The 111,404-nt window shown below is 46.8% G+C and overlaps 1 protein-coding gene across 1 annotated transcript; it reads right to left on the reverse strand.

The window, feature by feature from the left end:
- Window positions 1-11,156: 11,156 nt before the first annotated feature.
- LOC144129753 (uncharacterized) lies at window positions 11,157-107,488 on the reverse strand. The gene is made up of 20 exons (XM_077663832.1): window positions 107,214-107,488; window positions 100,202-100,354; window positions 93,597-93,711; window positions 83,591-83,708; window positions 82,842-82,945; window positions 79,562-79,666; window positions 75,501-75,563; window positions 72,251-72,316; window positions 72,123-72,191; window positions 66,485-66,588; window positions 63,104-63,204; window positions 59,296-59,417; window positions 48,343-48,407; window positions 44,632-44,791; window positions 33,076-33,152; window positions 24,796-24,906; window positions 23,632-23,802; window positions 19,938-20,066; window positions 17,267-17,342; window positions 11,157-11,282 (listed from the first exon to the last, which is right to left on the reverse strand). The coding sequence occupies exons 1-20, from the start codon at window positions 107,486-107,488 to the stop codon at window positions 11,157-11,159; spliced, it is 2,310 nt and encodes a 769-aa protein (XP_077519958.1).
- Between the last annotated feature and the right edge of the window lie 3,916 nt (window positions 107,489-111,404).

Raw genomic sequence — 111,404 nt, forward strand, 5'->3', positions numbered from 1 at the left:
ACAAAGTCAGGTGGCCGGATTAGATTAAGAAGTTTGCAAGCATAGGATGGGCGCAGCTGGCAAAGGGCAGGGCTATATAGAGAGACACGGGAGAGGCCTTCGCCCTGCAGTGGGTGCAGTCAGGCTGATGATGGTGATGGGTTAAGCTTGAAGGTGAGAAAGAAGTGCATGATTAAAAATTGTATTTAAATAAAATGGGGAATGTACACACCTATTTATTACACCCTTAACAGCGTTAATCGCATATAAAGAAAAAAAACCGAGCATGGTGGCAACTGCCAATACCCCGTTTCAGAGGCGACGCTCCAATCTTCCATCCATATTTCGATCGGCTGCATTGACTAGCGAGCGTACATGTTGTGCCGAGGCTCCCTAGCTTTGGTGCTAGTATAGCACTCCTGCCGCGATGCCGATCCGGCTGTTCCAGGGTCTGTGGTGCGGACGCGTCCTCCCGTGGTTTTTAATTGCTACCTAGAGGGAAAGGTGGCTCCCATATCGATGCGTGTTTCTATAACAGAACTTAATCAAAGGTGACAGTTTTCTGAGTACGGGAAGTGCACACAAATGGAACCCTTTCCCCAGTGTCATCTTCTTCTTTGTTTTTAATTTGTTTTTGAGCAGCCAGAGCCATCTCTCAGAAATGCGTTCATATAATTGGTGTGGATGTTCGATCTGATTCGCTGCCGCAACGGGGTGTTGTGGGCGTAATGGAAGCTCCCCCAAAGCAATGCACATTAGGGCCGGTTTAAAATCTTCCTTATCTCGCTCCCGTCGGTAGTTTGGCTGCTTTATTTCCCTACGTAAAGCCGATTCTCATTGCTGTTTTAGCGCATATCGAAATTGCACACTGGGCTTGCTACAAATCGTATCGTCTTTCATGTTCTAAACTCTTTATTCGAGTCGCTATTTGCGTCTCGTAGTCACAACGCTGTGGCGAGCACTCCGCTCCCACATAGGCCGTGCTCCTGAAGGTGACTTTGAGGGGCTTTATATCAGACGGGTGTGTTCAAATAAGTAGTAAATGTCACTTGCTTAGGCGCCTGCATATTTGTTAACGGGAAACGACTGAAATGTCCCCTGCAATCCAATTACTGCTAACGCCTCCAGATCCAGCGACTTAACTGCAGGATTTACAAAATTCTCAGCACTGAAGACGCAACATATCTTGGATTTATTCAAACAAACACGTTCTTCAACTTACACATGTACAGCAAATTGTACCCACTAACATGCAGTGGCGTCTTCCCCTGGCACACCCACACAAGTCCCACACTCTTCTAGATCTCGCGAGAGTGCGGGTGCAGACCCTAAGAGTTAAGGACGATTAGCACGTCATTTGAGTCTTTTGCGATACGCACACCCACTTCAAGATGTAAATGTTCTCTGGGCAGAGTAAAAGATTGGTTATCAGGAAATGAAAGGTGCAGCAACTTCCTCACTTTCTGGTGTACACCTCAACTGTGTCTTGAGGGAAGGAAGGGAAGGAATGGAGGTGGAAGTGAAAAATGAAAGCAGTGCCTTAGTGGACGACTCCGGAATAATTTCGACCACCGGAGATCTTTAATGTTAACAGACATCACATAGCATACGGGGGCCTTTTGCCTTTCGCCTCTATCGAAACGGGACCGCCGCGTCCTGATTCCGGATAAGTAGCCGAGAACGATAACCTCTGAGCCACACCGGCGGGGCGTGGGCAGAATAGGCACCGCTGCAGGCCATGGTATATTGACAGGTGAATAAACAAGCACACGGACATGAAAAGATCGAACACGGGAAAAAACAGACACCGGGAAAATGTACACATTTAAATCTTCAATTCAAAAGAAACACGCAGAACACAGTGCAATCAGTCTTCAGTGCCCAAAATATTTTATTGTGCCAACTAGAGAGTATAACGCCCGCTTATGATCAGTAAGAAACACGCTTATAATATGTAGCGGCGAAAAGAACAGATATATCTTATTTTTGGGACATACATCCTTCGCTTCTGTCCACTCTTGTCAACGCCCTCGCATCGCTGACACTGAACTCATGCCTCTCCAGCTTCTACAGCGTCTGCAGCTCACCTACAACAGTGGCCACGTGGTGCGCATTTACCATACTCCGAAAAGGTGTGCCCGGTAAGCGCGGGAATACCGGGAAGACGATGGTTCTTAGTTGGATTTGCTAGTGCTGGGCCGAAAGCATGGATTCTGCGTCTGAATAATCAGCTGCGCTGCTGTGCGCCCCGATGTGTTCCTCTGCGCGCAGACGGTATTATTTTAATAGTGCACATTCTAGCTCTTCAATAAATTTAACACAATTGCTAGGCTGGTACAGCAACTTTCACAGCATTTCCTCGCATTTTGCCCCAAAAAACGAGCTAATTGTTATGAATGAGTCGACATTTCATGCTCAGCAGTTGCAAAGCCAAATACGATATCTCATCTTGCCGGCATTCCTGCACCTTTTCATGGTGGATGAAGTCCCGCACCGCATGCATGATGACGACGATGAAAAAATTTCATTAGAACTAATGTGGATGTCGGTTCCCGTATTCCGGGAGCGCACTGCACCACGGAGCCGCTCTTTCGCTTTTAAGCAGCTCTTGGGAAATTACGGATCTAACCTCGACTCCCTCTAGGTAATATTTAGAAAGTCTGTGGCTTCCTCCCCATTATTCTGAGAGCACGCGCATGCGTCGTGCCATGCGCTACGGTTGTCTGCTTCGTGGCGCTACACAGGCACGTCGCCTGCGTCGGCGCTCTACTCGTCTCCTCTTGCCTGCTTTATATTGCTCACCTACCGCGCCGTGCTGGATTTTTTATGCGCGTGCTCCCCATGCACACGTTTCGCGTCTGTTCTTTGTCTTTTTTTCTGCGTTTCATGGACGGTGTTGTAGACAGCGTTAGTACTGCACCAGGAAAACTATAAAGTATGTCGGATTTGGTGTCCGCCATTTGGATATTGGCTAATAGAGTGTTAAGGAGAGTTCTGGATTGATTTCGGGTATTTAGGTTCTTTTAATTTGTACTCGCATCACACAGCACCCAAATAGTGTGCGTATTTAGGAGATTTCTGCAACTCAACTTGGTAGACCCAACATCGGAGGCAGAACGATGCTTCACTGCAGAGCGAACAACGTTGCTTTTCCATCTTCTCGTTTCCCTACCCTCCATGTACAGTACTGTGCGTTTTAATCGTGAAGACTAAAAATTTCCCCGCCTCATCCGCTGGCTCATTTGCGGTAAACTGCCCACATAGCTTGCGCATTATGGTAACTTTTGTTTCGTAGCAAGCTTGACAACGGTACTTACTTAGTTGAGCCGTGCATGATGCGAAAACGCAATCGTGTACGTAGAAATAGGCGAACCAAAACCCGCAAACGACATATTTTTGCTGAAAGGCGGCAGTGGCGCCAACCGTTTTTGCAATGGAAAACGTCACGACAAGGCTGCGAGGCGACCGTTGCAAGAAGCGCGGGCTGTTAGCTTGTGTTGGTACGCAACGCTCACTAAGTATCGGCAAGCGGAGGAAGCAACAGGAAGCGCCCTGACCAAACGTTTTTATCTAAAAACGTTGCCCTAACTCTAGCATTGTCTCCGCCGGGAGGCGCGCGGGAGAGCGGGCAGTGCGTTCGTGCCGCATGGACGCACTCATCGAGGCCGTCATGTAATCCAGTTAATCCTTCATTAAATGCTTTTGTCTGAAGATTTAGTCGTGTCTATTGTGTGCACCAAGGCTGACATGGCGACGAGGATCCATTAATTCGAAGCCAAAGCGGAAAAGCAACCGGAAAATACCGTGACTCAACGGCTGATATGACAACGCCACGTGCTGTGCAACCATGAAGACGCAGCGAGTTCAGACGGACTGAGGACAAAGCTGAACGAGGTCAATGACGCGGGACGAATTCGTATCGGAAAGTTGCCGGCCTCCACGGTGTCAGCGAACGATGTCCCACTCCCGACGACAAAGCGTGACGCACGTTACGCGCGAACAACCGGCATGGCTAAACAAGGCGAAGCGAAGCACTCAGCAGTCAACGACGAGTACGAGAGTGATGAAGACCTACACCGGGGTCCGCAACTAAACATGCTTTTCGGCGAAACGTCCACGACCACATGAACTGAAACGGCGAACGGCACAATGGAGCTCACGATGCTCGCGACTACAATGCAAATGATGACACGACTACTGAAACGACAAATTGGATCAGCCGGAAATCCGATTAACGCGGCAGACAGCGACGACGCCACACGACGGGTCAACGAAAGCACTGCGATCCAAGTCACGACAATGCCAGATCTCACGGCAAGTCTCCCGACGTTCTCTGGGACGGACAGCGAAAGTCTAGACGAATGGGTCACTTCTGTGGAGAGCATGCGCGAAAGATGTTTATAGAGCGAGATAGCCATGCTGAACGCTGCAATCTCTGAGCTGCGCGGCTGCGCTTCAGCTTGGCATCGCACGGACGGCGTAGGCCTAAAGGAACGGACAACCTGGATAACGGCACTCCGAAAAGAATTCGACAAGCAGCCACTGTTCTGCGAGGAGGTCGAAAATGTCAACGCACGACGACTGAAGGAAGACGAAACTCTTACCTACTATATCTAGAGCCGACTGCAACGCATAAAACGCGGCAAGTACGCCCTAAGCGACGACGACATCGTGGATCGGTTAATTCAGGGTGTACGGTCAGAAAACGCAAGGCCCATGCTAGCCGCCTTCTACGACATGAGAAAGGGCAGCGTGTCGGAATTCATCAACTGCGCCTGACAATTCGACAGGCGCATGACTACGACGAAAAGCGACGGCACTAGAGCGAAGCCACTCGCACGAAATGAACCGCTGAGGAACGCAGCAGTGAAAGATGACCACGGACCAAGCAAGCACATGCGAATTCCAGCAGACGCCTGCGCTCACTGTCTTCAAAGGGGCCACCGCGCCCGGAATTGCGCGAAACCCGACACACGCTCCGAGGAGAAGGCAGCCGCCGCACGAAAGAAGCGAGGAAAAGCGGCTCGGGAGAAACCAACCAACTGCATCGTGACAGCGCGCTCAGAGGGAAAAATAATCGTTGTACCGACGAAAATGAATGGCATAGAGACGATGGCCTTATGGGACACGTGATTAACATCGTCACTGCTGTCACTCACGTTCGCACAGAAACACAACTTCGATATTGTGCCAGACACGGCCTGTGTACTGAAAGGTCCGTTCGGTGATTCAGCAGCACTTGTTTGAGCAACACAAGGACATATCACTATCGGGAATGCAAGCGCTACCGTGGACGTGAAAGGGGCCAAGGACTTGACATATGAAGCCGTCATAGGTTCACACTGGCCAGAGTGCATCATGTTTGACTACATCCAACGATATACAGATGGAACTCATACGATCGAGCGGATAGGAATAAACAGCACACACCAAAAACGACAAACGGAAGTCTACCGACAAGACGTTCTGCAACAACCGAAGTGCATCGACCACAACAGGGTAACCACAACAGCAGTGTGTGGAACTGCCACCAAGAACTTCGACATGCAAGTGAGTCCCAGACTTCCTTCAGTGGATGAAGTACGACAGGAGACCTCTCAAATGCAACCGTGCGTAGAGATCCTGGCACGTTTCCAAATCGCGGGTCATTGGGCACGTCAAAGAAGACCATCACGCTGGCTTCGAGACTACTATTTCGAGGACGCAATAAATTGAACACCCGGCCGTGTTAGCTTGTGTTGGTTAGTGTTCCTGTATATGCTCCCGCAGGGAGCAGAGTTGCGCGAAGGTCCGCCATTTTGTTCCAAGCTGTGCGGGAAAGCAGCTCCTCGAGCGCACAGGTGCTGGGATCATGACGGGGCTGGGGTTGTAGAGCAGTTCGCTTTTTTTAAAAAGCTTAGAAACGGCGCCAGATTGCAGGCATCCTTTTTTTCTTTTTACTGTCTCAGTGCTCAGGGATCGATGCTAAGCCCATCATACTTCGTTGAAAAAACGCCGTAAAAATAATCTGATTTGCCGAAAATATCATGACATGACAGAAAAATCGCGGAATGACAGCGATAGCTCGCAGTACAGACATTAATGGCGCAGAAATGCTTGGAAATGAAAAACATGCGTGAGTTGTGCGATGAAGAGAAGTTTGGTAATGCATCTCCCTGCAAAACCACATTGAAATACATTACTCTATAGGGTTGCGACAACCGATGTTGCACGAAGCTTGTGAAACCACGCAGCATACGATGTGAATGCGGGCAGTATAAAACAATGCATTTTGCAAGCAAGTAAATCTCACCAACCAAAGGCACAGATATCGCGAACTCGCGCGCTTATCTTTCACAAAATATACGTACCATTTGTTGCTGACTTCTAGACCTCCATTGCATTTTTCCTATGCCATGGTCATCTTTTCAAGCCAAACGCATCACGTGCCGTACTTCTTTAACATCCGAAAATTAGAGAAGCCTGCCTTAAGTCACTGCAGCTGAATTGTGGTATATGGGTTACCAAGGATCTCGAAAAGTAATGTGTATCTCTTTCTGGTGCTGTTATTTGCTCGTTTTTCCCTAAGCCCTATTGCGTTTTCTCTTGACCTACTTGAATTATATGTACCTTCTCTGCATTCTGAAATCTTTGTTTTGGACTGCTCCATGCTTTTACTCAAGGAAAAAACTTATCTGAATATCTAATTTTGCTTTCAAGTATTTCATTCTATTTTTGTTCCTCTCTCCTCCAGTGTTAACATCCTTGTCAGTGGAACCTTAAGGGTATTCTTAACAAATAAAATAGTTAAATAGCCTAGGCAAAGCTTGTTCACTGCGTAAAAAGCTTTGCCGCTTTCGGCAGGGTTCTTGCAGTTTGGCGCACTGCACCCCGTCATAGTTGGAGGCTGCCGTCACTGCATGCTATCAAAATATATACAACTGGAGCGCATGGAAAAGGCGGGAACACACCGCAGCCGACCGCACTGGACGCGTCCGATCACGATGGCAGCCGAGTGTGTACTGGGGCTGACGAGGAACCGGCGTAGCGCCTGGAAAGTCGGCTCCTCCACTTCAATGTGGAACAAACGTCGTCAGCAGAACCACGTGACGGCCGCTCGGCGAATGGCGTCAAGAGCGCCGCGAGGAAAGCAGTCGCGCAACTCTGCTCCCTGCGGGAGCATATACAAGAACACTAGTGTTGGTACGCAACGCGCACCACCTATTGGCAAGCGGAGGAAGCAACACGAAGCGCCCTCACCCTAGCATTGTCTCCGCGGGGAGGCGCGCGGGAGAGAGGGCCGAGCGTTCTGCCGCATGTACGAGATCAACGAGGTCGTCATGTAATCCAGTTAATCCTTCATTAAATGTTTTTGTGTGAAGATTCAGCCGTGTCTATCATGTGCACCAAGACTGACAGGGCCCTTTGAGCATGCCGTTCAGGCCGTTTCGTCTGCTTCAGCTGAAGTGCTTACAACATCATCGGCTAACTAAGCGGAAAAAAAAAATATCAGAACAACTGATTTAACGAGGCTTGTCGTCCTTTGTCGTGACGCTTTCCACTGACGAAAATAGATGGCGCCACCACCACCCTTCAGCGAAAAAATGTCGTTTGGGGGGTTTTGGTTCGCCGGTCTCTACGCAGACGATAACGCTTTCGCATCATGCACGGCTCAACTAAGTACCGTTGTCAAGCTTGCTACGAAAAGTTACCATAATACGCAAGCTCTGTGTGCAGCTTCACCGCAAATGAGTCAGCGGTTGAGGTGGGGAAATTTTTGAGTATTCACGATAAAAACGCGCAATACTGTACGTAGCACAATTCAAATAACACTGCACAGTGTGCGTTTCTCAAATGCGTTGTGCCGTGTGTGTACCGGTCGCCTTGTTGGTTGGCTTGTCGTCTACGTGCCTTTGTCGAGTGATGTTCACAGGTACACGCAGACGACAGCACAAAATGACGCTGCCGGTGCCCAGACGACACGGCCTGAAGGGAGACGAGCTTCCTATGTTACTCATTGAACATGTATGTTGGTATGTAATATCAGGAACAAATGAAACGAGAACAAAAGATCTGAACTGCGGTGACAAAAAAAAAAACGCATTACCTCCTGTAGGGCAAATAGAAAGAGGTTAATTGACAATTCGAAAGGATGTAAACGCGTCTTCTAAGTGAATTTAACCTGCACTGGTACGAGGTTCTCAGGGAAGAGAATTTCATTCTGCTATTTTATGTTTCAACTGTCTTGTACCCGTTTCATGTTATGCAGATAGTATAGCTTGTCTTGCGACAAAGAATTGTGTCGCGCGACAGATGCGCGACAGATGCGCGACAAAAAATTCTGTCGTGCGTTTTGATCGGGTACTCAGGAAAGCGAGAGCCAATGTTAGAAAAAAACAGGCTTGTGTACCCTGAACGAAAAGCATGATTTCTCTGGTTTCCACACTAGGAGACGGCGCGCACAGGCGGCATTCCGATCGCTCTTCGCTCGCTGGTCGCCACCGCATTTCGCATCTCAGCAGTGCCAAGAGGTGGCGCGTTCATTTGGCTATTTCTGCAAGGAGGATAGTAAGAGGAGAAAAGCGCACAAAGCCGCCTCGACGAGCAAAGGGGAACGGAGGAAGTACAGCACAAAGATGAGATGTGATCATACGCCGAGCGTACGTGTAGTAAAATCGCACTCGGCGAATGCAATGCGCCGCGCCAGAGTCGGCATTATCATCTTACTCCGTGACTTTTCTACTTACCGCGGGAAAAACAGCAGTTTCAGTGGGATGTGCATAAAATTTTATTCGGTAGTAAATTTTAAAATTTTCGCGTTCTTTCAGGAGATTGAATGTTGCTAATACACTCTTTTTAATGACATTAATAACAAAACAGGATCTGTACTGCTTAAAGAGAATCTTCAACAATCTTTGTCAAATTTGACAGTGCTTCTAGAAGTATCCACAGAGATACCAACAATATTCAGTCAGAAAAACAAGAGAATATAAAATTACTATTGACCAAAATTGACTAACACTGTTCCCAGTGCACGTTATTGATCAGTTCGCTCTAGCCTTACCATAAGCTTGCCGTCCCGGCTAGCTCAGTTGTAGAGAAACTGCTGCGGTGGTGCGCTGGTTCGAAACCCGGAACAGGACAAATTTTTCTTTAATTAATAAGTTTCTGAGAAAGCTGTATAGCTTTCCTTTGTAGCCGTATGGCTGAGCTTGGGTCGATACCAATGACCAATGAGTAATTATCCCCTTATTATGAAATTACTAATGTTTAAAGCGCCATTATGTGAGAAACGAGTTCCAAAGTTTTAGAACTCTCCATGCTAAACTTTCTGATCAGCATTACAAGAGCACTTGCTCGTGCAAAGCGTTTTGTGTTAATCCGCAGTGCATTGCGATGGTGGACCTAAGGCAGTCTTAAAAATGAATAGATCCGCTACACCACACGTGGTACAGAGACGTTCTGAACATGCCACGTACCTTCATAGAGGCTCGGAAAGCAGCGAATATCCTCGCGAACGATAAAATTTAATCTGCGCACGAGCACCTGTCGATAGTTCGGACTGGGCAGATTAGCCACCTCTGTCCGAACTACAGTCAGAGGAATAGACATCTTTTCACATACAGCTGTCGCTTGCGTATATAAAAGCAAGTGTCAGTGCTGCGGAATAGCAAGAACAGCACCATTGCAGAGCAGGGTATAAGTGAGAGAAGGACGCCATCTTGGACGCCCTGCTCGCCGTGACCAATCCACGGCGGTAGGCTCGTGTGAACCGAAAAATAAATTTTTACATGACTGACGATAAAACCTGATTCTTTAAGTATAGTCCTTTTCTAATGTCCTGGATGGTGTTATTTGTCCAGATGCGGCACGGATTCTGCAGAATTGGCATTCAGCATCGTCTATAAAACTGAACGCCTTAAGAGCTTGCGCAGTAAGCATTTGCTCTTACCATGGACTTGTGAAGACTGCAGCCTCTCTCCTTCATCACTGCCGCTCATCGTTACCTATTCGAAAATGCTTTGGCGAGCATACTACATATAACAGATCTTGGAAAGCTAAAGTAATGGCGCTCTGTTCGTGCCTTTCTTTTTTCTAGCGATTAAGCGCAGTTTCACCATGAAAACCGTCCCCATGGGTTACCATGCTTCACTGAACGCAATTGTGTATGTGAGCAGTGACCTCTGCTTCTCCCCTTCTGCCATGCATTTTCTACAGGAGCTCCCATTGCAGACCCATGCCTTCTTGGAGGCTGTCATCGTTGGAGAGCGTTGCCCATCCCGAATTGGTGTAGTACCACGTATTTTTGCGTGGCTGTCATGGGACACCGAGAACCCTGTATGCTAAGCGGTGCCTCTTTTCATCTTCAGAAGAAAGCTAGGGACAGACACAGATTGCGTGCGTTAGGAAAATATATTGGCATTACTGAGGTACTACGAGCTGAAGATATTAAGCTTCAGTCAAACCTCTGGACCGAGGCACCGAACACGTCTAGGTACCTCAGTGCCAATACTGAAGGCCATAGACCACACTGGGAGGGGAGTGCCAGTGACAATCCTAAGTGTCACCTACCCCTCCACCCCCTCCAAAAAAAGTGCCGAACCCTGCGATAAGATTAACCAAGCGATTATTATATGATGGCCCTCATGTTTATTGGTGGTGCAGCCTTACCAATTTTTTACAGACACTAAGCTAGATAATATGTTCACTCAACTGCAGATAAGCAGTAAAGAAGCAGTAAAGGCAAATGTGTCCTGTCTTCTACTGCGTAATGATCGTAATGATGTTTTTTTAGTAATGATAGGTGCCGTTAGCTATCAAGCGAAAAAGTTTTGGTTTTGATTTGCATTCTTCTGTGTTAGTCATGCGATGCCAAGAAATCATGTTAAACGTTCTCACAAAAAACCGGGCAATTTATGTACAACTGTGTATGCTGCTTGCTGGGTTCGTGCAGTTTATACAATGTATTACTTTTATTCACCTCATCATAAGTGTGAAAATGTTATATTAAAATCACAAATTCATTAAATTTGAGAAAGCTGAATCATCGAGAAGGACGCCTGACTGCAGAGGAAAGAACCGTCTGCAAGAGGTAGATATAAAGCCTTCCAAAACACCAAAGGGTCGCAAAAGTACCAAATACGTTTATAGTTGGCAGATATTAATTCGAAACATTAAATTCTCCAGGCGAGCTGCTTTCATGAGTTCTGCCTTGCCCAGTATTCGAGTGGCTCATACTCGGCGGCGTCTGTTTCATTAATTGATTTCAAGGCGTCATCACCCGCAGACCTTCCCAGCCGCACCGGTTTTAAAATCCTTTGTATCTGCAAATGAGGAAAAAACAGGTGTGTTAGAATTGATTAAAATGCAAGAGGATAAATCGGGCACAAGTCGGAGGCATGCAGTGCACAGAAGGCGGTGGTCTTGTTGTATCCTTGGGAGTCCTAACCATCAGAGTATTGGGACCAAAGTTGTTTTTACGTTTAAGATATTTGGAGCGGTGGAAATTCATAGCAAGCCCAGAAGCGAACACTCCTGGGCTCTATAAGTTATTTGCAAAGGGTGTAGTTCCTAACCCTTCCGCAGGGACGCGGAGGCCTTTAGTAACCTTTTGTTTCCTTGTAGCCATCACACCTGGCAACTGGCCAAGGCGTAAGCAGGAAACAAGGGGCTTACAGTTTTCAGAGGTCAGCTGAGAACAATTTGCCAGATAGCGGCACACTTTGGATCCTTGGTAGATATTATATGGAAATGTTGGGAACATATGAGCGTTATTGTAACAAATCACATTTTCTGCTGTTTTACAAAACATATAGAATAACCACTTAGAAGAACAAGTTTGTCCTCCAGTTGAGCCAACTGAGATAGTCTTGAGGGCACATTACGGCTAAATTGTCGGCGAAAGTTTTACAAGCTACATCGAAGATGTTCACATGCAGACGTGTAAACCTTCGCATGTCGGAAGCTGACAAGATCAAACAAATAATCAAGGGTATTGGCACGATGCCTTTGAGATGCTGCTAGCCGCGACTTGAGCATCCTTTCTGAAATCATATGAAATACTGCAACTACGGTTAATACAGTTAATACAGTTAATGCAAATACAGTTCAGTCTTGAAGTATCGCTAGCACCAGAGCGATAAAACTATTTTAGACAGAAAATATCAGAAACAAACCGCATACCATTTAAGAAGCAATGTTATAACCGAGCAGTGGGCTCGGACCAAACACGGATGTAAGGTCATAAGCGATCAGATACCGCATTTAATAAAGCACTATCCTGTCATTCAGGACTTGTTAACCAAGATTCGCTCTTTTAAATAAAGTGAAGAAAATATTCGAGGAACTGTTCTTAGAGGAAGATTAGTGCCATAGAATGACCAACAATTTGTTTTCAAGTGTTCAATCATTTAATCACTAAATCAGTTCAATCATATTCCATGTACATGTATTTAGGATAGCTTTAGTAATCTACGAATTCAAGCACAATTGTATACCTAATTTTGTTTTTGTGCCTGTAGTGATTTTTGTTCTTTAAGAACAAAAAAGCAAAATCAAAACTTTTTTTCTCAGCCTTGCTCAGTTTGTAAACAAGCATTTATGTTGTTTTGATCTGTGCTTGAGTGTCGTCCGCTGTTCGTGCCAAGGTTGAGTGATCTCGTAAGACAACTTCCTGCCTTTTGTCGCGTCGCCGAAGACCATAGTTGTGTAAAATTATCTTGAATAGTCAAACAATAATAATAAATATTAGATAATAGTAATGATAAATATTAATAATATAAGAAAAATTCCTAGATATTGTCTTATCTCTCTATCTTAGCCGAATGTATCCTACTTTTTTCCTGCTGAGGCAAGTGATGTTCTATTTCATGCCATAAACTTTATCAGTCATCATGGTCAACTAAACAGTAAAGGTTCATTAAACTGTGAAAGCAACGCAAACAAGGCAGATGATATTTTGTTTCAAAAGAGGGGTAGTTGATGCAGTGCTATGGGGACAGTCATCAGGCTTATCGCTCTTGCGATTTCCGTTCTCACCGCACCATAAATGACAAGTGCTGTATTCTCAGAAGTAAAATTGTTAAGCTGAAGGACAAACATTTACACAGTTGAAACATTGGATCTACTCAGAATTCATACTTTAATGCCAAATTAAAGCGCTGCATTAAAGAGCAGCTGAAGAGGTTTTAAATTTGGATTGTTTCAAAGGAGCTGAATGTGTGAAACTCGCAGGTAAAGCATGGAAATCGTTTTACGTTAGCTGTTAAAATCCTGACGGTAATTGTTGAGTTAGGCAGTTTCGGCGTTCAGGCTTCTTTGCAGTGCACAGCGAACGGCAGCGAGCGCTATGATGACGTCACGTACGGCAGTGCTACGTTTCCAGCGAAAGAACGGTTGTTTCGAGGCAGAAAACGAAATTCACCTAAGTACACGCTCACGTAGCATTGTTTTGCTGCACCGGACGACTCAACGCACCATGTAAGCGAAAGAAGCGGGCATCTGAAATTTCCACAATAATGACGTCCACACGAGCCTCCCCGCAATCTTCTCATCGGTTAGAAGCCTGAACATCGTCACGGTTTTAATGGATGATTCTGTTACCGTTTCAAACGCTAGCGCAAAACTGCGTTCCATACTTTACCTAGAAGATTCTTAGATCTGAGTTCTTCAATAACCCGAATTTTCAAAAACAAAAACATTTTAGTTTCACTTTGACAAAGAAAGCGGCTGTAATCGAATGGACAGCTTTTCGGTTCTGTAAAATTATTACGAGTCCTATATAAGGCAGCCCCAAAAGTATAAACCTGAAATAGTGGCAGCAACGAATAGTGGGGATGTAGAAATCTTCATAATTCAGGGGCAAAATTTGAGAGTCAAGAGTCGGATGCATTCGCCCAACTCGGTATGACGGCAGCATCCGCTCATTATCAGAAGCGGCAGTTCAATTCTAACCATATTTTTGTTGTGTTATGAACTTTTTATAACGTGAATTTTCTCTCTCACGGAATTGAGCATACGACTTTTTGAGCTCTGTTAATGGGGGCAATATCTGCTCTCAGCAAATTTCATATAATATTAATCATGTTTCCTGAGCGGGCGCCTCTTGATGACTGTATTTGTGCACAAGTATTCAAGACTACAAGAAGAGATATACTATTGTTTTGTTGCCCTTATTTCAGCCAAATTTCGATGCAGATCACGTGCCTGATGTTTGGAAATTGGCTAGACTAAATTTCTTATCCCAATTTTGCTTGAATCTTTATAATAAAGCCAAGTTTTTCTAGCACGAATAGCTTGCAAGCTGGTAGAACATTGCGTGTCATCAAGGAATAAGAAATATGTTACACAACAGAAGGCGGCGATGACGTAAAGGTAGGGCATCCACCTTGCAGGTAGCAGCATGCCGGTTGGAATCCTCTTACGGCGCAGTTATCCACTAGGCTAAAAAAATTCGATGGAACTGAATAACGAGGCCTGGGCAGTGTTCCCGGCGAGCAGAAGCGACAGCACGCCTTATCACCAGAACAGGACTTGGCCAGCCTAGTCCAGTACTTGGCCACAAGTTCTAATATGAATCCCTCCATTACCACCCGCCTCGTCAGTCCCATGTCTGTGGAGGAAGTGACCAAGGCACTAGTCTATCTTGTGACGCACCACGTGGTGCTGAAACTGAGCAGGCCGCCATTGAAAACTGAACAGGCCGCCATTGAAAACTGAACCGAGCAAATTTAACGCAAGAACTTTATCTAGTGAGGCTCCACTTGCCGAGCAGTGCCATAGGTCTTAGTTAGATTAGAAAACCAGGTCTAAAATAAACAACGTTTAAGGGGGAAAGTGCGTACAATGGTATCGCTGGCACTTGACGTAATTAGGTCTCTTAAAAGGGCAATTTTTAAGGCTGTACAAGTGTGCCTACGTGCAGTCATGATGGCGAGGTAGCCCAGAGGTTCTTTGAAGGCATGTAAACGGCAGTGAGAATAGTGAAGACATAATACACTGTCCTCATGGGCTACTCAAATGCCAAGGCAGGGAAGAAGCCAGGCGTCCAGAGACTGGTGGAACATGAAGTAAATTGTAGGAATAGCATAGAGAATTTATCATATTTCACAAAATAAAATATGCGCCGATCCTGAATATCTTCTTCCGAAAAGAGATGAACTTGAATTGGAGTTCGAGGAAGCCGAACAGTGACACCAAAAAACGAACTAATAAACTAATGATAGACTTAATTTTTGCACGTATCTTGGCATAATACAGATTATGGAGGTGCGCGGCAGGGAGGGACGTTGTGACCACTTGATCGCGATGTTTTTAATTAGCCTGAACGTGAACAAGGAACGGAACAATCAAGTAATAAAGAATGCCAACGACGCCCTAAGGTTAAGAGGGAGAGTAGATGAATTCAGGACCTTGCTGCAGTAAAGATAATCGGCTTTAATCGAGGACGGCGACCTAGTCTTCAAGCAATGAAGGACCATCTGAGATGTTACTACCAAGCACGCAGCAGCAGTAGGGTGTGGGGGTAGCAGAGCAGGATACTGGAAGCACATTCAGAAGGCGAAACACTTGATTAAGAAACCCCTAAGTACGAAAGCATCTAGTCCCATTGAAAATGTACTGCTGCCAGACTTCAAAACCAATTTCGAAGCGACAGGCAGACCCCATAACGAAATATAACATGAACAGGATGGGCATGCCGTAAAGAAGGGCGGTGGCATGAAGACGGTCAAGCGGAAATGAGTCAATCGCAACAATCGGATGTTTTCCTAAGAGACGAGGAGGGCAGTGTCATTACTGAAATGAATAACATAGGTAAAATACCCGAACAATTCTACGTATACTGGTAGAAAAAGCGAAATAATCAGGAAGCTAATTATAAAGTCAATGATGTGGAAGAGTAGGATATCCTGCCAGTTACGAAAGAGGAAGTAAATAAACAAATAGATTCAATGCAGGCGGCGGAAGTGGCTGGTAAAGTTAAAGTGTCGATTTGATCAATAACGATGGAGATATGTGCTCTAAAAACTTGACACTGCGTTTACGCATCGCGCCACGACGTTGACCCTCGAATAGATATCAAGAACGCAAAACGTTAGACTGAGGAGTGTACTGCCCGTTGTTTACAAGGCATTAATAAGGCTAATCGCCAATAGAATTAAATCAGCCTTAGACCTCAGTCCCCCAAATACCAGGCTGGCTTTCGGAAATGCTTCTCGACAACGAACCATACACATGCGATTACTCATGTGATAGAAAACTAGCAGAATATAAGGAACATTTACCTATAGCCTTCATAAACTACGAGAAACCATCTGGCTCAGTCGAAACTTCAGCTGTCATGCAGACAGTGCTTAACTAAGGTGTAGATGAAGGGTACATAAGTAGGCTGGAAAGCAACCATAACGATTGTACAGCGACCTTAGTCCTCAACGAGGAAAGTGTGTCCGGATCCAGAGATTATCAGCACCCTCCGCTGCGACCTACGTCGGACTTCCGCTTTGGTCGGTTTCTTGCATTCGCTGGGGACCCAGCGGCCATAGGGAAATTAGTGTATTCATGTGGAAGAGCGTGGCCAAGCGATACACGAGGGTGACGAGGTTCTCCTCCGGCTAGAGTGTGCGTTGTCGGCTTTGGATGCCGGATTGAGGCCACACCGCAGGCTAGTTTCCCCAATTTCAACGACAGTTGGATTGATTTTTTTTTATCTAGTGAGCAACATTTCGACAGCAAGATTTGAACCGCGCTCCTCTTGCATAGGAGGCAGGCGCTCTACCCTATGCCAGAGCTACCCCGGGCCCAAGTTATGTGCTCCATAACATTCAGCGGAACCCAAAGGAATGTCACAGTGAGAGAGACTATATATGTCATTTTCAGGAAGCAATACTACACGAATGTTAAAGGTACTTAGGGTACCGACTGAACGTTGAAGTCCTGAAGGTTTTAGGAACAAATGTTCCGTGCTATCTTTCCACTCTTGAAGGCTTTTGCTCTCCCGCCAACGTCTCCACTCAAACGTTCGTTCTGCTGGATTAGCAAACTCTGTATCTGAGTACGCATTGCCAGGCTATGTCGTCAAACAGCGTAGGAAATTTGGCTCGTACCTAAGTTATGGAAGTATCGTATGCCTGTCTTTTCGAGATGAGGCCCTGTTACATAGTGCGCGCTTAGCTTACTGCATTGCACGATGATATGATTTATTCCTTTCATTTTAATGTTAACATCAGAAACCAATTCTGGGCCTCTTGCCGCAAGTTATTCGAAGCGTTGGCAGCTAATTAATGCTTACTAAAGAGACTGCCGTGCTTACCGTCTTTGCTTCAAGCAGTGAGCGAACAGCACGAAGCTTATTCGCTCTCTTGATCGCAGCTGCTTGTAGGAGCCTTCTGTAATACATAAAAAAATGTGCACAAAAGTGCTAAAATAAGCATACACCTACATTCCTCCAGGGTAAAATTTCTCCTAATCACATGCCTATCGCTTTTTCTTGTGCTTCCGCTTCAGCAGTTTTTGGCTTCACAGCTTGGTGTGCCTCGTGGCAGCCGCAGTGGAGTTACCGGGAAAGCCACATAAGGTTCAAAATTTTGAACTTCTACATCTTTCACATCCACCGTTTGAGAAAAATAAACAAGAATACTACACAGTAAAATTGTCGCACGATAAATTTTCTTGCGTTCGCGCTTATCTATAGCAAACATAAGAAGATGGATAAGTAACAGTAAACTTCTCGGAGGCGGAGTAAACTTAGTTTGTTATCATCAACTATTCATAATGCAGCCACTATCTTATGTCCGCTCTTGCAGAGTAGTGCAGCTTTAAAACATGTGGTTCCCACTCGTCAAAACTTCATCTGGTGAAGACCACTGCTCTTGAATGGATAGTAGTTATACCCACGTTCGAAATTTTCCTCACAAATGCAGGAGTTCCATTAGAGCCCCCTTAAGAAAGAGGAATCAGTGGCGACCGATTGCTTCTATATTGTTGTGCTGTCTTATGAATACGAAGATCCTACATTCTGTCACGCAAGTTACGAATGCACTATCTGCAGAAGAGGGTAGCTGTTAAAGCGAGTTGGTGTATCATGCATGAAGAAATCTAGCGCTCGATCAGACAGCGCAAAATGAAGGGTGTCCTCTTTGTCCTGTCTGGTCAAGCGCTACTTTTCGTCAGGAGAAGAGCGCGCCAAACTTAATCTTGCGGAAGCACTTGTGCGATATCCTCGGTGCAAATTGTACTCTAGTCAAAGCTCTTGAAGGGGAAACGCTATTTTCAAATCGCGTAAAATGGCGAAAGCAGTTTCTTAAAGATAAAGATATGCGATTGCATGACTTGTTTTCTAAGGTGTCCAGAGGTGTTGTTGATAATGTTTACCGGCTAACACCCCGAAAATTATTTCAACATTTCTGGTACTTCACATTGTGAAACGCTGGACAAACTGGAGTCTTTTGGAACTCCTGTGTGTTCAAGCGCAGTAACCAAGCAGCGTTATTTTGGGCTTGGCGGAAAACTTGTTTCTTGAACTTGAAACCGGACACCTAATATCTAATTGGAGCCCAGGAACGAGCACATCAAAAGCAGTGGCCCTATGGTCATGCCACGTTGCTGGTCTCATGTGGGCACTGATTTCTAGAATGCCTATAGAAACCGGCGCCGTTTGGCAGGAGCCGATCGCGAGAAATCTGCTCTTGCGGTCGGCTAGCTGCACTTCCTTGTCCCGCGTTACGGTGGTTATGTCCGCACTTCAGCGATCATGGACCAACACTACTTCGATAAGAAGTACAAAACTGCGCACGGCAGCCACAGGCGAGAACAACCCACGCCCAAGAATGATAAGAACATTCTCTCTGGGCTACTTCGAGAGAGTTGATTGCGGAGGGCGCGTGGACGCCTATCCCAGCACCTCAGGGTCCGCTGGTAGCACTTCGGCGGCATGTGTCTTTATTGGCGATGGAAACCCCGCGAGGGACGGCATGGAATCACAGCCAAGCAAGCAACACCCTGCCACAAGCAGCTCAAAACTGTGTAGTCAGCAAAATATGTCATTACAAGCGCACTAGCCCAAAGGCCAGGTAGCGAAGCAATGCTGTATTAAAAAGGACACCTACGGCTACAAAGATGACCCTCTCTGGAGGAGTAATCGTGTTGCTCATATTTGAATGGCTTTTTCTCAATACTGCTCTTTTCGGTTGTTGCTCATCTTATCGAACTGATATCAAAGAGTATTTCCTTTATTTTAATCCGGTTTTTCTTTCTTACAAGACCTACACTACAATAAATTGAATGAGAATCTTATTTTTTGAGCTAGGTGATTTGAGAACTCTTGGCAGGATATCTTTAATTGAAGCGTACACATTTGCATGGTAGCTACACCGCAATAAATGACTACAAAAAATTTGTTTGGGAGAAAAAAAAATATTACTTCCCCGTAAAAGTCGGACTAGCCTTTTACATTTTGCCGAATATGCTGACTTTTCACAATGCGACGAAACGACAACAATAAAAGAAAAACATTTTTGAGAACTAGTGCAAAAATTTTCTGCAGTTAGAGCCTAAGGCGTTCTATAACATAGAAGAAATGACGGCGGATTTGCGTAGTCGGGCCGAATCCGAATTAGGTGCGCTATTCCCCTGGGCAGGTTACCCACAACCCGATAGGCAGGCCGGTGGGCAGGCTTTGTCCACAAAATACCTACCACAAAGCAAGATTCAGACAAACAAACAACGGCTAAATGCGGGGAATGGCCGCTAAAAGTGCTTGTGCAAAAAAAAATTCGTTTAAATATTCACAAAAATAATGATTATGCAAAAAGCCTCGCCACCCTTTAAACTGAGGAAGACAAAATGGTGCCGCGAAAGTTACTTATCTACATGGATGCCAGGTAGAACCGTTATGTTTTTCATACGCCACACGAAACGTTATTCGCCGAGTAACGAAAGACAGAGCCGCGGATAGACGCAAGCAAAACTCGGTAACAACTTACGACTGAGACAGAGGTGATGGCTCCTGCAGCTTCAGAAGATCAAGGATTTTCTTGCGCAAGTAGGGTGAGAGGCGTACATTTGTTGTTCCCTCACGGTCCAAATCGTTGGAGATCGCATCGAGAGCGAGCCTGCAAAGCAGTAAGTGGTGGTCTCAATGGCGTGGTAACTGAGCGAAATACGGTCTGCATGAGGCCTCTAGTTTTATTGTCTACAAAAATTTAATGCAGAAGTTTTTTATTGGTCTAGAATTAGCAGGTACTAAGGTCTTTAAAAATTTTAAAGGAAATGAGCGATGTCAGTTTTAATAAATCTCAGTCAAAGGTAGCCGTCTTTCTAAAATAAATTTTAAACACCTGTCCAGTTAAGAAGTACGTACGAACTTTGTGCAATGATGTTAGGAAGGACAGTTGAATACCCGAAAAAAAAAATACTCTGAAGTTTTTTCATTTTGTTCCATTACGGTTCCAAAAAAGGCCTTCTGGGAAGGGATTTATGGCTTCATAGCATGAGCTTCCCCAAATAATGGTAACCGTAGACTGGTTATCTTTGCTGAAACGCTTGCAAGTTAGCCCTTCATGTGGGGAATTCAAGTCTCATAAGTCATAAGTACCCGTTCTCTGGTGATCAATGAGACTATCTTCGTTGGTCTGCCATGTGCCTCCAGAACATTACCGTTAACTTACAGAAGATTGTTTTCACTTTAACATCGTAAATCAGGTTTTTCTTTTCGCAGGGATCTCCGTTCACTCCTAAGATCTGTCATAATAATCAACACAATGGCATCGCGCGTCTGTCGGCCCGTTTTGCAGCTCAGATATTATTGCGCCTTTTTCCTCGTTGAGCGTTGGTAGTGCAGCCGCTCATGCAGACACCACCTGCACGTGTCTTGCTCAACAATTCTATTCGGGTGGGCCACGCGCTTGCCTTTATCATGCGACAGCGCGTACTCTTCCCCGTGATCAGCTGACCCCCCCACCCCCCCTTGCTGCAAGTAAGCTCTTACCTCGTGCGCCACTCAACCTTCGTATTCATCGAGGGATTGTTCTAACTAAAGATAGGTGTCAACACAGCACAACATGAACACTATCGTGAAGAAATGCAGTAAAATAATGAAAGAAGTAAGATTAGAGCACTGCTTAGTATGTATAGAAAGCGTAGCTATTTTAAACTGCCAGGAAGATTACGAAACTCGGTAAGCGTTATCACTAGCGCGCCGTCCGCGCAGAAGCCCAGCACTGGCGCTGGCAGATTTCAAATGTACAATATGTTGAAGCCGGCGCACCGTTCCGACGTCGACAATATGCTGCTGTGAAAGGCGCTTCAATACTTTAGTTTGCTAGAAAAATATATGCTAACAAACCCTCCACATTCAGACGCAGATATCACTGCACCCCGCATGGAAATATTTCATATGAGCCTACGCGAAGTCTAGCTACCGGGGCCTTAAAGTGTTTCCGCATCGTTGCGGGAAACTTCCAGGGTCCCCGCAAACTAGTCTGCTGCCGGCAAACAACCGACTGTGGGTTCATACTCTTTTCCGCACGCAGCCGGTTATGATACGCGCAGCGCAGTGCAGACCGGCCTCTCCTCGGGGAAGTTAAGCATAGCCTAGCGCGGTCCGCCTACCTAGGTGCAGTCCACTTCGAGATTGCCAATTTTTGCTTTTATTTTCTCCTCAACCCACCGCACTAGCTCAGTGGCTGCCTGCTTCGCCCAGTGGTCACGAAGAAGCGGGTTCAAATTCCCAGCCCTGCAGCCAAGGTCGAAGTGCAAATTATTCCGTGCCTGTGCGCTGTTCTATGCCAGCGCGTGTTGTGGAGCCCCATGTGGCCGATATAAACTTGAGGCCCTTAACCACTCGGCCTCTTGTCTTCTTGCTTTCACTCTCTTTATAATACCTTCCATCACGCCGTAGTTAGGTGTCCATTGAAAGTGAAACACTTGTTAAGATTTTTCTTCCCTGAATGCCAATTTTCGCTTCCTGTCGTTGACCAGCAAGCCCCGATTTCTTCTCCTTGCCTGCTCTAGGTTCTCATGTTTCTCTCCATTAATTCCTGGCGTCCAAGTACCTAATATATGCTCGCTAACCGACTCTCGACCTCCTCGGGTGTATTGGCAATAACGGCTTACTCCTTGTAGTGTCCTTTCTATTACGGCGCGGGTTAGGTTTCCACTGAGGACGAAATATTTACTAGTACTTTTCTTTCCTAAATGCCATTTTTTGCTTCCAGCCGTCCACCAGGAAGCCAGAATTTCTTCTTCCTGCATGCTCTAGGTTCTGTTTCTCATTTATGCTTCCCGTTCCAGCTGTCGCCACCGCAAAGCCAAGGTGTTTCTTCACTGATATCGCCTTTTCAAGCACCCAGTATATGCACGCGAACACACTCCCGATTCCCTAGGGTTTCCTGCCAACAGCCGCTTTCGCCGCAGAAGAGCGTGTTATAAAAATGGCTATGGTTTAGTTCTGGTTAAACCTTGAGTGACGCGATAGCTACAGCTTGCCGAGTGGAACTCGCTAAGTCGAATTGCAAAGTCAGTCTTTCGCCGCTCCGTTTCGCTAGGCGTTCCTTCTTCATCGTCGTCCCTGGACGTAGATTCACTATCTTCCCTCTCCACTCCTCCCCCACTCGGTCTCGCCTGCGCGGCGCCGCCAGCAGCTACCACGATGGCCAGGGCGCCGCCACGCTGAAGGCTCGAAATGCTAGCATAATGTTGGCGCGCGGAGCGCACATCAGCTGCGCGCTCTGACGTCTCTCCGCGCATGCGCACAACTGACGAAGCGGGTGGCGCCTGCTCTGCCGTCGGCGCAGCGGCGAGGCGCGCGGCGCGCACACCAGCTGCGGGCTATGACGTCACTCCGCGCATGCGCACAGCTGGCGGAGCGGTGGTGCCACGGCTGAGCGCGCAGCCATGCTGACCTCGCGAATTGGCTGGCGTAGTGTAGCTCTCGCTACAAAAATGAATTTGACCAGGGGTGCTAGGCATTGTGCGGACGATAAAAATGGAAGGCGTGAGAAATGATTAAAAAGGTTGTAGCTCGTACTTTGTGAGGTTTAAAGCACCCGAAGGTAGATACCGTCTGTGGCTGACGCCATAGTGGATGCCTCAGGAATAAGTTTGGCAACCTGCGAATTTTTAACGTGGGCCGAAATCGCACAGCACGCGGGTGAAATGCATTGCACACTCTTTGGGACCTACAAAGCATAACGAATGAAATAAAAAAAAATCTAGAGGAGACACTTCAGCTCCATAATAAGGATATGACATGATATCGTAATGGGCTAATTGCCATATATGCATAAGTTTATTCTATACTTAACATTAATAGATCCCGGGGAGTTCTCACACACTCCCTGGAGCAGTGGTGCAGCGATTAAGTGATGCGCCCCCAAGCGACCAATCAATTTAACTGCCACGTGCCACGGTGGGCAGTTTTTTCACAACCAGGCGGGCAGGTTGTTATGAGGCCGCAAGGTAACATAGCCTAGGTGGCTAACCTGCCTGATAGGTGCCGTATTTTGACCTATTTTGCAGCCGTCTCACTTTCGCAGCACTGAAATGCATTTTTATTCGAGGAAAGCTCCACGATGAGATTGTTACCCAGGGACATTTGAAATTAACCCTCTTCCATTTCCTTAGGGGCTACACAGCAGAAGTATTGCAAGCGTGGTGGGCCCCAAAAAGCGTGCTCACCTTTTCAGTCTCTCCTCTCCGATCCCTTCGCGTACGCATGCGGCGAAAGCCAGGCGCATGGAGAGGGGAGCATCTTTCAGCTTCGCGTCGAATGCGGCATCGTCTGCCACCGAGGAGGCCAGGTTGCATGCCACTGCCTCTGGTGCTAGGAGCGTCAAATTCTGGACGCTGCTGCAAATGAAGAGGCGTTGAGGGTGCAAAGAAAACACAGCCACGTTACCCATATGCAGTGGCCTACAGGGATAGTGGCTCTTTTTACTGAAGAGCCCGAGTGGTTGGAATATCCACATCACATTAGACAGGAGCTGGCTTTGAACACCAGTGCTGCTGGGTGCCCACCTGTTTTTCATTGGGTACAAGCTTTCCCCTGTCCTAGCGTTGCGGATGTTTGTGAAAATTGCCTTCGACCTGTCCTGCCCTCCTCAACAAATCGTTGACAAGTGAAAGGTTCAAATACGAAAATATCGATAAAACTTAGTTAAGACTGCCAAACATGGCATTTTATCATGCAAGGCGAAGAGGGGGCGGTATGTACATTTTAAGGAGGTATGTTGAAATTTATGTGGGGTGGACACCGCAGGAGTAGCAGTGACAGAATATGCTGTACCAGTGGCGTACTTAATACCGCATTAAAAGCTTTTAAACAAGCTCTGCAAAAAAAAAGCGAAACACTAAACTCCAGCCCTGTCTTTAGCCTCTTATACTATAAAAAGTAATTATGCAATAAGATTGCTGTAAGGCAAAAGGAAGCCGAACATAAAAGAGACCTAAATGGTTTTATTTCGCGAACCTTAGTGCCCGCTGCCAGGTAAACACACGGTATAAAACGCTGCGGGCTACCAGACTAGCACATAACTTTAAGACGGTGGCGAAGGAGCTGTGTTCCTTCGTCAGCTGTTTGTTGCTTCACGCGAAAAGATGCCACCAAACTGTTTTCGCGGGATGTCCGTGAACGGACACACCAATCTAGGGAGCGCCATTTAGAATTACTGCTTGCAAGCAGTGAATGTATACCTGGTGCTGCAAAGCGCAACAACTGGCCAAATTCTTGCTGAACTGTTCTGCTCGTTCTCCTTGCACCTCAAAACACTATAGTAAGTTTGCAGCTAGTAAATTATGGTTATAAGCCCGATGAAAGCCGAAAACGACCAAAAGTTGGCTTACCTTTTAAAGTCGCTATCAACAACGAGGTTCTCGAGTCCCGCGGTGAATTCTGCGCACTTTGCGCTGCCGATGAAGCACGCCACATTTGCCAAGACCACAGCTGTAGATGTCCTTTCGAAATAGAACAAGCGCAACTCTTTTTTCTAGGGCGTCGTTCAATAAGGGAGTGACAAAAATGTATATGCGCCCATTTTTATTTTCTTTTACGCGCCCAGTACGCCAGCCATCAAAACGAGGAATGTTAACGTTTCAAAACGTGGGGAAAAAACCAAAGCATGAAGGAAAAGAAATACGGGGCTTCGTATCCATCCTGCTTTTACCTTTTCAGCTTTAGCGCCGCCATATGTTTTAACGAGGGATCAACAAGTTCGCGAACACATTTGCCAAATTTCAACCACTGGTAGTCTTTCTCAGCATGCCGTCCGTAATTTTGACAAAGCCATAGAAAACAATCTCCAGACTTTCGTTTCTTCTTCTTAAACGCGAAAGGAAATCATACTTATCATGCCTATGGGCCTGACACAAATGCTGCGGAAGAAAGATACCCGGCATAACGGCGTCTCCCCCGCCACAAATGCCGGGGCTATGTGTGCTGTTCCGGCATTGCGCTTATACCTTCCAACACACCTGTGTACTGAAGCCATTGTAGGGTTCGGCGCGCTGTCGCATCTTTTTGTACATATGTGTTGCAAATATTCCGCGAGAGGGCAGTGACCTAGGCTGTGCGTCCGGTTTTGTTTTATTTTGTTTTGCTTTGGTGCACGCCGTTAGAAGGGGATTCATGCCTTTCTGGTTAGTCTCCCCATTCGTCCTTGCGGTTTCCTTCGCCGCTCCGGACGACGGGGCTATCTGCCGGCCTCGACCTTGGACCCCTGTCCCCTTGGTGAAGGATTGCGAGACCACTTAGGGAGGAACTCGGGGGTAAGGGAAAACACTGACATCAGTTCTGAGCTTTCCTATTCGTCAAAACTGATGAGCCGCAGTTAGCAGTTTATTTTTACGTGTGGAAAGGGGCGCGGGCATCTTGGGGGTGTACCCGCGAAGGGAGCCACGCCCGTGTGCTTTTTTCTCTAGCAACTCCTAGCTGGCAGGCGCTCGGTCTGGCCGAGTGCGGAGGGAGTGACCGTTGAGAGCTGGTGCAAGGCGCGCCAGTTTCACTGTTGGGACGCGGTGTTCCTCGCCTCTGTGCAGGCGGTCGGCTAGGCCGGTCGCGGATAGTTGTGGCCGTATTCTGACTTTTGTTGGTACCCATCTGTAAATAGCCTGTATAAAAGTTCGTTTCTCACTAAATCGCTTCGCCTGCCAGTCATACCATCGAGAAGCCTTCAAGCAGTGCATCCAGTTTCTGGAAATCACAGGACCAACACCACCGGCAAACGTTTACTGGCGCAGTCGACAGTACTGGTGCTCTGCAGCGGCCCCGAGGAAGGGACGAAGACATCCACGGAGAGAACGACGAAGTTCAGCATCCACGGCGAGATACCGAAAGGACGACAGGCTACGGGGGTACGAAGGTGTGAACCGCATCAGGCGTGAAACGCCGAAGACAAGGCCTTCAACAGACACAGAGTGGTATCCCTGAGCAACGGCGGTTGTTGGAAGATTGGAGCGGACACGGCCTTCAGCGGACAGAAAACGGCATCACCGAGTGAAGGCAGCAGCTAGCGGCTTCAGTGGGCACCTGGTCCGAGGTCGCCGCCATTCCTACCCGAAAAGAGAACCCTGAGCGCAGCTCCGAGTGAGTTCCCTGGTTCCTCCGTTTTCTTAGCGGTCACTGTTTGACTAAGGCTTGCGTAGTTGATGATAACCCGATTTGGTCATCTTAACCCCGGCAAGGCATCTACGATGGACAGCGGTAGTGACAGTGGTGACTGGGGGGACGGTGGAGACAAGGACAGCAACGAGGCGTCGGGATCACGGCATGGCCAAAACATTGAGAAAGAGTTGGAATTGTATGAAAAAAGATAAGAGCCTTAGAGCTCGAGATGCAAATCATGCGTGCTCGAAGCCAGAATGCGGCGCCTTCCGAGGACGAGCGGTTGAGACTGTACGCTAAGCTACTCGCCGGCGCGTTTCCCAAATTGCCGGCAGACGGGGAAGTACCCGTCTGGTTTGAGTCAGTGGAATGCTCGCTCGTGGCTTACAACGTGCCGAAGGAACATTGGGCGCAGCTTGTGTTCCCGGTGCTGGCTGGGCGGGTAACCTATACTTTTCGACACGGTTCACCGCAGAGCAGCACAGGGACTATGACAAGTTGAAGGCGGTGGTCCTAGACGAGTTGAAACTTTCAGCCGCAGAGTATCAAAAGCGGTTTTCTGGGGCCACCAAGCGCCGCGAAGAAACCTGGAAGGCTTTTGTCACACGCGTCCAGAGTTACTTAAATTTTTATTTAAAGTCACGATGCGTGTCGTGTTTTGACGGATTATTGAACCTACTGGTTGCCGAACAGCTCAAGGCGGGGCTATCAGAAGCACATAAATATGTCAAGCTGCGCGAGAATGAGAAATGGCTGAATGCGGATGAAATAGCTGCACTGCTACAGACATACGAGGAAGCCGCCGGGAATGGAAGCACTCAGAGGAAAGCCGACAGCTTTAAAGGTTTTGACACGCGCCCAAAACCGAGAACTGAAGCCCCACCTACGCAGAAGCATGGAGAAGAGCGAGGAAACAGAATATCCGCAGTCAGGCCAGGAGGAGAAAAGGAAAAGGTATCGCGGTCGGGTGGCTGTTTCCGATGCGGAAGCTGGAGATATGTTGTCGCGAACTGCCCATTTGATCGTGAGAACCCAGCTGACAGACGAGAAAATCCACCGCGCGATGATAGGCTAACGGCACGCGTGTCCACCCGTGCCTTGTCTAGAATACCCAACGCTTGTTGGGATAGTGCACTGGCTGACGTCACGCAGTGACCGCTGGGGATAGTGGACCAAGGAACTGTGTGCATGGACAACAAACTGTACTCGTTGTACTCAGGAAAGGCGCACGTCGGTCGAACGAAAGTTTAGGATTTCTGTGGGTGTTTTTTGGTCTATATTTTGTGGACCTTAGTAGCATGTATCTGTGTGTGTGACGAAGGGTCGCAGCATGCGGGCTCGCAGGCTCCGGTTGCTTGCTCGTGCAGAGGTACTCAAGCGCCACTTGCCGAACCCTTCTTGTTGTTTTGTTGCCTCGGCTTATCTCTGAATAGATTAGCCGAGTCTTGGGGGGAAGGTGTAGGTTTCGGCGCGCTGTCGCATCTTTTTGTACATGTGTTGCCAATATTCCGTGAGAGCGCAGTGACCTAGGCTGCGCGTCCGGTTTTGTTTTATTTTGTTTTGCTTTGGTGCACGCCGTTAGAAGGGGACTAATGCCTTTTTGGTTAGTCTCCCCATTCGTCCTTGCGGTTTCCTTCGCCGCTCCGGACGACGGGGCTATCTGCAGGCCTCGACCTTGGACCTCTTTCCCATTGGCGAAGGATTGGGAGACCACCTAGGGAGGAACGCGGGGGTAAGGAAAAACGCTGACATCAGTTCTGAGCTTTCCTATTCGTCAAAACTGATGAGCCGCAGTTTGCAGTCTATTTTACGTGGGGAAAGGAACGCGGGCATCTTCGGGGTGTACCCGCGAAGGGAGCCGCGCCCGTGTGCTTTTCTTCTCTAGCGACTCCTAGCTGGCAGGCGCTCGGGCTGGCCATGTGCGGAGGGAGTGACTGTTGAGAGCTGGTCAGGGGAGGAAATAAGTGCAAGGTTGGTTGGTTGGAAGCACAGGTGGGTCCCCGGGAGTCTAATTCCATTGGCTGGATCCACCACACATACTTCCGGAGTCTGAAAAACCGCGGAAAACACTTGACGGTTAGTAATCTGGGCAGCGATTCGCAAGTGCGAACCAGACCCCTAAAAGTCGTGGAGGAGCCCGAGGCAGCTGCCCCGGGTTAGGATTTCCTGTCTCCGAGTCGGAGCTATTGCGTCGTTGGGTGGTCGGGCATCCCGTGAGTGGAGCCGCACCATTGGTCAACATCGACGCCCTCCCTGTCATGGCCAGACAGGAGTCGAGCAATGATAATATGAGGGTCAATGTCTCGCTGTCCCCAGTCTCATCACATTACCCATAACCCTTCCCTCAGTCCCATTCCCACAGCCTACGTCCCACCCCCTCCGCTACGTCCCAGGGGAGAACAGGGGAGTCTCCCCGGGCCCGCTCCCCCGGCTGTGGGTCGCTTAGTAGCATTACCCCATTTTTTTTATTTTCCCACCTACGGGTGGCAAAAGCACAACATTGCCTTCGGGCCTTTTCATTTATATTATGATTGGGTTAAGCCTGTTATACTTAAGTGGCACAGGCAGGGGCCTATTGGTTTACATTCCTTTTCTGGTTGCCCCACCATACTTATGTCCCTTATGTTGAGAGCTGGTGCAAGGCGCGCAAGTTTGACAGTTGGGACGCGGTGTCCCTCGCCTCTGTGCAGGCTGTCGGCTAGGCCGGCCGCTGATAGTTGTGGCGGTATTCTGACTTTTGTTCGTACTCCTCTGTAAATAGCCTATATAAAAGTTCGTTTCTCACTAAATCGCTTCGCCTGCAAGTCATATCATCGAGAAGCCTTCAAGCAGTGCATCCAGTTTCTGAAAATCACCGGATCAACACCACCGGCAAACGTTTACTGCCATCATGTAATTTCTAATACAATGCTAAATAATTTATGTTTACTTAATAGGGCTCCGGAAGGGGCTCTCAGCAAAGGTGCACTATTCCTTTGGTGTTAAGGACGTCACTTCATCAATATCCTCAGGCAAGAATTTTTTTCTTATGCTTGGTAGAATTTGAGTTATCTGCAGCAAATTTGAATTTGAGCATCCTAGGGTCTATCCCTCTCCTTTTATCACTTTTTGCACGCTCAAAGGTTGGCACTCTTCCAATGGCCCCATCGGCGACGTGCCCAGGAATTCCCCGAGGACGGCGCTTCCTGAGCCACCGGAGTGACGCCGCTGACTGACCGCGGCCATGGTAGATGCATGATGCCTGAAAGAATCTGACCAATAGCTACCTCTGAACAGAATCGCGCAAGAGCGCTAGACACAGGCGGGAGCGAGCGTGAAAAAGCTCATGGAAGTGACACGCAAACTTTCGCGGGTGTTTGTGGGTTATCTGCGACGTCTAGAAGTGTATTATTTAACTCAGGTGTTCACGAAGATAGAACGCACTGATTGAGCAGTTTATGTACACACTAAGAAGGTGTTTCAGAGCTCAGAGCTTTTCTGAGGATAGGCAACGAACAGGGAAGAGTGTCAGAAAGAGACTACTGTGTTGGATAAGCAAAAAGACCCTTTCAAACACAAGGGACACGTCTACTGAGAACAAAAATATTTTATCATGCTCAACATTGCTCGCAGAAAAACGTAAGCTCTTAATGAAAGTAGGCCGGCATTGCAGTTTAGAAATTTACAGATCATTGAAGCGCATGCGTAGTAAACAATTACTGCATTCGAAATATTTCTGGCGAACACCGATTACACCTTGGTTCCTAAATGAGGGAGCGCAACAACCTTCTCGGCGTTTACTGTGATTTTAACCAGTTACGTCGCACCCCACATAACTCGCCTTTTGTAGACAAAAATTCCGGTATTGAATTCTCACCTCCTCCTCTGATCGCTTTGCTCGGCAGCCGCGGCTACGGAATGGCAGTGCCTAAATTACCTCACGGGCAATCACGATCCCACGCCAACTATGTGGCTTCACGAGCGTTCAGCACAACAGTCTGCAATGTGGTCCAAACGTTACATACGGTGGCGGCGGTTAGCCTCATACCATGCAGGTATAATAATAAGGAGCATACCGCTGGCAGATTCCAAGCTGTAATTGCCCACACATACGATTGCCTCCTCCCCATTGTCATCGTGCGTTCGACAATAAATATATCTTCCGCGAGGGTTAACTCCTCTTCATCGAGCCCTTACTAACTTTGTTGTGGCAATGTAAAGGGGACCTCGGGTACGTGTTGCGTGAAGAGGCTGTTTCCGCTATCTTCCTTAGATTTTGCACGCCAAATGATACCTCGAAGACGAATGTCAGTAATGCGAAAAAAAGACAGGCATTACTCTAATACCATTGCCAGCGCTCAGCGCGAGACCTTGCTCAGACTGGCTAACTGGGCACTTCTTACACTGATGCCCTCGCTCAACTCAGCTACTCTGAACAAAAACCCGCTTTTGTTGTTGATGGAGGTGAGGTTTATTGTTATCATCCGGCCCTGGCACTCCACAGCCGCGCAACACCAAGTAATGCAGCGGTTTCGCCTGTCTTCTGCTTCAGCTCCATCCGACAGTGGGGCCGGCCTTTTGAAGGGTACTCACGACCAAAATGCTGAAGACTGTATCACATCATACGAAAAATTGCGCAACTCTAACTAGCGGGACGCTGCTTCGAGACTAAACAGAGTAACTGTCAATTTGACTGGCATGGCCAACTTATGGATCGCAACCACGAAGCAGACCTCTAAACGTTGACGGCTTTAAACACGAATCTCAGCGAAGCATTCGGTCTTCCCGGTGTGCGAATGCTGCGCGCTGCACAGAGCTTACGCCAACAGTTGCAGAAGGTGGGCGAGACTGTAACGAGCTGCACAGTGAAAATGATGAAAATCTATGCTAAGGGGCCAGTGGCCAGCTGTCCGAGGCTGATAAGTTAAAGCACATTTTGAAAGTGACGTTCGATGTTCTTGAGGAGAGATGTCCGTAGCGCTGCCGAAGTTGTCAGTCAATGAGCTGCGCAAGCAGAGTGTCCAGCACGTCGTACCCAGCCAATTACCGGCCTTGCGGCTCCACTTGAACGATCGGCGCTACTGCATCACATCAAAGACTTCGTGCTCGTCAACTCTAGCTTCTTCCTACAAATCTAGAGCCATCGTAATACGCAGCTTCATAACCCCATGATGTCATGACGAAAGTGGCTGAGACACTTCCATCAGACCATTAACCCGCTCTTGTCACCACATCACTGGCATACTCCGACTTCGTGGCAAGACCGAGGCCACTGTCACTGAGCTACACTTGGGAAAAATCCTCGCCTCAAGAGCCTGTCGTCTGCCTTGTACCACGACTGCCTCCCCAAATATCCGGTTACTGGACACCTCAAAATGAGTACTCAGCTCCTGCCGTTCCGCCAGAGTCGACCTCTTAAGCCTCGGCTTCTTAAGTCGGCGTTCTCATCCACCCGCAGCTCTCCTCTTCGTCACAGCTCCCTCTTTCAAATGCGATGTCACACCACAGCTACTCAAGTGGAACACTAGACGCCGCAGTTCATAAGGCAGGAACCACGCCGCCAGCCAAATGTCAAATCTCTCATTTCTCTCCCAAAATCATGATCAAGATTCAGTGGAGGGCGTTTCCGCCCTTTCGATCGTCGACGCCAGTGGCGCAGTTTTAATCATAGCTGTAACTCTTTCCTGCTGCTGGCCCTTTCCTGTACCATGCTTACATACGAAAAAATGAGGGACATGGGACATGCAAGAGTGGACCAGCAGATATCTTGATTGTTTCCGCCAGCAAATAAACTTGTTGGAAAGACTCCCCTTAAGCATAATGAAAATGTATTGCTTGTTCGACTTCATTAGGTTTACAAGAAAGGCATTCCATAAGAATTACGAATATATTAAAATATGAGATTATAAAATGTATTAAAGAAACGCCAGTAGGCCAATTTGAGCATTTCGGCTTTGTGCATACTATCGGCCACAAAAGCTGTAGACATGTATATTCGCGGAAAAAAAAATATTGAACACACACTTGCGTCCCTATTGTCTGGTGTTGTTTACAACAGATGCAGCGATCACGTTCTCATACACCATTTAAAATTTCAATCGATTTGGTTCTGTGACCACTACAAATTATTTTGTTTTCCGCACGCGCGCATCTTGTAACATTTGGTGTTGATAGCACATACGTATTGCACTCATATGATAACAAACAGGTAAAAAGCCTACACCTTTTATAACTCTCCATTGCCAATACTGTGCGAACATTTCAGTGTTTTTAGTCGATTTTTCGTGACCTACGAGACACTCAACGTTATCGAATACTGATCTAGAGAACATCAGAGATTCCGCAGGTCGAGCGAAGAGACCTCGAAATGTCGCTGCTTGCGAAAAATTATTTTTTGTATGATTTGATAAAATGTTAGTTGTCTAATCAAGAGGGCAGGAAGGAGAAAAGAGCTTATAAGTCCTCAGGAAGGCAGCAGGCGATCATTCCAAGGCAGTGACAACCTAGCTACAGTATAAGCTCTATAATGAAGTTTTAATACTCACTCTTCAGCCGAAGGAAGGAGGTCTGTGGTGACGTTGATGGCCTCGACCCGTTTTCTAATGAGGTCGTCCACGCGCTTCTGAAGGAAACAACGAACATAAATATGATCATTGGTATTGTATTGCCAGATTTCTTATAATTCAAGCTAAAGAGAAAATCTGTATGGAGTAGCGTTGAACACAACGCGTTTTGAACACGAACATGCCAAATGTAATCAGTTATTGCAGCAGTACTGAAAGATTGCGCACTTTACAATCATCATATATAAATGCCAGAAGTAGCCTTTCTAAAAAAACGTGATTATTGTTAGACCACAGCAACTAAGATAAAGAACAATAATCGTATAATAATGCAGCTTTCAACATCGTTGTACGGCTGCAAGAAAACGATCTGTCAATCCATTTAGCTGATTGGTAACCGTCAGGAAGGTTCTATAGTCAAAAGTAGCGCCGTTTGCATTTAATACGAATGCTGTAACGCATTGTCTGGAATGACAATACCGCCAAGCGCGCTGGACGCTGTGCCTGAAAGTATGCTGCTCGGTGTGTTTGCGATGGCTGACAATAGCGGATGTCCTGCACACTCTGAGCATTGTCTCAGACGCAGCGGCCCAAGCTTTGTGGAGTTATTGTCGGTCAAAGGCAGTTGCTGCAGCATACAGGCAAGCACTTGGTGCGCCTTCAAGAGCAATAGAGCTGTTTACCAACCTTTTGGCATAATATATATCATCCAATTCAGTTCTTCGAGGCTTAATGACTATATTCCAGATTATAGCGCAGGCCCAGCTCCTTATGAAGATGCTCCCCCAGGAGCACCCCCAAGGGTACACCTGTGGGGGCCTGTTTCAACATTTCGGATGAAGGCAGACACAGAGAATACTCTCCCTTCTTCTCCCTTCGTCTAATTTTCAAATTGGTGTCCACAAATAGCATCAGACGAACTATCGTGGAAGAATGCCAATCTTCATGACGAAGCCAAAATACTGTTACTTACTCAGCGGGCACTGAGCACGTCTGGGGCTTCTAAGACTTGTGGCGGGGGCGGAAAGCTCAACCTGGCTAAGCCTACCAGCTTTTTTCCTCCACGCTCCCTATTTCCTCCGCAACGTCGTCGACACGAAGCACGTTACACTTCTCCCTCCACAGACAAATCCTCCTACGCCGAGCTAAGCAGTGTCCCGAGGGCTGAACCGTTTGAGCCGAGCAATATGCACCAACCGGGTCTTTTGTGATCATCGGCCGCTGCCAGTAAGGCGCGAGACGACGTAGTTCCAATCACTGATGCGCTCAAGCACAATTAAAAAATTCGTTCGGAGGCACTGCGGGAAGGCGAAAGCCGTATGCAACTCGTTGCACCGATTTGAATTTGCCGCGCTTTAATTCCTTTCACGACAGGAGAAGAGCAGCTGGCGCGAGCGTGGCAAGGGAAGCGATGATGTCACGCTGCGCATGCGCAGCGCGTCAGCAGTTGTTGCTTGACGGCGGATCACATTGCTTCGACGCCCTTTCGTAGGATGTGACGTCATCATCCATGTTTCCTTGTTTTTGAGCAATTTTTACCCATCTTATAGATCTTTCGGTAATCTTAAGATCACGTGACCTTAAGTTACCTTAAGGTCACGTGACATCACAAGGCCACGTGACTTAGTTGGCGATGTAACGGACGGACGGTCACCGCGTGTATGAGCCATTAAAGGCTATTGCCTTAAAATGACCAGTGTAGTGGGACAGGAGCTTCTGACACAAACCACGCTAGATCGCCAGAGCCATAGGATATGGACTGGCGGCGGATGTCGCAGCGGTGTTTACAGCGCTGCTGTGATTCCAAAATGCAGAGGCGGGCAATTAATTCGACGTGCTTCTTCAGCTCGGCAGAGTGTGGAGGCGATGGGAGGCTTGTCCTAGATAGTAAAAGTAAGTAAGGGTGGTGTCGATGCAGCGGTGTGGAACGCGATCGTACAGAAGGTAAAATGGGCTGTAGCGAGTTGTTGCATGTAGTGCGGTGTTGTGCGCATGCGTATAAAAGGGAGGATGTCATGCCAGTTCATATGGTCAGAATCGACGTACATTTCCAGCATAGTGGTGAGTCTGCGGTTTGTGCGTTCGACGAGGCGGTTTGTGAGTGACACGGTGTCGATTGACATGAATTGCATTCGCAACGACGAAGAAGTTCTTCTACAGCATCTGCATAAACTGGCGCCCACGATCACTGATGAGACCTCGAGGAGGTCCATGACGTAGAATGCTTAGACACCTCGGAAGCAGTGGTGGACGGTATCGCGGCTGTCTCGCAGTATCGCGTTAAGTGGTCAACACACACGATAACCTAGCGGTTACCATTCGCAGACCGGGGAAAGGTGTCTAACAGGTCGATGCCCATTTGCTCAAATGGTGCGGTCGGAGGCGTGACAGGGTGCAGCTGGCCTGGCGAACAAGACGTAGAGAGCATAAAACGCTTGTAATGTACACAGCTGGCTACGTATTGTTCAATCGTATGACGCATTTTGGGCCAGTAAAAATGTTCCTATGTGCGGTGAAGGGTCTGGGCAATTACCAAGTGGTCAGACGTGGCATCGTCGTGCATCAGTTGAAGACCATCGATACGAAGGCTTTCCGGCACGACGAGAAGAAACCGTGCAGCGCCACGCGGGAAATTCTTTTTGTCAAGTAAACTGGCGCGAATACAGAAACGGGCCGCAGGGGAATCACTGGCGGCGTCAAAGAGAGCCGTTAACGTCGTGTCCTTGCGTTGCTCAGTCTTGAACTTGTTATGATCATTAAACGTGGGTGGTACAGAAGCGAAGTAGTCGTCGAAGTTGTTGCCATCGCAACTAGTTGTCGGAAGCGGCAAGCGCGAGAGAAAGTCAGCGTCGGCGCTTTGGCGACCGCTTTTGTACACAACAGTGAAGTTGAACTCTTGTAGCAGCGAAGCCCAGAGGGCAAGCCGGCCGCATGGGTCACGGAGGTTCACGGGCCAACAGGGCTAATGATGGTCGGTGACGATGGTAAAAGCGTTTCTTTATAGGTAGGAACGAAAGCTTTGCACAGCAATGACTACCGCGAGGCAGTCTTGCTCGGTAACTGTGTAGCTGCGTTCCGACTTGCTAAACGACCGGCTGGCATAACCTATCAAATGCTGATCTCCCCCGTGGCGCTGGATGAGCACAGCGCCAACTCCGATACCACTGGAGTCGGTGTGAACTTCGATGGGAGCAGAAGGGAAGAAATGGCGCAGGATAGGGCCCAAGGTCAGGAGAAATTTCGGATGGCGGAATGCAGAGTCCCAGTCAGGGGTCCACTTGAATGGCACGTCGTGGTAAGGAAGTATTCACGGTTGTCGAACCAAATCAATTCGGTCGCTTCCAGGAAGGATACGACGTTGGCTAGTTTAACAGTAGCATCCCATCGGTTGTACGGACTGACCCGCTCAAAATTCGTGAGCCACTCAGCGACATCTTCATCGGACTTTGCAGCAAAGATGCGCCGTTCGCAGTGATGCTTCCACGGGTGCTGAACGTGGGTGCTGCTTGCTCAGCGTCGCCGTCTTGATGCATATCCAAACGAAGGGGAGGTAAACCAACATCTCTGCGGCTCCGTCGAAGACCAGAGAGATCCGTGTTGGTACCCAGCAACGCCCACCAAAGCTGTAACGTACTCAGCAGGCAGTGAGCACGTCTGGGGCGTCTATTTAAGACGTTTTGTGGCGGGGGCGGAAAGCTCTACCCGGCCAGGCCAACCAGCTTTTTTTTCCTCCATGCTTCCCAGTTCCTCCGCTTCGTCGTCGACACGAAGCACGTTACAATACCAATGAGTCCTTTAACTTTGTCGTTTAAGTTAGTTAGTTAGTTATATTGATTTTAATGGCGCAAAAGCAACTGAGGCTATGATGCGCCAAACACACGGTTAGAGCTTTCCTTAAAGGTTCTTTGTCGTTTAAGCATTAACTGTGTAGATGTGTTGCTTAGAATGCATACCACTCAATGTGATAAATTAGACGAAGCTTTCAGAATCAGTAAAGACAGCATCACCCGAGTTAACGTCCTGGAGGAACTGGGGTATCTGTATACTGCACCGTGATTTAGTTGCTACATTTTCGTATTTTCGTTGCTACCGGGTTCACTGCGCTTGTCACATTTTTGGGGTTTTCGCTGAGTAGCAGCACCAGGAATGTAAGCGACACAGTAATATTGATCTTCATAAATGCGGTCACCTGTGGTTCTTGCGGACGGGTATCTCATTCCTAGTTAAGTAGGTAAAACATGAAACTCAGATGTCGTGCAGATGGCTCCTAACCGGTCGCGTGGGAGTGGTGGTGTGGAGTGCGTCGGACGCCACCCCACTAGGACCCCGAGTGCTTACGGTTTCTGCGCTTCATCGTACAACCTTTTGTCAAAATGCAGCACTTATAGGTATAGTGCATAAACGCCTGTGGTCAAGCCAGACAAGAAGACCCTCATACTGAAAGAGTTCCTGCTTGGTTGCTCATTACTTAAGATTTCACCGGAGGTTTACATCAGCGGTAAAGACAATGCGGCTATAGACCAACACCATTCTAAATTATTGATTACTGAATAATTAGTGATTAGCCACTTGGGAAGAGCAACCTGGACCGCTCAAAACCAATCACTGGGAGTACCCGCCATCGCAGGTCAGTGATGCATCGCTTAACCGGTGCACCACTTCGCCAGGAGGAGTAGAGTATGAGGGCTCCCAGGGATCTATGAATGTAGAAAATGACCTGCAGATATAGGAATAAATTCAATACGCTATCGCATCATAACCTTAAGGTGGAGCTTAAGTGTTTCCTCAAATTTTTACATTTAATGCTGTCTAGGCTGTCTACATTGAATGACTGTATCAGTGAGCAAATGCAGTGCAGGCGGCAGCATGTCGGACTACACGGGAAACTTGTGCGATACGGTGTAGACACCCAGCGGATAGAGCGCCTTTCGGGAGCAGGAGGAGGAGGAACAACTTTATTTTAAAGAAAGAACAAAAGGTCATCACCGGTGGGCTCCTACTTGTCCAAGCGCCCACGGGCCAGGGCTTCGCGGAGAGCTCTGTCCGCCAGCCATGTTTGGCCAGCTGGTTGATCAGCTCGCAGTGTGCACTCCCATCAGTAGGGGGATATGTTTGGTATGGAAGAAGTCCCATGGGATGGGGGCATTCCCAAAGGTAGTGCCCCACATGTTGAACAATGTGGGATGGTAAAGGGAGGCTGGTCGTGATGAAGGAGGTAAGATGAGATGTAGCAGTGTCTGCAGTTACTGGCAGACCACACTTTATTTTGAATCTAGTGTTCAGTAAGGTGGCAGGACGCGGCTATCTTTGTAATGAGTGGTGATTTGATAGTATATGAGTAGAGACCGCGAGGTTTCCTGCGTGGGTTTGGGTCTCCGATCTTCAGGTGCCCGGACGGAAAGTTCTTGAGCCAGTGCATGAACTCGCTGATTACCGAGGATCGAGGCATGCCTACGAACGCACGTGAGGGTTATCATTTGGGTAAGTGCGTGTCCTGATGCGAGGATGCGTCGAGCGGCTGGTGTGACAAAGCTTTGTTGATAGTATCGATACGCAGCTTGGGAGTTGGGGCAGATTTCACTGACGTTGGGATCTTGTGTGGTGTGTATCAGCGCCAAGGCGATGGCCGCGCTATCATCCTCTGTGGGGTTGTTGGCTTGGAGAGTGGCTGCGGACCCGATGGTACCATCCACGTAGGCGGCGACAGCGGTATATAGCCTGATGGGGTGTGTTGAGCCGAGTCCACGTAGAGGATGTCGCATCTTCCTGTGTAGTGTTTGTTGTAATATTGAGCTCAGGCCTGGCGTCTGCCCCTGCGTAGCTCAAGGCTTATATTTCTGCGTCGAGGTTTGAAGCGCAGTTGACTTTGGATGTCAGGTGGGGTGATTTGAGAGTTGGGTGCTTGCTTGAATGTGGCGGGGGGGGGGGGGGGGGGGGGGGCATGTGTAGCCGCCGTAGTAGGTGTTGGCCGCCTTTTCGGGGTACGTCCGGCTTCACAGCACACATTTGTCGTGGTGTTTAAAAAATAGCTTCGAAATGACGTAGCATACTTTCTCGCACAATACTTCTTCAAAGGACCCGGCAGCTGTTTACAGACAGGCGCCTCCATGGGTACTCTGTGAAACGAGGGAAATATTTCTGAATGTTTTGCTCACGCGTAACACGATGTTTTAAAAGTACATCGTCTTCGAAATGACGATTTATACTGCGAGAATCTGTTGTAGGATAAACATGGTTATTCTTCACGAAAGGGTGACATAACAGTTGTTATTATAAATAAAAAAATGCTTTCAAAACTATTATTTCCATGTATTCTGATGGGCACTAAGCCTACTTTTCACCCCGAAGTTTTATCTCGCTCGTCCCAGCCAGTGACAGCAGCGCCACCACATCTTGTTTACTTCACATATCGGTGTTGGTCTGTAACTGGTTCGTGAATAATGAGGTGAAAGAAGGCGGTAGAAAGCCCATTTCAGGTTAGAGGCAGCGGCACCGGCCGTGCGCGGTACAGTCCGTAGTGTTAAGAATCCGCCAATGAGCAGTGAAACATCAAGGTGCTCGGGCACTGCCGCCATGTTGTCAGCTGGCCGCCACCGCGGACCGCGCCTCAGGCCATCTTCCATGAATGTGATAACACTTCCCCACATGCATATACACTTCTTTTCCCAAATAAATTATTCATAAAGGAGTGGAATAGTCCTGTAGATCCTGCGAAGCAATGGTGCCAGAACATTCAGAAATTTCGAAAATTGCGCTCTAAAATGTTGGTCTTCGTCTTATGCTGGCAGAAAGACGCACAAGCGCATAGGAGTGCAGCAGAACTTATGTTCACGGCAGCGAAGAAAGTTTTCGTAACCCATAGGCTGCTTAGCTGACTGTTCGCCAATATAGTCACTGTGCGCCCGATGATCATGTTTCGGCTGCCGCCGCTTGTCAGTCCGTTGACCACCTCACGAGCCCACGTCCACCGACTCAGAAAGTCTTCATGAGCAAAGACCTCGCCGCGTCCACGCATGTCTTTGTGCGTCGAGACGTCATCAAGCCTTCGCTCACCCCTCCCTACTATGGCCCTTATCCCGTCCTGCAGCGGGATGAGAACACTCTGAAGCTGTCCGTGGATGGAAGAGAAGAAATCGCCTCCATCGACTGCGTGAAACAAGCCTACATCGTGCACGTTTCTCTTTCCACCCGCCACCACGAAATCTCAAGCCCCACTTCTTGCACTGTCTCGGTCCGCGCCATGAGCATGTCTCATGGGTGCCGTGCTGTTGAACTCCGCCGCGCGCGCCGATCCAGAAAGCCGTGGCTCTTGACTGCCATTTTCCGTCCTCTCCGTGGGGGAAGGGGGGGAGCCCTGTAGTGGCACTATCATCAGCAGTGCTGCGCCGCCTCGGCCTGTGACATGCATGCGCTCTAGCTGGCTACGTGAGGCCACGTGCGGCGTAGAATATATGCAGTTGATTCCTAGTTCTCGGCCTGTTTGCTTCGTCCGTGTCGCGCTCCGGTAATTTGTAGAGGACTAAGTCTCTGTCCCTCTACAGCAGCGGATTTCCAGACAGCGTGAGTCATTTCCTACCCTGCTTATTCGGGGTGCTTCTTTCAGTTGCTGGAGCAAGAAGAAAAAACCTTCTCTTTTTATCGCATTTGACGTACGCGCCGCTACTCGCTCCTTACCTCTCCTCCTCATTGGTGCTCTCCTGCCTCTGCTTTCCTCTCCTTCGGTATGTGTACACATGCCGCGAAACCGTAGAAGGTGGCTCTAACAGCTGCTGCTGTTAAACAACGTGTGTGCGGCAGAAAGCGTGGTCCGCGCGAGATCGAACTGCAAACCGACCGTAAATTCGTACGCTAAACATCTCTTGGCTAGAAGACAAAAAGACAGTGGTGTCCCTTCAAAATGATAGTAGAAGGCATAGAAGCGAAGGCACCGCTGACTTCTCTCACTGTTCTAAAATATTTCAGCTAGATTATGTTTAAAAAGGCCTGTTAGTAATAATGATATTAGAATAATTTTAGCTCCCATTCTCTCTAAAAAGACACGACTTAAAACTAGGTCAAAATTTCATGTCAGAAATAGCAATGAACGCAAGGAACGTGGTCGGGGGGGCTATCACAGCTCTCTAGCGTTAATAAATTAGGGGCAGCGCATGTTACCTGACACGAAATCTTTTCTGCTCTTTTGTGAAAAATGACATCATGGATTTTATGTGTGCGTCCCCTTAGAAGAATACATTTTTTTTGTCGCAATAGTGGCAATTCGAAAAATACAGGCCGCATAAAAAGGACTGCTTGCTGTGAATTTACGGTTTTCATTTTAAGATCGCCAAGCGCAGGCTACGGTTCAAGCAGTGTTTGATAGCACTGGCAGACACAATGCAATACTCATCTCTGGTGGAGAATAAAACGGTCGCACCCATTTTGGTGCGGCGTTTATGCAGTTTTCGTAGTTCCCATATGGTATGAAAGTTGCGCTGAGCAGGGAGCTTCGAAGCATTTCGCAAACCGCGAGCGTTCTCGCCAAGTACGCATTTCGTTCTATATCTCGCGAAAACAGACCACTACAAACTACCTGCGCAGAAACAAATTTCCTTTATATTAATAATACCGGTCTGCATAATGTCCAAATAGAAAAATTCACGTCTCTATCGCTTTACTCTACACGAGAAGCCCCCATGCTCTCTATGATTCCACCAGCAGACCGTGTTCTAAATTTACGCTCTAACAGTCTCGGTTGCTCACTTCCTTAACTTCCCCCCATATCATTTACTCGTCGGCCCACATAATGAGCCGTGTTCGCAGCATTTTTCTGTGCAGCCTTTGAGCGTTACGTTGCGAATATATAAAGCTGTATTAGGACGCACCAGCAAGGCTGCAACTTCAGCTTTTAATTCAGTAGAACAACCCAGCCATATACCCGGTAATGCCTTCCGTCCTTCAAAGGCACTTCCAGTATGCACCGGTGATAATTCATTAAAATACTGAAAGCTACTGTAATGCGGATGCGGGTAATAAGTAAATATATAAATAATTAACTAATTAACTAACTAAATAAATAAATAAAAATGCGGCACTAGGACGTATAATAACCACAGCTTGGCGTCATGCCTTTACTCTACTTACAGTCTTCCTTGAAAGTGTGCTCACGAGAAGACGAGACGCTCTTCGTTATGCATTCACAGTGCACACTGTCACACTGCTGACACTCTTCCAGCGCCACCGTGTGGCCGAGCCTCTTAGCGCCTGGCCGAACGTCTTCTTCGTCACGAATGAGTACGGCTGTTCGGTGATCCTCGACCCAGTAACCGGCTGTGCTGCTCTGCTTCCTGCTACGTTTGTCGGTGACATTTGGTGGAGCTATGGTGGGTACCATGCCATGTACATTGACCACGACGATATCCTTGACGCTGCTTCCCGACGCGCGAACGCCACACCTGTCCACAAATCTAGCCGTCGCCTGCGAGGCCTGCAACCCGACTTTGAACCACTCACAAGCCCTGTGCCAGCTGTGACGTTCACCACTGGCAGCTAGACAGGTTAGTACTCCGGCAATGCCCCCCCGTTGGTCCTCCTTGCATCTCGGTTGCCGTCATCCTTCCACGGCGACAGCTTTGAGGGTGTAGAAGATCGGTTGGTCAGCTTTGACGTGTGACCGCATTCAACCAAAGGGACGATGAGCGAAAGCTGATGAACATGTACTTCACACTGGAAGACTCGGAGAAGGCGTAGTTTGAGAAGAACGAGGCGTCCATCTCCAAATGGGCAGCTCGCTTCCGTGAGTTGCTCGCCACATTCAGTTCGATCGAGTCAAAGGAAAACGCTGAAATTGCCCTTCGCTCCAGGTCACAGGAGTCCAACTAGAGCGTGGCTATGTTTATAGACGACATAACTCGCCTCTTCAATCGGGCAGACCCTGCCATGCGCGAGGCAACAAAGATATGGCACCTTATGTGTCGAGTGAAGAAGTAGCTGTTATCTGGCCTCATTCGCGATCCGCTGAGAACCGTAGCCGCCTTCTCCAAAGAAGCCACGAGCATATAACGTTCATTGCAGGAAGGGATTGCTCAATAAGACCGTCGAGCAAATGTAACGGCGGCTCACTATTGCGCGTCCGTGCCAAGCCCCCGGAAACAAGGTGCTGCGAGAGCTTGTGCGGAGCATTGTCGGCGAAGAACTGCGACACCTACGCTTGTATGCTCCGTCGGTAAGCACACCTTCTGCAAGGGACGTCCTCCGTGATGAAATCCGGCGTGTGGGGCATCAACCCCCCGCACCACTACCAGAGCCGCACGTCATGTATTATGCAATGCCCTACGACCTGCCCCTGCGGTGCAAGCATTCCGCCCTATTGAAGCACAACCTCACCGTTAACTGGGCCTTGTTGAGCAGCAGCAGGACTTGCGCCCTGCTGTCAGCAAAGCACACGTGTGGCCCACGTCCAACAATCCCCCGCTCTGCTGGCATTGCGGGGAGTGCGGCCATGTTCCCCGGTCCGTACCGGAGGATGGGCTGGAGAGGATTCTCACTGGACGCACCTCGACCCCGCTATAGTGAAAGACCGCGGGACATTTGGGAGTACCTAGCCGCTCACGTGATGCTCCTGACCTCGCAGCAGCGCTAATCGCGATCATCATCCCCGAGGCACTTTGCTTCGCACAGTCGGACCTCATCTTCTGGTGAATTCAGAGACACGTTCCCTCGCCTGGAAACCTAAAGACGGCGTCCACCGGTGGTAGATCCACTGCTACTGCACAGAGTCAATAGCTTCCACCCGACGATTTGCCGTGACGGTCCGGCCCAAGCGCCGACGACCGGATCCGACGAACTCACCGTCGTGCTGCGAACGGCTGCTTTCTGCTGGAATTTTTAGCAACAACCTACTGTTGTTACATGGCCGCACAAATGGATACCGTCGCAGATTTTTGTTTGATGAGCCGTCAACTAGCCACGACACTATGTAAGTTTATAAATCCTTTGTCTGGACCTATGATCCACACCACCGGTGGACATGTGGTGACGCCGATCGGCGTCTGCACCTGCCGCATCTCAGCACCACGTTCATATCCGATGCGACTCGGTGCGAAACCATATTTTCGATCAGAGCCTCCTCTTAGCGCACAGATTAGGGGCCATTTCATAACCGGAGGCTTACCACAGGCACTTATTAGCATGTGAATTCACCTCAATATTCGGTTTACTATCGCTCAGTTTCAACGCCTGGGCGGAAGCTTTGCAGGCAGTGTTTTGTAGCGATAGCTACATTGTGGTAGCATTTCGAGCCTTCAGCGTGGCGCCGCGCCTCCCAGTGGCTGAGCCGCCACGCTGTCAAATGGTTGGTCGCTTGGTGCGGAGCAGCTGCCGGCGGCGCGGCGCCGTGTCTGATCACGTGGTTCGTCACGTGGTTGGTCACGTGACCAAGTTCCACTCAGACAGCTGTAGCTATGCGTCACTCCAGGTTTAACCAGAGATAAACCACCGCCAATTTTTTGCTCACATAATCAGGCACGCTCAATTCCTTTCGTCCATTATCAGACTACGTACCTTGTATGCCTTGTCAAGATCGGAGGTGAGCATCAACATGGTGTAAGCATGGCTCTCGCTGATAACAAACTGCTTGCCGTACTGGTCCCAGCGCTCTTTGTCGCCGCCTTTGAGAACTCCACAAGTCCATAAGAACCCTGTGATGTCGTGGGGCCAGGAGCTGTGTGACAAAGTTATATGAATTATTAACATCTTGATGGGGGCTACTCAGCTACTCATCTTGAAAGCTCAAGACTGCAGGAAATAAACAAGGACAGAAAAGGCAATGATAACATAAACTGTGGTAGTCTAGTGGTTACTGTTTTTTCTGTGCTGCCTAAAATTTTGCTCGAATACAGGCGGTTCCCATAGGTCTGTACGGCAAGTTTAAAAGCACAGTGGCTCTTTCGCTGCATTTTAGAGGAAAACATGGGACTGTAGCAACTGTTCTACCCGCGTACCCGATTCACTTGTTGGGAGTGCATGGAACACTTGGACACCATGCCTAGAGATGCTAGGGAGGGTTTGAAATTTAATTGGCTAATTTCGTACTATAAATGCGATATAATCGAGACAGCGATGTCACCACAGGGTCACGTGATATGGTCGAGCGCTTACTGGTAGCGGCGTTGTGTTACGTCATGACACTACGTGACACGGCCGAGTTTGCAGCGGAGCTAGTCGCGTCCATGGCCGAGCTCGGCGGCAGTTGGCAGCCGCCCTTGGTGGGATGCCGATGTGTCTGCTAGCTCGGAGTATCAGGTTGGAATAGATCCGGAATGAACGTTGCGTGTCTACCATTGTGGCTCATCTCGTCAAGCGGAAAGACGGCAGATTGGGCGAGTAGGTGTTCCATGGTAGCAAGAAAATTCAAACAGCGCTAGACAACAGGACCGGAAAGAGAATTTAAATATGGATTTAAAAATCTATAATCACCATCACCACCTCTATGGTTCACCATTTACTGCTGAGGAGTAGATTGTGATGCATGTCTTTTTTGATTAGTACCTCGGATACCTTCTATACTGTCTCTGTTGTGCTCTATCCGAAATAGTTTACGCATTGTTCTGACGGCCATGTCTCAACGGTGTAGATTGAGACTGATGGACTCGCAAATGCCTGGCGTCCTCTGTGAGATGAAAATTTAAGCCCTTATTAACCTGTTCCTGACGCAGTTTTTACCTATGAAGACGAAGTAGAGCTCCCATGATCATCTTATGCAAATACGCACATTCCCCGTGGCATTTGGGATATGACAGGACGTTCCATGTCCGCAGGTATGGTTGTGGATGCCGCTCTTGAACAGTGCAGTCGCAAGTGGAAGGTTGGACACCGACCGCCTTAGCTGAACTGGTAGAGCACCGTACCGAAATTGCCGAGGTCATTGGTGCGGATGCAACTATGGCAGGTGTTTTTTTTTTGTTAATGCATTATCTTTCAGGTTACTCTGGGAATTTCCCAAGGATGAACACCAAAAATTAACTGAAAATCTTTCCGCAATGATCTCATTTTTTTCAAGGAATGTTGGCTTCTTGCATATGAGTGCCACAACTAGGCCCTCACTTCGCTACTGTCCGGCCTTGGTTCTGGCAGTCTTCATGACATAGGTAGCATAAGAACGGTCTCAGAGATCTTCCGCCCTTGCTGTTCAGTCATGTCCAACCACGTACAAGGTTATATTTCACGCAATAAAAATACACTCGAACTGAGAGAGTGAACTAGCGCCGGCGCGATGGATCAGTGGTTATGGCGCTCGGCTGCTGACCCGAAGGACGCTGGTTCGATTCCGGCCGCGGCGGTCGCATTTCAATGGAGGCAAAATGCTAGAGGCCCGTGTACTGTGCGATGTCAGTGCACGTTAAAGAACACCAGGTGGTCGTAATTTCCGGAGCCCTCCACTACAGCGTCCCTCATCGCCTGAGTCGTTTTGGGATGTTCAACGCCATAGACCATACAGCATGAGAGATTGGACAGCAAGCGTCAAAGCTCAGTTATTAGGGCAACGTACGCTAAATGCGGAGGTCACGAGCTCGGCTCCCACCGACGGCATATGGTTCCTTTGCTCTCTACTTTCAAAATAATTATCTTCCGGCTAAAACTGACTACACTACTTATGTTTCATCGATAAACACCGCGGATAAAAATTTTAAAAGATCTTCCTATGCTCTCCCTCACTTCGATGGCGGTCGGTTTTCTCATACGAATAATCACGTTTTTCTGCCGGTAGTAGCAGCCTCCAATGACGCAAACAGCCTTTCATTGTGAGAGGGCACAAAGAAGAAATAAAAAAGAACGAAGAGAGTGTTGGCGCGTGTTTTAAAACGAATGGTGCGATGGCGGAGCGGCAGGTAGTCACACTGAATGACGTCGACGAGAAAGATTTGCCCAGCGGGAGAATAGCACTGCCCACATTTTGGTAGCAACGCCATGGCGGTTTCGTCACTCTGCCATCATGGCAGTGTTCCTACTTGGATTTACTGGCGGTGACTTTACAACAGCAGTGCAGTGTTCGAGTAAAGGCCATTAAAGAAACTGAATGACAGTAACCTACGAGACTGCGGCACTCTTATTATAGCTTTCTCCGTTCCTGCTTTTCCCTTTTCTCTCTTTCCGTTTCCTTTTGGCAGCGGCGACACCGCTATTCGGAGGCAAGCTGACGTTTCGGCGTTTACTGGTTGGTTCCTACTTTCTAAGTATGAATGCTTTTTTATGTGCATTTTCACGGCTGCCGCTGCTGCCAGAGAAGGGTGATATACAAAAACGGGCTGCCTGACAGATGTTTTGTGTGAGCGCAAGTCTACATACTCTCAGGTATAAAACTCTTCACTTGACATGAGCAGCCAACGGACTTGACAGGTCTGTTATGAAATGGTTTTACAACAGACGAGAACAGGTGAAAGTGATACGCAGGTTCTCCAATCTGCAGTTATCCCATACAAAAACTTCCTATGGGCATCTGTGGAAAATGCAATGTCCGTCTATGGCGTTTTATGAACGTCTATAAGCACCCACAGAGGTGCTTATTGCCAGCTATTGAAAATCTATGCCACTAAAGCTATATCTTTGGAACCGTACAACTGTCTTAAGCTCTCTATAGAAAAATATATCAGCCTGTATATACAGCTATAGATAGAAATAGGAAAAGGTTTATAGCTATTTGGGTCAAAATCCTATAGCCGACCGTAGGGCATTTTTGTATGGGATGAAATAATGTTAGCTTTCGCAGATTTTACAGCTATGCACTTAGCTCGCATTCCTTGCGTCATGAAGACGTCGCTTCGGGTTCGGGTATTGTTCCCCGTCTCCAGCTTTCACTGATCTTCACAGGGCTGATACAACCGAACAGCGCTTGCCAATGTAATTTTCTTGGGGCTGAAGAGCTTTTGGCTTTCACTAAGGAACTTGGCGCTCACAGATATAGAGTGAAGACAAGGCTTTGTCTTATATGAAAAAAAAACACCTTACTGCACCACATGCAGAAGTCTTCTAGATGCATGAGGCAGAACAAGAGTGGCTTAGGGCCTCCAGCAACGCTAATTTCCAGGACATGTGCGGCGGAATACGGCCAACTGCCGTGTTTTGGTGGGATATTCCTAGCGTGCAGTTTTCTTATCAGGGAATTGAAATGTAGCTGTTTTGGAACTGACTGCACTGTCACCAGTCCAATGTGTAATCTAGAGTTCCTTGAATAGGTGTCGAAAGGGTCGCCATCTTGCAAAATTGTCTACTTACACATTGCAGTACTGCTTCGAAGCTTGACTTAGAAGATAGTGGGCGTTGAGTACGTTCGGCGTCTCCTGAAGTGAGTAACAAAAAAAACACAGGCTATGAAGTCGTTGACCGGGCGCTTGTACAGTGGTACACCCGGCGTCAAAAATTTAAGGAGCACGCGAGCTGCCAAAAAAATTGATGATGGCCTAGCTCTGTTAGGCCAGTATATACATAGCGAAAGCGCGGCGACATCTGGTTCGGAAGAGTTAATATATGAAAGGCGGGCATTCACTACATGCGCCTTTATTCAGGATTAAACCTTGAGCCGTCGTGGCGGAGTGGTAGCGTCTCTACCTCAAACATCAAAGGCCCTCGTTCTATTCCTAGCCCTGACACAAGTTTTTTTTTTATTATTCAGTGAGTGTGCGGGGGTTTCAGTGGATCCCAACACCTACCACGTGGTTGGTCACGTGGTGCGGAGCAGCAGACGGCGGCGCGGCGCAGTGGCTGGCCACGTAGTTTGTCACTCGGTTGGTCACGTGACCATTCATGTGGTTGGTCACGTGGTGCGGTGCGACCACGATGGGAATGCGAGCACGGCGGAACTGCGAGCTCGTGGCCAATGTAGCTTCGCTACAGAAGTTAACTTTGTGTAAGCCACTGGATGTGCCTTGAAATAAAATTTTGCAGTAAGCATTTCAGCGCAAAGACTCCGCACAGCCCACGTCTTTCGTCTATCCGGTCACGCTAGACAGAAACGGCTGATTTCAGTGACATGTATTCCCCGCAGATTTTTGACGCCAGGTGTTCGCGGCTTGTGATGCGTGTGCTGTGTGAATCATGATAATTAATACGACAGCACACTATATACAGCCCGCGGTCGTAAACTGCATAGATATTGAGGACGTGGAAGACGGTCTCGTACAGTTTTAACGCGTCGCCTCGTTCAGTCATGAGGAAGACGCGCTAAGATGCGGAACGTCTTCTTCAGCCTGGAAGACTGTGCTCGTATGTGGCATCAGGGCGTAAGTTCTGCCGTCGACTGCTTGAGACTTCCACCAGCGCGGATCGTCGGGAACGAGCTGAGCGGGCTCAGCAGTCCCGGTTCCAGATGCCCACCTAGACGGTCACCATGTATGTCGAAGACAGGACGGCACTATTCCGGCGAGTTGACCCAGGTATGTCGGAAGCCAAAAAGCTACGCTACTTAATGCCCGGAGTTAAAGAACAGCTTTGCGCTGCTCCCCCCCCCCCCCCCCCCCTATACAACAGGCCAGGACTGTCTGCTTCCGCCACGCAGTCCTTCCCGGCATATGGAAACCAACATGGCCTCCTCCGGGACATGGTCCGCTTCATTATACGTGACGAGCTCCAGAAGTTTTGCGGTGCGTTTGAACAAACGTACAGCTCTCTTGCTAGCATCATCCGCGAGTAGGAGTAGCAAGTGATCGGACCTCCGTAACTGGGGGACAAACATCTGCCCTTCCGGAATTACTTTCATCGCCAGACATACGCTGACCGCCTGCGACTCCCTGCCCCAGCTTGTGCGTCATTTGTTCCAGGCCATCAAATCCCACTACCTTTCGTGCAGCCGGCGTGGCGCTTGCCGAATGATCGACCACTTGTGCGTAAGGCGGACGTTTCGCAAGGCCCTGACCGAAGGCGTTTGTGCTTCCACTGTGTAGAGCCCGGTAATATATTGCGCCAGTGCACACATCGTGAGCTCGGCCTGCAGGGTTTGCCCGCCGACGCGCCCAGACCTCATTTAGTCAGCGACCAAGCGAGATTAAAGAGTGACCCTGCAGCGTCTGGCGTGCTCAGAAAGACGGCAGTCAAGATCACTGTCACCTCGCCGACCGTCACCTTCACCGACAAGCCAGCACTTCTCACGACCGGCGCACGGACGCTCGCCGAGCCCTCGCCGGGAAAACTAAAATCAGCGACCTCCAGGGGCGGGGCCGCTGCAACTCGACGCGCTAAAGTACTTCCCCCTCCCCCCCTCCGCCCACCATGACGCGGACATCGGCTGACAGGAATTTGATGACACGGGCAACCACTGCTTCTGAGCATAAAGACCGGCTTTCACTGGACACACCTTTGCTCATCGACGGTGACAGCATTAGCGCGTTGCTGGACACCGGAGCCGATTTTTTGCTTTTAAGCGGCCAATTGGCAGCCCTTGTAAAAAAATTTACGACACCACGTTCTGGCACACAGATCCGTATGGCTGGCGGGCATATCGTCATTCCGCTTGGCCAGTACTGCTCGGGCCCAGATCCGTAACTATTTTCATTGTCAGCTGACTGGTTCTACGCAATTGTTCTCATGGCCTGACCCTCGATGTTTATTTATTGATACTGCGATCTTTTACAAGACCTTCGCAGGGGTGGGCACACAATACATAAATTCTGGAAACAACAAAAACGACCTCAGGAACAAGCAAACAATCAAGAACAATTGATCAACAATTTAAAATCAAGAAACAATGAAACAAAGAAATGTAGCGGTACGACATTATAAAAAAAGTTAAAGGTGGCTTTCAAATCTTTTCAGTGAAGTTTGGGTTACTGCATCATTAGTTAGATTATTCCAGTCTGTAATCGTTCTGGGGAAAAAAGAGTACTTAAAGGTGTTATTTCGTGCGTTTAATGGTGTTACTGTAAAATCATGGCGTTGTCTTGTGTTGTACCCTGAGGAGAACGATATAATATTGGATGTGTCAATATTGTACTGACCTTTGATTAACTGAAATAAAAATTTTTGACGACAGATGCGATTTCTATGAGAGACTGGAAGCAAACCACTTTGATTAAGAAGTGCAGTGATAGATGTGCGGTTATATGAATTGTAAATAAACCGTGCTGCTTTCTTTCGGACTCTGTCTAATTTAGCAATGTTAGATTTAGTGAAAGGATCCCAGATTATGACGGCATATTCTAACATAGGGCGAATAATAGTGTTATACGAAAGTGAACGTACACTGGGGGGGCCGAGCTTCAGAGCTTCTCTGTGACAATGGGGCCATTATCGGTCTCCAGCAGCCCACAGTTACTTTTTCTACAGACAACGCCAACGACACTACTGACATTCGCCCACGCAGCTCCGCCTTTCAAGTCTCCACCGAGAGTGTTTCGATCCTGCCAAGGTTCAGTTCTTTTGTCAGTGTCGACTGCGATGGGCTCCGGGACGGGACTGCAGTCACCGATGCCAATCTATCACTGCTGCTGACGCACGGCATTTGTTCGGCCCCAAGCCTCGTCCATTTGACTAATGGTAGGTCCCAACTGCTGGTTACGAATTTTACAAACGAAAGTCTGCACCTCTTCCGCGGCACAGCGATCGCCTTCGCACACGCATTAGCGGATGTTTCTGAACGCTTTACGTGCGAAGCCGTGGGACCTCATAACATGTCTCTCGATCGCAGTGACATCAGCTCAGGGCTATCACAGGTTCAATACCGCGCTCAACGTGCCTTGCTACGCAAATACACGGCCTGCTTCGCGTCTTCTTCGAAAGTTCAACAGACGGCCATTACGAAACACCGCATCATCATGTGCGACGATGCCCGCCCCATACAACACCGTACCGTATTTAACCTAAAGAATGTGAGGCCATCCAAACGCAAGTGAAGGAAATGCTTAATAACGACATTATTCAACCATCTCAGCGTCCGTGGTCGTTGCTTGTCGTTCTGGTTAAGAAGGATAGAACACTGCGCTTTTCGTATATTACGGGAAGTTGAATACCGTAACTAAATAGGACGTATACCCAATGCCCCGCATGGACGCCCGACAGACTTCGCCGCGCCAAGTATTTGGCCTCGATTGATTTAAAGAGTGGGTACTGGCCGACTGGGGTTGATGAAGGGGACCGGGAAAAAACTTCCTTCATCACTCCCGATCGCCTACATGAATTTAAAGCGTGGCCCTTCGATCTCTGTTCAGCGGCGATGTTTAAGCGAATGATAGATACTGTCCTCGCTGACCTCAAATGGCAAATCTGTTGAGTTTACCTGGATGACATGGCCGTATACTCTGAAACCTTTGACGAATGTCTCCGTATGTATTAGATGCTCTTCCGTCGGCCAATTTAACGCTGAAGCCTGAAAAATGCCACTTCGACAACAAACAACTCTAGTTTCTCGGCCACGTTGCGAGTGCAGACGGCGCCCAACCCGAACCCGACAACACTGCCGCCGTAGCCGAATTTCGGGTTCCTACTACACAGGAAACGCTAAAACGCATCTATGGTTTGTGCGCCTTCTACCCTTGCTTTATCGCCGATTTCTCTCAGATTGCCGAACCTCTGACCCGTTTAATGCGTGACGATACCCCGTTCGCCTGGACTACGAGCACAGGAGGCTTTCCCAGAGCTACGCCGGCGCCTGCACAAAACCCTGTTCTTGCTCACTTTGATGAGGACGCTGCCACCGAGATCCATAAAGACACCGGCAACATCGGCCTGGGTGCTGTCCTCGTCCAACACCAAGATGGCGTGGAACTAGTGATTGCGTATGCGAGTCGGGGCCTCTCTCGCGCCGAAACAAACTAGTCTACCTCGGAAAAGGAGTGCCCCGTAGTTGCGTAGGCCACAATGAAATTTTATAATAAATTGCACATCTTCAACCTAAAATTTTAATTTGGACCCAACGTTTCAAACCCGACTCGGCTCCATCATCAGGGGTGACTGAGGGCAGTAGCTAGCGTCCCTAAAGGGACTATGGAATGAATAAAAAGTCGTTTTTGAATTATTTCAATGCTTATAAATGATGCTAAGAAGCATGCACACCAAGTTTGAGTCTTCAGAACTGAGCCGGCAATTTATTATGAATTTTTAAAAACCGTGTTTTTTAAAATTCGCGGGCCGATTGGTATGCTCGTAGTGACCGATTTTGAAACTAAAATTTTGAAAAAGGACGTCACTATACCCACGACGTCACCAGGCCACCACACGCTGTCATTCGCTGCAGCCACGGCAGCCACAACGTCACGGGCACACTTCCGGTAGCCGTGAAAATTGTCTGCTCGTGCCGCCGCGCGACCATCTCGGGCAAGCGCGAGTCAGGGCATTGCCTTCGCGCATATGGTTTCTATTTTCCTCTGCCGCCTCCTTCTGTCGCGAGTTCCGGAGCCACTCGCAGTGGCTCGCCGAGTCGCTGCTGTCGTCGCTGGCGTTCAGCCGGTACGGAGTGAACGCATAGGGCTCGATAACCATCGCGGCTGTAAGAACGAGCAGTCGCGCCTCGAGCTCCGGGTCCATCAGACGACAAGCTAAGAAACCCGACGCGCGCCGCAATCACGCCGCAGACGCTGCTGCTGGGGTGCTAGGAGCGGGGCCCGGTCCCAGAGCTGTTTTCTTTATTTTTTTCTGGTGCCCCGCGTGTACGAGTTGAGGGGGGAAGCGGAGGAGCGCAATTTTTAATCGTCTATATCTTCGGTGTTATTGATGATAGCTCAAAAATTCTTGCGTTGGGGCGACGAGTAATGAAATGCCTATCTCTCGTCCGCTGTATGTAGCCTCAATTAACTTATTGCTTAGTCCCTTAAGTAATGAGCGGAGGAGGGGGCCAAAGGAATGAAAGCTGTGATGCGAAAGGCGCGGGGAAGGGGGAGGAAGGGAGAGGGTTATGGCTGTTAGTCACGTTGTCGCACTGTGGGGAGGCGGTCAATGGCGACTTTTTTTCGTTGAGTTGAAGAGCGAAGTCCCCCGTCCATCGCCTGTGAAAGGTGGAAGAAGTTGTCAGAGGTGGAAGAAGTCTGAAGTCGGAGAGACTGCCCAATAGAATGGTCTCAGGACGACTCCGATTCATCGCAATTCGTGCCTGAGTTGCAGACAGTAAGCGATCCCCACGTCCTCTGTTTCCACACCAGGCAATTTGAAAGCATTTAAAATGAAGTGCAAAACCACCAGGAATTTTCGGTTCGCCCTTGGTCGTGATTAAGGAGGATGTTTCCTGCCGTTTGGCGATGGGTGGAACCTCTATACCGTATTATGGTTCTAAATCAGTCTGCTGCTGCTCGTGAACTGCTCCGCCGCCGTCAGTGCTGTTCGTTCTTTGGTCATTCCTTAGCGTCTCTGCTCTTACGAGTTGCGTGATGACTTTCTGAAAACCTTATACAAAGAAAAAAAGTACGCATAGATAGCAACACTGAGGAACTTCAGACACCGAACCACAGAAAAAAGAATGTCGGCACACGACGGGACAAGTAACTGAAATATTTGCAATAACTCCATTGAATTGGCACTGTTAATCTTTAATCTATGTAGCATGTTGTTAATGATCGATACGTCAATTTTACTAAAATGTATGTTAATAATTTATTAAGTTATTCATTTTTATTTCTTTCAGATACTCCTTCCTTGATACAAGGCTACAAAATTAGAAACATTACTGTCAAAAACTGAAGCACATACAAAAAGAAACAGAAGTACGTATATACAGGCTCAGGAACTACAACAACAAGTTAGTCTAATTCACAAGGGTCAATTAAGTTGATCTTGAAATAACTACAACATTTTCTAATTCGCAACATGGAGTGCGCGATTGGTGCACTCCCTGATCGATGAGAAGTGACACATTTAAAATAGCACTCAAGTTCAATGCCATTATTGGTGTTAAAAGAACGGCGACTTTTTGCCAATCTCTGGTTTCTAAACCACGAAGCTGGCATCTCAAGCTGGGCCACACTTGACAGCTTGGCTCTCCCCGGGGACGGTGCTCTGAACCAACAGTCACTCCTCCAGCGCATCCACCAGTATTTCTGTGGCGAGGAAGTCGCACGCCAGCTGTGCTTGTCTACGTGCCCGCCTACGCCTGCGCTGTCGCTCACTCCCAACCTCAAGCGTGTCATCGAGGAGCAGGTCGCTGAATTCCTGCCACCTCCTCCTCAGCCACCCTTGATCGCGGCTCCTCTTACGTACGCCGATGCCGTGGTGCGGTCGCGGCCCTCCCCTGCTGCCCCTGTCTACAGGCCACCAACCCGACAGTTAGAACCCCAGCGACCTGCAACCCCACCTTACCGTCCGGTTGCCCGCCCCCGGCCGCAGCCACTCATCCCCTGGCGCACACAAGACAACCGCCATATTTGCTACACCTGTGGCGTCGCTGCCCACGTGGCTCGTTTGTATCGCAGACGTGACAACTGTCCCTACGATTATAGGCGTGAACCGACGTTCGACCTTCCGCCGTCGTCTTCGCCTGCGTCACACGAGCCGCCTCCAGATCCTTCTTCTCCTAGTTACCATCTCCAGTCCCACCGCTCGCCGTCTCCTGGCGGCGTTCCCGTTCTCCGATGCTTCGCAGCCAACCCGCCGTACACGAGGAAAACTAACGGCCGCAGTTCCGGAGGCAAGAACTGGGTCACCAGCGACTCGCTCAAAACCTGTTTCTGTACCTGCCAATATCATTACCGTGTTCGTTGAGGTAGTCGCCTTCGAAGCACTTGTTCACACTGGCGCAGCCTTTTCCGTTCTCAGTCACACCCTCTATCGCAGACTCAAGAAAGTGACGACGCCGCTTGCTTCCTGCCATTTCTCCCCTTACCGCCAGCGCTCAGGAAATTCGACCATTAGCCGCCTGCACCCCCCCGACTGCTTATCGAGAATGTTCCTTACACAATAGAGTTCATCTTCCTTGCCCGCTCATCTCACAACGTCATCCTTGGTTGGGACTTCCTCTCCACACATCACGCCATTATTGACTGCGCTCTTCAGTGACTCTTCCTTGGACGTACCCGGTGCTGCTACCGCTACCGCATCATAAGTGTAGACAAGTTATATGAATTTCGCCTATTACAGTCAATCTACTTTTCCTCCCCTGAAGTTACTAACCTTCTAAAGTCCTTGGCATCCTTACAGCGACAAAATATTAGCGTGCAAACAAGAAATGTTGATGCGTGGGCAGTTCCTCATTTTCGTACATTTCATAAATATCAGTCACTTACCCATAACCTCCCTACAATACTAAACAAATATAGACACACAGTGGGTTTGAACAAAAAACAATTACATTCCTGTTTTGTGCAGTTGTGATCCATTAATTTTTGTTTGCTGTTTCCGCGTATGTGCTTTTCAGTTGTTTTATTTTGGTTTCAGTTCATTACTGGTAGCTTTATGTGATTGACATCATTCTTACCTGTCACAGTAACTGTTTTATTATTTCCCTATTACTGTCTACCTATGTACTATTCATCTATTATGTTTCTATTCTTTACGCTGCTGCCTTGTAATGGTCTCTTGGGCCTCGTCAAGCTTTTGTGTAGCTTTTAGGCCAAGAGACCATCCAGTTGTCTTCTGGAAATAAAGATGTACTGTACTGTACTGTGATCGTCTCAGAGGACACGGAAGTTCCGCCTTTCTCTTCAGTGCTGGTGCCTCTTTCTTGTGGTGCTGTCTCCGACGCAACTGTAGTTTATGCGCCCTCTTTACGGTGCACTGACGGGAAATCGGTTTTGCTACCTCATGCCGTGTTGAGAGTTCTTTGTGGCTCAAGCGGTATTTATGGGTCCAACGCGTTCTCCTGCCCTACCACTTAACTCTGTGGCCAATCGCCTGGTAGTGTGGCCTTGCTCGATCTCGCCTCAGACCGTACTACGACACCGCCGTCGTCATATCGCCCTAGACCACCAAGATGGCGCCTTTTCGCCCGGGGGAAGTTGTAAGACTGGCGTTCGACTCCGTAATCTTCAGCGGCTGGCGCTTAAAGAAGACAAAGAGAAGCGCTGAACGCTGCGACCCCCGTGCGTACTCTGGACTGACCGCTGGCGGTGGTCTGTACCTGGATTCTACCGCTAGCTGTTCTCGACGCAGCGCCTTGCAAGACGTTACTTATTACAAATGTCGTGTTATGAGATGCCATGAGGGCATCTTGGACAATTCTTGGAAACACCATGCATGCACATGTGTTGGCACATGTGTTGTTCTCGAGCGATGACAACTTAACCTTTTGTATACTCTCAGCTGCCACATAAAATTTTTAAACGAATAAGTAGGCAAATTTTGTTAACAATTCAGTTCAGTACGTCTACTATATTCTAAAGTTATGATATGAAGGCTTCTCCACTCCCGTCACTTAGTATACTGCTTCCCCAGTAATCATTCATTGTATCATCTAGGTCTATAAATCAGCACGAAAGAAAGTCATGTGTTGTTCACTGCTTGGCATATTTATTTCGTCATTTATTATGCGATATTTTAATGTTTAATAGTTTCATTTATGGTGCTGCGAGGGTTTCGTTACGAATTTGACTTTTTTGCTACGGTCTCTTGGTTGTGCCAGTAGGCACAAGGGAAAACAATAGAAGATCAAGATGGTTCAGAAATGATTATTGCGGAACGACGGACAAAGAAGAGTGCAGGAAAGACTAGACGGGCGTTGTAGGGTGGTCGTTGCGCTAAAACGATATTGAACGACAACCACCTCACCTAATCCTCATTACTGTTGCCGAAATCAAGTTGCCCATTAGAAAATCTGAAGCCCTCAAACGCACACGTAGGCAGCGGCGAGTGCAGGAAGTGGACTGAACGGTGGCGGGGTTAAGAATGGCTGTCGCTCTCAGCCGTGCAAAATTCGGGGATGACGACAAACTCTCTGAATTCCATGCCATCATTTTCTAGCACTGCTGCGGAGCCTACGGAGCTGAAATACGGCCCGTCTTCCTACACACAATTGAACTTTTTAGTTCCCCCTAAGACATAGTACATTTTGAGTATTCGTTTTTGTGGGCATATTTATAATGCAATTGCCAGTTTCAACGTCGGAAGTCAAGGAACGAACAGTTTTCTAGATTACAAAAAAAATTGCTAGAAACATCTAGATATAAGAAACTTCAATAGGCGGCGCCAGATTCTCCACTAACGGTATGCACCGCAGAGAGAGCAGCAAGCATGGAGGGAGAATTTTTCCCCCATGGCACTACGTCATGAGGCCAGTCAGACCGTTATGCAGCCAAAATATTTGATGGAATGACATTGTTGTGGTCGCTCCACCCCCGTAGCTTTCCTATAAATATCAAAAAAGCTGTCGCCAGGTATAGTGAAGGCCTTTATGACGCCTATGTCAACCTCGAGCACCCAAGAAAAGAGTGGACTGGGCTACAAGCATTCGAGGGCAATATGGTCGCTCCTCGTTCGACAAAGGAAGAGACAACACCGCGTGCCGGTGGCTTTCAACAGAGAACATGAAAAGACTAATCCAAGAAAGCATCTTGGCAGTATCCTTGCTGCTCTGCGTTTCTCAGTATTTTGTGCTCAACTGTTAGTCCCTGATCCATGCATTTTGATCATCCATGTAAAATATTAGCAAATAATTAAACTGGAGCAGACCGAGAAACAAATGCCAATAACATTTCATTTTATTTTGCACATCAGCCATTTATTTGTGCCCCTTTTTTCGAGATTCCTTGCAAAATAAGCTAGCTTCGAAGACATGCAGACTGATTAGTACGCAGGGTATTAGCAGATCAATAGCACAGTGCACTTTTTTTAACAAATGGCAGAAAGAACACCACGTTTTTTGACATTTATTATCTCATTGTTCTTTCAGATAATCTGAACTGACGAGGCTATACATTAACTTCTTGCCCCTCTAGACCTAATTGCCAGTGGCCGCTTGTGTGATTGTATGGTTTATAGCTTTGAAGACATGCAGACTGCTTATTCCCAAGGATTCTACGAGAGCTACAGGGCATATTTATTTTTCTTAACCAATGACAAAAAGAACAGCAAGGTTTTTAGCATTTATAATGCTATTTCTTTTCCAAAATCACAGTAGACGGCTCTGCCCACTACGTACTTGCCCCTTCAGAACAAATCGCCAGTGGCTGCTTGCGTTATTGTATCATTTGACCGCATCATTCATTCTACAGTTTCCTGTTATGCGCTGCCAGCTCTGAATTTATATGTGTACGGCACATTAATCCAAATAAAAGCTTTGATCGACCTTCCCCCTCCACAGAGACCGGTCAGTACACTTACCATTTCCATCTTGTGGCCCACAAGCGCCCAGGCTTTGTAGTCCAACTCGACCCCGTAGCAACCCATGACGCCCGGATTCACGAACAGGCTGTCAGTGTCGGCGAGCGCAAGCTGGATTTGAGCTGCACGTGAATCGGAGCTGTCAGCTTGAGTTTCGGCTCCTTAAATGTTGCATGCAACGGCACTCCTGGTGACGTACCAGCGTGTATTCAAATATGATCGCATCATTGTGCGAATTCCAGCCACTTAACATTTGGTAAGGCACAGCGCTTTTTTCTGCCTCAAACACAGACAAATGAAGAAAATGCCGCTCAGAATGACTGAAAAAAGTGAATGGCATAACTATTTTAAAAGCAGTTTCGACCACAGGTTTTGTAGAAAAAAGTGCGAGACATATCTACCACACTGAATCAGTATCCAGAACTCAAACGTGGTACGTATTCGTGCCGCTGTGCTTTCGACATATAAAACAATTTGAGTATAAGTGCAGATCGCTTTAAGATCTGTGATGAGCAGCTCTTTGATGGAATGACTCAGAAGTTGAAACCTGTTTTTAAGGCGAAAGCTTTACTATCCCCATTACATGAGATTTCGTCGGCGACCGCCTTTGTTGTTGCGGCCTAGAGAGGGTCCTAAAAAGATGGCGTCGCAACAGCAGTCGTCTCGCCACCGAAGCGGCGTGTGCGACGACGGCATGCACAACACATTCCAGGTGCATAACTTTCGCACAATGTTGCATCCTAACTCATCAAATCTGTGCCTGATTACCAATGCGTTGCCTTCGGTCTCATATTATATATCACTTAGGTGTCCCACTGTGGGTAATAACTAAGCTCTCTGCCATGGCTACACTCAGGAGAAGCATGTGTCGTATACTTATGGAGGACATTCTGAGTGGCCCAGACGACCTTCCCTCTGCTTTCAGCCGCAGTGAAGCGTCCACGAGCACGCAAGGTGAGCTCAGCCTTGCCGCGTGGTGTTGAAGTAACACCAGCGCCGACATCAACGCTTAGCCAGCACATGAGCCACTGCACCCTTTTCAGCGCTCCGGCCGTTCTCAGCCGTAAAGAGGAAAAAGCAGACACACATGAGAAGCCCCCAGGCTGCGTCGTAGCTTTGGATACGGCTGACGTGGAACTCCGGACTGGAGGGGCTCTGTGTAGAAACTTTCGCTGCAAACTGACAGACGCTTCGGGTACAATGAGTGAAAGCACCACCTTCCTCGCCAAAGAATTAGAAGAACGATGCCGCCATGCATGACGTTGCATCGATTGTGCGTGTTTTGGGAGGCTTAGGGCGTGTGCCTTATGGTATGAGAATTGTGATGGCACACACATTAGTATTTTATAGTGCAGCGCGCTTGCGATCTGTCCCTTGAGAGATTCAGTGCTCTATTCAACCTATCGCACATTTCTAGCTCCAGCCTCCCGCACATGCACAACGTTCCCAACAAGAGGCTCGATCCCTCGCAGCTGGTTTCATCTCATCCCCGCACGTTTAACCCTCGAAGGTGGCTATGAAACAAGTGTGTATATAACGATCTTTGTTGCAGACAAATTTAGCATCCTTTATATCGTAAATAGGTGCTTTTTTAGGCCAACTAGGGAACGCAGCAAATATATTTGCGCGAAACAGTTAGTATGGTGGCAGGTTGTCCACCATTTTTGCTGAATCATGTTTGGCACTAGCATTAATGTCATTTTTTTTTAACATCTCGCATCAAGTGCTCCTTCCAGAAGAAAAGAATCCCCAATTCCTCAGATAGATGTCAATTTCACTAATCCTGGTATTTTGTTCATGCGCTTTCATCTCATTTGGACAGTTTGAAGGAAATATACCATGCGCGTAAAAAAAACATTGTTGAATTTCAATGGAAAACCAATCATTTTGCTATATTGAGAGTGCAAATACTTGTCTTTTAATCGATTTTTAAAAATGGCGCTTGAAAGCGTAATATCTAAAGTCTCGAAGGTACAAGGCGCAGGAGTAGGCAGGAAGAACAAAGAAGAATCTTCGAGTCATGCACCAACTTGTCCAGCAGTCGATTTTTCTGAACTATCTGAAGTCGCCGGTGACGATTTGGTCGCGGATTGTGCACTCTTCGTATATTATGTCTTTGCTTTGCATAGCGCCGCTTGTGTTGTTAGCCTTGCCATACAATCCCGCACGTCCTATTTGTAACGCCCCCCTTAGCCATTTCTCCGCATGAGCGGCGAGGTACTAATAAATGAGGTACTAACTCAGCACCTCTAGCACGTGTGAGATTGCGAACGCCCGGAACAGGCTTTATTGCCACCCGCGGCAATGACGTTCGCGACGAAGACGACGATGGGAGGTGGTGATGAATATAGACAAATGAGAATTAGGGTCACGCATACAATGCTTACAATATAAATAATCTCTTCCTTCTCCTTTTTATCTCGTTCCTCATCTTTTCTCTTTCGCTTTCCATCCGGAAGACGGAACGAGGTGCGGAGATCATATCGGCTGTACAATGACGCCAACGCCTTCCTCATTACGAGGAAACTAGGCGTATGAACCTAACTTTGGAAAATTACGATCTCAGGCATCCTCTAATCATTCAGTAGTGTGTCGTTTCTAAGCTACACAAGGCGGTCCACGGGCACACGAGTGCCCATGAACCTTGCCAACGAGTCGTCTGTTCACCGTAGCTTGTCTTCTGCACCAGTACTAGTGCACATCTCAGCACATGTCAACGCAGGGCATTTGGCCCAGTGCCCTGGCTAGCAAGAGCTGAAGTTCTCTTTTTGGAAACGTTTTTTCTCGTCCGTTAGAACGCGACAGCTGCTCTGCTCTTTTAGGACAGAACAACCGTAACCGGCATTCTTTCAAACGAGTGCAGATATTGGCGATTCCGGGGATGCCATTTCAGAAGTTGTGACCCAGAGAGGTATCGCCAGCAATACTGCCTACAGGTTAAGTGCGATGGTGGTAAATGAACGTTTGAAGAACATAATCAGTGATCGCATCACTGCCGTTATCTGTCAGCTTCACTGCTGACATGACAGGCATAATTGTCGTGGTATTTCGTGCCTTGTTCGAGTAGATCTCTTTAGGTTCCTTGGTACGTGCTGGCCCAATGCTTTCATCCTAATGAGCCCCCATTCTTCTATTTTTGGACCGATGTAGCCTGGGCAGGGCCCATGTAGGTTCTGCAAGTCGGGCCAGCATTGGTTTCTGGTTCGATCGCCGACTAGTCTAGTCAATATTACATGACAAATTGAGGAAACTCTGTGCCGCGAACGTTTGTTTGGCGTTTAGCTGGTGCAATGAGGCCCGTCAAGTGAACCAGCCAATACCTTGGACATCGGCGGAAACTTTCACTGCTACTACTGCGGATCGGCCTGGATAGGCAAGATATGCAGGAATTCTTTTGCAAGCTCCAAAACTCCCTCAACTCACGAGGAATCCTGCTGCAGGGTATGCTGTAAAGCGCTAACAATTTCACGACATTTTACGCCCGAAGAACTGTTTCCGTCACACCTTCGAGTCATTTACTGCAATGTGCCGGTTGTGGCAAAAGGAGCAGTAAGCATCTTTCGCAAGTCCCGTTATTAGATAAAAAACAGTATCCACGCAGGCAGCATTGAGCGCACAGCATAATTTCACGAAGTGTTTTTAGGAAATCACAGTGCATATGCCATCAGCTGCAGTTCCGCCGGCTTCCTTATCTGTGACAACTGCGGGACCGAGAGCAGGCGCAGCTACCTGCTTAATACTAAAAGAATGGAGTCATCGTAGCCCCTGTAAGTGTTGCCAGGATTAGAGGAACGATTGTGATTCTTACGATTAGAAGCATCCAGCCAGGTCACAATGAAGCCGTCAGGTGTCTTGAGCTTCAGAGCGCTGCTGATGGCGTTAGTGGCGACTAGCACTGGGATTTCCTTCCTGTAACAAGGAAGACAAGTTAGAGTCCCGAAAATATCATTTGGTCATGAAACTCAATTCAAAAGAGAACTATTCAATTAAGTGTTCAAAGTCAAAAGGCAGATGACGGTCTGCAGAAAATCCCCTCGCGAAAAATTTTACGCACAGTGGCGTTATTATAAGAAAGTTGGAATGACTTGCAGCCTCCGTGTGCGCACTCATTAGCCTGGTCGGTGCTCCAAGCTCATTCCCTATGCCGCACCACTTGTGCATACCTATTTAAAATACGCCATGAAGATCATAAATAAATTCAGCTCGGCAGAGCGTGTTAAAAAGAATACCCAAATCGCACTGCAATTCTAAATATCTATCTCTTGCGACTTTCTTAGCAAATCGTGGGGTTGCACAAGCCGAATTGCTTTAGACATTCTGGAGGTTAAGTCTTATGAAACCTGAGCGGGCGAGGCTATCATGTGCGCAACAGAGGGCTAAAATAAACACAAGGACACTTAGTTTCTTTATGTGTCGACAATAGTATAACATTAGAAGCTGTTTAAGCCTTTGCTGGAAGGTACGGGGGGGGGCTTGCGAGACCCAGGTTGCTCTTCCTGAGCAACCTGTTCCCCAGTTCTTCCTGTGCACCACCCGGTATGGCTTACCGGTGGAGGCTTCATACAGACGAGCCTGTTCCGGTGACCTCACTTCCCTGTGGCCAATGTGCATTCTCCAGTGTGATGGCGTCACTTTCGGACTGATAACGTCACTGATGTGTTTATGACGTTACGTCCCTCCAGTCAATGAGATTTCTCTGCGGGGGTGATGTCATTGATGACGTCACTCTGTGAATCCAATGCTATTTATGAACTCTCATGACGTCACTGCCCGCCAGAATTTAGAGATTTTTCCTAACGACGCTGAACGGCGTTGAGTTATTACTCCGGTGAAGGCTCTATGCTTTCGTCTAATATCTAATATGCGTACATATCATAAAAGAAATAAAAATTCAGAAATACATTTCTGTTAAAACTTTTACTTGATTCGCAACAAAGCATATGAAAAATATAGAACTTTTTTTTTACTTAAAATAATTAGGGGTCAAAGAAAAGGTATAATACGGGTGCACATGAGCGTACGAGAGGCATATCTAAAGGCACTGGAAATATTTATTGAGGTTTCACAGTGACTACAGTCCTTCACAGGAAGGTACTAAGATAATAACAGGGGCACATGTCATAATAGGAGATACAACTGTCCATTACAATTCGCTGCGTGCTTCCGGTGTGGTATTTAAGAGAACATGGTAGGAAAAAGTTCGGGGTAAAAGACAGTGGAGAACACCTCAGCAATCTCTGATTTCATGATGACGTTACTTTACTAAGTAATTCAGGAGCCCAATTGGGAAGTATGATTGTAGATTTAAGTAGTAAAAGGCAGAAAGGGGGGCATAAAATTAATATGAATATATTTAAAGTAATGTTTGAAAGTCTGGTAAGGAACACAACAGCTTACGACCAACCTCGAAGCATTGGAAGTGGCAAGGAAACACATCTACTTAGGTTAGCCGGTGAGGTAGTCTCCAAGTTAATTCAACCTCGTGATCCTTCCTTTGGCACTGCATCGCCTCTAATGATTGTGTACGTACGATAATCTGCAGTTTACTTTTGAGACTATATAAAATGCTTTGGTTTTCTGCTGATTAAGTTTAACACTCAATGATCGTTCTGCTTTGCCTAAGTCCTATGTTGTGCTTTACAAATCATGCCCTGAGTTACTCTGCGGCGCAGTGTCAGCAGCGAACAGCATATTGCTAAGGTATTCTTCCTTAACTTTCATCGCCTGCTCTTCACTACACAGATCTCTGAATACCTCTCCTAACCATGCCCTGAGTAGAACTAGAGCGATGGAGTCTCCCTGATGACACCTTTCGTTATTGAGATTTTTTCACTTTCGCTGTTGATGTCTATGGCATCGGCGCAGGTGCTAATATTAAGCGGGTTTTATAACCAATGCCTCCTACAACCTGGTTCTGTAATGCCTCCATCACTACTGAGGTTTAGGCCGAGTCGAATGGTTTCTCGCAATTTATGAAGGCTATGTATATAGGCTATGGGGTAAGACCGGATTAATTGAAGGGATATGAGAGAGCAATTTCTCTTGTAATGGACGTTTTAGGGTGATTATGATTGAGGATAAAACCATTTTCACGCAAGCGCCACAAATAAAAGGCAGCTGTGCTCTAGTTACGCGGAGAGGTTCCCTGAATCGCCCTTATTATGAGTACATGTGTTAAGATACCCGGCTTTCTTTCATTCGATCACACAAAGCTTGGGCAGCAGAAACAGCAGAATTTTCCACTAAACACTTCGAGAGACGCACGTTACAAGTTCTCGGAGTTCTGATGCCGCATACAAGTGCAGGTAGTAGGACTGCCATCCAGCCACGTTTCTCGCAAATTTTCTGTGTGGAAAATGAAGTCCTGTTTTGTGTCGCACATTAAAAGTCACACAAACTTCCAGGACGTGTTCTCTACAAACTTTTCCGCCTACCTCTCCGGCGAGTGCGCAGACACTTCTATTTGCCGCTCAGGTGGAATGTCGCTCTTTGGAGAAAGTTTCAGCGGAATAAACATCTAATATCGGTGTTAGACGTAAAACAGCGCGGAATATGAGGCAAGCGCAACGCTAACATTTGTCGAACACACTAATCGGTTGCAAATAGTGGTGCCGATTTGCGCGAGAGCAAAAATGTTAGAGATCACTGCGGCTACCTGCAATGGAGCAATGTGAAAGCATTGTCGCCTCCTCGACACTCGTCGCCTCTCTTTGCCCCTCTTTTAGTACATTAACGTTTGCTTCTAATTAATTAGCTAATCAGTCTATGTCAAACTTTTTTCGTTTAATTATCACTCATAAAACACATTTAAATCCATTTCAAACTTTATTTTAACTTCTTTGCCTATTTTTTCACTATTTTGCCATCCATGGCTGTTTTCCCATCCAGTCACTATATCGACGTCTGCGCTATTTCGACGTTTTTCAACAGTATTGGCTCGAATCAACTACTCATCCTATTGACGCCCAATATTTTGCGCATCATCCTTCCATCATCCTCTATCGATCACAATCATTCGTTAATACTACCTCTTCTCGGAATGTCAGAATCGCTGCGGGCACAATTTGTTGACACGCTTTGGTGACGCGACCCCGTCGACATAGTCTAGAAATGCTTTCGCATTAATAATCCACCCCCTACTGTGGCGCTAGCTTGAATGTGTTACAAGCAGACACACTTGGGCACTTACGGCTCCTTCCATGTCAGCGTCTTTTCTGCCCCGAATGTCCTCACCAGCTTGACCGTTTGGAAGCCAGCCGCCATGAATGCCTGAAGATTCTCCATGGGCAAGGCCTGGAAGAAAAACTCTAGTCACAATGCGCTTTTCTAGGTTCCAGTGATGACGAGCAGCGCTTATTTAACTCTATATTACGCCTTATTACTTCCTCTCGATTTGAGGCAGTGACAGTTATCACTATGGTGATTTGTCTATATTCCAAGTCTCTTAATCAAAAGATTTTCTTCACTCCCTAACCAAACAGACAAGATTCGCAGCAAAAATAAAAGGCACACAGAAGGCAAGGAACAAAAAACACAGGACTGTGCGGCGCTTGTTTGCTCATTTGTCTTGTGTGTGTGTTTTATTTATGCTGCTAATCTTGAACGCATTATGAATAGCAACCAACTAGCCCAATCCACCGTGCTACTAACCAAAACAGCTCCCTCGCTTTCCTCCGCAAATTCCTTAGAGTCGCTTAGCATAGTTTCACTTCCCTCGGGAAGCTGATGTGGCAGAGCATATAAAAATGACTGAAAATGAAGTCCGACACAGTTGAGCCTGTCGCCTGAAGCGTATGTGACAAATTCATGGAAACCTCAAGTCACGCTCCTGAAGCAACGATGCAGCTAACGCTGAAAATGTCCCCATAAAACTGGCCACCTGTGAGTTTTTGTAGCTTTAGTCCACCGGTCGCCTCTTGCAACTAATGTCCCCTGATGATGCTTAACGTAGCACTGACATCGAGATCGACAACATTAGGGACGAACAAACTAGTGTCACTCAAGCAGAACAGTAGATTAGAGAACAGATTAGATTTAATTTCTTCCTAGAGTACTCGGCACATGTGAGAAATTTACGCAATGTAAGGCTTAATGTCCCAAATCTGCGTATGAGTTATGAAAGACGCGGTTGTGGACGGCTGTGAATTAATTTAGACCACAAGGGGTTCTTTTAACGTACGCTGAAATCGCATAGCATACGAACATTTTTGCATTTTGCCTCATTCGAAATGTCGCCGCTGCGGCCTGGAATTGCATACGTCATCTTTATACAAAGCTGCCGAACACCATTGGTGCTAAGCCACCGTGGCGGCCTTTAATGCCTTGTGTTCTGGTGGATTTTATGGGTAGACGCGGCCAGCGTTCTCACGCTGAAACCATAACACTAACATGTACGCGTAAAAGCAGTACGGTAATGAAGTGAGCGCCTCATTGAATACGACAAAGTAACGATATTTGCAAATTTTCGGAGAATGCTAACCGGCGCTAGTGACTGAAAGCGCTGGGTGCTCACAGATGCGAGGTGGTGTTTTTCGGCGTGTAGAAACTGTCAGTGATAAATATTATGGCTACATTAGGAAGGGAGCTAGGAGGTGCACGGTAGGGTGCATAAGCATTGTCAACTGTTTACTTGTCGCGGTGATGCCCTTTGACGTCCTCTGCCATTTAGAGAGACCTTTGCTCAACGTCTAATTTATGGTATGCTACGGCTATTTACGAATTTATTATACCCAATTTGCACACAATAATAAAGGCTTTAATAGCCTAGGAAGCTTTTCCGCGTATCAAGGGTGACGGAAATGGTACAAACGTTCCTTCCAGCAGCTAGGTGACGTTTTTAAGTTCACACTCTGCTGCTTTGTAAACAATGCAATGTTCTGCGTTTTGAGCTAAAGGCGTTTCGAGCTAAAGAAGCTTTTTGTGGCATACTAATACCAGTGATGGCGGTCGTCAAGACACACTCTAATCATTTAAGTAGAAGAGGCATTATGTAAATTCAAATACCTTTCTTCAACTATTACAGATAGGCACCCGGTGGAAATTAGACGTTGTAGCGGGCCTTTCATGATAACCATGTCGGATTTTATAATTTGGACACCCGAGTAACTTGAGCGCTATGACTCGACAAAGCTTGGCTATTTCGACTAGTTACGTGCACTGGAAGGGTTACATTGATCTGCATGCCTTTCGAAAGCGCAGGTATTTTGGCACGATGTAGCCATATTTTGTCGAGCCACAGCGGCGACAGAAATCGCGTTTTCGAAATTCTAAAAAATGATATCGCTATTACAATACGGCCATCTACAAAGCTCCAATTGAGTCAGGTGCCCATCGGTAACAGTTCAAAATTACTAATATTAGTTAATTACTTTGCTTGTTGAAATGATTCGCCTGTTTTTTGACGTTCACCAGCACGTTCACCGGCAGTTTTCCTGTTGCCATGAAACTTGCCAGGGTGGTCGTAATTTTTAAAAAGGGTGACAGAAATAACGTAAGTAATTATAGGCCAATATCCGTTTTGCCCTTGTTCTCTAAGGGGCTTGAAAGTGTGATTCATTTCCGTGTTCATAATTTCCTACAAAAACACTCTGTTATTAATGACTGCCAGTACGGGTTCACCAAGCATAGATCAACAGAACAGGCATTACTGGATCAAAAGGAGTATATATTAAGCAATATTGAATCCCAGAAGCTTACATTAGGAATTTTTGTAGACTTTCGTAAGGCATTTGATACGCTTAATTATTATACTCTGTTTGTAAAGCTTGAACATTACGGAATACGCGGTCATGCACTTAATCTTTTCAAATCATACATCTGCTCGCGATCACAATATGTTTCCATCAATAATTGCCATTCTGAAGTTCTACAAATTTCAAACGGTGTGCTCCAGGGAAGTCTTCTAGGTTCTATACTTTTTAATATATATGTAAACTACATAATAAACATAAGCAAAGAGATAAAATATATTATTTATGCTGACGACACCAGTTTATTCTGCTCCTCCGCAGATATGAAACAACTGACAGACACCGCGAACACAGCACTGGATAACTTGAGGGAATGGTCTTCATTGAATTCATTATCAGTAAACCGAGATAAAACAAAGGCAATAATATTTCATTCCAAGGGCAAGGTAGGCGCGAATCCTCCACCAATCCTTCTCAGCGGCACAGAACTACAATACGTCGAGGCATTCACCTCCCTTGGCATAGATTTTACTCCCACAATGTCATGGAATACTGACATTAGCAAGATATGCATCACCCTGTCTGAATTCATAGGTATCATCACTCGTAATAAACATATTTTGCCCGTGAAAACGAAGCTCGAGCTTTATTACGCTTTCTCCTTGTCATATATAGGTAATTGTTACTTGGTATGGGGAAATACTACTGTGTCAAATATACAAAAACTTTTTACACTGCAGAAAAAAATGCTACGGATCATTACAAATGCTTCCTTTGACGCCCCGACTCGCCCCATAAGACAAAGATATAAAATTATTCCGGTTAATAAGCTTTTTGACTACAGGTTTGCCTGCTTTTATAAAAAAATCACGGCACGAAATGACCCTTTTTTGAGCCGCATTGTTCCTCTTGCACCATATGCCACACCCTATGAAACTAGACACCATGGAATGTTTGCAATACCCAGATGCAGAACGAACTACGGTTCTGCGATGTTAAAATATATTCTTCCGAAATGTTTGAACACCCCTCTCTATAGCAATTTAACAAAAATGACTTCTTCTGCACTTAGGGAACTGTTCATTGACTAGGTTGTATTTTGCTACTCTGTTGAATGTTCTTACCTGTCATTTCTCTTTTTTTTTCTTCTTTCTCTAACAATGTCTAACAATGTATAATGACTCTCATGTGTAACTGTCTGCTAATGTTGCCAACTTCTACGAGTGACGAAGCTTGTCAAGCGGTCATTGCAAACCGCTTTTTTTTCGTCACCCACAGTTTTTGTAAGACAAAAGCTGAAATAAACTTGACTTGACAGTATTACTAAGCCCCAAAAAGCTTCTCTTTACTTCAAAATGCATAAATTTACAACTTAGTGATCCTCATCCGTGAAACACCTGGCACATGAACGCGCAGATATTGGTATCGTAACATACATCTAATTCGGGAGAGAGTGACATGTTTATTACGCTGGCTCGAATGCTGCTGGCGAGGGGGACGGCTTTCGCAGAACGTATTTTTTTTGTTCGTTTCAGCGCAGAATGCAATGCTGTGTGCTTCTACCGAGGTCCAAAGCCTTTACGTTGTAACCATGACGTGATTAACCCTGCACTGACATCCCTTATCTTGAGATCAATGGGAGAATGGAAATGTAGTTGGTGTATTTCTTCCATGCAGTTTGTAACTGCTGATCCCAGGCAGTGTTTCTGGGATCCGTGAAACTCGCTTGTCAAGCTATCATGTACGTCACTTTCGCAACTGCAGAATGAGGAGATGTAGCGGTATTGTGGCCGGTGTACTCGTGTCCCTGGAAGTGGGGAGCGCATGATCTGTGTGGAAGGTTTAGTGGTATCTTCTGTGGTCTGTCATAAACCACTAGCTTTGAAGCATACATGAAAAAGAAGCAAAACGTTTGCGCGCAGTTCCAAAAACTGTCACAAATGGGCATCTCGCACAACTGACCTTGGAAGGACTACACTGCGATAAATTACACCTTGCCCTTTTGTGAGCTTTGTCTATTTGGAGTGCCTGCAGATGCCTTGGCCATTACATGAGAACTATTTACAGCCTAACTCCATAAAAAACCTGCGACAAAGCGGAACCAGCCTACCTACTTCCGTATGCTACTTTCGTAGCGCGCCTATGTCAGCTTCGTGTGTGAAATAAAGCATGCAATAAGTACATTTCCGTATGAAGAATGAGGAGCCATTAACGGGCACTTGGCAAACACTGCACTCTTGATCTCGCACTTCACGTTCTTTTTCAGCTTTGCTTGTGTAAAGTGATACTTAACGCGCGCGAATAAAGCTCGCACATTACCGCGCCTTCAGCACTCGCGGCGCACCCCGACGATGGACCAATCATACGACCGATAGCTGCACTATTGAGCCTCTAGAATGGCTTGCCAGAATGCCCGTAGGCGTGTCCCCCTTCTCTCTTTGTCAAAGCACCACCATCTACGCTTACAAGAGTCGCGCTTGCGGGCGTAACGCCGCTCAACTGACATGAATCTGTGTGCGGCCGCCTTTTACGCCGCTCCCCGTCGAGGCTCACATCATCACATAAGGGCAGGCTCACGCTGTGCGGATGCTCCACGTCGGACACTGCGACCTTTCTGTGGTCAAGTGAACGCCTAGGAGTTTAGGGTCTGCTACAGACTTCTCCCTCATTTGTTTGGCAAAGAGGCTGGGTAATCATGGCGCCATGTGTTTTCTGTTATGACTGCCATGTAGGAGGATACCAAGATAGTGACCGGTAAAAGTGATGATCGTCTTCGCACACGTCAGAAGATCAAAAGGTCGATCAACTTCGAAGCAAGTCCAACTTGCGATTCCCACCATCTGCCCATTCACAGCTTCTTGGTTAATTTAAGCTTTGTAGTCAAGAGAATCCACGATATTAAGAAAATGTAAACAGGAACTTACAACATATTTCATCCTATCTTTGATGAGACCTTCCTTTCGAGCATTAATGTTTGTTTCCGTTACCTTAAAGCCGCCTCCTACAGTGAGCGCTGTTCTATTCTAAGAGCGCAGAAGTTGGCCTCGGCAGAATAAGCATTTTATTTACAAACAATCCAGCAGCTTCGTAATCGGCCGGTATCTAAAGGTGGCCACGACTATGAAAAGTGGTTCTTACCGGACCAAACAGATCAAGGGTGGCGTCATATGGGGTGGCGTCCGTGAACATATTCTCGCTGACATGTCTCTGCAATGAACGGCATACAATTAACACGAAACTCGGAGGTCAGATACGGCTAAGCCCACCTGTATTGCCTCCTTGGTGATGATGTCCCCGAGTGCGATGTGGGCCATGCGAAACGCCAGGAGTCTCTGCGTCCAGCATGACAGACAATGTTATTCTCTCTGCGAGCCTGCTTCAGCCGGCAGCCATTTAAAATGATAAGAAGCCTGTCGCACGGTTTTATTCTGGCGATAGTGCTGAGAAGTCGCAGGGAACGAGCTGGACACCGCAGTCGGAGGGAATACGAAACAGGCATGCGCAGCCCGTGCGTGCGGGAGCTGTAGGCACCGCTGGAAGAGCGCTGCTTTTCTATTTATCTAAAAGCTACCTAAGGTATATATAAAATTTGCCGAATTCTAAGGAATATTGTTGACATTTGCTCTGCAGCGCGACAAGCCTTAAATTTTATTACCTGTTAACCAGCAAAGAGGCCTAAATTTGCAGCTTAATTACCGCGTATGAGTTGGCGGGAATATCGAAACTAACGCAAAATAGGCGACGGCGATAGCGACCCATACTCTCGCCTGTCGATGGCAGTAGAGTGAATCCGCCTCGGCAGCCACTTGACACAACGACAGGATTTAAGAATAACAAGGGATTATTCTTATCAAGGCTGTGAAGAATGCAGGAGTGGTGGCGATCATTCGAGAACCCAGGAGTACAGTCGAAAGAACTCAGGATGAGGTGGCTGGAATCATAAAGGGAAGCTGCAAGCGATATCAGCCAACACCCTCTAGACTAGGCAAGGCCTCTCTGCTCCTCCTTGACGTCATCACACTACGACGGGCGCCGGAGTTCATGGTCTTCAGGAAGGGACGGTGCTGCGCGCTCGTTCGTTCTTGTGTAACTGCAGCGCTACGTGAAATCGTCCTTTGAAGATGTTGGCCCCGTGACTAAATGCTGGCATATAAGTATGACGTCATTTCCGGTACACAGTCCGCGGTCAATAGTTTTAAAAACTGAAAGTTAGCGGTTTCCGGATTTTGAATATATGTTGGATATTCAGATCTTTTACTATCGCCTAATATTGCCTGAAAGTCAGGACATTTTTTTTCTGCGGGGCATTGATATTCCGCTGTGCGTCCACATATATCTTTATTTTTGTGAATAGCTCGTTGCATGACGCGGACTTGGAAATTATTTTCGGGCAAAAATTGAACCGTGTGGTATATCACCTAGCGCCGACTGTTTGCTAGGAATCTGACTACTATTTCTAACCTTTCTCTCCCAAACAAACGCTCACCCTCCCTCCACAAACACACGCAAAAAAACATTGCCATAAGGTATGGCTCTCAGAACAGCTTACAGCTCCAGGCATGGCATCTGAACTGAGCGCCTGAGCAGATGCCTTTCTATTTGATAAAATTGAAGCAAGCTGTGTTACATAAAAATGATATGTTTATTAAGAAGTACTTGCAGCTGGGCTTGTTGTTGCGTATTCGTGAAAAGACATGAGAGTGCAAATGGCAACATGGCCGAGTAAGAGAACAGGACGAGCGCTGCACTTTCAACAGGATTTATTCTAGGAAGAGCGTTTATATAGCCTCTCCTCTTATCCATGCTCTTAATCGCAGGTGACATATATAGCCTCTGCCCTTATCCATGCTCTTAATCGCAGTAGACAATGTTTGTCAACAGCGATGCCTAATTATGGTCGATAGTGATCATTGATCCGGATCATGATGGAAATAACTAAAAAATAAGAATGGGGTGGAGCGCATATGGCATAGGTTCTCTCAGATCATGACTGGCAGTTTACCAATATCCCTCTAAAGAAAAGTGTAAAACAGCTGTATTTTACCAGTTCTCGACTACGAGGCAGAAACATGGAGGCTAACGAAAAAGGTTCAGCTTAAGTTAAGGACAACGCAGAGAGCCATGGAACGAAAGATGATTGGTGTAACGTTAAGAGACCGAAAGGGGCACAGTGGGTGAGGGAACAAACGCGGGTTAATGACATCCTAGTCGAAATCAAGAGAAAGAAATGGGCTTGTGCAGGGCATGTTATGCGAAGGCAAGATAACCGCTGGTCCTTAAATGTAAGCGAGTGGATTCCAACAGAAGTAGAGCGTAATAGGGGGCACAGAAGGTGAGGTGGGCGGATGAGATTAGGAAGTTTGTAGGCCTAGGGTGGGTGCCGCTGGCAAAGAACAGGATTTATTGGAGAGACATGGGAGAGGCCTTTGACCTGCAGTGGGTGCAGTCAGGCTGATGGTGATAATGATGCTGGACCTAGTCAATTTCAACCCCTTCTGCTTGCCGCAAATTTTCACAGGTATGAGCGTGTAGTTTCTTTCCTACCGTTTACGTAGTTTACTGCAGCTTTTTAAGCTTGACGGCGACTATCAGTCTCTATTGAGACTGCTACTTCTCACCACACCGTTAGAAACGCTTGCTTCTAGAACATGTAGACATTCTGTAGTTGTTATGCTATGCAGTTACTTATCCGACGAAGTTGCTGTACGCTATCTACTAACTCGTTTGCGGGGATACGGTTGGCGCAGCTTGCAAAATACAGGGTTAATTGGAGAGACATCGAAGAGACCTTTGTCCTGCAGTGGGTGTAGCCAGGCAGGTGGTGATGATGGTGATGAAGAATGGTTCCCAACCGAGCCTAGCAGCAAATATTCGTGAAGGCCTGAGCTTGTTTGCAAGTAACGTATTTCTGCGCATACTTTTTTCCTGAATTTACAAAATGCAAAGGATTACCTTTATTTCTGGGAGGATGCATACGGTAACTTGGCCAAATGTTTAGCTGGCCTGCGTGATGGCCGCGTTCTTCGTGCTCCTGCAGCTTATGACAGAGGAAACTTGCGAAGATATCACAGCTAATCATGGGCTCACTAAGCCCATGCCTAATAGAGCTTTCCACAACTTTACTTCGTCGAAAAGCGCAGGAGGATAAAAAGAGTGGTCGTCGCGCACGCCAGCTAAAAATTTGGCCGGCTGCATGTTTCCCTCTACGGCGATTAGGGTACGGCCACTAATTATTGTAGCATCGCGGGCGAAGAGTTTTATAGGGGATGGTCGCACGTTGCCTAAGCTCAAAAACATTGTAGGCATACTGGACGGACTATACTTCTAAACCATCTCGATTTTACGAAACGCCAACGGCACTCATTGACCACTGAGATCGATGATAGCGGGTAAGCTGCAGCCTGTGCAAAAAGCTAGCCGACAGACGCTCTCTTTACTAACACAGCTGAAACGCCACCCACCATGGGTTTCAAAGTTGAAATACAGAAATACAAATACAGTTGAGATACAGCTCACCTTGATATCATCAGTGGCGGTATTCGTCATGCATTTATCGATTTCTGGTTGAAAAGCAGCCACCTGCAGAAATTTAGGGAAAGCATCTTGTAGAAAGCTTCCCAAAGTTCGTGCCCCAGTGTAGTAGATTTCTTACTACACCTCAGGCTAGTGAAAGCAAATGTGAACAGTCAGAATAAGTATGACGCCCAACGCTTCATCGTATGGCTTTGGCTCATCGAGCAATGCACGACGTGGAGTGACCACGAAGGTCGGAGCGAAACTTCACTCAATTTTTTTGTAGCAATTAAGAAAGTATCTATAAAAGACCACTAGTATATGTCCAGTTTAGCGCAGTCAGGAACCGTCGACTTCAGAATATGAAAACTGAGCAAATACTACAGAGTTGACACTCACTAATAAAAATACCGAAAACAGGAAAATTTTCTTTATCCAACCTAAACAAAACCCGAGTTTTGAGCCAGTGTTAATGTAATGAGAAAGGCCTGTTCGTTTTTCTGGGACTCCAGATTGCGAATGCATGCGTCACGTTCAGGATTATAGATTTCGGCAATTATTTATCAAAATATAGCAAACTACCAGTATCTCAGGACTTTATTTTGATTGAATCAGGGAAGAGAATTTGGCTGGTGTGCTTAAGCGGTACTTTATACAAAGGGTTGTCCAAGGTTGCATAAGTAGAATAATTTATGTAGTTTTATCATGTATATGGTTTCACAGAAAAAAAATGACCTGCTTTTTTTATGGTTCTCGCTCGTCGTGACATTTATGAGAATCAGAAGGGGCATATTCTGAGTAATCGAGTTGTTTCGTCTTTTCGGAGCTGCGAGGTGCCCTCGATATTCATTGCAAACGTCGATATTTATTGCAAAGGTCCAGACGATTTTTTCTATTTATACTTCACTGGCGTGATACGCTGCACGCGTACAGACAGCAACAAGGAACTAAAAAACTTAAGCACAGGCTGCGTGCGAACAACATTTTCCACGAGAATTCTGTTTACGTTAACTGTTAAAGCAAAACACAAAAAATTGAAGTGTTAACACAACACGGCAACAAAATACAAACAAGTGGAATTATAGTAAGCCCGCTTAATGTAATGCCAAAGTCTGGGTCACTGGCTTCGCTCTAAATATCAGCAGGTTTGCTTCTCTTGTTGCGGACAGTAACCAGTGAAACGCAGTGATAACATTAATATTGCGTGAACTTCCACTAATACCTCAAAAATCACTCCGTTCGCGATATTTTTTATTATTTTTTTCTGTACACACTTTTTTCTCCCAGTCATATAACATAAGGGCCTTCAAAGGTGTCCATGAGAATGTGACCCACACTTTAAACTCGTGCAACGTAAATGTGATAATCCTGTTACGAAATTCAACCTATTTTTTGCAAGCCCACATATATTTCTGTGTGTCTGATTAGAAAGAAGCATACAGTCTGAGGCCACGAAATGCCTATGGGAATATTTATTATTATTAATATTTATATACCTCGCTGTCATGGCTAAGGTCTTGGGGAATCATCTTTTTCACACTGTGTCTTACGGTCTTATTAAGTTTCTATCCTGATTGATCGTCAGTTTGGCTTTGTTTCCAGGTGAGGTACGGTTGCGGTTAATGCATTTTCGGATGAACTATTGTAAGGATTGAATCAAAATATTTTGCAAAAGTTTGTCGCAGGACTTCAGCAAGAGAAATGCAGCCGCATAGACTTTGCTGCCACCATAATAAGAATGCGCGTCGTTAGGCTTAGTTATGGATTTATTACCAAGTCATCTCATAAAGAATCAGCACTTATCTCGTGTTCTTTATGATGTAAGCGAGATGAGACAAAGCGAGAGTTCTGTGAACCACACGAATGACCGCACCGAATAAAGCACAAATTAGGATATATTTGCTCGAAAGCGAGCGACACCGCTTGCACGAGCAACGCCACGTTGCGTAACAAGTCGCATCTAGTGAATGGCTAGGGTTTCAATTCATTCGTGTGAAATAGTGGGCACGGCTTTGGTGCCAATATAGGCACGACATCTTAGGACATAGGGAGCAGATGGGGTCCGTGAGCTTTCGTTAGTTTTTCTGGGAATGTACTTCACTCGCGATAGACACCATAGGCGCGAATTGCTGCTGTGTGCCCATGACTGCCAAGCTCTTGTTTGGAGGAAAAAATTTTTAAAAATCAGCAAAACGAAAAAGTGTCTACAATACAGAGACGTTCATAACAAATAAAAATATGTGAAAGCAATGAATTGAAGAAAGGTTAAAGCGAAAGAGAAAAACGCTAAATTTAAGAATGAGGGATTCAAATTTGTAATGCTGGGTTAAGACGAAGGAAGTTTTGAAGGTGCTCCATGTTTTGCTGTATAGCAGAAGAAAAGGAACCTGCATGGAACGATGAGGCATTCGCCACACTAAATTATGGTTGAAGTCTTTAGCCAGGAGCCTCAGCTTGCCGGTGTTTGCACTGATTCTAGAAAAGGCAGCTCTGAACTTTCGGATAAGGTACGACTAAGGTTCTTCCACTACTTGTCTGTCCTCGTAAGTGGGAAATCTAGATTCCAGAATGGTGGACACTTAAAATTTTAAATTAGTAGCCTGTGATATTAACCTACCGTGACAAGGGGAGATTAGGATTTAAACCAACAATACAGAGCGGGAAAGTGAAGTTAGGTGCTCCGAAAGCTCACTTTGAAGCTAGTCTTGCTGGCCTAGTGTATTGGAGGTGGCATGTTAAGCACTAACGAAAGTAAATGCGGTGCTCACGGCGGTCTGGGATACGTTAATTGGCTGCAAATACTTGACAATGAGGTTTATTGCAATATGGGCAGAGTGCTGTCGGAGGATTGACAATTTTTTTCGAAGTTAGGACAACCGGCAGGTTCGTATTTCGCTTGTACACAAATGAGGGCAGCTTAGTAAAGGCAGAATTGAGGCACTAATTTTGGGTCCGTATGTTCTTAGAGTTGGTGAATCTTCTTAAAATAGACTAGACATTAGGTATACAGGCAGTGTGTAGTAAGTAGTACAGTGTTTGTGCGATGAGATTTCTGCGTGAGTGAATAACATTTAAGACAGTCTCCGCTCAGTTTGTGAGCTCGTCGTATTGCAGTGTCTGCAATTTGTGACGTTTATTTCTGCTGCAGCACGCTTTTAATCTTCACACAGTTCGAACGGAAATTAGCCGCTCTAGAAGTGCAGAATCAGAGGAGCGTCAGTGACAATGAGGTAACGTTCAGTGAGAGGCTCATGTGAATGGATGAATTGTTAACGGTTGTAAGCGACAGCAAGAGCAACCATGACTGTAGTGAATATGAGCATACAAGCTAATCATCATACCATGGTCAAAAAGATATATTGAAACCTAAAGGGAATAATAATCATACCTGAAAAACCACTGCATCAAGAAATCCGAAAAGCTAAATATATTGCACACAAGGCGCCACAAATAACATTTGAAGCTGTAGTTTAAAGGACGATAGAGAGTGAGCTATTTTATTTTCATGTTGTGATAAATTTCTAAGCTCGATTAAAGATGAACGGTTTCAATGCCGAATGTATTACTAATTTTAAGATGCAAAGTTTACTCGTATTGCTATATTGATCCTAATATTTATGACCCCTTCCTAGAAACTTTTATCCTTGCCTTGGTCGATTTCACTTTACGGTGCCATGTTCCCATGCTGCGCTGGGCACAAGTGGAAGTAAAGTTAAGTAGCGTGGCGTGCTCTATATTTACAACGGCCGGTCGGCTATGAGCTGGTGTGCAAATCAAGTCTATATCAAAGGCAAAGTACAGGGCAAGTCTCATTTGTCTTATTTCTCTCGTCATAGAGCGTTGAGTGGAGTTCAAGATTATGAAATATTTTGCAAACAAAATTCGGAGCGCACGCGACCATAAGGACAAACTAATTCCAAGAGTTTCTTACGTAAATTAATTTCAAGGCATTTTGTTCATCCTTCCGGCAAGCTACCCTTTAATCTACAATGCCGCTGTCGGATACGCCGAAAGAGTGCGCGTGTCAAGAGTGCACCGAAACACGGCAGCGAAATATCGCTCACCACGCCGTCCTCGTCATCGGCGAAGGCCAGGCGGCAGAGGTAGTCCACGCCGCTCGTGGCCAACCAGCTGGGTCTTTCGTAGCGCGGCAGCAGGTGCACCGTCCACTGTGCCAGCACAAGACACGTGGCGAAGTGAGCCCCACATACGGCGCATAGCTTTCTAGACACGTCAGAGAGCAGCACAGTGTATGTTTCGTTAGTACTTTAGCGCTGGAGCGCCCACTCAGATGCTTAGCCATTGTTTTTGAGCGCACTCTGTGTACGCACTGGATTGTGGGCACCCTGCCCAATGCTGCACCGCACAAGCACTATGGAAGGTAGAGACTGCCTCAGGAAATCAGGAGAGCGCGCGTGTACTCCACGCCTAATTGTCTGCGCGTCGTCTGCACGCGGCCTACACAGATATGGTCAGAAAAAAGCATAAAACGATGCTGTCTATATACCGTGGGTGTATGCACGCTGGCGTACGCTAAACGCTAGAATTTGGCTGGCCGTTGTGCTTTTGTTCACTGAAAGGGGCACTCAGTGATCCTGCGGTATGCCTGGGATGTTAAAGGATGCCGTTTCACGAATATCCCGCAGCTAGGATTTTGAGTTATCTCTTGTCAAAATTTAACATTCCTCAACTAACTGTTTAACAAAGTTCCCGCCGGCCGTACCACCAAAGCGCGCGGAATTTCCCAGATGGGCGGAGTGCAATATTTCGCTTGGGTGTTCATGAGAAAGGAATGCAGTGATTGGGCGAGTTGATGTGCTTTCCTCAGAAGGAGTCTCAGAGCCCCTTGAAATACAGAGCATGCATACGGAGACGCAGAAATAAGCATAGCTTAGCAGCGCCATATGCTTGTTAGAACGCGAACCATTTTTTCAACAAAGCCACAGCATTTGGATGATATCAAAGGGCTATGAACAAGCCTACATTTCTCCATGGTCATATAAAGAGCAGAATCACTCTCATACTCGCCACTCTAGATAAATATACAACGACGAATCTAGTCCAAAGTGAGCGGTCCTGCTTCGAAGGGCGCAGTCCGTCTGGCGACGATAGGGCAAGATGGAAAGAGTGACGCACATCACACTTTGGAAATAGAGTTGGTAACGTGAGCGTTTGGCACATGCGCACTACGAATCAAGCAGTTTTCTTTAGCACTCGCTATCCTATATGGCCATTTTATACTGGCACTAGATTTTGCAGCGTCAGAACGTCGCCTCTGCACTCATGTCAGCTTTGGTAGCGTGGCAAGGAACAACTGAGACAGAGTATAGGTGCCTCACTTGCCACCTAAGTAGCATATGCGCAAACTAGATCACGTGACCTCGTGACATCGTCGCAACCTGACCACCGGATTGAGAGCAAACTGCTCACCGCGGCAAAGTTGTAGTTCAATTAACGACTGTCGTGAGAGGTTGTTCAGGAAGAGCAACCTGTGTGTCACAAGCAGCGCTAATGGCTGCACTGGCCATTGCAGGGCACTGGCGCGGCGTTTAACCGTTGCGCCACTGCGCCAAAAGTGGTATGCAAACTCCCAGCGATCTATGAATTTGAAGAAAACAATGGCCAGTTGCGAGGTTTTCGCGTTATAGCCTTAAGGCGGATCTTATAAGTGTCCCCCTATGTTTTAGTGCACTAGCACTAATACTCTCCACTTTACGCGTTCGCCGATCTTTGTCTGACGCCATCCTGAACTTGGAGAAGGAGCCTTAATCCGAAACCGAACTAAAAAGCGAAGTGTTAGCGCGTCTAATTTTCATTTGACATAACCACGACAAATCATCCGTATTCTTCATCGTAAACGTGATGAGAGGCCTCAGACTAAGGTGAATACGCAGATATGCAGATGCGTTTACAACTAAGGGACCTGTGCAATTGACACAACTTGGCACGCGAGCGTCATTTCATGGGAGCAAGAGGAAGTGCTCTCCTGCGGTATTAAAGGAATATACTTGAGCGAAAAAGAAGGATGGAAGAAAGGATAGGTAACGACAGGACAGAGCGGCAGGAACATTCCTTTAACGCGAAATGAACCAACTCGCATATTGGAAAGTACTTTTTGAACATATTCCTCCTGCTATAGATTTTGAGAAATATATTTCAATGTGTAAGCAGTTCGAGCACGTTGAGTGTCAAACTTAAGTCAGTTGTCGCCGATTTAAGAGCGAGAGCTGTATTGCTCCTGTTATTCAAGATCACGTCGGTATGCGAAACGACCTAGGGAGGCGGCGGCGCGCAAAAAAAAACAAAATAAAAATGAAAACAATACTCGAATGAAATATATAAAATAACAAGAACAAAAGAATAGACTCAAACATAAAATACAAAGGCAAAAATAAAATCAATAAAAAAATAAAACAAAAAATAAATAATTGCAGAAATAAATGTGTAAAAAATTGCAGAAAGAATTCCAGAATTATACAATCAATTGCAGAAAAAAATGCAGGAAGAAATGTTAGAGGAATATTGTAAACAAAAACGTAGCATATACACGGGACGAAGATGGGCGAAGACAGGATGGTCGCTACACTTACAACTTAAATGAATGAAATGCGACAGTAAACCACACCCCATCCCAGGGCAACAACACGCATGCGCATGACATAAAATAAGGTAAAAACAAACTGATAATCTTAAAACGTGTGGAAAAGGAGGAAAAAAAGAAAAGAGAAAGAGCGATAGATAATAGAAGGTGCTAAGAAAACTCAAGTGCGTTTTAAAAACTACAATTCCGTCTCCATCAGATACACAGATGGGGTACTCATGCACGTGCCTTCATTGATAATAATAATTGGTTTTTGGGGAAAGGAAATGGCGCAGTATCTGTCTCATATATCGTTGGACACCTGAACCGCGCCGTAAGGGAAGGGATATAGGAGGGAGTGAGAGAAGAAAGGAAGAAGAGGTGCCGTAGTGGAGGGCTCCGGAATATTTTCGACCACCTGGGGATCTTTAATGTGAACTGACATCGCACAGCACACGGGCGCCATAGCGTTTTTCCTCCATAAAAACGCAGCCGCCGCGGTCGGGTTCGAACCCGGGAACTCCGGATCATTGCATATCGAAATTTCCTGGGCTTCTAAGATTTCCCTAGCCAATTGGTCTTTACCACGCCCTACGTTTTTGTTTACAATATGTCTGACCAACTGGCGCCTCAGTATACTCTGTTAAATATGTTAGAGAAACGCAAAAATAAGTGTGAAAAACAGCTTTCGCTCTGCATTACTGTTGGGGCGAATCGCGACGAACCGGCATCAATTTATTTTTACGCGAACCTGCGGGATTTACCTGTTCGGCAATCTTCTTGCACAAGGCCACGCCTTTGATGGCAACAGGCGTCTTCATCAGCACAAATCCCATGTTGTCTTGTTCTTCTGTTGTCAAGACAAAGTCTGCACGCGAGATAGAGAAGGGCGACACTTATGCAAGGCGCCAGACGACTGCAGCGGGATGTGTCAGGCGTGAAACCTATAACTGCTCAGATGAGGTGGCATGCTCGTAAAGGGTGGGAGCAAAGTGACACGAGTCACTGCAAGCCCGCTACTTGAGACTCAGACTTCAGAGGAAGGACTGAAGCTTAGAGCGCATGCCAAAGCATTCCCCATTGGACTTCAGTCGTTAGATCCTTGTCGAGCGGTCTAAACGCGACATCGTTAAGGAGCTCGTGTTGTAGAAAAACTGTTATCGGCATTGTTGGTGTACACGTTGTGTACACATTGTTGGTGTACACCGAGAACTTCCAAATAAAAACAATTTTGCGCAGATACGGGCAATCGAGCCCACGTCTTCGAGACTGCGAGTCGAGCACGCGAAGAAAACGCTGCGAAAGCTTGTTGGTTCGAACTGAATAAATGTGGACCTAGTGAATATGCGCTTTGGTCTTTGACTTCGTGAAGTGTCTTTGTGTATCGATGCGTACATGCGTAATACCCTGGCAGCGCTGCAACACGCTGTCGCGTTTAAGCGTTCTCCAATTTTTTTATCACGTTCTTTCATCCGTATAAATATAGGCACAGAAGTGACACTGCGATGCGCACCTAGTTTGTGGATATACCGATTGTCCTCTCCCTGGAAGTATTGCGCCAGAAATTGGAAGGACCTGTTGGCGGCCACTTTGAGTTCCACATCTTCTATTTCTGCAAACTGTCTCAGCACCTGCACACACGTGAACACACAAGAAACACACCAACGTTACAGCTATTCCCTTTTTAAGGACATTTAAATTATGACCTTTTCATAACTAAACGTTCTCTTTCATAACTAAACGTTCTTGGCAGCAGCAAGGGCAGCCCGACAAGACCATCTAAATCTTGTCCGCTATCATTGCAGCATCAAGAGCGTGGCCAGTATTTCATCGGTGTTGGAAGCAAGCGTCGGCAAGGAAGGCAGCCAGCGTGACGACAACAATACGCCGGTGACGTCACGTCCACCAGGGAAGCGCCTGCTACAAAAAGGGTCGCGTTTCCACCGAGGAATCACTTGGCAGCAGCAAGGGCAGCCCAACAAGACCATCTAAATCTTGTCCGCTATCATTGCAGCATCAAGAGCGTGGCCAATATTTCATCGGTGTTGGAAGCAAGCGTCGGCAAGGAAGGCAGCCAGCGTGACGACAACAATACGCCGGTGACGTCACGTCCACCAGGGAAGCGCCTGCTACAAAAAGAGTCGCGTTTCCACCGAGGAATCACTTGGCAGCAGCAAGGGCAGCCCGCTATCATTGCAGGTTAGAACGTTTTGCATACAGTGAAATTCCATTTCTGTCCTTTCTGCCCAAACTGCTGCCAACGCCGTTGCTTGTGTGCACTGTTTTGTTGCATTTGAGATGGGTGAATGTACTGAACTTAGGAAGGAAATGCGCGAATTTCAAGCAAAACTTGAACGGGATCTAAGAAAAGAGCTAAGGGAAGTAAAAGCAAGTCTCGAATTTTTCAACAAAGAATTCGAGGACAGCAAGAAAGAACGTGATGAGCTCACAAAAGTAAACAAAGAGCTCCAAGCGGCTAATGAAAAGGTATTAAAAGACTGCGAAGCGCTCAAAACGCAAGTTTTACAGCTCGAGGATCGAGTGACTTTCTCGGAGCAGTATTCAAGGAATCGGAACCTTGAGATTAAAGGGATACCTTTCTCTGAAGATGAAAACCTTCCTGATGCTCTTGATAAAATAGGGGAGGTTTTAAAGGAGCCTATTGCGAAAGGCGACATTGAAATTTGTCATCGCGTTCCTACAAAAAACCCCCACACTGTACCGAATATCGTTGTGCAGTTCAAAAGCCGTCCCAAGCGAGACGCTGTGCTCCAAAAAGCACGTAAAATGCGCTTGTCAACTAAGGACCTGGGTTTTTCACCGAGCTCGCCCCTTTTCATCAACGAGCATCTTTGTCCAGCGCTAAAGCGAGTACTTGGCATGGCTATTGAACAAAAGAAAGCAAACGGGTGGAAATTTGTCTGGACAAGCAATGGTAGGGTTCTTGCTAGGAAGGAAGAGTCGTCATCGATTCTGTACCTTCGCAATGCTCAGGACGTGGAAAAAATGGTTTAAGCGTCTTCACTTGTTTACATTTGGCATCTCGCCTGTAAAATGGCAGAGTCTCCATTCGACATAAACACCACGTTTAATACATCGAGAAAAATTGGCTTGAGTTCCTTTCATCTGAACGTTAGATCAGCAAGGCATAAAGAAGATGAGCTTACTATCCTTCTAAATGAATTTGTTTTTGACTTCGACGTAATAATGTTGACAGAAACATGGTATTCAACGGACACAGAGGTTTACAGGCGTGATGGATATAATAGTTTCTTCCTAAACAGACCTAATAAACAAGGTGGGGGGATTGAAATCCTTAGCAAAAATAATCTAGAATGTGAAATAATTCCTGAGCTGTCTCTGTTGACTGAAGATTTTGAATGCCTATGCTTGAAATCGAGAAACTACATTTACTGCGTGATCTACCGACCACCAAACGGTCATTTCAATAATTTCATTTCCCACATTGAATTGCTATTCAACTACGTGAATGTAAATGATTTGGAATTATTACTTGCGGGTGATTTCAACGTTGATGTGCTAAAATCTTGCCCTGCGCAGGAGACCTTTCTTTTGACAGTAGAAGCAAATGGTCATGCTATCTTTACTAAAACTGCAACACGTGTTACAATGTACACAGAAACTTTGATAGACCTTTTTATCACTAACATTGATGCAAAAAAAGTAATATCAGGGTTGTATGTAACGACATGAGCGACCACTTTCCCATATACCTTTTTGTTGAATGTGAAGATAAAAGAACGCATGCGCAAACTTCGACGACAGTAATTGTCCAGAACATCACCCCTGTAACCTTGGAATCTTTCTACTCGAGTCTTGTGAATGAAAACTGGGATGTTGTATTCCACTGTGACACTGCAGATGAGGCGTATGAAACATTCATATGCATTTTTAAGCGAATTTACTGTGAACATTTTAGAGAAATTATTTTAAAGCCACATCATAACAACCGAAAGCCCTGGATCAGCCGTGAATGTTTAAGACGAATAAAAAAGAAGGCTAGATTATATAAAAAGTTTGTCAAAACGAGGTCACTTTTAGATTTAAAAATATTTAAGCAATATAGAAATAAGCTGAATTCCTTCCTGAGAAATGAAAAGAGGCGTTTCTTGCAGCATCAGTTCCAACAGGAATCCTGTAAAGATAGTGCAGACGTATGGAAAAAACTAAACAAGTTGCTAAACAGAACACCATCGTCGCCAGTTATCAAAGATCTCGTTTTTCAGGGCCGCCGCATACATGGTAGAGAACTTGCCGAAGAATTTAACAAATTTTTTAAAGATGTTGTCAGCAGTCCTCAAAACCCTCAATCTCTGAGCAGCACAATTCCTAGGAATAGCCGCAGCATTTATTTTGATCCGACAGATGAATGCGAGGTATGTAATATATACAACTCGTTGCAAAATAGCAAATCACGTGATATTGATGGCATACAAATTATTCCAGTTAAATATGTGCTGAACGTAATTGCCCCCCTAATGACTTATATATATAATCTGGCGTTATCAACGGGTTGCTTTCCCAAATTAATGCAGATCTCCAGAGTGATTGTACTTTTCAAGAGTGGCGATAAAAACGATATGTCCAACTATCGACCGATTTCTATTCTGCCGATTTTTTCTAAGGGCCTAGAAAGAGTAATTCATAAAAGACTCATGAACTTTTGCAATAAACTTAACCTCATTAATCCGTCACAGCATGGTTTCCGCCCAAACAGGTCTACTGAAACAGCCTTACTAATGCAAAAAGAGATAATCCTGGAGGCACTTGAAAATAGGGAGATGTGCATAGGTGTTTTTGTGGATTTCTCGAAGGCTTTTGATCGTCTAAACCATCAAATACTACTCAACAAGCTAGAAAAATATGGAATCCGTGGTACTGCAGCTTGTCTACTAAAGTCCTACCTACAGCATCGATATCAATGTGTAACAATAGATCAGCATGTTTCAACTCTTCAACCTATAACCACTGGAGTTCCACAAGGAAGCATTTTAGGACCGCTACTGTTTATTGTATACATAAACGACATAAGAAATATCAGTAACCTTCCAAAATATGTTCTCTATGCAGACGATACCAGTCTCTTATTTAGTGGCAATAATATTCCATTGCTCATTTCAAACACAAACAGTGTGTTAGAAAAGTTGAAATCGTGGAGCGCAGCAAATTCCTTGATAATAAATAGTAAAAAAACAAAAGCGGTTCTTTTTCATTACCGGCAGAGTGCCGTTACATCAGATCTTAGGCTAAAAATAGACAACTCTATTATAGAGGTGGTTGACACAGTAAAAACACTAGGAATTTTCTTTAACAAGAACATGAGCTGGGACCCTCACATTAGCTTCTCTTTAACCAATTTATCAAAGTGCGTCGGAATTCTCGCGAAATTTCGCTCCTATCTACCCGTATCGATTAAATTATAATATACAACACATTATTCATGTCGTATGTTAACTACTGTTTCCTTGTCTGGGGCTCCACTACTCAAACTAGCCTGCACAAGATATACATGCTGCAAAAGAAAGCAGTACGTTATATAGCAAATGTTGACTACCTCGCACATACCGAAGAACTGTTTAAGAGATTCAAAATCATACCCGCTCATAAGCTATACGAATTTTTCTTAGCCATAAGATATAAAAACTCCATTTCTCACGGTGACAATTTCTTGACAGCATTGTCATCCCTCGAAACAAACTCAACGCCATACTCGTTTCGAAAACACGAACGTTGGACCATTCCCTTTTGCCGTACAGAACATGGTCGACAGATGATGCGTCATGCAGTTCCAAGGTTACTAAACAAATTCATCTTTGAACGTTTTTCTCTTGAAACATCTAGTACACAAACTCTAAGAAATCATTTTTTGTAAGCCACTGTATTCCCTTTGTGTGAAAAGTGTGACACGAATGACTTTTGCATCTATGTTAACACCAATGTATTGCGTATTAATGAACATGTACCAAGAGTTTATATCGATTGTTCTGAAATTCCTGTATTATATTCTGTTAGGTAGCGTGTGTGGATTTTGTACTTTTTAAAAAAAAAATTTTTTTGCCCTTGCTGTACGCCATGTAGGGGGGCTCGGGCTCCCTCAAGCGAAAATCGTTCGCTTTTTGCCTGAGCCTGCCCACATCATAATGATGTAAATAAAACTGACTTGACTTGACTTGACTTGACTTAATTCAGCGCTCTTGTGCGTACAATGCCGAGAGAGGTTTCAGTTGTAATCCCGACTATGCACCGGTGTTCATCCGGGAGCACAATAAATCTCTGGAAGAAAGGCTAGTACCACCTTTATAAAAAATTTTTACAGACATTCTGTTGATTTTTTCTCGACTATATTGCCTTCCAATAGATATCTCGATGTCGTATTCATAGTGTAAAGAAAAAATGTCTACTGCATTTGTGTGGCCATATATTTATAGATTGTCTATAAGGTGTCTTCAGACTTTGTTGACAAAAGACTATGAACAGTGTACAGATTTCGTAAAGAAATCTTTGCAAAGGGATAGACAAGTGAGCAACATTCTTAGCAAAAAGCGGACATTACCGCAGTGTTAAATTTAGCGTGTTTGCGCTGTGTTGTGTAAATCGCTAAAGTCACCGCAAGCCAAACTCTGCCTTGGAATTGGTCTGTGATCAGTGCCCAGCGCTCTCTATTCTGGCGCCGTTCACACGGCAAGGAAGGCCCTTTTCCCCATCTCCGTACCCGTAGCTGATCTTCACTTCCTCGTCTCAGTTGGCCCTAGGACGATCGCCCCTTCGGCCTACTCGCGCCATAAGTTTTAAAGGCGTGACGAAGCGTTCCCCGTCCATCCCCACTGGCGCACACTGCTCGCTTCTCTCTCCCAGCTCTTACTGCATTATCGCATTCGCTGTGCTACCTCCACTGATTAACTGGGCACCCAGCGCCGTCGTAACGGTATGGGAAATTTTTGTAGGCAGGCAGAGGCGACTGCTCCGGCGCTAGGTGTGATCTGAGCAGACGGCATCGCACGCAACGTGGCCGGTGTTGATCACCGATTGAAGTTGAAAGCAGTTTTCGCCGTTCAATCTCCGTGTTGCTACTATTGTGTATCTCGGGAAGTAGCTGGGACAGTTGGCGCGTGATTCTTGTCAAAACAGCGCAAAGCCTAACAGGACACAGACACGAAGACGCAGACCGAGCGCTGAAAAATAACTGAGCAATTTATTGCTTGCTCGGAATTAACATAGCAAGCATTATATAATCAACCACGGTTTCTTTATGTTTTAGATGATTCCTGTATTTATTGCGAGCAAGCAATAAATTTTTAGTTCCTCAGTGCTATGTCTGTGTCTTCTTGTCTGTGTCCTGTTACCCGCGCATGTTTTGCCAAGATCAGTATTGTAATGTCGTGTATGAGTGCAGTGTGCTGTGTACACATTTGCTGTGTGCCTTTCCGGATACAGATGAAGGCCGAGAAAAGTGTTTGCTTTGCGTTCGTGCAACTAAAGCCGCGAAATGTGGAGGCAGGCTGTACCGCGGCAGAAAACTGGCCGTTGTAAGTTCCTCTCTCTGCATGTCCGTTGGTGTGAACGGTTCTTCGACGTGAATGACATCGTTCATGTCTGCCAATGAGTGCGAGCTACTGGAGCTCGAGCCGAATACGAGCCGCACTTTTTCGACGGACTCCCGGCGTATTCGTCGAGTCAGAAATACAGTTCGCCAGATCATAAAACGGGACCGTCACCAAGAGCCCTCAGCTCACCACAAGGCCGAGGGTACTGCGCCGACCTTACGCCCCAGCCTCTCCGACAGCGGCTTCTGTTGCAAAAGGTGCTGCGAAGGAAGATCTAGCTAGAGTCTTCAGCTGACAATTGTGCTCGTGTTCTTGCGGTGTTCGCGTGCGGTGCGTTTCAGAATGCGTCATCAGCCAGCCCTGCATACAAAGCCACTGTAATAAACCCTGAATTCCTGAGAACCTCGAATGACAAGCAGCCCTCATTGAAAGAAATGTAAACGTGAATGAATGCAGAAAAAAAGAAATGGCAGATGACATATTGTTAAACAAAAAAAAACCAATAATGAGACAAAGCCCATATCAGAATTTGGACAAAATTATATTGATAGCAAAAGGAAAAAAAAAAAACTAGTGGTTTCTATAGCTGAAATCTAGCTTCCCGGATAAATACGCTGCTACCCTGCGACTACTCCGCGCTGCCAGTCTCGCGTCGTTTTCTGCGACATGAAGATATGTTCTTTATATTGCTCCTAGATTTGCTGCCTGATATGGTGCGCAATTTTTCTCCTTGCAGTCAACTTTGTTAGAAGGCTCTCGATACGTTGTGTACTGAACAGCTTCTACATCGCACGCAAGTAAGACTCGGATCATTGACCGCGCGTTATAAGAATGACAGAGGTTCTTAACCATAGTTGGTCGAGCATGTTACATTGCGGCACGCATAATTAATCCGCTGTATGACCGCAGTTTTATGTGCTGGCTTTTTTTGTGGAAGGAATTTTATAATATATGTGCAGCAAATCAGCAACAGGTATCACCAATAACTACTTATAAGTGGAGATTTGCAAACTATTCTAAAAGCTGTACAGATGAAGTGCAAACGCGCTAAATAGGTGCGGCAGATAGCAAGTTTATGCTCACCGTCTATGCTACAACAGCGACTGCTACAAAAGAAAAGAAAACCTTTAGGCGATCCTCGGCGGATCCTTTGAACACGTCAGCAGCCATACGTTCTTTATATCCGACGTTGAAACAATAAAGTTGGCGATTTCACAGGGGTCACACTTAGGGTGGTTATATCTGATGTAAACACAACTTCGTTCAATCCAAGATGGCTTCCTTAGGTTCGTTAGTTTTGAGGTTAACAAACAAAATATCAAAGGTTAACAAACGAATGTTCAATATATCTGATGTGGCCCACTTAGGCACTTATGTTTAGTATATCCGTGATTAACACGTGAATAACGTGATTAGGTACATTATATCAGAGGTGACTTACTAAGGTTCGTTATAACCAAGGTTAACACAACAAAGGCCGTTATATCTGGAGTGACATACTAAAATTCCGTATATCAGTGGTTAACACACTAATGCTCACCTTATGCTAAGAGGCATACAAATGTTCGTTATATTCTATGTTACCGCATGAAAGGTCGTTATTTCTGAGGTGGTATACTATGGATCGCTATGCCCAAGGTAGTATACTAAGTTGGTATACTAAGTTCGTTTGTGGCTTTCCACTGGCTGAAGACAGACGGCGATTACCACTTCCGCTTGGACACACTCTTCTAATGCTCACCTATTACTAAATCACATACTATCAATCGCAGATTGTAAGCACGGGCACACGCAATGAAAATCAACAACGGGTGGGGGTGGGGGGGGGGGGGTTCCATCGAGCGGTCACTACTCTTGATGCGACGTCTTATCCGTCATGCTGGACCACTGTTCAGTTGAGTTTCAAGCGTCTGAATGCTCTGCTTTTCTGGACATTTCTTTCTAGCGCTGTCTGTCGGGGGCCAGTGGCGAGACACAGCGCGACTCGATAGGAATAGTGTCGTTCGTAAGGGCGAAGAAAACTGAATTGTTTGTGAGAAGGTGCGCGTTGATGTTGATTCCGATTGCCTACTCTTCTACGCCCTACTGAATTCAGCTTAAAAATGTTTCCTGCGCTCGAGCCTCCTCTTTCTGAAGGTCATAGGATGTCAAAGTAAATTTTGTGAAGTAATTTGATTTTCAGCGCCATACACCGCGTGTTGGCATCCGTACAGAGAGGAAGTGCTTGTCCAGACCTTCAGGACTGGAACAATGCACATGTTTGAAGCCTACGACGCTTGGCCATGTTTACGTACTCTACATGTTCCATATGGTAAGGGTCAAATTGTCCTGCCAGTAAAAATTCGTTCAGGAGGCCTTTATTGCAAGAAAATTATTTTTCTCATTGGTTATAAGGCACGTTCACCTTGCAGATTAAGAATGACTTGTTTCGATCATAAAATGCGGTATAGGTGCTGCTCGACAGAATATTACTATTTTCTCCGAGCCTATGAAGTACTACCTAAACAAGCACAAAGACCTCGTGATTAGTGTGAGTCGCGTTGCAGATAGCGGCCTTGAGCTGGCACGTTAACTATTGTCGCTGCACCATGGTTTATGGGTGTTTAACGTTCCAAAGTGACTAAGGCTTTGGGAACGCTGTAGTGAAGGGCTCCAGAAATATCGACCGCCTGAGGTTCTTCAACGTGCACTGACATCGCACAGTACACGGGCCTCTAGAATTGCTGCACCATCCCTCAGGAAAACCATAACAAATAATTCCTCAGGGAAACCATGAAAAATAATTTAAAGGCCTTCTTAACCACATTCTCAAAGACCAAAATGCGTTAGCGTTTAGGTTGCCTGCTACACTGTTTGCAATAAGTGTATAATGTTCTTGTGTTTTTCCCGCCAAGACTCCGGTTGGAGCTGGTTCTATTGCCCTTATATTTTATGCATGAGTCGTCACCTTCTAGAACCATCAAGGAGCTTTCACTGGGTCACCATATGAGATAATAGTGCAACCCAATAATCCACCCTATCCTGCCCACTAATCTACCTTAATCCATTTGCTGGTGGGGGCCTGCCTCAAAAATATTTAGGAGGGGCACGACTTCCTAATTTTTGGGGACCTCAGGTTTGCATTTTTTTCGGTAACCTTTGATTGGTCCACTAGTATCTACGTGGTGTGATGACGTCATGACCGTTTCAAACGCATTCGCAGATCGCGGTGATCCTCAAACCACTACTGGCGCAGTGTTGCAGCACTTAAACGATGCGCCATTGCCCCTGCAGTTGGCTGTTTAAAACATGGCCACAGGTGGAGCTTGTAAGACTCTGGTTGCGTTGCGCTTCCCGAGCTCTTGTAAGCCTAATGCGCAGCTCCACGGTGGGCAGGTGGCAACTGAATTGAATTCATTTTAATTCTATTGTCATATGCCACATAGTGTAGATAGCCCGCAGCCTCGTGTGATGATGTCACAAGGTCACTTGACCTCTATCGACCAATAAGGCAATTTCGTGAAAACAAGCCAGAAACTTTTTGTGCGACGACATCCTAAATGCCGTGACACTAAAAACCGCGAACTGTCGGCGACCCGTGAGTAGTCCCTCTGTCCTACTCTCCTGAATGCTTACCTTGCCAATTAACTGACAGCTAAAACCTTCCCAATGAGAACACAAGCAACGCACCTTTTCCAACAGCTCTAGCCTAGACTCCACGATTCCATGTATGTTCCCATTATATATTATGGTTATACGCACTAAATTCTAGCGCCTGCTCACAAGATCCCGTTCGTTTTGCTCATGACGCGAGGGATGAAAATCCAATTATTGAAAACATCTCCCGATTAGGACGGCCGCACAGCTTGTATGCTGCAAACTTAGGTACGGTGCTTAATTTGAATTCACAACGACACCGAGCGCTCTTCGTGGTCAGCACATCAAGGGCTTTGCTGGATGGGTATCGATACTCACTTTCGGGATGATAACGTGCCCTTTCAGCTTTTCTGGAACAACGACCCAGCTGAGCTTGTGCAGCAGAATCGCCGATGTTGACAGAAACCTCCACTCATACAGGTCCTTCCGTAACCTGTAGGTAGTGAAAACAATACACTGCCTTCCCCTGAAACCAAACGGCTCATTTGCAATTTATTCCTTTTCAGTTAAAGCACCTAAAAATCACAGGTACAATACATAATTGTAGGCATGCAATCATTCACAGACATTCGATCGCCGTGCCAAGCGCAATCAAAACAAGCTTTCGGGAAGCTTTTCCACAATCTGTCATCCTGTACTAGAATTGCTCTTACCTTACAACAGGGGCCACACAACGGGCTGACTGCGGGGCAGTTGTATGCGGCCCGCCTGTCCCCCTTAATGTCAACCCTTGTTCTGCAATCAAGTGCTAGCTTCACCAGTCAGGTTCACAACACGCCTGGTTTTCCACTTAAAATCAATCTAAAGATTTCCTCCCCAGACAGTGCTCACTGTTTTAGCAAACCAAAAGAAAAAACCGGGACACCTTAATCTGCGTGAACTTCGGACGGACATTAGGTGTCTTGAAGAGCGCATAAAGAGCGAGCCACCGGACAACCCTCCCTCTCATATATCCACAGCACTACTTTATTCTGCTGAGATAAACTGGTGTGGAATCAAACGTCAAATCCAATGAATCGCTGTCTCCGATCAATACTGAAGCGGCGATCGTACGGAGTGTACGCGGGAGGACGCACGTGCCACTTTTTTTTTTGTCCACGAAGAATTGAAGAATATAATCCAATGACGGAATCTTTTGGTTCATTTTGAATGGAACAAAAACCTTGACGATAAGCTGACCTAGAGATTACCGCTGATGATCCGTTGATAGCTGGCTTTTTTATTTATGTCCTATCTGTTTCCAGGCGTTGACGACCCTACAACAGCCGGTTGCTCACTATTAGCAGCTAGCCATACATATATGTGTATATACTCAACGGCAGCAACTTCCTATCTTGCCTTTATTCCTGGCCGTGATTCACGAACTTTCGCCTTGTACGAAGCAAAAGTATTGAGGTGGTAATAAAAAGCATTGAGGTGTTCTTCTGAGGTAGCTTACAGCACAGGTAATTTTTAAATTTTCCCATTGCCAACCCTCAAGGGTGCTCCATCAACATCGCCATTTTGCTAATTCGTTGCAACAGCATTCCGAAGAAGCGACGGACAAGTAGCGAAGGCTCTGAAGGCGCTGGTGGCACACCTCGTATTGTACACGAAATACTCATATGTGAGTAGGTGAGTAGGCCAGAAGGGCTGCATGGTCCCTCTTTTTAATGTGATAAATTTGAAGGCCTCATTACTCAGAAAATCCGGCGTCGGCGCTGTTGGCGGAAAATCACGAGCATGGATCTGGCAGGTGCTCCCCAGAGAGCAGCCTAGGAGGCAAGTCGGCCACCTAGGACGCGCGAACTTGCGGCATCATCACAACCTGCCCATTGGATAGTGAGCGAACTGGCCACCGTGGCAGGTGGTTGTTATATTAATCATTGGTGACTCGGGAAGAGCAGCAACCTGGGCAGCACAAGGCCCACTACTAGGATTACTTGCCATCGCATGGCAGTGGCGCATCGATTAACCGCTGCACCATTGTGCCAGGAGGAACATGAAAATCGCATTGATCTATGAATCTAAAGTAGGGAATGGCATTCTGCATATCGCTTTATTCATTTAAGGTGGAGCTTACGTGTCAGCAGCATTGTGTAAGTTTTGCCCTGCCGCATTTCCGAAACTCCGCGCTTACAATCACGTGTAATTTCCCGTATGAAATAGTTTCAGCACTAGTAAAACTACGACTTATATTACCAGGAGAACCACGATGAGAAAGGCTACAAGTATGGAAGGCTGCGTTTACAATCACGTGTAATTTCCTGTATGAAATAGTTTCAGTAGTAGTAAAACTGCGACCTGTCACACCATGAGAACCAAGGTGAGAAAGGCAACAAGTATGAAAGGCTGCACAGTTAGCTGATGCAGATTGCCGGCTACCAAATGTATGAAATAGAGCCCAGGCGTTTTTCTTTTCATATTTTTGCGGGTCGACCGGTTAATACTCTTTAGCAGCCATCATGCCTGGACAAGATTCACCCTCCCTATCCTAACACCCTTCAAATTTCACGCCCTCCTCCGTCACCGAGCCTTTCTGTTGAGATAGAAGGCTTTATTAAACTCCGAAAATGATGAACGCTTTGCCCAGACGAACTGTATAATATCTGCGAAAAGTATCTCTAAGCAAGACTAGACTCGCGGCCTAGGGCTGCCAGAAGCAAAAGCGAAAAAACTAACACAATATACCGAACCAAGAATTCCGCCAAAATTCGGTACCATAGATGTCAACTCATGTATCATTAAGGAAACACAATGAACAAATGCAAAACATAGAATGATAGCTATTAAGATAGCAGAAGCGGCGTTCAAGAAAAGGCAAACAGACAACACGGTTGGAAACTTTGAACAAGATTTTTCTTTTTTCACGAATACACACGTGACCGACCCAGACGCAGGAGGCCTACAATTAGCACAGCGACGAGCTAAGACCAGTCTACCGGGTTTTTTGGCTAGGATGTCCTGCTTTTTTAAATATTGGCTTTTTGAGTTAGAAGAACGCTTTTTCCGACATAGCATTGTCAGCAGTGTACCGCCTCAGAATAAACCTAACACATTTTTGTTTACTGGTTGGAAGGTTAAGTAATATTAGTAGTTACCTTTATAATCGTTATTGTTTGTTTCCTTATTTAATCTGAAGCGTGTAGAACACAGTGAGTAACATGAATTTCAGTTTTCAAAATTTCTAGAGCGCAGTTGCGCTCGGCGCTCTTGCACGACAAATACAGCCTATATACCACTGGGGTTAGACTATGGTAGTTGTTTCCGTTCCTGCGCTAGCAGTGCAGCCTAGTTTCTCAAAACTTCATAAACTACTGCGGATTGTGTGGTTGCGTGTTTGTGCGTGCGCGTGCGCCTGTGCATGTGCACACGCGTGCACAATCTGGTGGGCGCACATAGGGGCACTTACTGGTAAAAAATTGACAGACACTTGCGATTGTTGGTAATGCGAAGTTTGAGCGCAACTCTTCACGCACCACCTGCGGTGGCATGTGTGGGTGCGCCAACTGCCAGGTGGCGTGTTAGGCTGCTAGCCACCCCCGGGATCTTCCCTGGGCATCCACCTTCCAGGTAGCGTTTGCACATTGCAGAAGCGTCAATAAGCTTTCTTCTTAGACACCAGGCATCCTACATCAGTTATGGTTGTCACTGTGCGCCGCTCGCCATTTTCGCACTGCCTAGCGCAGACAGCTTTAGGTGCGTAAATCTACGCGCTGGAACATGTCGTTTTGTCTGAGAAAAAAAAATAAGCCGAGTTGCAAATATAGTGCAGCTGAATCAAGTAAGCACTTCGCAACGGTTCTTTTTAATCGTTGTGGTTCGAGTTCAGTTAAAAGATGGCGAAAAAATTAGGTTCAAATCAGTTCCTCTCGGGCAAAAATACGTGTTCGATTCCGATTTCGGGTTCAACTTCGGTTCCGGTTCAACACCCTGGTCTGTGGTGACCAGGGTGTTCTGATGACCAACAATCCAGAACAGCGCATCGCTTTTAGTCCGAATATTGAGGATCTATATTACTCTGTGCCACATATCGAGCTAATTGAGAGTATTCAAGAATGGGTCACGATGAAAATGACGAGCCTACATTTGTGTCTAGATGTGGAATCTTGGTTGGGTCATTTGTTGAAATACTTGTTTACATATCGGTGTTTGCATGGGGTCCTGCGTTGCATCTATCCTTAGCGGCATCTTCTTTGATAATATAGATGAAGCCATAAAACCTAAGTCAGCTGGGATGAACCTCGAAATGTATAGATATGAAGACGACTATCTCGATCTTGTTTCCTTTTCAACCTAACCTACAGCGCAGTGTTTTAGATGCCCTAAGTGTATTGAAAGAAAGCATCTTGGGTCTTAATTTCAATGCCGAGATCCCAAAAGAAGGACACATCAGTTTCTAGGTCTGTTATTGTAATTTAGGCACTGTCATGTTTCTTGGTCCTACCAGCGTAGGGCATAAAAGCGCTACTTTATCATTCGTACGGTCACTCCAAGGTTATTAAGAACAGACTTGCAAGTTTGTGTATTAATCGGTCATCTCAAAATCTGACCCACATTCAATAAATGAAAGTTTCAGTTCATAGGCGAGCAGGCGAAAAGGAAGCGGATGCCCAAAGCATGTGATCATGCAAGATTGCGCCAGGTTATTGAAGTGGGCCTAGGCGGGCTGAAGACCAAAATCTCTGGTCCCGCAGCGTCGGACAGTCGCAGTGATACACTACGTGCGCAAAATGGAGCATGAACTTAATAAAGCAGGACAGTACAACGTCCAGTGGGTCTTTTGTGCGCCTCAGTAGTTAGATGCAACCTATTCGCAGGTGCACTGGTGGGAGAATTATGGTGGAAAAAGAGAAGGAAGAAATGAGTGCATCATCAAGCACACAACCCCGTTAATTATGTGTGGATTCAGGGTTGTCTGCATGTTGCCACTCTCCTGCGGTGCTTTACACTTAGACCAGGCCTTGAGTTGTACTAATGAGATTCCGAGAACACAAGAGATTACTGGGGGGAGTCTCCCTGAATAACCTGCCGAAGAATTAGCCGCACGTGTCGCAACAACGACAGAAAGAAAAATAAATATTGCACACTGGTGTTTGGCAGCACAACCATCCTTTTCATGCGCAGTGGCCAATTGGTTTGTGAACTCATGGAAACTGTTTACATGAGCTTGAATAGCGCTAATTGTATGCCAAACGTTCTGGGATTGGTTTATACGCGTGGTGGCAAATCTGATGACTGCTGCCTGTGTGTTTATTTCCGTTTGTGTTCCGATTTATACGCGCACCTTTCTCGAATAAAGATCAGGTGCGAGGTAGCGCCTGTCTTTGTGTTTCTTTCTCTGTGTTAATCTGTGTGTTACTTTTGTGCTTTTTTCAGCTATCCTAGGAAGCCGTTCTTCCCAGCCTCGCCAAACTACGTAGTACAGTTGCAGAGTTCCCTTGACCGACTTCATTGAAAGAGCTGCGTAGCTTCATATAGGGCTATGCTCTTATTTCCGTCAGTTCGTGCAGAACTTCTCTTCCACCCTGTCTCGTTCGAGTGAGTTACTTGCCGGCAACCAAGACCTCTCGCCTTGGACACACACACACACACACACACACACACACACACACACACACACACACACACACACACACACACACACACACACACACACACACACACACACACACACACACACACACACACACACACACACACACACACACACACACACACACACACACACACACACACACACACACACACACACACACACACACACACACACACACACACACACACACACACACACACACACACACACACACACACACACACACACACACACACACACACACACACACACACACACACACACACACACACACACACACACACACACACACACACACACACACACACACACACACACACACACACACACACACACACACACACACACACACACACACACACACACACACACACACACACACACACACACACACACACACACACACACACACACACACACACACACACACACACACACACACACACACACACACACACACACACACACACACACACACACACACACACACACACACACACACACACACACACACACACACACACACACACACACACACACACACACACACACACACACACACACACACACACACACACACACACACACACACACACACACACACACACACACACACACACACACACACACACACACACACACACACAGCATTATCTAAAACTTTCCGCTTTGTATATAGGAGTGCCCAGACTATGAACCCCGAGTCAGGCGCGCTACCAGAAGGTATCCAGTTTTAAGGCGACTTTCTTTTCCACGGCTGAAACAAAATTGAAAATTGGTTTTTAAGGAAAGGAAATGGCGCAGTATCTGTCTCATATCTGGGCGGATACCCAAACCGCGTCGTAAGGGACGGGATAGAGGAGGGAGTGAAAGCAGAAAGGAAGAAAGAGGTGCTGTAGTGGAGGACTCCGGAATAATTTCGACCGCCTGGATAATCTTTAACGTGCACTGACATCGCACAGCACACGGGCGTCTTTATGTTTCGCCTCAATCGAAATGATGCCGCCGCGGTCAAGTTCGAAGCCGGGTACTCCGGATCAGCAGCCGAGCGCTCTAGCACTCAGCCACCGCGACGGGTGCTGAGGCAATCCAAGAAATCAAGAACGCGAATTCCGTTCACTTTTGGAGCTGCGGTTCATATTAAGACCTGCTTTCTGTTCAATTATACATCATCTGTAGCATTATTGTCACGTTCAGCTTCACCCTTATACTGCCAAAAAAATAACACAACGCTGCCTTACATCCACGAGCTTTGCACGACAAAAATGTGATGATGCAACAAAGAAAGCGGCGAAAAGCGCGCCAAGCCTCTGAAGAGACGCGATAAGAGGGGGCGCGTTCTCACTTGCGAGGCTTGCACTCGTAGCCTTCATTCGAAATCGCCTTGACGCGGCGGGGCGTAATCAAGCGGAGGTTGATCGGAACCACGAAGTCCTTTTTGTCGTAGCAAGGATAGGCTAAATGAGCCTTGCCCGGCTGCAGCTGCATACGGGCCATCCTGCGTGAATAGAGAAATCCATTTAAATCGAACTTAGACCACGAAAGGATAAGTGTACACAGCCCAGCACTTCTGCACGTTGGATAAGAATTGAGCGCCAGTCCTAAGAATGTGTCGCAAAATTTGGACGTAGCGAGGTTCGGCCAAATGCGATAGCAGTTTGTCAGTAAAATACGACGTGTGCTGTAATACTCTGTAGCGGTTCTGAGAACGGGGCCGTACTTCGAGCAAATCTGGACAAGCACTTGAGGTTGAACACGCGACTTTCGGCAGATTTGTTTCAAGTGCTGTTCGGAGGGTATGGGCTGGGGGTGCTTTGGGTCAAGGGAATCGGATAGGCACCAATCTTTTGTGAGACAGATATCAATGGAGGCTAAAAGGTTGGGAGTCAAACCTTAATATACTTGTACAATAAGGATCTGGACACGTGGTGAAAAAAAAGAACTGAAATGCCTAGAACCGAGTACACAAGGAACAACAGGATTAAAAGTGCTAGCAACCACGAAATATAAAGTCCTGTGCGATATGTTACGCCATATGCTATGCTAACGACATTAATACAGCTAAGCCTTCTCACAACGGGCGCAGTTATAAGAAACGCTTGTTTAAAAGGCCGAGTTTGTAGTTACCCTAAAAATATGCATAAAGGCTATGGAACGGCCTCTAAGAAAAGACGAACAACCGTGGCAGCCCCACTTAGTAATAACGAACACGGAAGCACCGTAAACTCGACCCGCTGTCGAGAAACGTGCGCCAGCCGTCAGTGCTGACACCAAATAGCGCCTCCCAGCTCCCGTGGCCCCCGCAATGAAAATCAGTGTCCACTCCTGAAGAAAAATTTAAAAAATGCGGCATGGCAAACACATTTAGCCGCTGGCTAAGCGCAACCCAACAGGCTACAGGGTCATACAGTGCGTGCGTTCATGCGTGCCGGCTGGGCAAATCGCCTAAAGTGGTGGTAACCATGGTGGTAAAGTGGTGGTGGAACCGTGGTAAGCCCCCGACAGGGGGCGCGTTGCAAGCGAAACTACTGCACACTACCGGTAATAAACCAATCACGGCGACTTCAGTAGCTTGAATATCAGTCACGAGGAATGCTGGTAACGTGGCGTGCGTCTCCTGCCTATAGTCTAATCTGCGCCTTCTGCCCTGCTTGCGCGAACAGACAGGAGACTGTCTGACTCACGCTCGTGTTAAGCGGTCGAGCAGTACGCGCGAATTGAAGAAAACTTAAGTCAAATAGTAGCAGACAGTCTATGCAGCTTTAGTTTAGCGCAGAGGTTACAGTAGCGGCGCGGTGTCCCTTTTATTCGCTACATGATATATTCTATTCAGGCTCATTCCGTAAGAGTTACGCATATTGTACGTCCTAAGCGCACATGCTTTACGGTAGCTTCACTGCTGCATACTTGTGAAGGATAGAAGACGAAGGTGCTGGCCTACCACAGCGGCCGTGAACCTTCAATCACCGTTTGTATTGCGCGTCCTTAAAGCTGCTCGTCCACTGAAAGCATTCAGTCAGGAGTCTATGACCGCGCTGGAGAGCTTAAACACCTGCAATATAGGTTCTGCTTTCAAGATACACATCCACAACACTGTTTAAAGAAAAAAAACACCTATATTTGCTGACACACATTGTACTTTTTGGCTCATAATAAAGAAAGCCCATTTACTACGACCTTCCGATACACACGCGTGAATGTCAGGTTCGTTATAAGTGGGCTCGACTGTAACAAACAAGGAACCAAGCATCGATGATTATGGTAGGTGACGGCGCGTCGACAGACCTTCCAGTACGATGTAGAGCTCCATGCAAAATAATTTACCTTGAAGACTTACGTCAAGTGCCGGGTCTTCCTATATGTACTAGAAACAACCCGTGTCGGGTTAGAAGATTTAAAGAAACGGCAAGAAAAATGCAGGCGGACCGCTGAGAGTCATTAGGCTAAATAGGGAGTTCCGAGGGAGTCAATGGGAGCGTGGGGAGGGGATGGGGCATTAGGTTAATTGGAATTCAGTGCTCATTTCTATGGCATTAAACCAAATGACTATATGCAGTGATGCCGGGAATGAAGGTATGCTGCTACCAATTCCGGGCTGTTTGCTTTGTTGCAATCTTGACATGTGGAAAGCGCTATGTTTATGTTCGACCCGCGCGGAAGAGATACGAGGCGTTCTGGCCGGCAGTCACTCATGCAGATGACTGTAACCTTGCTGAGGTACCAACTTTTACTCACTAGCTGCGCCGAGTCAACACCTTGCTTTTCAGTCTGTTGTTCTGGACGAAACTGGCATGTCTTGATGAAACGCGTCGGTATGCGGTGTTTAACGTACCGAAGGGGTACAGAAGCCGTGAAATACGTCCAGGTGTTTAGAGTGCTCCGAACCCGGTGCATTGTGAGGGCACATGGTGAGAACGCTATGCTTCTCATTGATTTCGAGGCAGAGTTAAGCCCCTTTTCTCCTGCAACATTACTTAGATCAATAAGGTTTGCTTTATGCTAGAGCCGATTTTCTCAACTGTTCAATAAACCAATATTATCACTTTGTATTGAATTTTGCAGAGTGTTGCAATGATATTCCAGAGGCAATCCTTTTGTCGTGTATTTAAAAGGTAAAACTCACCGAGAAGACACCTACGACGGCCGTCTATTTCATTAAATTTGAACCACTCTGTAGAGGAAGCTACAGAAAAGATCAGTGTTCCCTCTGTTCAAGCTTTTCCCTATAATGTGCCCAATGAAAATATCTAAGGTCAAGAATGAAAAATGTCATGAAATATTTAGCAGAAACTACATGATTTGAAAATTAGAAGCCTAGCTCCAGCCATGGAGTGTGAAAAATGTTAATTTTATCCTCCCTTGCTTCGCAGCTCGCTTCTCAAGCCTGCTTTTCGATCTGTTCTACGCATCGGTTGGTAAAGCGCTACCCAAGGATGGCGACATCACGTAGTCATATCGCGTTGTAGCACCTCGGTGATATCAAAAACGTTATTGAATATCCTCGAGCATATAAGAGATATGAGCGGGACACTAACGCGGGCAATGCTAGCATCACTGAAAGTGAGGTCTTCGCAGAGTGTGGGGTGCTAGACGACTTGGATAAATGAGTCCGATTGATTTGCGTTCGCAAATAGGTGACGCTTCAGGGAAAGCTTTGTCTGTGCAAGTGGCAGTGAAATAGACCTCATAGTGTGCACAACTGTTTTGGCCGAGCATTTGAGCACACATGGGCCGTCCGCACATCTGTCTAAGGTGCTCGAACAGCTCACCGGAGAGTCCACTTGCGTCATTTACGAGTGACTAGCTAGAACTGAGGACAAGACCTTATCCCGCATGCACATCCATAATGATCGTGCTTAACTGCTTATGCTTTTAAAATCTACATCGGGCCCGCCAGGCCGAGGTGGTTCTCGTAAATGCACAATAGACAAAACTGGGAAACACTTAAGCTCCGCCTTAAGCGTATGGAGCGCTAGCGTTAAAAGAGAGTTATGGCGTAGCGTGATCCGCAATCCGCTACCGTGATCCGCTTCCGCTTGGCACCACGTGCTACGCGCGATCAGTCGCGAAACGAAAGGCGCGCTCTTAAGCGGCAACTCGATGGGCACTTCCTCTCGTATGTGCAGAGCAACTGCGCGCCCAGCGCCGCGCCGCGATGGGCGTCGAAAAGGGACATGTACCTCCATGCTCCTCGTGCTGGCTCGTTCCCCTTCTCGGGCCGACAGAAAGATGTTCAAGGGGTGAACAAGAGGTTTGGGGAGAGCGGAAAGGATAACTTAAATCGCGAAGAAAAGTGGGGGAACCTGAAAGAGCTCCAGGCAAAGAAAAAAAAATTCCCCGAGAGCCCCGTGGTCCTCCTATTGTTGTAAACCGGACACCGCTTAAGATGCACGCGAGCGCAGGCGCGGATATCTGACATTAGAGAGTTTTAGTTTCACGTACGTAGAGGCTTCACGTACGTAGGGCTCTTACGGGTGACCAGTGCGCATGCGCAGAACGCAAAGGGTATGAGCGAGTCTCACGTACGTACGTGAGATTCGGATTTTTACTTTGCGGTCTTTGCGTTGCTTGCGTACGGAGCGTTGACAAACATGGCGGCGCCCTGCTCGCCGCTTCACAGCGATAACAGCTTCGTCGCTAATCCCTCGGCGCGATATCGTCTTCTAAACTGCTGCACTCGCCATCGATTTCCCCATTCTTACCCTCGCATAAGGTTTCAAGCGACAAATAGTTTTTGTTTTTCAGACAGAAGGGCGATTTTTCAGCTGCTAAGCCTGACGAAGTAGCGTTGGTCGTCGTCATAGCAACGGTCTCGCTATGAATGGCTTCGCTTAATGACTTGTCTTGGATGATTTTGGCTACAACCAGTGTCTGTGTTTCTTAGTAGATGGCGCTAGGCGTAACGCGTGGCGTGTTTCGCGTACGTGTAACTATAAGGGTTTCAAACCACCTGCGTGCAGGCTACGTAGACCTCTCACGTTTGCGTACATGAACCCTCTACGTACGTGAAACTAAAACTCTCTATTAGAGAGTTTTAGTTTCATTTACGTACCGAGTTCACGTACGCAAACGTGAGAAGTCTACGCAGCATACGCGCATGTCGCTTCAAACCCTTTTAGTTGCACGTGTGCGACAGACGCTGCGCGTAGCCGCGCGTTTTTCCTAGCGACGTCTACTGAGAGATGCAGACACTGCTATAGCCACTCTAAGACAAGACGAGTCAAAACCATGCCAATCGAACTGCGTCGCAGCGCTGCTTCGTTAGGCTTAACAGCTGCGAAAGTGCTTTTATATCTGAAAAACAAGAGCTATTTGTCTCTTGAAACTTTATGCGAGGGTAATAATGGGCAAATCGAAGGCGAATACAACAGTTTAGAACGCGATATCGCGTCGAGGGATTAGCGACGAAGCTGTTATCGCTGTGAAGCGGCGGGCAGGGCGCCGCCACGTTTGTCAACGATACGTACGCAAGCAACGTAAAGACCGCAACGTAAAAATCCGAATCTCACATACGTACGTGAGATTCGCGCACACACTTTGCGTTCTGCGCATGCGCACTGGTCACCCGTAAGAGCTCTACGTACGTGAAGCCTCTACGTACGTGAAACTAAAACTCTCTATTTACAGATATCTGCGCCCCGCTCACGCCTGCTCGCGCGTCGTGCCTCGCGTATGCGCCGACAGGCTTCTGCGTACGCCCGTGCGCGTAGACGCTCCGCCCGTACGCCTAGGATGTGTCCATCGGCTTGGGGCTTTGCCCGCCGCGGTGGCTCAGTGGTTAGAGCGCTCGGCTAGTGATCCGTAGTACCCGGGTTCGAACCCGACCGCGGCGGCTACGTTTCGGTGGAGGCGAAACGCTAAGGCGCCCGTGTGCTGTACGATGTCAGTGAGCGTTAAATGTGGCTTAGATTATTCCGAAGCCCTCCACTAAGGCACCTCTTCCTTTTTTCTTTCACTTCCTTCTTTATCGCTCCCCTTACGGCGCACTTCAGGTGTCCGCCGATATGCGACACAGATACTGGGCCATTTTCTTGCCCCAAAACCAGTTTTCATTTTCAGCTCACGAGAACGTGGCGCCATCTGGCGCCCTCATGGTGTTCTGCGCACGCGTAGTGGCGCCTCGCGGAAGTCGATGACGGCGGCGGATCGCGGATCACGCTACGCTATAACTCTAATGGCTCCCTTCAGTGGTCTGCAGTGTTTTGTCCCCATGACTTCGCAGACAATGACACTGTCGGAGAAGGCACGCAAGGCCTCCCTTTGACCAGGCAGAACGAAATTGCCACGGTGGCCTAAGGGTAGCTTGTCTGTCTCGGGCTCCAAATGCAGGTTCGATTCCCATCTCGCCGCGATTTCGTTTGCAGTGCAATTAATTTGCATTCTTGCCTGCCATAATCTCGCCTGAAACATGTTGCGACCTTAATGTTTACAATTTGTGCGATGTTGATGTTGTAATCATGTTTGAAATCCGACGCTCACCTTGTGACGTCCCCTCCCATGTAAAGCCCTCACCGAAGGGCCTTGAGGTAACTGTAATAAATTTTTGACCAATCCGCATTCTCTCATATGGAAGCGCCGGCCCCGGACAAACGGGATTTTCCACTGAACGGGAACTTTAACGTTCTCGCGTCAATAAACAATGTAACTTTCTTCCTTTCCCATAGCAGTGTTAGAGAATAAGCTGAGCTTAGGAACATTCCCCATTTTTATTTTGAAATTTCTTACAACAGGAAAAAGAACTTAAAACAAATTGTGAAGAAATCGGGCGCGCTCGCTCGGCAGTTTGTTTGGAAAACCGGGAATTTTTTACTCTACCAGCTAGAGAGCGGAAAATAATGCATGTCGGTGAAGATTTTTCACGAAAGTTCTGATGTTCGGTTTTGGTAGTGCGGAAAATCTAACGTTATATCCTCGTTTTAGTCCGTTCAGTGTCCCTGAAAAGCAGTGACATGGCACAGCACGTGCGCGCGTTTTGCATTTCTCTGCCATAAAAATGCGGCCGCCACATTCGGGATTCAGTCCGTGGCGATGGAAACACCACCAGGATGCCTCATCTACTCAACCACCTCGAAGGAGTTCATCGCTCAGTGATGCTGCTGGTATTGCATGAATACGGGGGGGGGGGGGGGGGGGGGAGAGAATATCTAGTAGCGGACCAGTCTATACGACAAAATTGAGGGGTCACCCACTTGACGCCTTGTCTGTTTACATGCGATCGAGCTGAAATGCTGCGTTTCATAAGCTACAACCTCCTCGGAACACATAGCTTTAGGTGAGTTCCATTTCAAACGCAAATCACTTCAAAGGTCACTGTCACACTGGACTCCAACATTGTACATATGAGCTACTGTACTCACGTTTGTTTCAGCGTGATTGGTCCATCTTTGATCCAATGGTACGTGAAAATCGTGCTCAGCGTGTACTCAAGGTCAACTTCCAGCTCCTCCCAGAGGCGGATTATCACGAAATCACCGTAGCGGCTGACGGTGCGGACCTGCATTCCGCGCCCTGCCGTGCAGTTTATCACGGCGACGCGTATGTTCACCAGGGTTATATTGTTGGCCATGATCACCAGCTTGTCGGTGGAATTGGTCACGTTGAGATGTGCGTCTACTCTCCCGGTGACGCCCATCCATGGCCCCAAGGACGGACCTTGAAGAAGAGCCAAGGAGCATCAGGAAGGCTGCTTGGTCAAGCTCATAGATTGCTGTGATGTATCCGTAAAGCAGCAAGTTTAAGATCTTAAAGGTGTTAAATCCAAAGGGTGCACCTACTTTATACGATTTCCTTTTCGACTGAAATGCTACCTAGTACCACTGCCGTACCGGAAATATGAATGTCATGTGCGTCAGTAGCCGTGGGACTGTATTTTAGGACATGCATGCGCGCTGAATTAAAACATTGAATATTAATTGTCGCTGAAAAATGTGAATCCGGCCTGTAGTATTTATTTCCACCTATGTTCTTATTAAAATCCGCAATTTTATGTAATACAGTCGAACCCCGCTACTATGAACGTTGCTTCAACGAAATTTTCGCTTCAACGAAATATTTCCAATTCCCCGTCAGCTCGCTATAGAAAGTAATGTAACAAATTTCTTATTACAACGAACCATTTTTGGGATGCGTTTCCGCTTCTACAAAAGTTTTACTACGCGAGGCTGGGTTTAAAAATCTATCTTACAATAAAACAAGAATATCGCCGCCCATCTGTGTACTTCGGTAGGTCCATCCTGCTTTGTTTCTCTAAACTTTCGCTGGAGTCAATTGTTCTACTCATTGAAACGCACATGAAGACCACCATTGCTTGGTGGAGATGATCATCGGACTGGCTGCCTTGCGGCAAGGCGCGCGTGCTTCCGCTTCCTTCCAAACCAGAGCCGCAACCAATCCGTCGCCAAAGGACACAGCAGCCTGGCAACAGCAGCAGCGCGTTTGCCCTAGTTTTCGTCACTTGTGCTTGTGCGCTGCAATTGACAGGAGCATGGCGACTTTGTCTAGGAAGCGGAAGTTCCTTTCTTCCGAGGAGCTGAGTGATGAAGCCATAATTGAGGGCGTTCACCACAGCGACGCATCACCGGATGATGACAGCTACGGAGACAATTTAGCAGGACCGTCTGCACTAAAAGTCATGGAAGCATTTGATGTGCTCCGCATATTAATAGGTGCTCAACGTGACGACGTCGCGACGCAACTGCTCACCGAGTGCGAAAGTCGCGCCACAGCACTCGTGGCACAAAAGAGCAGAAGAAGCTGACCGACTTCTTCGAAAATAAATATGTTTTGGGACTATCTTGTCCAACCTGACAGTGCTTTTGGGCTTCTTTCGTCTCAACGAAATTTCGCTCCAACGAAATTTTTCGCAATAGGTACAGTGCAATTTATAAATATGTCACGTTGAAATCTGAAACTCTCGGTAAATTACAGGATTCAAACAATAAGGAACCAATAACCTCAACTTCTAGAGAATAATTATACAGATTTTTTCGACCCACTCGATCTTTCTGAAAAATTATTTAAAGCTTCGACGCCTCTCACATAATCACGTTTTCCTTCAAAATTAGTTGTGCTGCACCCTCGTCCCCTGTATTCAGATTCCTTTGGAAGTGAGTAATACACCTCCGCCTCCATACACCTGAAGCACCACCACCAGTTACGCATTTCCTGGAGTATAAGTACCGTAGTAGCAACCGAGGGTGACTACTGGTTTCTCTGAATTGTCGCATCAAACCCCTGATCGTCCCGCAATTTTTTTTTGTTGCATTGTTACCATGTAATGAATTTCTCTGTGTGAGATGAGAGTTTTCTTTTAAGCTGGAAAGCATTTACCGGCTGCATGTTCTCCTATACGGTTAAAAGTGAATCTAACGGAGCCTGATATTACGAAGTTGCCGATATAACGAAAAAATCTTGATTCCCCGGCAAGTCCCCATAATGTACTCAATAAACCCAAATAACAAAACAAACGACCACAAAACACGGTTTTACGAAGTTTTCCGGGAATAACTAAGTTGGGGAAAAAAAGATTTCTCGCTTAATTTGGCCACGATGTTTGGAAGCTTAATGGCAGCATGCCAATAGTAACATCTAAGCGACCAAGCCATGGCACTGCGTTTGTTTTGTCGGGGCTGCAAGCTGCGCTTCTGCGCGGAACAAGTGACTCGGCAGTCGGCGGCGCGTCTCACCTTGACTTCGTGTCCATTTTACAAAATGGCGCTTTTTTATTTTTTTAATTGGTTTTTGGGGGAAAGGAAATGGCGCAGTATCTGTCTCATATATCGTTGGACACCTGAACCGCGCCGCAAGGGAAGGGTAAAGGAGGGTGTGAAAGAAGAAAGGAAGAGAGAGGTGCCGTAGTGGAGGGCTCCGGAATAATTTCGACCACCTGGGGATCTTTAACGTCGCACATTTAAGACATCGCACAGCACACGGGCGCTCTAGCGTTTTTCCTCCATAAAAACGCAGCCGCCGCGGTCGGGTTCGAACCCGGGAACTCCGGATCAGTAGTCGAGCGCCCTAACTACTGAGCCACCACAGCGGGGCAAAATGGCGCTTTCGCCCATCTGCGATTCGGGTTGCCTTCACGGACTTTTCATGCGCACTGACCCGGGTTGTCGGCAAATACAATGCCGCGGTATAGCGTCTGGGTGGCCTTTCGCTACTATTTCAGATTTCTAAGGGTGCAAAAATAGCACCCACGATGTTAAGAACTTCCCGATTTAACGAAATAATTAGTGGGCGCTCTTCACTTCCTTAAGTCGGGTTTTAAATGTATTTGTCCGTAGATTTTTATGCGTACGTCCGTGCTGACTAGGCGACAAAAGAGCGAAAAAATCCCTGTATCCAAACGGGGCCGCCATCATTGCCACGTGCAGACAGAATTGAAACTAATAGATGTGAAAGAAAGCAGTGAAAGAATAGACGCGTCGCAGCAGCCACAACCCAAGCAGCTTGAGCGCCGCTCAGACGCGAGACGATGGCACTGCTCCCCCTGAAACCGAAGGAAGAAAGAGGAGGAAATTCCGAGGGCTGTCGCCTGGCCCAGAATGGGCCATTGCTACTCCCGCGCAGGAAGAATAGAGCTGATATAAATAGGTGCGATACACACAAAAAAGAAAATTAAAGGAGTAGGCGCATCGCAGCATGGAGGTAATAGGAATAGAGGTAATAGGAGCTTATAGATAAGGAACTTGCTAATGCAATAGCTTGCAGCTACTTCGACAATAGCGCCAAGAGCGTTTCTAGAATATGGCGCTAGTATCGTACGAGCCGAAGACACCGCCCAAGAGAAATTTTATCCGCTTACGAATTCACAATATACTCACGAGATGACCAAACGTTTAAACTCTTTATGCTTTTGGAACGAGCAGAGTGCCTTTCTTAGTGAAAGACAAGACGCGCGTTGCAACAGCCGCACCATTTGATGCGATGACGACGGCCTAGCAACAGATACCCCCGGTGACAAGGAGCTCACACCACATGTGTGAGAGCACCTAGATCCGAGCCCCACAAGGCCAGGAAGCCACCATCCGTTATGCCAGTTTTTAGCTGGTCAGTTCTATTCTTTTATTTCAAACACCAGCAGGGTGTGTTGTTTTTGTTGTTGCGACTGAAGGAAGAATGAAAATGAAAGTGCATGGGCCTGCCCACTGAATCAAGCTGAGCCACAATCACTGCCACATGCACACAGTAGGAGAGTTAGATCAGTGCAAACACCTTGATAGAAGCCGAAGAAGCAGCCATCGCGCTAGCGACATCGTCTTCCACTGCCACGTTTATCCTGAGCGCTTGGTCGCCTCTGACGCTTGGTCACCTCTAGATCAGTCAAAACGCGCACCTCATAAACTACAGAGGAGGCGGCGATATCGCTAAGTATAGCTAGTACTAAAGCTGGCCTAAATTTCAGCGACTCAAAAACAGCCATCTAAAATTTGGCGAGGGGCCGAATATCTGTCACAGCGGCACGACTGCTAAATAGGGCAACGAGGCGAGGGGCCGCGGAGGTGGAAAGAGGGGACACAACCTGGGCTAGAGGGTACTGCGGACGC

The sequence above is a fragment of the Amblyomma americanum genome, chromosome 4 (genome assembly GCF_052857255.1).
Source record: "Amblyomma americanum isolate KBUSLIRL-KWMA chromosome 4, ASM5285725v1, whole genome shotgun sequence".
In the NCBI taxonomy this organism is placed as follows: Eukaryota; Metazoa; Arthropoda; class Arachnida; order Ixodida; family Ixodidae; genus Amblyomma; species Amblyomma americanum.

Bases quoted from the DNA above. Each gene is read 5' to 3' on its own strand.
- LOC144129753 (XM_077663832.1), bottom strand. From the start codon at position 107,488: ATGGGCGTCACCGGGAGAGTAGACGCACATCTCAACGTGACCAATTCC. The intron at 79,667-82,841 runs GTAAATCCCGCA...GTGCTGGCACAG, and splicing joins GCAAGAAGATTGCCGAACAG to TGGACGGTGCACCTGCTGCC. The intron at 72,192-72,250 runs GTGGGCTTAGCC...CGTTCATTGCAG, and splicing joins TCACCAAGGAGGCAATACAG to AGACATGTCAGCGAGAATAT.